The 144,179-nt window shown below is 46.1% G+C and overlaps 1 protein-coding gene and 1 non-coding gene across 2 annotated transcripts; one reads left to right on the forward strand and one right to left on the reverse strand.

Annotated features, from left to right (window-relative positions):
- Nucleotides 1–3,308: 3,308 nt before the first annotated feature.
- On the reverse strand, nucleotides 3,309–3,414 carry LOC132432976 (U6 spliceosomal RNA). Its single transcript, XR_009521030.1, has one exon. It is a non-coding gene; the product is annotated as a U6 spliceosomal RNA (small nuclear RNA).
- A 3,062-nt stretch (nucleotides 3,415–6,476) lies between these two features.
- Nucleotides 6,477–111,467, forward strand: LOC132431954 (chloride intracellular channel protein 5). Its single transcript, XM_060021721.1, has 6 exons — nucleotides 6,477–6,830; nucleotides 62,994–63,103; nucleotides 66,895–67,020; nucleotides 74,851–74,957; nucleotides 103,000–103,184; nucleotides 110,595–111,467. Exons 1-6 carry the CDS (start codon nucleotides 6,768–6,770, stop codon nucleotides 110,760–110,762), a joined length of 759 nt encoding a protein of 252 aa, XP_059877704.1. The 5' UTR covers nucleotides 6,477–6,767; the 3' UTR covers nucleotides 110,763–111,467.
- Nucleotides 111,468–144,179: the final 32,712 nt, after the last annotated feature.

The following is a 144,179-nucleotide window of genomic DNA, read 5'->3' on the forward strand; positions in this document are numbered from 1 at the left end:
AAAGGCTGTCTCTGGTCAATTGGCAAAATGAACCTGTTGGCCAAAATAAAATCAGATGTGTGGGTAAGAGTAATATGGGTCAACAGTTGTTTTGGAATTTTGTTATATGTATTTACCTTGGACCAAGGTTTTTTAAGTGCATTTGTGTAATAGTTGTGTTTTTATGTGATCTTGCTGTGACTGAAGTATGAGCTTTGCCATTAAGTGAGGACAGTCACCAGAGTGGTAAACTCTGTCAGAAATGCATGGTGATGCAACAGAACATGACCTGAGATCACTTTCCTCTTGCCTTTTGTCTCCTGTGGTTTTCCTTTCCCTAGGGGCTGGGTATTTTTTTGGGGGGGGCGGTACGCGGGCCTCTCACTGTTGTGCCCTCCCCAGGTGCGGAGCACAGGCTCCGGACGCGCAGGCTCAGCGGCCATGGCTCACGGGCCCAGCCGCTCCGCGGCATGTGGGATCTTCCCGGACCGGGGCACGGACCCATGTCCCCTGCATTGGCAGTCGGACTCTCAACCACTGCGCCACCAGGGAAGCGCGGGGCTGGGTATTTTTTATTTTTGATGTGCTACTTCTTGGTCCCGATTTCTTTTTTCAGCTTATCTCTGGCTGTCTCTTAGGATTCCAGAGTCCCCAAATCCAGTCACTCCTTATCTAAGACCAGCCATTCACTGACCCTACCAATTCAATAAGCAATTTCTAAGTCTCTATCAGCATCTCAACCTCGTCCAGCCACATCCTACTTCACATACACAGTAAATCCTGGTGGTTATGAAAATAGGCTTTAATGATGGAGAGACTTGGGTCAGAATACCAGCTGTGTTGTTTATAATTATCTATGTGACCTTGGGCAAGTTACTTAACCTCTTTAAGTCTTAGCTTCCTCATTTGCAAAATGAGACTAATAGCACCTGCCTTGGGTTATTATGAAGATGAAGCAAGCTAATAAGAGATTCAGAGTTCCCACACATGGTGGCCTCTTAGTAAATGTTAACTATTATTTCTGTTACAGAACCCTTTCCTGTGTTTCAGTTCAAAGCTAGAATACTTATAAAGACTTCACACTGTAATGTCCATTTCACTAATATCAGCCTTTGAGAGATATGAGTACAGAAGTCCAAGAGGAAAAAGAGGCTGTGAATAAAATAGGTGGCAGTTATCTATTCACTGATTCCATCAACCATTATTTAATGAGCATGTACACTGTACTGGGAATATTATCAGTTTGTTTGCAAGTTTATAGCCGGGGGCCATTACATTCTGTGGGGTGTGCAAAAGAGACATAAAACTGGATTCCTCTCCTCAAGGAGCTTTCACTCTTGTGAGAAAGACATGACTCAATCCTTGAAGGAATTCCATGAAGAAATAATGCAGGACCTAAATCTGCTCATTGTCAGGAAGTGATATGCACACTGCATGTTCTCAGAGGTTCTAGAAAGAGCACGGCACCCCCAAAACTCTAGTGGAGTAATGAGTGAATCAGTGGGATGAGTGACAGTTGTTGACAAGGACCCCTGGCTTCAGTCCAGCCTACTCCCTGGCCTCTCCCTTTGCTGAGCACAAGTAGGCAGGTTGCTGCTAGGACAGAGATCACTGGCGATGTTGAGCACGCCCAAGAGCACATTAGTTTATGAAGGAATAGAATTAGCAACCCACCCCGTCCTCCTCAGGGACACAATATGACTGGTGCTTCTGCAGCTGTCATCAAAATCTGCCAGTCTCCTCAGCTTGAACCTGAAGCCCTTGAGCTTGTCCAAGAGATCCTCTGCAGAGAATGTAAGGGTTGAACAACCTGATTCCTATATAAATCGCTACCTTGGGCAGAATGAGCGGATTCAACTAAATACCATTAGGTACATAAAAGTCAGAGCCTATAACTAAGTGATATACTCTGGTACTGTGTAACGTGAACATTTTTGGAAATTTTCTTTATAAGGATCATCTTTGTTTCATGATGATATATTCTTTTTCTCTTGTAAATATAGCAAGAAGTTTATTAATTTTATTGATGTTTTACAAGAACCAGTTTCTGGTTTCATTGATTTCCTCCATTGTTTTATCTTTTTTCAATTTCATTAATTTCTGTGCTTATATTTATTATTTTACTCCTTCTTCTTGCTTTGTGTTTAGCGGCTCTTCTTTTTCTAATTTTTTTAAGGTGGAAGCTTAGGTTATTGATTTGAGACCGTTATTCTTCTCTCAAAGGAACACTTTACACATACATTTCTCCCTAGGGGCTGCATTAGCTGCATCTCGGTGTGTTCTCTGTTCATTTGTATTTAGTTCAAAATATTTTCCAATTATCCTTGAGGCCTCTTTGTTAACAAGTGAATTTCTTAAACTGTATTGCTTAATTGCCAGACATTTAGGGGTTTTCCATATATCTTTATTATTGGTCTAATTGATTCTGTTATAGTCAGAGAACATATGTTGTATGATTTCATTCTTTTAAAAATAATAAGGTTTATTGTGTAACCCAGAATATGGTCTATTTTTGTCTATTTGGGTGAATGTTCTGTGTGTACTTGCAAATAGTGTGTATTCTGTTGTTTGGGTGGGATATTGTATAAATGTTTATTAGATCAAATTGTTTGATAGTATTACTTATGTCTTCTATACTCTTGCTGATGTTTTTGTCTTCTTGTGCTATCAATTTCTAACAAAGGAGTACTGCAGTCTCCAAATGTAATTGCACATTTGTCTTTTTCTTCTTTCAGTTCTATCGCTTTTGCTTCATGTATCTTGTAGCTCTGTTATTAGGTACATACACATTTGGGGTGGTTATAGCTTCTTGATGAGTTGGCTCTTTTAACATTATGTAATACCCGTCTCTTTATTCATGATGATTTCCTTTTTCTGGAGTCTGTTTTGTTTGGTGTTAATATGGTGCCTAACTTTCTTTTGATTAGCGTTTGCATGGCATTTTTCCTCATCTTTTTACTTTATCTATATCATCATGTTTGAAGTGAGATTCTGTAATGTGCCGTTTATTAGTTTTCTGTTTGCTCTCTTTTTCCCCCTTTTAGATTATTTGAATATTTCTTGTCATTACATTTTAATTTACCTATTGGTTTTTTTTAACTATATCTCTTTGTGTAACTTTTATAGCTGTTGTTTAGGAGTGGTTACCATGTACATACCTAACTTTTCTCAATCTGCTTAGAGTTCATAGGTCACCACTTCAAGTAAAGTATAGAAACATGACAGCTATATAAATTCCTTTGCCTTCACCCTTTATGTCATATCATTAAATCTGAATATATTGAAAATCCAATCACATATGTTATAATTTCTTATTTCAACGATCATACAAAAATATGGGTGTTGCACAGATGCGCATGTCATCCTTTCGTTGGGGCCATTCTAATCTTTGCTGTATTGTTCTAATTTTAGTATATGTGCTGCTAAAGTGAGCACTGTATATGTTTTTGAAGTGCTTTCCTAATAAGCATTTATCCAAAACTTGCAACAAGTTTGTGAAACTATGATTATTAGAAGTACCATCTATATGATCAGGGAAGTGTTTTTCTCTGAAGAAAGCTAGAATTGCTTAACCAATTATGCTTTGACATGAAAGGGTACAAAATAAGGTCTTTTTTATCATGAACTAAAACAGAATGTGGAAATAAAAACTAGAAATATGCATAGAAATATTTTATAACTAAAGAAGAAATTTTTTTTTTGCAAAATGAAAGTTTATAAGATCAAAACTATCAGTTATCTACAGAGATGTCCAAATGGGAGGTATTATCTAGAAATTAAAAGGGAACTGTTCCTTTTTTCAGTAAGTGGTAGATCTTTGGAGAAGATGACGTAAAAGCTAACTCTGCTAGGTTTGGGATTAGGGAAAGTAGAGGCCATACCACACATTGTTTAGCTCATAGCCAAGAAAATAATCACATGTGTAAAGCATCTTTCATTCAAAAAAGAAAAAAAACCCCTCAAAGGCACTTTGGCATATAATTTTATTTACCTCTTTCACATTGCTATTGTGAATATTGTCCACTGTCCAGAGCAGGAAAGTGATGAGTCTGTGCGGCATGCAGTGAACGTAGCAGTCTCCCTCTGTAACCTTGTCCTTCCCGGAGTATGAGGTCATTGGTTTGGAATGTACAGCTATGAAGGTGACTGCTTCTCTAAAGGCTTTGGTGATGTAAGCCAGAAACCAAAGAGGAGGAGAGCAATTAAGCCTCACCTTGATGAAGCTATAGTGTACCATGAGGGTTGCAAGTTAGGCTTGGTGACTGCTTTCTTCAGTGAATAGGAGACATTTGCCCTTGGAGTTTATGGGGAAACAGCCTGCCATAAAGGGCGGTCAGGATACCTTGCCATTTTCTCTGCCTATCAGATGCCTGACTATTCAGGAAGGTTCAGCTGTAGTGCCTTCTGCTCTAGGAGGTCTTTCTTTCTGCACTCCAACTGTGGTGAATAATCTCTCTAGGTGCTGACTTATGCAGCCCCTCCACGTGTCATGTGTGGCAGCCCTAGTCTTCCTCTCACGGGACTATTCTCCTGAAATAGATTTTAATCTACATTAAGACCAGGGCAGTGCCTTTGTTTCCCCAAAGTGCCTTACCCAGTGTGCCTGAAGTTTGAGAGAGGCAGTTAATAGAGTCGTTAAAAGCATGGGTTTAGTCTGTCTGAATTCAAATCCTGATTCCACCATTTCCTAGCTGCATGACTAGGGGCAAGTTACTTAAATAACTCTATGCCTCACTTTCCCCACTTGTAAAATTGGGATACTAACACTATCTGTAAAGATTAAATAAGTTAAGACATGGAGAGTGCTTAGCATTTTTTTGCCTGGTACCTAATAAGTACTGTTACTTATTTTTATTAAGTGATTACTTTTTTTTCTTAGAAAGCTGTGGAACAAATATATATTTGTAAGTAAGGCAAGAAAGAGCACAGACAAGAGCAGCTAAAGAGAAGTCAAAGAACACAAATAGAAGTTGACCAGATTCCAGATGCGAAAGACTTAGCACCTTTTTTAAAAAAAATGGAGTTTGGGAATGTAAACTGGTACAGCCACTTTGGAAAACTGTCTGGCAAATTTTTTTTTTTTTCTTTGCGGTACGCGGGCCTCTCACTGTTGTGGCCTCTCCCGTTGCAGAGCACAGGCTCCGGACGCGCAGGCCCAGCGGCCACGGCGCGCAGGCCCAGCGGCCACGGCTCACAGGCGCAGCCGCTCCGCGGCATGTGGGATCTTCCCGGACTAGGGCACGAACCCGCGTCCCCTGTATCGGCAGGCAGACTCTCAACCACTGCGCCACCAGGGAAGCCCCATAGCAATGTTTATTCAAGAACATTCTAATAGTCTAGAACCAAGCAATTCCATTCCTGAGTATATAGGCAACAGAAAAGTGTCCACGTATCGTGAAAGGATTTTTATAGAATGTTCATAGCAGCCCCATGGTAGTCATTAACTGGAAACTATGCAGATGTCCATCAACAGAAGAATCGATAAATAAATTACGGCAATAAAAATGGGTGTTTTCCAACTACACACAGCAGAATGGATGAATCTCACCAACGTGCTGGTGAGCAAAGGAAGCCAGACACGGAGGAGAATATACTACGTTTATTATAAGATTCCAGGCAAAACTACCCTGTGCTGTTACAAGTCTCACCCCAGGTGGGTGAGAGCCTTGGAGAGGGAGGAGAGCTAGACAGGAGAGATCAGAATGAGCTTCTGGGCGGGTAGCTAACATTTTACCTCTTCCTCTGGTGCTGGTTTCATGGATGGGTTCAGCTTGTGAAAACTTATTTAACTGTCCACTTACAATATATGCATTTTTTGCCCCATGCGTGTATTATCCTTCACTAAAACAAACAAACAAAAAAACAAAAAAGAGAGAAAATAAGTAAAATAAGAATAGAAAAGAAAGAAAAAAGAAGGGAATGCAAAAGACAAAATGAAAGGAAGAGGAAGAAAAACAGCCCAGAAGGTTACACATCACCCCCTGCCCATCCCTGCCTCCCCCTGCCTCCAGCCCTACTCTATTGATCCAGCACGAGGATGGCGAATGCATGGTTTTCAGGGTCCTTCCGTTCTCTTCCGCGCTACCCGCAGCCTCTCCCCACTCTGAGCATCCCTAAGGCAAGAAGGGGCTTTCCTCGTGGGTAACGCTGCTAGGAGAGTAACTTGGAGGAACTGATGCTTCGTTAATGAACGTAAAGCTTAAAGCCATCTTCCCTTTCTCTCTCTTCTCTTCTGTTCTGTTCTCTTCTCTTCTCTCATCCTCTCCATCCCCCCACTCCCATCCCCCTTTACCTTTCTCAGGGCATCCTCCTACCCCAGTGGCGGTGCCGCCCGGCCGGTCTGCACGCGCCCCGCAGGGCCTGGGGTGCGGGGCGGGGGCCGCGCTCGCGGGGAGCCCCTCCCGCCCGCCGGGGCTGACCCCGCCCCGCGGCGCCGGCTATTTTGGGCGCGGGCGGCGACCGCGGGATCGCTGCCGGGCGCGGATCCGGTGACACCTCTCAGCGCGCGGCACTTGTTGCTCTCAGGACCTGCCGGCCATCCCTGAGCCCACCTTTCTCCCTCGCCGCCCCCTGTCCCCTGCTGGCTTCTCTCCTTTCCGTGCGATCGCCCGGGACACCGATCTCTCAGGCACCGCTGTCACCGGCTGGAGAAATAGATTAAAGGAAATAAACTCCCTCCGCAGGGGGCCCAGCCGGGCAGCAGCAGCGGCAGGAGCTGGAGCGCTGGCCCGGGCGCCGCAGAGGTGGCGCCTCCCCGACCCGGGACGCTGGCCCCGGGCGCCGACGGCATGACGGACGCGGCGACGGCTAACGGGGACGACAGGGACCCCGAGATCGAACTTTTCGTGAAGGTAGGTCGGCGTCCCGGCGCCGCAGCACCTGCCGCGCCTCCAGCCAGGCTCGCGGCTCACGTGCCCAGGCGCTGAGCGCTCTGGGACGCGGACCTTCCCCAGGGAGCGCAGCCCAGCCCTGACGGTCCCTTGGGTGGCCTTTCTGTTGCTTCGGGGCTCCCGGGAGGGATGGAGTCAGGTGCAGTCTGGCAGGTGGCTGTCTTCTCGGAGAGTCTGCTAGGCAGTTTGTCAAACCCGCCGCAAGACCAGCCGTCACCCTACCCCGGCGCGATTTTGGCCTGCCCTGAAGGGCATCTCCAGGTGCAGGGAGATGGCAGGAACCTGGCTGGACCCCTGAAGCTTTCTTCTAAAGTTGCGGGGCGAGGGGAAGGAAGAGGGAGAAAAGAAAGCATTGCTAATAATATGACCTTTGGCAAAGCAAAAATAACATTTCTTAAAATCCCCCTTTTCTGTTTTACTCAGTGCTATTAAAAGAAAAGCAAAAGGAAACAAAGACGTTTTCTTGCTCTGTGACCGGCAAAGCAGAAACCAAACACTCCACTCGCCCATATTATTGTAATTGTCATAATTATGCTTCCGCGGGGTTGTAGCAGGAAAGGCTAAGGGTAACCTGGGGCAGACTGGGAGGAAGGGGCACAGGGGAAAAACTTAAATTAAGTTGCCTTGCTCCCTGGGCAGAGACGGGCTAACATCCAAACCTGCTGCACTTCCTTTGCAACCTGGAGGGGGAAGGATGGAGGCCGAGGCAGCGTCTCCCGGTCCTCGAGCGTAATAAGAAAGAAACATTTGATAGGTCTTCGTGCAGCAGAAGCGGGGAAACCTGAGGCGCAGGGAAGTTGCCTCCGGGGCGGTGCAGAGTCGCCAGAACTTGGGGGAGGGGGCGTCGGCTGGCTGCCTGAGCGCAGAGACCTTTCACAAAAGGGCAAATCCCTCAGAATGCAGTTTCCCTAGACATATACAGGTAACTGAGAAGGGAAGAGAGCTTGGTGCCTGTCAGGGGCCTCCTGGCTGAATTTAAAAGGCATATATATTCCCCAGGGATGGGGAATATACACGTCTTTTAAATTTGTTTTGGCCAAAGGATCCTTATCTAATACAAACTAATTAAACAAATAGAGTTTCACAGAAAGTATAAGATCTATATGACCTTTTGGTTTTTGGTACCTTTTGTCACCTAAATAATAGTAAAGCAGCTGTGACTTACACTTGGAAATTGCTCTGTCTCAGTCGGTCCAGCCTACCACGAAGCTTTGTTAAATTTTTTCGGCTGCATTTTTTCATTTTGGAGAGTTACTTTTCAAAATTATCCATAGATATTACATTTGTTTTTTAGTGAGACTTACTTTCCTCAGCCTGTTTCTCTCCCCCCAAATGAGGCTTCTGTCTCCCTCATTTGGTTTCTGGGACCCCTCTGGGAGGATTTCTAGGCTCTCTGGCAGACCAGGTAATGAAAGAGGTCATGTCCTCCCAGGCTGGGCAGTGTTGGACCCAGGGCCCCGCAGGTCTGCCCTGACCCCCAGCGTCCAAGCCTGCGGTCTAGGGAGTGAATACGGAGAGCTTTTACAGAGCAAGGAGCCTTGCTGTTCTTCTTGAGGAAGGCTATTCTAGGACTTTCTCAGATTCCTTGGGAGCAGGTAGTTTCACGGTGTCAAGTTCCTGAAAGATATTTGAAACACAAATTGACTCTTTTAGAGCCAAAGGAGCCCTTTGCCCCGCTCCTAGGTGAGAGGACCATTCTACCTGCACCTTCTGAATTTCAGGTTGGCAGCTTGGAGGGTTTCTCCATTTGTATAGAAAGCTCACTTCGCAGCCCCCAGTGCCCGCAAGAATTCTAAAGTACCCGTGTTGTCATTTGCTTTTTTTTCCCTAAAGGAAAGGAACCCATGAGAGCCAGGCAGGCCTTCTTGGTCAGCGCAGAAACCAGATTGATGAGGGAACAAAAAAATCAGATAGGAAAGCTCTTTTGATTCCCCCACCCCCCTTTTGAGCTTCTGGTCAGTGGTTATCATTTACAGGGACAAGTAAAGGCTGAAAAAAATTGTGAAAATAAAGACACTGCCCAGGCTTTGAACGGTTTCGTGTTAGAGAAGCAATGTCCTGATTTATAGAATCAGGCATTTCCATAGTTTGCCGTGTCTCTTAGCTGTATGATTCCCATCAGAAGAAGGTCCTTCTTCTTTTTTTTTTTTAAAGAAGATGTTGGGGGTAGGAGTTTATTAATTAATTTATTTTTGGCTGTGTTGGGTCTTCGTTTCTGTGCGAGGGCTTTCTCTAGTTGCGGCAAGCGGGGGCCACCCTTCGTCGCGGTGCGCGGGCCTCTCACTATGGCGGCCTCTCTTGTTGTGGAGCACGGGCTCCAGACGCGTAGGCTCAGTAGTTGTGGCTCACGGGCCTAGTTGCTCCGCGGCATGTGGGATCCTCCCAGACCAGGGCTCGAACCCGTGTCCCCTGCATTAGCAGGCAGATTCTCAACCACTGCGCCACCAAGGAAGCCCGAGAAAGTCCTTCTTGTTGAAGGGCTCAGGTATCCGAGGTAATCTCTGCAGGCCCAGCGGGTTGGCTTCTAGGAAGCCTCCCAGGCAGGCTTGCCTCACCCAGTTAAGAGTTGTGATGTGGTCATCTTCAACAGAAGGGGACACCCTCCCCCCCGAACCTGGCCTGTCCCCTGGGTGTGTCATTCAAAACCTCCGTAATCCAGAGAGTTTCAAGGACATACGATTCTGTGCCACATCAATGGATAATCATCTGTTACTACTGCCGCTGCTAATAATAATACTAAATGGCAGCGTTTTAGGACTTAAGGAGCGCATTCAAATACCTTATCTCATCAGATTCCCAGCATCCTTGTTCGTGAGCCTTGGTTCACTCAGGAAAAGTGATGTCAACAAGTAAATGTGGCTCCCAGGGACCTCTTGAGACGTGATGCTGTCAGAGCCCTTGGCAAGCGGCCGTTTGCTCTCCCTGTAACAACCTCAGGAACTAAGGACGATGATTTGTCCCGTTTTATGGTTGAAGAACTCAGGTGCTCAGGGAGCATATGAGAAATGCCCAGAAGTAGATGGCAGTAAAGAGCGTTCAGACCCAGTCCTCAGCTAGCAGTTTAGACTCTAAATTTCTTACTCTTTTCCAAACACCCATATGTCAGGTCTTGCACCTTCTTTTGCCAAGTCAGGCTTTCAAGTGTTTCCAAGAGGACACTTCCTGGCAACTTACTAGTCCATTCTAATGTGGTCACAAAACGCTGTCAAAGCTCCTGCCCAGCCCTGCTCTGTACTCCCAAGTCTCTCCCGTCCAGGGAACTTTCTAATGGGGATGTTTAAGAGATCACAGAGGTTTGAGGAGGTCAGCTCTGATTCTCATTTCCCAACTAATGTGGATGGGGAAGAGGAGACAGAGACCTGGGTTCAGATCTTGTCTCTGCCTCTCATTTGTCGAGTGACGCTGAACAAGTTCAGAGTGTATGAACAAGTGTATGAGTCCCAATACACCCCTCTTAAAACAAGAGGGTGGTTACAAATAAGGTGCCCGTATCTTGAACTGTCCAAACCAAGACACTTCTGAGAGAGAAAGGAGGTGCTACCAATGGTTAGGAACAGGTGTCACCGATGTTGTGCAGGACGTGTGGCCACCCTGGTTATGAAAATACCTCCCCCACAGACTGGCTGTGAGGATGCCACAGGAACAAGTAGAGGAAAGCATTTTGTAAATTGGAAATTGCCATGAACACATTGACTTCGATAAGGATATGAGCTCCATGGCAGATAGAACCTTTCTTGATCTGCAGGTCCCTGATTTGCCTTAGAGAACAATGGCCTGGCTGATTCCTCACTCGCAGGGCTATTTTGAGAATAAGTGAGATCATACGCAGCTGGGACTTTGATCACAAAGGGAGGACAACAGGTTAGAGTTGATAGTGGCAGTGAGTGTGGTTTATTGAAAGAAAAAAGAGCACGGAAATAAAAGCAAAACAGAAAGTGATTTGGGAAGACAAATACAGGATGTGCTGCGTAGTTAGATCTCCATCTGTGTCGACTCCCTCACCCCCGGTGCCACCCCTAGACCCCGGAGGTAGAAAGCCACCAAAGCGAAGTGATGATGGTGCACCAGTTGGCAGCAAGTGTCTCTTGGGGCCAAGGGTGTGAGTTTCAACAGAAACCAGTGGTTCTCAACTTTGGCTACATATTCAAATCATTTGGGGGAGATTTTAAAACTCCTGATGCCAGGCTGCTCCCCAGGTCAATTACAGCAGAGTTTCTGTGGGTGGGACCCAGAAGTGGTATTTTTTACCACACCCCCAGGTGACTGCGGCATGCAGCTCTGGTGGAGAGCCACTGAGTCCTCATCAGAGGCGGGTCCCGAGGCAGTCAGCTTTGCCACAGCTGAACTAGGCGGCCTTGTTAGTGCAGATGAACGTCTAGAACTTCTAACAGCCTCTGGGCATCGTGATCATCCCGATCAGGAGCATTGTTGATAGAGAGCTTGCAGCCAACCGGTGCTCCGTGAACAGATGCTGACGGACTGTAAAGCCCTATCTGCAGGACTCCAGAACAATCCGTGCATGGGGTCGGTCTAGTAAATGATCATCAATTCAGCCTGGGGGGAACAGAGCGGAGTCCTGCTGTTTGTCTGATGGAAATGACTAGTCTTTTCATTTACTGAGTGATCCGGAAGGCTCTGACAGTGGTGCAGAGCCCCAGTCAAGACGTGGTGACCCGTGGTGTGGTCATCTGACTTCCAGAACAGACAGGATCAAATCTTGTTGTGCTGCCTCTCAGACCCCCGCTGCCCACTGGCTGCCTGGTCGCCTGCCCAAGCATGGGTTTATCAGGGTTTGAAGCTCCTTTGATCACATTATGCCACTGTGTTTCTTTCCCACTATCTCCTGGTTTTGATCTTCGGTCAATAATCCAATATACCAGTTCATCTGCCCTGCTGTGTCAGCGAGTGCATCCTTACCTGGTAACACACCCATGGGAGTGCTAGTGTCCAAGGGTGACTCATGCACGTCCCAGGTTCCCTGGCAGGGGGTGGGAGTGAGGACTGAGGGTCTCAAGATGCTAAAGCCCACAAGCCAGTGGTGTCAGGTCCTGCCTCCCTGCCGACTTGTACTGTTTCTCTGGGTGTTTGGTGGCTCTCTCCACCTAGGGCAAAGAGCCCATCAATTTAGACGGTCAGGTCAAAAGCTTTCCATTCTTGGTTCCTTTTGAGATTCCAGATGCTGGGCCCGTGTGAGTGGTGACAGGAGGTGTAGTAGAAAGTGCAGTTTTCGGTGTCAGACTGAGGGTCATCTGCTGTGTGAGCTAGGACAGGCTGCTTGACCTCTCTGGGCCACAGTTTTCTTACCAGTGCAGTACTGATAATGGCAATACCTATTTCCTGGGGTGGGTGTGAGCACTGAATGAGCTGTGTATGAATCTGGGGTCTAAGTAAAGCCTCCTCTGCAGGCCCAGTATAGCCTCAAAAGTGAGAAGCCAAGCCTTTGCTTGTCCCTTCCTTGATGTGTCCCAGAACTCAGACACTCAGCCCTATGTTCTGCTGCCTCGTTGCTGGAGCCGGGACAAAGGCCGCTGGGAGCCCGAGCACAGGGCAGCTGTCTCTGGATCTGATCGCCTCCCACAGGGCTGCTGCTTCAGGAGCTGGAGTCCCCCACAGGCCACTGTCTGAAGTAATGTAACCACAGGGAGAGTGCAGATCTCTGACCAATGGGTGGGTTCTTCCAACTCAAGGGATGTTGATTCCTCCTGTAGTTGCTCCCACATAGCTCGAGGGGCTGGACCAGGATGCATCAAACCACTGGGGGTGCCCCTCCCCTTTCAGCTCCATGGGGATGATACTTCCGGGGTTTTATCCCCTTCTTGTCACTGGATGCCAGGTGGGGCCTCCCAGGCTCATCTGTAGGTGCTACAACTTTGACCCTTCAATAAGGAGAAGGCTCTGGAGTCCAGGTCCTTTAGTTCCAAGAGGACCCCTGGTAGATTTTCTCACTTGCTTGCAAACTTCAGGCTCTGCCTAGCTATGGTTACTCTCCTAGAAAACACACACACACATTTACATGTATTATCTATCTGGACTATAGGAAAAACATAATAGACTCTCAATATCTGGTACCTTTAAAAACTGTTACCCGGGAGACATTCTCAGTTGTCTTTTTCATCGAAGCTGGAAGACCAGAAATAGTGAAGAGGCGAAGTGTTTAAAGCATGGGCTTCCTGAAGGTGTGTCTCCACCCCGGGGCATCTTAGATCTGACGCTGCTTGTGAGGGGTCAGCTCCAACTACCAAGGAAGTGTCTCTGCCAGCTCCCTGAGTGAGAATCTACTTTGCACACTCATATATTTATTCAAGGAGTATCTTAGTTCTGAGATGTGAAGTGCTTTAAGGATAAATAAGATAGATAATCTGCTGTCAGAACTAAAGTGAATTCTTTCTGGTAAAAAGAAATGGAGTTTTTAACCTCTAAAACAAAGTCCCCTCTAGCTCTGTTAGCACGGGAAGTTTCTTTGAGTTATGTTTATTGCAGCGCTTATGGTGAACAATGGCTAGGCCACTGGCGCACAACCTTTGGGGAATGAAAAAAGTCACCGCAAAGCTTTTTCATGTGGACTTGCCCAGCCCTGTCCCCAGAGATTCACATTGAGGAGGTGGGGTTGAGTCCCAGGCATCTACCCCTGGGTGATCCTGGGATTCATCAAAGATTGAGAACCACTGGCCTAGATCATGGGTAAATAGGGTTGAACCTACCCAGTGGAGGATCCAAAGGGCAAGAGAAAGTCGACTCCCCACTGGAAGTGTGCATTTCCTGGGATGGAGGAGGCTGAGGCAGATATGCTTATTAGCATGAATCACCCCAGATTGACCCTAAATAAACCAGAAAAGGGAAGAAAGGAATGCTTTTTTTTTTTTTTTTGGCAGTACGTGGGCCTCTCACTGTTGTGGCCTCTCCCCTTGCGGAGCACAGGCTCCGGACGCGCAGGCTCAGCGGCCGTGGCTCACGGGCCCAGCCGCTCTGCGGCACGTGGGATCCTCCTGGACCGGGGCACGAACCCGCGTCCCCTGCATCGACAGGCGGACTCTCAACCACTGTGCCACCAGGGAAGCCCAGGAATGCTTTTGACCTTTCTTTTACACTTGCTTTTCTTCCTTTGTAATTTTTTTACGATATAGGTGTGACAAGTAATTTAAAAAGCTGGGCATGAAGGAAATATTAGTAAGATAAGAAATGTAGGGAGTTAAGAGATTAAAAACAATCCATCGATCAATTAACCAATTAACAAGCATGTTTATGGAGCCACCTACTCTGTGCCAGGCTCAGTGAAAGCTGAAATCAGGGAGGGGAGATCAAAGAAGATGGGGTCTCAGCAGCCCATGAACTTGCAGCTGAGGGGTAAAAATGTCAACATCATGCCCCGTGAGTGGTAGGAAATGAAACGAGGGAAGCCGGTGAAAGGACCCATGTGGCTCAAATGAGGTCTCCAGGTCTAGTCTGCGAGGAGGTGGGGCCTGAGTTGTGCTCTGAAGAGTGACGAGAGTCACTGAGTTACTAGGAGTGGGCAAGCATGTCAGGTCCAGAAACAGTATGGAGATGAGGATGTGCTGGGCCCAGTGGGTATACGAGGTTGGCTGAAGGGAGTGGTATATGGAGGGCCACAGTTGGAAATAAGATAGAAACACAGCAGTGGGAAGGGGTTTTGAATGGCAGGTAAGTGGTTTTTGTCCCCTGGTAAGTAATGGGGAGTTACCAGAGGGTTCTACCCAGGGTAGGAGCTTGATTTGGTCCCTGCTTCGTTAGAATGGTTCCTATGCTATTTTGCACGATGTGGTGGGAAGATTAATGAATTAAAAGTAAGAAAACCTGGATTCCAGGTCTGGCTCTGCTACATATTGGTTGTGTGGCTTTCTTTAAGGCCAAGCTTCCTCTTCTGTAAGATGGGCTCCACAGTCATAAAATCATAGAATTTCTGATTGGGAAAAGCCTCTTAGAAGTCATCTGGTCTGACCCCCTCTCTTTTTTCTTTCTTTCTTTCTTTTTTTTTTTTTTTTTTTTTTTTGCGGTACACGGGCCTCTCACTGTTGTGGCCTCTCCTGTTGTGGAGCACAGGCTCCGGACGCACAGGCTCAGCGGCCATGGCTCACGGCCCCAGCTGCTCCACGGCATGTGGGATCTTCTGGACCAGGGCACGAACCCGCGTCCCCTGCATCGGCAGGCGGACTCTCAACCGCTGCGCCACCAGGGAAGCCCTCCATGGCTTCTTTTTTTCTTTCTTTCTTTCTTTTTTTTCTGGTCTGACCCCCTCTTGTCAGATAAATTCACAGTCTCACATTTCCGGTTACCTGCTATATGGGTTTAAGGAAGAGAAGCGAGATGACACGTGAGCTGCTGCTGTTTTTGCCTTTGCTCTTATGACTGTGTTCACGGTGATTATGAAGAAGGAGAGCCTTGCAGCAGAGGCCGGGGAGGAGGCTCCTCCAGTGTTTGCTGCGGGGAGGCCACCGTGAGCCCAAGCTGGGGCTGAAAGGAGGAGCCTGCTGGGGAGGAGTGATGTGGGTACAGAACGAGCACAGGCCTCGGAAGAAGCCTGTGCAAACACAGGAGGGAGGCCCGAGTTCAGGTTCATGGTCAGTTCACCTCTGGAGAGACTGGTTTCCAGGTCTGGAATGGTGATGCTATTGGTGGGCCTGGCCACTGTTGTCCAGGCTGTTGTGAATGGATGGAGTGCAGATGAACGAATTGAGCTTCAGCTTTCTGGTTCCTTTTAAACCTGGAAACCCTGCGGATCTAGGATAGAAATAGAGCCGCGAGGAAGGGAGTTGTTGGTAATGAGACTAATCTTCTGGTTTTAGAACTGTTCTGTTTGAGGTGATGGCCTGCTAGTGGAGGGCAGATGGCCACTGGGGTGCTGGAAAACCAGAGCTAACAAAGAGGTAAAGGTCAGGCTAGGGGCGTGGATTTGAACTTGTGTTTCCTTCCTACCACCGTTGAAGGCATGGGTTCGGACGAGGGAGCTTGGAGAAGGGGTAAAGAGGTAAGGACTGTGCTTTAGGAAATGTCCATTTGAGAGGGAGGAATGAGGCCCAGCAGGATTTAGCAAAGGTGATGAAGAAGCAGAGCGGTAGGAAATAAACATGATGTCCCAGACGGAGGAAACCATCGTATGGACGATGGCTTGTAGAGGCAAGGAGTGTCAGGAAGCGTCTAGAAGAACTAAGCATTCTACTGCAAAGCGTGTGAAGGGATGTGGGGAAGGCAGACAGATATATAAGTTTGGGTCAGATCGTGAGGCAAACTGAGCGATTTGGGCTTTTATTTAAAATGCAGAAGATCACATGTGTTACCTCCTGCTTGTGGGGCAATTATATTTTAAAAGCGAGGCAAGTGCTTAATAATCTGAACGTGGCGTGCCTGGCCCCTTTGTATCCAAGGAGAGGTATTCTGAAGTGGAGTTCATCACACTGTGTCTCGGATGACCCCCAGGCTGTGGTGTGTAGAAGTTTGGTGCTGGTTACCCTATACCCTATACCAGACTCTACGGAGCCCAAGGTGATGCTTTCCACTTCAGTTTATCATTATTCTAGGCTAAGTGGGGAAGACTCAAGTATCAGACTGGAGATAACACAAAAGGTGAAGGAGGGGAGGGTGTGTAGTGAATGGACGCCAACTGCGAACCCATTACCTAGAGCGCAGAGGAAGTGAAAACCACGTCCCAGTTACTGTTGCTTAAAAACTCAGTTTGGGAGGTTGGCATGACAGCAGATAAAGACTTCTTGACTCAGCCCAAGGCTCTTCTCCCCTCACTGCCCACCTGTGTTTCCCAAAGCTGACAGGGAGCAGAGACCCAGGAAACACAGCAGGTGGGTGGTTGCAGGGAGGGGCAATCTCACCTGCCTTTTATTCATTTTCACATTTGGATTCTGTGGCGTTTTGTAGTCATATCATAAAATCTAGCATCCACTCTGTCTTTGTTTTTTCACCTTGGAAACCAAAGGAGCCATATGTCTGTGGTCCTTTATCCCAAATGCCTCAGATTTTTCCTGTGGAGATAAAGGGTTCTGAGCAGGGCTGGACCACAGGGCTTTCGGGAGAGAAGGATGCCACGTGGGGAAGGTTACGTGACCTCTCCTCCTTGGAGTACTTTAGGAGTACGTCAGAGGTGTTAGCTGTCTGGTGGGATTATTATAAGGGTCAAATAAAATCAGAAACATGAACTTTTGTAAACGAGAGTTTTCACTGTTTAAGTGTAGGGCATGGTATTGCTCCGTATGCACCCATCACCTTGTTCCCACAATAGCTCAGTGGAGGGTTTGGTGAACGATCTTCCTTCTTCTGGCTCCATCTGCCCTGTGGTCCTGCCACTCCCTAAGGCTGCCAACTCCTCTGCTGGACTCTGCATTCGACCAGCACAGGGGGAAGGATGGAGCGTCATGGAGAAGAGGCGGAGGACCACATGGAAAGTGTGCATGGTCCGTGCCTGGAAGCAGCCCAGTCACTTCCAGCCTCTTTCCATAGTCCAGAGCTCAAGTGTCATTGAGCTGTGTTTTCAGGAAAAGCGGAAGCAGGTTTGACAAACAACAAACCAGTCTCTACCGTAGAAATGATTTATTTCCTTGTTTCCTACCACTGTGTCATCTCATCACTCCCTAGGACGGCATCCTGCCGACAGCCTCTCTCTTCTCCTGTCTGCCATGTTTGATACCATGAGCTTAATCTTCCTGGAATACTCTCTTTGTCATAGCCACTCCTCTACCTGCTAGATCGAGTTCCCCTGCTTCTACCTGACATTGGGGACACTCTAACCAGGCCTGCATTCCCTTTCCCAGCCTGATTTCCTATACTCCCTTAAAACGGTTCCTTATGTGTCCGTACAGTTTCGGAAGCGTTTTCGAGTCTCATCTGATTTTATCCTCACACAGTCCCTTGGAGGAAGGAAGAGGTTTAATCCTCATGACAGACAAGATGACTTTCTGGGGCCTGTTCTCTCGTTTCTTCTGCACAAGCTGAGGGAGAAACCTGGAGATCCTGACCCCAGACTTGAGTGACCTCAACCAGCATAGGGTGTCCCAGCCTCGCACGATCACATGATCTACCTGGGATGGTTTACAAATTCCGGCACACACTTAGGAATCAGAGTCTTGTGGGGAGGAGGTCCCGGGCATCTGTAATTAACTAGTGCCCCAGGGATTCTGATGCACAGTGCATTATGGGAACACTGCCCATGACTTAACAAGGGCCCACGTGGATACCCTGAACCCAGAGAAGTGAGCCTGACAGTGGGAATGTGAAGGACCGTGACACGCACTGGAGAGAAATCTGAGGGGCAGCGGGTCTTCCAGCTGCTCCTGGGTCACCTCAATGTAAATTATATTCCAATCATCTTAAATATTGACCCTTGTCTTTAGAACCTGCTCCATGGCCTTTGGAGTTAAAAAACAGTCATGGGCTTGTGTTTTCTGCACAGCTGTTCACCCCTATCCCCGGAATATAATGCGCTTGAAGTGGAAAATGTCGGGAATTGATGGGTGGGGGGATGTCAGGGGAAATAAGGTGAGATAAACAGAGGGGAGCTGACCTGACTTATGAAGTAGAAAAATCAACCCTCATTCCCCAGTCCTCTTTGGTCCCATGAGTGTCTCTGCACTTTCCGAAGTCAGAGAATACGTTTGGAAACTGAATAACCATAGCTATGGCCCTGTGCTGGTCTGAATGCCTTGCTTATTTAGCTCCTTGAATTCTATGCGTGGGTCCTATTATTACTCCCAAGTTACAGATGAGGAAAGTGAAGCTCTGAGAGACCGAGTCCACTGTCCAAGGCCACAGAGCTAGGACACGGTAGGACTAGGCTTTGGCCCCCATCCCCAGGCAATGGGATCTGTGCTCTCTGCTTTCTCATTGCACCCAGACCCTCCCAGCCGCGTGAAGAGGAAGTGCTCGTGCTGAGTGAAGAGACATTTTTTTAAATGGCCAGCTAGAGCGGGGTGCCCAAGGCTTCGCCTTTCCTTAGTTCTCCATAGGTGACCACAAATAGTCCAAGGCCAAGTCAGATCTCTACACTTAGGCAAACCAGGCGATGACCAGACATGGAAGGTAGAGCCGCCTAGAGACCCACCTGTTCTCAAGTCTTCTTCCTATTTCTCTACCACTGTCAGTCAATTCCCACACTTGGATGTCAATCAGTTCCCACCCTTTGCTCAGCCTCTTTGCTTTAAGGCCTGTCCCCCAGAGGTCCTTTTTAAAATGTGAGTATTACCCAGATGGGCTATACCTGGACACTGTAGCCCCTGCTGCCACGTTCGTTGCCTGGGATTGCTTTATCAGGTCAGGATGCAGGCGGAAGAGGATCCGAAGGAGGGGCAGAGAGAGACGAGGAGAACAGCTTGTGTACTGAGCTTGCTATCTTTCAGGCCAGGAGTAGAGGTCATGCTTGCTGTGCGATCTGTGGGTAGCTACCCAAAGCGGACCCCATCCCCTTGCCGAGAGATGGCCATTGGCCAAAGTGCCTCAGGATTCTAGGGTAAGCTTTGAAACTCATCTTTGCAAGGATGGAACCCTTGGCTTGAAGGAAACCTGTGTTTATTCCACTTACTCTGCCCCTACTCCATTACTAAGAACTAGACTCATTTAAAGAGGTACGATAGAGTCCTACAATAAAAATAATTACAGACAACTTGCCAGGGCCCTCTAAGGATGAAAAATAATACATCAAAATAAACTGAACAGTGTTACTTCTGGAATTCAGTGGGTTCCCTTGAGTCCTCACGGGATTCCAGCAGCTTCTGAGGAGCCTGGTGGTGCTTTTGTTAAGAGGACGTGGAGGCCCAGAGAGGGTAGCCTATTATATTGCCACACACAGCAGACTGAAGTCAGCAGGGAGAATAGAGCTATTGGCTGTGGTTCACTTTATGGGGGCCCAGCCTCACAGATGCTAGGCCCTTTCTGAATCATTCTGAGACACATGGCATAGTCAAAGGTAGCAAAGCGGTGGGAGGCTTTTATAATAAATTCAATTTTTTGAGCATCTCCTATGCACTAGACATTGTGCTCGCCACTCCATTTAATTCAGTATCCCTGAGGCAGACATGCCATGGGGTGGGTACCTTGTGACTGATTTACAGATGGGAAATCTGGGGCTTGGAAAAGTTAGAGCTTAACTTGGGGTCCCATGGAAAGTGATAGAGTTAGGATTCAAACCTAGGTCTGACTGACTACAAAACCACATCTTGTAACATATGTTAGTAATGAAAAATAACAAAATTCAAGTCAAACGTGCTTGCAACGCACTCTTCCACGTGGCAGCTGTTGCATGAGGTCGAGCAGGTGCCCAGCCCCTGGTCTGGAAGGGAATAAGGTACACAAGGCAGACACAGTCGGGCCTGGGCAGAACTTGCAGTCTGGGGTGGAGGGGTGGGCAGGGCATCCACTGGGTATGCAGGAGGACTGAGAGCCAAGGGCACATACAAGGCTGGAAGCAAGGGCACCTGGTATTAGGAAGGCACTGAGCTGAGCTTTGTGGCATAGGCAGATAAGGGTTTGGGGTTCAGTTCAGGGGCAGGGTGTGAGGGGATACTCCTGGCTAAGCTGAGGCAAAGAAGGGGGATGAGGACATCCACCTCTCCCCGCAACAGACCTGCTGCCAGGGCAGGTTCTGGAGGACCAGGTGGTGAAGGGCCTTCTGTTCTCCATCAGGACCCCGGGCGCTGCTCTTGACCAGGAGAGCAAGGGCACCACTGGAGAAAGCCCAAGGCCTATCCCTCTGGCCCCGCTCCCACTTTAGGTCATCGTAAAGGGCAATTGGAGCCTATCTAGGCCTGATGCTCTTCAGAAAACATTTTTCCACTTGTGTGCCAAGAACTACATTATCAAGGGTGAGGCACCTTTCATTCCTGAGTGGAGATAAAGGGTCCTTGGAGGGAAGGTCTGGCGGGTTAACGCTTTGGGGTGAAGGAGTACCTCCCGATGTGTGATCAGACATCAGCTAAGGAGGGCAAAGGAGCGGCTATCAGATGCCCCTCGATGACGAAGGACTTGTAATGGGGGGGAGGATGGTCTACGAGGATCTGGGAAAAGAGGCCAGGGATGGAAGGCAACTGTCAGCTCGTGCCATGGTTCTGCCCTCTGGGCTCGTGCTGATTTCCTTTTGTTGGGTTCAAGCAAGGAGGACAGTATCCAACTGACACGGTTACTTTGACGTCACAGATCAAATGGAGCCTTTGCTCATGGCTGGCTGTTTCCTACAAGGGAGCACGTGCACCATCATTTTATTATTGCTTTATACACACACACACACACACACACACACATTATCATATTTATATTATACATAATATATAATATACATCTAAACTTTTTACGTATACACTCTTCTCCCAAGGTTTGAGGTCCAAGACGGAAATACCTATATTCATATGGTGTTTGGCATATACCATATGCTCAACTAATGATATTGCTATATAGATCCATATGTATCTTTGCATTTATTCCTTATTTAATGAGTATTTACTGGGGAACATAGCAATACAGTGGAATTCAGGAAAGTTGCTGTTTGCTACTGCTTCCTGCCACTCTAGGATTGTGGACTGGTTGTTTGAGTTTCTTCATCTCTAAAATAAGAGGATTGGATGAAATGATATCTGAGGTCCCTTTCAGCTCGCAAGTTGATTCTTGGATGGATTCTACTGTGTACTGAGCATTGTGGGAGGCCTGGTGGGAGATTCCAAAAGGACCCTCTCAAGCAGTTTACTATCTACTTGGTGAGGGGTCTTCGTGCTCCCATAACCCAGACTGAGGTCAGCAAACTTTTTCTATAAAGGGTCACATAGTAAATATTTTCGGCCTTGAAGTCCACACAGTCTCTGTCACAGCTACCAAACTCTGTTGCTGTAGCAAGAAAGCAGCCATAGATAATGCATAGATGATGGGCATGCTTGTGTTCTAATAAAACTTTATTTACAAAAGCAGGTGTTGGGCTGACCCCTGTCCAAGGGGCCCAGCTGACAAGGAAATGAACTGACCGTGGTGTGTTACCCAGAGCAAAGGTCTTAGCCTTTGCTGTCATGTGCTGAGGTTGGAGGGGCTGCCTTCTGTGGAGGTGCCTATACTCACCTGTCACTGTCCTTGCCACTAAGCACTGAGATCTGGCCACCCCAGAGTGGAGCTGTAAGATGAAGCATTCTGAATTTCTTAGAGAATGTTCCTGGGTGAATCCAAATTAGTAATATTCCTGTTCTGCACGGGATGAAATGTTCATGGAAACTGAGGCTCTAGACTTTGTTACCAGACCCAGGAAAAGGTTTCTGTGGCTGTGGACTCAAGTCCTTGTGTGGGAGAGCAGTGTGTGAACAGAACTCGTTCCCCGCTCCTGGCAGCATGATTTTTCTCTCATGCCCTGCACTTGGGGTGTCGTTCTGTCAAATGATCCCCTTGACGTTTTCTGCTTGGCCCGCCTTCCACCAAGCCCCGTGCTGCTGACACATGCTGCTTCTCTGGGCAGTGCCCTGACATCTGTGTGCTGGGACACAGCCACCTGGCAATGGGGAGTCGCTCGGGGGTCTGTCCAGGAACGTCACTGGGTAAAAATACAATAATGACTGCATTTCCCAACCAGTTTTGTACCCACGTGAGATAGGTAAGCGATTCAAACAGGCAAGCCAATCTGTGAGGCCTCATAATCTGCCGCAAGAGGTAGATTTTCTGAGAAAGGAGAATGTTGTCTTATAAGGCAAACATTCCTAACAGTAAACACTTGGAGTGGTTTATGTCCTTGACTCCCCTGGGCCCTTGACCAAGACACTTGGCCTCTCTGGGGAATTCTTCAACTATGAAAGAGATGGAACTACATTCCTGGGCCTGTTAGATCCTGGCCTCAATTCAAATCATATAAATTCATGGCATCCACTTATGGTCTCTGGCTACGTTGACTTATTTTGATTAACTTTTGCATTGGCCAGTTTCATTATGTGTGTTTGTGTGTGTGTCTGTGTATGTCTCTGTGTGTATCTGTATGTGTCTGAATGTGTGTCTGCATGTGTCTGTGTCTGCACGTGTGTGTCTGTGTGTGTGTGTCCGTGCATCTGTGTGTGTATGTCTGTGTATGCCTTGTTCCCTCAAATTCAAGGTCTTTTCTTTACAGCAGTCTCAGATACAGTGATCTGGCAGGACACTGGTTCTTTTGAATGCCAACAAAGTAATAATAAAGGGAACTTTTGCTCACTATTCACATGTTTATATCTTGGAGAGTATTTTCAACTGATTTCAATATTGACGCACATAGGGGACATTTGTCCTACTTTGTGGCGACCCAGCACCATCTGAACATCCTTCTTCTGGGCCCTGCTTCTTCAAGGCAGAAGCCAGAAATGGACTTTCCAGCCCATTTCCTTTTCTGCTTCAGTTAGCTACAGTGAATCCTGTGGTTTGCTACCTTGTCAGTATTTCCTTAGAAAGAATTGTGCAACAGAATCTTCTTTTAAGTCTTACCGATCCTACGATATTAATTATAATACCTAGTTTGAGTGCTTAGACTGTCCTATTAGGATATTTAACACCAAATATTTCTTTTATAACTTCAGTAAATTCTTTGGGGTGATTTTATTGGAGACTGACGGAAACGTAGATCCAGGTTCCTATGTAGTTCTTGCTATGAATGTGGAGCGTCTGACTCGCTGGGGGAAAGACTGGGGTCAAGCAGATCACATTGGGAGTTTTTTCTCCTCCCTCCTCACCCCCTTTAGTACCACCAAAGTAAAGGCTTTTCACTGGGTGGAAACAGGTTACGATAATTCCCGAGAGCCTCCTTACCCCTCAGATATTATACCTGGTTTAAGTTACAACAAAACTGGGCTATTAGACATTTGAAGACATTGACCTTTACTTCCACAGCCCCTGCAAGTCTTTGCACAGAACTAAACATTTGACAGATACTTAATGAGTTTTTCAGGGATTGACTGGTTGACTGTTCAATAAAATCTTGCCTACCCCGATGACCAGATCTATGAAATGATAAATACGCTGATGGTTCTTTTGGTCCAAAATGTGTTCTGTTCACTTACTTTAAAATAGGCATTTGAACATAGTAGTTTGCAAGGGCAATGCAAAAATTAGAATTTGGGTATTTTCTTTTTATAAACAATTAAATGTCTTCTGCTTGTGTGGCCTATAAAATCTCTCCCAACTCTGAAGATCCGGAAACCAGGTCATGCCCAGTGAGCTTCAGAACTGGCTAGAGTTCCCCGGTTTTCTCATTGCTGGTGTCTGTTTCCTACAAGAACCGCTGGACCAGGGCTGCTCTCTGGTTCGGCTGTGATCAGTGGGGAGCCTCCCCTCTAAGAGCTCAACATGCTTTGCGGCCCTCTCTCCCAGGAGCCCACTAGCTAGCTGGCTAGTGGTGTGCACGTGTGTGTGTGTGTTTGCACGTGTGCACAGATGAACGTATAGGCCACACATTCTCAACGGGGGCAATATCTCCCCAAGGGGGATAAAATTGGTTCTTGAGGGGTGAAAAATCTTACTCTGCTTATATATAAGGCACAAATACGCACACAGCACATCAACAGATAGACAGTATATCTGTGGTATTAACTTTACATGGGGGGTTAATGCGGGAAAAAAATGTCTAAAAAGTCTCCTTAGAAGAGGTGATAATGAAAAAATGAGTTGAGAAACACTGATATACAGCAGATGGGCTGACACATAAATACACATGGATGTGGCCATCCCTATGTACACCATGCATACGTGTCTGCCTATCAGGGGTAACACATGCGCTAACAGATTCACCTAGAAATTTGAATTGGTGGCAGGGGCAGGACTGAACTCCGTGTTCTTTCTGACACTTTCTGCCACCTGAGGATTTGCATTCACTTTCATGATTTTTCACGAACTGTCATTCTCATTTTAAATTGCAAACACCTCAGTTAACCTGGCATACAGTCTCCAAACGCAGATAATCTATGTTATAATCCATATTCCTGTCATCCTCTGGAAAGGCTGCCTGTGAAAAATGAGCTGGGTCAGCAATTCATTTCACCAGTCACCTGCCAAGCACCTCCTCAGTGGGTGGAGTTGCAGTGCCTCCCATGGCACGTGAAAAGATGGAGGGCAAGGGCCCTGGGTCAGGGAACCAAGGCAGGGTGAGGGTGAGGGATGGAACTTACAGGTGTGAGCACCCCAGGTGCTGCCGAGGGATGGTTGATGACTTGAATAGCCCGGGACAGGGGAAGGGGCTTACCTCACATCCTCTGGAACTCTGGATCCAATTTTCTCTTGCATCACTACCCTTTATCCACCTTATTCTGAGGCCTCTTGTTCATTATTTTTTGCTATGATCATACCTTTTGGGAAATAGATGGTATATGCAAAATCCATAAAAGTCAAAAATTTAAAGGTCTTATTAAAAGCAGTTTCAATTAATACCCGTATTTGACCAGGCTGTCAAGTGTCCATGTTGAATCCCTCACACTCTATCTCATTAAGCTCCTTTGCCATTATCCTGACCCTCTGTTTGTACTCATCCCTGCCTGTTACCTTGACGCTGTATTCCCAACCCTCCTTAGAAAGCACCTGGGAGGCCTCAACAAATGCCAATGCCTGGCCCCGCTCTGGACCAATTAAATCAGAATTTCTGTGGCTGGGGCCCAAGCTTCAGCATTTCTTACAAGCTCCCCGGGGGGTTCCAAATGCAACCAGAGTTGGGCATCCCTGGTTTAATCCGTTAAGTCCTCAAATGACTGCACATCGGAACCTTTCAGGGAGCTTCTGAAAAATACAAGCCCCTGTGCTCCACCCAGGAACTCCGGTATGGGAACAAATCTGTATTTACTGTTGCCGTAATGCCAGACCTTCGCATGACAGCCTCGGCCCCTGATGCACCCTGTCCTTTGCTTAGAATGCTCTTCTCCTTCTTCTCTCCCCTTTACCTTCTTAGAAACCGGCTCAGGATTGCGTTGCTTTAAAGAAACCCCCTTCTGATTCACACAGACTCTCCTGCATCCCTCTGGCTCCTTGCACCCTCTTTCTTAGTTAATAGAATATGGATTTGCAGTACTAGCTTTACGTATGATTAAAACAGGTGTGATTTCAGGGACACAAAGAAAAACTCCTGCATTTTCCCAAATGGTGCCGCCTCCCCTTGGAGACTTCAACGGTTATCGTACTTTAGTGTGAGTGAAGCATCCGAAGTCAGATGTGGGGTACGGGTGGGGGAGGTGCATCACGAGACAGGACCCTGAAGCTGGGGGGGGGGGCGCAGGGGGGGAAGGGAGGCACCCAAGATGGTGGAAGGGAACACGCCTGCCTTTGGCCAGTGAGCCGCCGCTGTGTGTCGAGACAGGGCAGGAGATGAAGGGCACGGTCCCTGCCCACAGTGAGCTCGCTTCCTGTGAGGTGTGCAGCAGATGATCCACAATTTCAGGACCTCCTTCACAGGGCTGTTGGGAGGATTACGTGAGTTCAAGTACGCCAAGTGCTTCAGACAGTGTCTGGCTCTTAGTAAGTGCTCAGTAGAGCTGGACTGTCCATGACCCTGTGCTGCTCTCCTGTCTACAGAGCTCCATGGCATTTCTTACTGAAAGCTTTCTGGCCTTTACTCCTTCAACAGGCACTTATCTCGGCATTTCATCTTATGTCAGCAAAGCTTCACTGAGGCTTTCAGCATCCCAGGTGGTCACCACGCCGGGCTTAGCAATGACAAAATGAATCAGGGTGTCTGTTCTTGATCAGACTGGAGGGGGAGACCACTTCCACACCTGCCTGATGCTGGGAGATGGAAGGAGCCGGAGCCAGGTGGAAGGCTGATGGAGACGGTTGTAGAGTTCAGAGCAGGGAGCTGCCGCTTGAGGCTGAGGGGCTGGGGGAAGGCTGCATGGATGCCTGCATTAGAGGAGAAGCCTTGGGAAGAGCAGGGCTGGTGATACGAACAGGCCGCGCCCTACCTCTTTGCACCTAGAAGTGTGCTCAGGCATCACCTGCACTGTAGGTCCTCTTAGAAGTCCCACTTTACGGATGGGGACACTGAGGCTTAGAGAGGTGGCTGCCAGCACTCGGTATCTCAGAGCCATATTCCTATATGGTCTGCAGAGAGCAGTGGCGGGTGGAGAAGACTGATTCCAGGCAGAGAGCAGTGGGGAGTAGAGAAGACATTCCAGGCAGAGGCAGCAGCGGAAATATGACAGAGCATGAGAGTGTAGGGCACGGGGTGGGTGTGGGGGCCTCCAGTGAGAAACCCATTTGGTTATGCCCAGGGGATGAGTAAGAGCTACACTTAGAAAGCTTGGTTGTCTAGATAATAGATGCTCTAATGTTTAGCATCAGTTACAGCGCTGGGGCAAGGTCTGGGTTGCCCCATGCCATGTCTGCCGTTAATCCATTTGTGCTGGACGCTGGGGAATCAGGGGGGTCCTGAATGGGGTGGGGGGTGGGGAGGTGCTCTACAACAGTGGCTGACCAACCAGTGCAGATACTTCAGTCCTTGAACAACTGGCCTGAATATCTGCCCTGTTTGTGATCAAGTCATGATGGTTCCTGACTACAAGGAAGAGGAGTTTGGAACTATTATTTTTGTTAATTATTTTTGTTATGATCATAGCTTGTTTTGATTTTGAGTGCCCTCAAAACTTTTGGGGGGAGTTGGTGGAATATATGAAATCAATAACATGAAATTAAAGACTAATTTTTAAAAATTTCCTGAACAATTTACAGCTGCTGTCTCTACTTAGCTTTGAGTTACTGAGACCTCAGAGCTATTGACCCTGGCTCTCCCCTGTGGGTGAGAGCAGTGGCTGTTTCCAGGTTCCATTAGAAGCCCGCCCTTTAAGGGGCCAGAGATTGCCCCTCCCCGCTCTTCAGAAGAATGATTGCTGCCACTCTTTTTTATTTTAATTTTACAAAATCTATTTCCACAGTGATTACTTTATGTTATCCTTACAACATCCTTCTGAACTGAGCAAGATTCATATAATTATACCCATTTTGCAGATGTGGAAACTAAGACACCCCCCCCACACACACACAGCTGAGAATAAGAGACTAACCCAACTGTATAGGGCAGGTCAGCAAACCAGAGCCAGGTGGCCACTGGGCAGCCTCATGGAGACCTGGGCATGACTGGCGTGGCAAGGGCCAGGTGAGGTTCTTCCCAGTGGCCACACCAGGCACAGTCCTTGAAAAAGGGACCGATGTGTCTGGGGAAGCTTCCTTTCCTTTCCTTTATCCCTATACCCAACAGTTCTGTAGATGGATGGTCCTCCTTCCATCCAAGCCTGTCTCTAGAAGTGGTTTCCAGAAGCAATGGTGTATTCGTTTTCTATTGCCGTGTAACAATTTACCACAAACGTAGTGATTTAAACCAATACATTTCTTTTTTTTTTGAATTTTATTTCATTTTTTTATACAGCAGGTTCTTACTAGTTATCTATTTTATGCATATTATGTATATATGTCAATCCCAATCTCCCAATTCATCCCACTCCCCCCTTTTCCCCCTTGGCGTCCGTACATTTGTTCTCTACATCTGTGTCTCTATTTCTGCCATGCAAATTGGTTCATCTGTACCATTTTTCTAGATTCCACATATATGCGTTAATATACGATATTTGTTTTCCTCTTTCTGACTTACTTCACTCTGTATGACAGTCTCTAGGCCATCCACGTCTCTACAGATTACTATCCTTTTTATGGCTGAATAATATTCCATTGAATATATGTACCATATCTTCTTTAAACCAATACATTTCTTATATCAGAGTTTCTGTGGACCAGGAGTCTGACTGCTTTGCTGGGTCCTCTTCTCTGCATCTCACTTGGAGCTCAGAGTCCTTCCCAAGCCTTTACGGGGGTTGACAGAAATAGGACTGAAGCCCCCAGCCCCTTGAGGCTCCTCACGGTTCCCTACCACATGGCCTCCACATCACAGCAGCCTGCTTCTCCAAGGCCAGCAGGAGAGCCTCTCTTTCATGAGCTTTCTCCTGATTAAGTGAGGTCTGCTTAGGAGTCTCTTTTGATTAACTTATGTTCGACGGATTTGGAGCCTTGATTACACCTGCAAAATCCCTTCACCTTTAGTATATTCTGTTAGCTAGAAACATGTCCTAGATCCCATCCACACTCAAGGGAGGGGATTATACAAGAGCATAGATGCCAGGAGACAGGGGTCATGGGGCTGTTACCTTAGGGTCTGTCACAAGTAGGTTGAGCTTACTTTCCTCTACCAATAATAATACAACCCAGCACTTCATATATACCATCTTCTCATATTGACACAGCTGCATGAGGAAGGAATTGATATGGGCCCATTTCATAGGAAAGGAAACTGAGGTTTAGAGATCCAGTCCCTTTCCTAAAGTCACACAGCTCTAAGGGGCAGAACCTGGTCTTGAATTTAGGTGTGTCATACATCAAGCCAATCACCCAAAAACTTATGGGCCTCTTAAGGGAGCTGACAGTCTTAGGTACTCAGAGGACACTATTGCATTGGAAACTCGGGTTTTACTTTGACCTTGCTAGATGCTCACCAACTTTATTTATATTTCTTCCCAAGCTTAGATGAGCTCACATCTAAGACCTTGGAGTTGGCATGATTCTGTTTTCTGAGAGAGGAAGGAAACCCTTACTATGTGACGGGATTTTTTTTTTTTTTTGCATATATTCTCTTATAAACATTCTGCAGTGTAAATGTTGTTATCCAGATTTCCTCGACCAGGAAGCTCCCCCACAGGCTCAGGGAGGTTCTGTGACATTCCACGTACAGTTGTTGGGAGTGAGATGTTAAACCCACCATCTGTCTGTCACACTTCATTCCATCGGACACTTACGGGCCAGCTCAAATGGAAACAACAGTCAACATGGAGGTTTCTTTTTGTTTGCTTTAGACAGTTATATTTTTAGCCAACTCTGTAACTCACTGACCCATTTGCTGGAATGGAAACTGGTAACTTAAGCATGAATGGAAACCACTTTAAAAAATAATGGTCCAACACTGGTCAGCACTGGTCTGTCATTGCCACCTGCAGTGACAGAGAGGGTGAGGTTTTTAGAGGAGTGCAAAGAATCTACCTGGTTTCGCTTATCTTCATCATACCTTTTGTTTGTAAAACAGACTGCAGCCTATAAAGAATATTTGCATAATTATATCATAGAATTGTCCTAACAGCTCTGTTTCCATGTCCCTAATTTGCAGATGGGGGAAGGTTTCAGGGAGAGGCTCTGTGTCTTGGCCAAGGTCACACAGTGCGTACGAGGAAGAGCTGGGTCTCCTGCCTAGGCATTTACTGCCAAGTTCCCCATCCACTCCCCTCTCATGAGCACAGATGGATATATGGGGGGAGATGTCATTGAAGAAAGCTTACGGATGTGAAATAAATCCCATCCTGGACCCACAGAAACACCCAAGAGTTGACCCCAGAATTCAGCCATCAGCCTGTTGGTGAAACTCCTCAAAACACTAGCCCAGGTCTGGTACTTTGCTACTGGTTCCCATCCTGGAGGCCAGTGTGACTTGCCCTGGGGGATCCTTGGGGGATTTGGGTACTTTTAATGGAATGCCTAGCTTGCTCAAGCTAATTTTTTGTGTATTTTAATATCCCTCCTTTACAAAACAGAGCCAAAGCTGAGAATCCTTGTAGAGAGAAAGATGGGCCTTTCTCATTTTCCCATTCAGGTTATACTATATACCTGATTTACATGTTTATTGACTTTGTGAATGTGATGTTGTGAAGGCAGCGCCCGAGATACTGATCCAGCAGTGATGTTAGGCACAGAAAAATGGTGACTCTAGAAAACTACTTCCATTGATCAACATCTTAATCGGGGTATTTCCCTTAATACTTTTTTCCAAAATTTCAAAGTAGCCCTGACTTTTGTCAGCCAAAATTATTCCTTCTTTACAGAGGTAGTCTTGGGAATTAGGATACTTACAGAACAATACAGCTTTAGCAGGATGGTGGGGGCTACGTGTAGGAGAACCTGGAAGGGGGTCTCTGAGGTCTTATGATGAAAGTCAGGAGTGGGGACACAGTTCATGTAAAATGACACCTGGAAAACATCCGTGGGGGCAGGGAGAGTATTCAGAGTTAAAGCCAATCATACTTATATACCCTCTTCCTCCTGACATTTTGATAGAATGAAACAAATTCAAATGGATGTCAGGTGCAGCCTAGGAAGGCAGACCAAGTCCCCCATGCACATCAGCACCTCCAGACTGCAAAGCAGTTCTACCCAGGTGGGTAGGAGATTCATGCTGCTACCTCTGAACTCACAGCCAGGGCCCTATGGACTGAGACTGGTCTTTAAACTTTCTCCCCAAGTCATCGCAGGTCAGACAGCCTCCAACCAGAGCTGCTGTGGTGAAATCGCCCTGCAGAGCCTTGGGAGGGAGGCTTCCCAGAGCCGTGGGGGCAAGACTGCGTGGTTTGAAAGGCAAGACATCGAGCTAAAGAGGTTTACTCTTGAGACTTGAGATCTAGCTGAATTTGCTTTGCTAGGTTTGGGACTTGCTTGGGACCCATCATCCTTTCTTCTTTTGTATTTCTCCCTTTTTGGAATGGGAATGTCTACCTATGCCTGTCCCACTATTGTGTTTTGAAAGCACATAACTTGTCTGGTTTCACAGATTCACAGCTGAAGAAAAATTTTGCCTTAGGATGAATCATACCTGGAGTCTCGCCCATATCTGATTTAGATAATATTTAGATGAGACTTTGGACTTTAGACTTCAGAGTTGATGCTGCAAAGAGTTAAGACTTTTGGAGCCATTGGGTGGAATGAATGTATTTCACATGTGAGAAGGACATGTATTTCGGGGGGCTAGGAGTGGAATGCTGTGAACTGAATTGTGCCCCCCCTCAATTCGTACGTTGAAGCCCTAACCCCACAACGTGACTGTATTTGGAGATAGGGCTGTTAGGTGGTAATTATGGTGAAGTGAGGTCATAAGGGTGGGTCCCAGGTCCAATAGGACTAGTGGCCTTACAAAATGAGAAAGAGAGAGATCTCTCCACTGTGTAAGGACACAGTCAGAAGACGGCCATCTGCAAGCCAGGAAAAGAGCCCTCACCAGGAACCATATGAGCTGGCATCTTAATCTTGGGCTTCTCAACCTCCAGAACTATGAGAAACAAGTTTCTGTTGTTTAAGCCACTCAGTCTATGGTCTTTTGTATAGCAGCCCAAGCAGAATAAGACACCCCTTTAAAACCTTAGTGTTGTGATTATCAAAAAACAAAAAAAATGCATTCTGTAAGTCCCTCTCTGAACAACTTTTACCATCAGCTAAAATCAATAAACAATAAACACTGCAGAGAATATAGAGATGTATACATCATGTTCCTTTCTCCAGTGGAGACTGCAGTTCAGCAGAAGAGGTAAATGTGGATACGGACACCCACAGGTATCTAACTTCAAAGGGCAGCAGAAGATCGTGCTAAATGTTGACTTGAGAAGGATATGTCTGGCAGAGGCATTATCAGGTCAGGTTTTGTAGAGTGAGAAGCGATGCTAGTAAATGTCTTTAGGAAGCAAACTTTTTGCAGAGCTTCCCACATACCAGCTAGGTTAATGGGGTCAAATGCTTGGGTGAAGTCCACAGTACCACTCATGTTGCTATTCTCAGCATCTTCCACTGGCTGCCAGTGGAAGAGTATCAGGTCTCCAGTTTCATGGCATCACTGGAGCCACACTGACTTTCAAGTGAGACACAACTGCCACTGATACGTAGAGTAGTTCATGGAAAATGACTCACGTTGCTGCTGTTCTGAAATTGTGCACAAACAATATGGCTCCAGGTCGTCTGTCCCTGCACAAGCCTCCTTATGTTGGGCAAGGTCACAGTTACTGTCTCTTTGTAATCTAATCAGTTAAGTGATGCCATCCGTGCTTGAGCTACTGGCCACAATACCTGTGGATTGTAGAGGAGAGTGCATCCTTATGAGGTTCTCTACCCAATGAATGAGCAGAGGGGAAATCTCAGCTCTAAAAATCAGAAAGGACCTCGCAGCTTCACGTATTTTTCAAGTATTTCCTGGTGGCAAGGAATTCTTTTTTGGACTCCACTTTTTTGGAGTTCACTAAATCATATATGGAACCTCATATATAAAAAAGATAAAAGGAGGGGAGCTCTGACTCCCCTTCCCCCCCGACCCCAAGGGGCCCTGAGGCACCTCCACAGAACACTGGAACTCCAGAGACCACATGGTCCAAAACCTTCAATTCATGCCTACCCTTTCCAATTGCAGATACCAGTGCCCTCTAAGGCAACAAAGTCCTTTCACCAAAATTGATGCTGAGCAGGATTTGTACTAGCCTGAGGTCACACAGCTACTCGTGGGCCAAGATGAGACTGGAAGCTGGGTTTCCTGACTCCCAGCCGGTTCTCTTCATCCTTTGGGTGGCTTTGTCCAATGGTACCAAAGACTGACTGTTCTGTGTCTGCCCTTGAGGCAGTCGTGGGGTCAAGGATGGTGATTATTAACCTTATTGCCCTTGTATTAGGACAGTGTCTGACCCAGAGCTGCTCAGTGAGCGTTTGCGGACGGAAAGGATTTCCTGCATCCTGGTCCTCTCACCCTTGAAAACAAAGTCTCATGGGAAACTCAATGAATTCTTCATGAGTGGTTTTGAGCGATGACTGTAAACAAAGGCACTCAGCTCCTCATGATTTTTTTCCTTAAAAGTCCACTCTTAGAACCCCATTTTGTGAGTAACCAGCCCTAGCAAAGGCCTCTGCCTGCAGTGAGTCCCAGGGGAAGGCATCTTGGTGACAGTCAAATTGTGATTGTCTACACGTGATGTCACAGTTTGTGGAGCACAGGCACTACATTATCTAATGTGTCCTTCAAAACAAAACTGTTGGAGGGGGGGCACTTAGTCCAAATGTCGTCATCCCCATTTTATTGATAGAGGCCTTCTGATTTCTGCCAGTGTCCTTTCCGCTCGAGCACAGTGGGTCTAAGGATGGCCCGGGCCACGTGAAAGAGTGTTGGCATCATCTAGATGAAGACAGTAGAATCACAGACCAGGAGGCCTGGAAATTACTGCAGACTCAATTCTGCTCAACCCTTGCATCTCAAACACAAGGAACCAATGCATTGATGATTCCTCTGATGCTTTGTTTTTTGATGCCAAGTACCTTTTTAAATTTGGGGAGGGTGGTGGAATTCAGTTTCTGTGCTGGTTTTCCCTTTCGTTTTCTGCCTCACTACATGCTTTTCCACACTCTCTTGCAATCTCTTCTTGAAGGACCAAGGTCTGTTCATCTCTGTGAGTCATTCCTTCGAAAAGCAGTTTTTTGAGGGCCTGCTATGAGCCTGGCACTGTTCTAGGTGCCAGAGCACAGCAGTGAACAAAGCAGACAGGGTCCTGGCCTTCATGAGACTTATATTCTAGTGGATGAGACAGGACATAAAGAAATAAAAAGTTATACTCCATTTATAGTTATTGTAAAATATTTGCTATATTCCCCCTGTTGTACAAAATATCCTTGTAGCTTGTTTTATACCTGATAGTTTGTACCTCTTAATCCCCCACCCTTATCTTTCCCTCTCCCCTCTTCCTCCTGTAAATAGAGTACAACCTTTACAATTGTCCGTCACTATATTGTACACCTGTAATTTACATGATGTTATATACATCAACTGTACTTCAATAAAAAATTTTTAGGGCTTCCCTGGTGGCGCAGTGGTTGAGAGTCCGCCTGCTGATGCAGGGGACACGGGTTCGTGCCCCGGTCCGGGAAGATCCCACATGCCGTGGAGTGGCTGGGCCCGTGAGCCATGGCTGCTGAGCCTGCGCGTCCGGAGCCTGTGCTCCGCAGCGGGAGAGGCCACAACAGTGAGAAGCCCGCGTACCACCCCCCCCCAAAAAAAAAAAAAAAATTTTTAAAAATATATATATAAGGTGCTATGAAGGAAATAAGTAGGGGCTAATTTAGAAGGGGGAGGAAGGTACAGAGCTATCTGGGAAAGACTATATTTTAGCCCCGAACTCAGGGCTTAGCCCTTATTAGGGGCTGAGGAGATGTCTGGTGAATGAATGCATGTATGCATAAATTAAAATGAATGGTTATTTGTATCCTCTTTTAAATCAGACGTGCCCTCAACCCACCTTGACCTACCTGTTGCCTTTTGGTCCCAGCTGGTCCATACCTAACTCTACCATGTGGCTCTTCACCCTCCCTCTGCCCTGTAATCCCATAACTCCCTGTGGAGAGCTGAGTAGGGGAGCACTGTGACCCCAGCTGGGCTCTGGGGGATGCCACTGTCACCTGCCCAGCAGGCTGTGATGAAAGCAACAGGACCACGTGCTGTGCAGGAACGTTTCCTGTCTTGACTTCATGCGCCAGCCCAACCCCCACTCAGTGACACTTCGGTGGCTCGGTGCATGACTGCACACACCCCTTCCCTAAGGTCTGGCTTTTTACAGCTTCCCAGTAAGAGTGCCGTAAAGCCTTACCCAGTGATTCCCTTTGCTCCTCCCTTTCTGCGCCGCTGCAGGAACTTTCCATCAGGTGCGATCAGGCTGTGAGAGAGTCCCTGGGTAGAGGTCTGAGGATTTAGCAGATTTATTGAGAATTGTGGGCTGTCACCGAATATATGCCATAAGGATGCTCAGCCCCTCTCTTTTATTGCTTTTCCATGATTCTCCCTGTCCTACAATGTGCAGGCTTTTCCCTGGACAGCCCATAAAATTAGGCAAGCAGCCTCAGTTATTCACCTTATCCTCGAATTGTTTCTCATCTTTTACCAAGGCTGTTCCGTTTCTGGATATATCGTTATTCTTTTCAGTGCTTCCCAACTCCAATAGCTTGTCATTTAGACTGAGATAAATGAGAGAGAAAAATGCCAGTCAGCGCTGAACGCTAATCATTACCTTCTTAAATGTCTCTTATTAAAACCACTCATCTACGCAGCCAGGCTATCTGAGACAAACAGAGTGGATCCAAGTCTGCGTCTCCACGTGCGCAGTCTCTCGTGAGCTTATATGGATATAATGTCACAGACTCATCCACCTAAAGAACCGGAAAAGCCTTAGAGATGAACTAGTTCAACTCATAAGGAAACTGAGTCCCAGGCGGGGGCAGGAGGGACTTCTCCCAAGCCACCCAAATGCATAGGGTGGGGCTGGCACAAGAACAGGAGCCCCCGCTGGGTTCGTGGTCCGCTGTTTGTTCATTGTTCCGAACTGCTTGTTGTGCGGCCACCTCCTCTCACATCTGAACTTTGCCCCAAAGCCAGGCTCCCTCATGTTGGCTTTGCCATCCCCCAGGTTCCCAGAGCAAAGTCTCAGGGCCACCCTTGACTGCTCTCTGTGTTCCATCAGACAGCAGGTCTTCCTTCAGCGTGGTCCTCTTGGCTGACGCCGTCAACACTGAACAGCCATAGCGAGGTGCAGCCCCGCAGAGTCCATGGTCAGAGGAGCCCTCACTGTACCCCCTCCGAGTATCACCCGCGTACAGAAGATGGATGTTATACACTTCGTGGCCTCTGACAATCAAAAACATTGACTCAGATTTGCCCACTGCTTCAGATTCTCCCTGGTTGTAAACATAAACCTTTAAGGAAGAGGTGTTTAGAAGCTGCATGATTTAACTTGTTGAATTAAATGTTTCGCTTGATGTGGCGGCTCCCTATTGCATTTTTTTCCACTCCAGAGTGTTTAGAAATGTCAGAAATTATATAGGACAGGAAGGTTCTACTTGTCTAATAAGTAAAAGCTTATAGTAGGAAATTACAAGGAAATGGAAAGTGAAAATAAGGACGCTAAGAACCTACGATCAAAGTGAGCATAGCTATTGAGAGTGTGTTTCAAATATGATTTTGAGCTTCTTGGAAGACAAGGGGAGGAAAGAAAACAAAATCAATTATAGAATTCTCTTCTTGAGAGTGGAAGAAGCCATCTAAATAAAATTTCCTACCACTGCATTACCTCGAAAAATAATTTAATTTTCTTCTATTTATAAAAGTAATTCATGCTCTTTGAAGAAAATTGGGAACAGATAAATATATAGACCATCTCTCACAATCTACCACCCAAAGATAATTTCTGATAGCATTTTGGTTTCTTTCTTTCAGTCTTTTTTTTTTTTTTTTTTAAGTATTGGGATCGTATAGCCTATACATTTAGCAGGATGCCTTATTCACAGCATTAGATCACTTACATTTCCCCTGAACATTAAGTGTCTTTTTATATGTGGCACTGGGTCTTAAGGTCACTTCTCAAATGATGTTTTATGTGTTGTGTGTGGGGAAACACTGAAGAATTTAATAATGTCATCAACTTTTTAAAAACAATAAATGCAGTAGAAAGCTTTGTGTGGTGATTTCTTCTAGTGACAGCTGGCAAAGGCCGAGGCCATGACATTAAAATGTAATTTAGTGAGGGTGATTTTCACAGGTGCTAATCTTATGCGGTAGAAGTGTTTAATTAACTATTGGCAGTGCAAGGTGATTCCAGACGAGGCAGAAGGCCTGAGGGGTAGACGGATTGCTTGTAGCCCTGGGCACCCCTTCCCTAAATGTCCCTTTCCAGAGGGGCTCTTGATTCAAAGCTGCTTTAAGGTTTTGAGTTACTGGGGAATCTATTCAGGGAGTTGGGTCTTTAAGATACTAAATAATACTTCAGTGAACTGGAAAAGAGTGCAACCTGCTTAGAGGGTATCTCTTCCACTCAAGGGGTCATTTTGGACTGGGAAAGGGGGAACATATGGCGCCTCCAAATATTGGCTACATTTCTCATGTTGTACAGTAAGTACATCCTTGTAGCCTATCTTATACCCAGTAGTTTGTACCTCCCACTGCCCCACCCCTACGTTGCCCCTCCCCCCTTTCCCTCTCCGCATTGGTAACCATTAGTTTGTCTTGTATATCTTTGAGTCTGCTTCTTTTCTGTTATATTCACTAGTTTGTTGTATTTTTTAGATTCCACATATAAGGGATGTCATACAGTATTTGTCGTCCTCTGTCTGACCTATTTCACTTTGCATAATGCCCTCCAAGTCCATCCATGTTTTTGCAAATGGCAAAATTTCATTCTTTTTTATGTCTGAGTAGTATTCCATTGTATATATATACCACATCTTCTTTATCCATTCATCTTTTTTTTTTTGCGGTACGCGGGCCTCTCACTGTTGTGGCCTCTCCCGTTGCGGAGCACAGGCTCCAGACGCGCAGGCTCAGCAGCCATGGCTCACGGGCCCAGCCGCTCCGCGGCATGTGGGATCTTCCCGGACCGGGGCACGAACCCGTGTTCCCTGCATCGGCAGGTGGACTCTCGACCACTGTGCCACCAGGGAAGCCCATCCATTCATCTTTTGATGGACACTTAGGTTGCTTCTGTATCTTGGCTATTGTAAGTAATGCTGCTATGAACATTGAGGTGCATGTATCTTTTCGAATTAGTGTTTTTATTTTTTCCCAGGAATGGGGTTGCTGGATCACATGGTAATTCTAGTTTTAGTTTTTTTGAGGAAACTCCATACTGTTTTCCATAATGGCTGCACCAATTTACATTCCCACCAACAGTTCACAAGGCTTCCCTTTTCTCCACATCCTCGCCAACATGTGTTATTTGTTTTACCCATGACTCTTAAGTTGATCTCCAGTCCATACATATAATACTTTACATTTGTCCCGGGTCCTGACAGCACTGTGAGGTATAAAGGGAATATTCTTATCCAAACTTTACGAATAAGGAAACCAAGGCTCAGAGGAGGTAAATGACTCGTCCAAGGTCATATTCCAGTGAAGGATGGAACCAGAGCTAGACTTTGGGTTGTCTGAGTCCAGGGTTCGTCCCACTCTGCTGTGGGTTTTCCTCAGACCTTGTCTGGTGACTTTTTCGGAAGGCTGAATTGTTTTCTCTCTCTGGCACCAGCACAGAGGTTCTCAAAGTGTGGACCTTATACCAGAAGCGTTCCTTGGGCATTTGTTAGAAATGCAAATTCTTGGGCTCCACCCCAAACCTACTGTGTTTTAACAAGCCTTCCAGATAACTCTAAGGTATGCTAAAGTTTGAGGACCACTGTTCTAAAAGTTTTCAATAAATATTGTTGAATAAATACTTTCTAGAATTCCTTTCAACATGTTTAAATAATAGTCTTTCATTAACATGTTTAAAGTATTTAAGAACTCCCATTTATATTTTTATTTGAAAACTTCCAATGACCCCTTATTAACCAATCCCCAGTGGGAGAGAGGAGTATTTTATCATACAGTGAAGACGGGGCCCAGCCCTGTTTCTCTGTGTGAAAGGTACAGAGAGAAAAGAAGGCATCACAGACACAGACGATATGGATGGGCGAATCAGACCAGCTAGAAGAACGTAATGTAAATAACGTTTATTGAGCTCTTAGTTTGTACCACAAACTATCCCTAAATGCTTTACATGAACTATCTCATTGAATCCTCACCACAACTTTATGAGGTGTGTACCACATTGCATTCCCACTTTACAGATGAACAAACCAAGGCCAGGAAACTTGCCCAAGATTACAAAGTTAGTAAGTGGCAAAGCCCAGTAAGATTCCGAAGCTCAGGAGCTTACATACTGTTGTATTTTGCCTTCTTATGTTCTGCATCTTCCAGAGAACATCAGCGCTGTAGCACGTCGTAGGGAGAGATGCTGAGTCGAGACTTACTGGGCATCCCTTGTCCCTAGAACAGTACATAATACATTGTTGATACCTAATATGTGTCTAGTGACTGAATGAAATGAACTGTTCGCAAAAGAATCCTATTAGGAGTGGGCATAAAAAGCCTTCCAGGGAGGGTCGGGTCGGGGTTGGTATTTGAAAATGGAAACGTAGGGAAAATGCAATCCAGAAGAGAGAAAGGGTACAGATAACAGTACAACTATAGCAAATCAAGTTCCAACAGAGGTGGTGGGCAAGCGGTTTGCCTGGAGGAGTGAGGAGGTAAGGGAAGGGGTCCTGAAAGGGGACTATTGCTAAAACTGGGAAGAGAGAGTGGGACACCCTGAGAGGCAGCCCACAGAGCTGGACTTTATCCTGTTATCGGTGAGAGGTCATTGGAGGGTTCTGAATATGGGCTCCAAAGGGCCAAGGAAACAACTTAGAACAGTCTAGTATATATGTCTGTTATTTTTAATTTTACAGATGACAGAGGAAAGTCAGCTGGACTACAGATCTGGGAGAGTTTGCTGGCATGACAGCAAAAAGATAATCTTTCCAAAAGAGTCACATAGCCATTTTGATTCATTATAGTTTTCATGAAGTGCTAACAATTACAATATGCCTGTCTGTAAAGCTTGCAGTGGCATTTGATAAAAATGAGGTTTTTTGAAGCCTGAAGGGCTGTCATAGAAAAGAGGGATGCAAAATCCATTTTTGACAGGGTCAAAAATGAAGAATGGAGACGTTGCTATAATCCCTGTTATTCAAGGGTAGAATAAAAGCAAGTACCCAATCTATTTATTTAAAATAACTGTTTATTACAAATATTTATTATCAGTCATCACATAGCTTAAACACAGCTTCCTTGCAAAGCAGAAAGCTCTGAAAGGAACTAACTTCCTCTTTTGATATGTGGGCAGATCTGTTTGAACTACACTGCCCATTCAGTCAAAAGTCAAGCGAATACGGCCATACGGTACGCACCTCACCTACACATGGCGCACTCAGAAACTCCACCTCTCGAGAGAATCAGCAATACCCATCTGTTATTGTTGTTTTTCTGACTAGCTGTCTTTTATCTCTTCTAGTTATTTTAGGAAAACTCATAGGTCTGAGCCACTGCAATGTCCATCACCCACTTAAACAAAGTCTGGAATGATTTTTTTTTAATCTTTTACTTTTTATTTTATATTGGAGCATAGTTGATTAACAATGTTGTGTTAGTTTCAGGTGTTTAGCAAAGTGATTCACTTATACATATACATGTATCTATTCTTTTTCAAGTTCTTTTTCCATTTAGGTTATTAGAATATTGAGCAGAGTTCCCTGTGCTATACAGTAGGTCCTTGTTGTTTATCTATTTTAGAAATAGCAGTGTGTACGTGTCAATCCCAAACTCCCAATCTTAATACTGAGAATCACTAGATTTGATCCTATGAAGGATAAAATTGCAGGATGATAGACCAAAAGTGCTAAGAAAGGATTATTTGAAATTTCTAAGCTGCTTTGAAGTGAATGAACTCTGTCTACAAGTAGGCTTTGTAGGAATGAGTTTCTTAAATTGAGCATCTATGTTTAAATGTCCCTTTAAATCCTATTTTGAAAGTAGAAATGTGCAGATATAGCGTTAGCAACTCATTTCAGTTTGCCAGGGACTTTCCCAGTTTTAAGCCCTGAAGGCTCTGAAATCCCCTGTGTCTCAGGCAAGCTGGGATGGCTGGTCACCCTACACATTTCACAAGCAAGCAGACAAAAAAATAAATCCGTAGGAGATGGTGAAAATGAAAGGACACTTTCCTAATCTCCCACCCAGAAGTGAACACTGCTCCCCTGGATACGTAGAACACATTGGTGGGACTGTATTTACCATTTATTCCATTCTGCCTTATATGTAACTTTATTATTATTATTATATTCATCTTTTTATAGGTAGCTGGAAGCTGGAACCACTTCCAGTGATCAGAGCCCTTTCCCATTTGCATGGTCTCATTTGACCTTTGTTGTCACTCTGAAAGATGGACAGGGCAGGTGTCAGAGACCCAGGTATGAAAGCAACTCCCACTTTTAGGGGAGCCTCTCGACCAGACCTAGGATCTCTGATTCCTGGTCCAGTGATTTCACCACCACTGATCATTTGTATTCCCTTTGTGACATTCAGGCCCTGATCCTTCACCTCCATAATGTAGAGAAATAGGTCATTTGTAACTTACAACATGTATTAATCCAAAGGCTTTTAAACACCTTTCAATTTTACTGATTACCTTCCAGGTGAGCATGGTGAATGGTACTCACCCCCATTTCACAGTAAGAAAAACAAAGGCTCCAACTGCCCTGGCTTAGGTTATCCAGGACTTACAGCTTGGAGACTGACAGTTAAAATACCGTCTTGTTCTTTGTGATTTGGCATAATTGGACACTTGGCACCTTTGAAGATATTTTGAAGATCAACAGCATAACTATATTTTTAAAAGAAGTGTCTAGATTGATGGAGACCCACAAAAAGCAAAAGCTCACCTGCCCCAATGAGGATCTGAGACCATCACTCAACAAGTTGATGGTGCACTAGGGCTGCCATGGATACGTATGTTGGCCTCTCCCTGTTGATCTCACACAATGTGCATTTTAACTTTGACACAGATGCTTTGGTTTCAGTTGCACATTGAATAACAGGAACCACATCTTAGGAGCTGGTTACTCCCTAGCACCTAAGTTACTTTTTCTGTTTTGTTAAAACAATTTCTTTCATCTTCTTTTGTGTTCTCCTGTATCTGCTACACAGCAGTCCAGCCGGCTTGAATTTGCTCATGTCTCAAATGCACAAACCCACTCTCTGCATGTGTTTCACCAAACCTGCGTCCACGGGATCACTCTCAAGTTCTAAGTCAGAGCCCTTTGGAGGCACAAGTGCGAGTACCCAAGGGTACATCAAAGGGGGCTCCCCTTTATTTTTCCTTTCTCCTTTGTCCCTTTCCTTTTATTTTATTCTGTTGGTTTAAATTACAAATACACGATCAGTGTGGCAAATCAGACCCTAAAGAGATATATGGATCCAGAATCCTGAAATTCAAAAAGCTCTGGCACCTGAAAGTTCTTTTGGAAATTTGTGGCTAATTCATTTGAAGGCAAAACTGACCTAAATTTTTGGAGGCTGTTTGTTGCCTCTATGTGTCCCACTTTGTGCTGCAGAAATGTGAATGGACTTGATTACAGGGTGGTGCCCAGAGCCTGCTGAGGATGGTATGAGGTTACATGCATCTTGTTACCTTTCTACATGCCAAAATATTTAAAATTTTGCAACATATCCGGCCCAAGGGTTTCAGATATTTCCTTATCTGAAACCACATAAAGAAAATATGAAGACTCTCCCTTCCCCACCCCTCAAATGCCTCCTACCGGAGGAGAAAAGCTGATGTTATTGGTGTTAAGTACTGCCTTCCACTCCCCTCCATCTATTGTCTCTCTCTCTCTCTCTCTCACACACACACACACACACACACACACACACCACACATACATACACACACGTTTTTAACTTAAAAACAAAGCCCTGTGTGTGTGTGCATGTGTAGCACAGCATTTTGTTTTTAAATAAAAAGGGATCATACCACTCACAACACTTCGTGACTTGTGTTTTCCCCCCACCATGATGTTCCAGGATAAGACTTAAGACTCCAACTCATTCCTTTTACTGGCCATATGTTATTGCATTAAACACGGCTGGATCGTCCTGTAATCAACCATTCTGCTCTCAACGGACATGTTGTTAACAGTATTTTGTTTTGGGGGATCGAACATTCGTGATTATAAAAGGACAAGTTACCGACAGAGGTTAATTTGTTTTATAAACATTGGCACGTTGGTTAGCCAAGAAACCTTTTCTCTCCATTGTATAAGTAGAAACCCTGAGGCAGAGAATGTTTTTCTGGTTTTGTTTTATTCTTTATTTTATTTTATTTTTTGAGAGTAAGTTGCAACATACTGGCTTTCTTGTTTTTCTGCCCCTCTCTGTGTAAGCTTTCTATGCCCCAGGGCTTGCAGGCAGGCAGGAAGCCTGCACTGCACAGCAATGGGCGCTGATGTGACACCTTCAGAAAGCCCAGGTCACAAACCACGACTTGTCAGTTTTCCGTAACTTAACCTCTCAGGAGAGGGTCCAACCTCTGACTGGTCCCCACAGGCAAAGAGGCAGGGGGCTTCACAGGGATGAGACCTGCGCGGCATGGATAGGCTCAGTGACTCTAGGCTCTGCTGGCTCCTGATGGACAAGCCACATCATGGAATTTCAATCAATAATTTAGCCCTGGCTCCAGTTTCAACTGCAGTGTTCGCTTTCAGCGCCGGGCTGCCATTGCTACTTGCATTCAGGCTCCCCTCCTCTGTGCAAGGTATGGAAAGTTGGCTGAGATTCACTCACATTTCTAGAACCCAGTAGGGCCAGATTCCTAGGTACAAGAGTAGAGATTCCCCCCCCCCCCAAACAGGAGTGATGTCAAATCCAGATGTGCAAAAATGTACCTTTTAAGATCAAACAAAAGCTGGACATCACTGACCTCGTGCACCGATCGTGAACGTCTTTGCATTGTTGCTCTACGAGGCCTTTGTCATCCAAAGGTTCTGAAGACCAGCCTTCACCAATGCTAACAGGCATAGATCACCTAGAGATCTCGTTGAAAATGGAGACTCGTGTTCAGTTGGTCTGCGGTAGGGCCTGAGAATCTACGTACCTACCAAGCTCCTAGAGGAGGCTGTTGCTGCTGGTCCGTGGACCTAACTTTGAGTAGCACAGCTGTAGACAGCCTAGAATTCCCTGCTTTGAAGACAGTTGTTCCCTTCAGGGCCATTGCTGGGGATTCTGTGGGAGAGACCGGACATTCTTACCGGGACTCGGTGGAGGGTTGGGTGCACGTTCATTCCCCTACTGTCGAGCTGTTGGGCATCGTAGTCGAGCTGTAATTGCTGATGAAGGACCAGATGTGGGGTCATAGTGTTACTCTTGTGCCCCTTCCTTGCAGGGCACTTGCATGTACATCATCTCGTTTGAACTTCACAGAGAACTTGAAGCAGGCGGGCAGCAGTTTTTATCCCCAGTGACAGATGAGGGAGAGAGCTCTGAGGCCAGTTCAAGCCATCTTTTATTCCCCTTTGGGAGAAACAATTGAGAGAAGAAATGCCATGCTCAAAGCTGGTTCCAGAACTGCAAATATGACAGAGCAAAAGTCCTGGATAATCATATACTCTACTCACGTTATATTGTTCCTAAGGTCTTGTTTCTCTTCAGCCCTACCGTATGTCTCCAAGACTGTGGTCTTTGCGTGTAAGCCATATGTTGAACAACTAGAGTGTTATATCTGGCCCTTAACTATATCACGGGACTGAAAAGAGAAAAATAAAACAGGGTCTGTTTTATGACTTAGCAGAAAGAAATTCCATTCAAGAAAGATGTGATAAGAGCCAAATGGGAGAACACAGAGGAAAATGCTGCTTCTTCTTTTAGCTTTGCCCTGTTTCTTCTACCTCTTCAAATGTACACGTGGAAGTGTCTGCAGAATTCCATTTAATGTTAGCATGATCAATAAAGCACGTGATCACCAAAGGACACTGACATTCTTGCCCACTGATCCTAGCTGAGACCTCAGAATTTTCTTCATCATGCTTCCGGCAGCCTCTTCTAATAGGTGGGAGATGAAGCGGAGTTGAAAAGTCTTTGTCGTTTCTGAGCCTCCATCAGAAGATCATTGGAAGGGGTTGATCGTAAACATTAGGTACGATCTAGAAGACTATTTGCTGTTAATCCCTGCGGGCCATTGCTTAGCGTCATCTAGACTAAACATAGCCCAATAGCAGGCTTCCTTCCTTAGATAGGTTTTGCGAGTAAAGGGAAGCTGTTGTGACTTTGGTTTGTCCTGGCTTATAAGGGTGGATACTGTTTGATGGGGGTTGGGGTGTGGAGGACATGGCATTAGTACAATTTTTTTTTTTTTTTTTTTGGTACTCGGGCCTCTCACTGTTGGGCCTCTCCCGTTGCGGAGCACGGGCTCCAGACGCGCAGGCTCAGCGGCCATGGCTCACGGACCCAGCCGCTCCGCGGCATGTGGGATCTTCCTGGACCAGGGCACGAACCCGCGTCCCCTGCATCGGCAGGCGGACTCTCAACCACTGCACCACCAGGGAAGCCCGCATTAGTGCAATTTTTAACACACAGGTGCAACAATTCTACTCGGTACCTTTATACTAAATGGAAATACAAATGATATGCTTTGATGACTATCTACAGTGACATACACTTCCATGATGATCTCTGTTAGAACTGGAAACGTGTCTTCACATCTTCTGCACTACCAATGGCTGATCTGAGGGATTCTCTCTGTGGATCCCAGTATTAGGATACAGAAGCCCAAACAAGGGGTTTTGTGGTACCCAGAAGCATCACACCAAATTCTGAGATGTACGGAAAAGATCCAGTAGAGGAGAAGAAAACTTCTGCAGAAAAGGAAAGGTAAAGAAAGGAAAGGAAAGAAGAGAAAACTTCTGCACCTCACTTACTCTGGAGTTATTTGGGGCAGTTTTCTCTCTTTATGATGGCCACTTTCAGTGTCTTCTCCTAGGCATGAAGTGGAGAATTTGCATTATAGCTCTTCACAAGCAAGGGTTGTTTCTAACTTCTTGTGCCCAGTTAATAATGCTGAACAAGTGAGCATGGAGAGAAGCAGAGAATTCAGAGCTAGACATTGTCCAGTCATCCCTTCATCTTACAGGCGAGGAGGCACAAGACCACACTGAGGCAGTGACTTTCTCAAAGACATATTTACCTTGCAGAACATCTAGGACCAGCCCGAAAATTCTTCTGACTCCCACTGGCCAGGCAGAAAGCAGGGTGGGCAATCTGTCTCTTGGAACCGTAGAACTTGTGAAAAATAAATAAATATGGTAGGTCTTGGAATGATTCCCTTTTTGGAGAGAAACGCAGACTCCATCTCAGGTTGTGGCTTCCTGGGTGAAGACCTGGACTATTGTGTGTGTGGCATAATTACTGGGGTCTTTTTTTTTTAATTTTTTTTTTTATGGGAGTACAATAAATAGAACATTTCCTGCCTTAGTCTGCCATTTGGGAAAGCTTTTCATTTTCCCTTTGGGCCTAGGGAGTTACAAAAGACAGACTTCTTTTCAATTATAGCTTGGCTTGAGCTTGAATATATAACTCAGCCAGGAGCGAGCTCAGACTGAAGTTTTTAAAGGCGGAGAAAATGAAATGAGGTCTCCTTGACGCACAAGCTGGCTCCGTTTCTGTGTCTGTAGCTGGGATGCTGTTTGTAAGAAGCCCCCCTCTGAAGCAGGAAATAGAATCATCCGGCATGACACTTTACAGTAAGTTCTGCAGGAGCTTGAAAGAAATGAGTAGGGTGGGCTCATGGGACGGAAGGCACTTGGCTAGTAGAATACTCCTGTCTTGCGCGGTTGGCAGAGAAGACCCTCCAGGCCCATGACCTTTAGTGACCTGGGGGTGTGAGAAGGAGGAAGGAGAGGTGGTCCAGAAAGCAGAGGGACAATGATGACAGCTGACATATTGAGTGCTTGCTCTCTTCCAGCCCCCGCCCTCGCGTTTTACTTGTGTTATCTCCTTACTCTCCCCCATCACCTCTGGGGAGGGACTCTGGAGAGGAGGGATTTAGCAACCCGGCTGTTCTTCTATCTGCCCCCTGGGGGATGAGGAACTTCAGTGTGAGACTGGCTTCAGGTCTTTCCCCTGAGGGAATCCTCCACATTAAAGCAGAATAAACCTTGATTAGAATCTGTGGCCTACAATAATCAGAACTTCTCTTTTCATGTCTTCACCATTTTACTCTTAAGAGAATCAAAGGGCAGGTAAGCGAGGACTTTTGAAAGGATTCAGTTCTCATGGCTTGGGTGGTTATGGCTGAATTACTTACGTTAATGACTTCAACTGAGATTTCAGCCATCTCCATTCTACTGCAAACTCCACCCCCACTGATTGTCGGTGTCTTGGACAGTCATCTAAAGTCTCTGGACCTCCAGCTGGCTGGGTCTGAAACATAAGAGGGTTGGATGAAGCTTGAGGGATCCGGGTGGGTGTGGGGAGCCTTCCCAGAGGAATGCTTCTTTAACTGCTGTTGAAGGTGATGTACTGAGAACACTCTGGAGAGATGTTAGAGGCAAGCTGTGAGAAGGCAGAGCCTTGAAGGAGCCTCTGAAGGTGGTCACAGAGGCTTCTTGCTTTATGTCTTCCTTTGCCCTCCAACTCAGTGCTGGCCGCTACCCCGCAGGTCCGTTGTAGTTGATTTACAATGTTGTGTTAATTTCAGGTGTACACCATCAGAATTCTTAAATGCAAATAAACGATTCAGTGATATTCACCTTCTCCCATTCACACTTTAGAAATATTTTGGAGTATCTTTCAACATCATCTCTTCTAATTCATCCACTTTGTAAATAACAAAACTAAGGCCCAGGGAGGGGGAAATTACTTGCCCAAGATCACACAGTTCTTTGTGCCAAAACTAGGTCTGGAACATAGGACTCTGGATCCTCTGCTTTTCATTACACACTCTTTTGCTTAAAGGGCTACCTAAGGCATTCAATTCACCCGACCATCCTGCTTCTCCAAAAATTCTGACTAAGGCCTTATTGCACAGCGTATAGGAAAACATACCTATCCCAAATTCACAGTACTGATATTAAAGGCAACACTTAATATGCCTATAGTTTCCCACTTCCAAATCAATTAGAAAGGAATGTGTTATTTTTGTTTTTAAGTCTTACTCTTCCAACCAGCCCTGAAGTGATTTTAAATAGAGAATTTTGAATGGAAATGAAAGCAGCTTTGCAATAAGAAGTGCTGCCCTTTGGCCCGGGCACCCATTATAGACTCTTGTCCTTGTAAATTGCAGAGGTAAGAACTGACTGGATCTCACACAGGATACGATAGGTGAGAGCCCATGTGTCTTGTTTCAAGACTCCAGGAAGCTCCTGCAGTCCTTCTTCCTCCTTTCCCGGTTCCTCACTCCCCTGCCAGAGGCATGAAAACCCACCACTGGAGCTTTAATCCCCTCTGCTTACATCTGGTCCACGATCAACATTGAGACGTTATCCAGAATCCACACTTCAGTGGGAATACTTTCAGAGTTGGCTTTGAGAAAGGAAAGTGGGGAAGATGCCATGTTGGCCAAGGGTGGTTGGCGGGATTAGAGACTAGTGAGGGTAGGAATAGCAAACCCAGGGTACAGGTGGTTCCCAGAAGATAGGCCTTTGACTGCTTTGTGGCTTGGTGTGTGGTTGGGCTGGCATCCTCAAGCTGGAGGAAGAAAGGGAACTGGAGAATTCCTGTGTGGGCTTTCCTGATAGAGCACGAAGAACAAGCCCACGTGCTCATGGTTCCTGACACACCTGGCATCATGTCATCAAGCTTCCAGACCCATTCTTACTTGGTCACTTTTGCTCTGATGTCCTTCCCCACCACTTTGCTTGAACAAATCCTCTTACCCTTCAAGTCTCATATCAAGGCAAGCTGTGAGAAGGTAGAGCCTTGAAGGAGCCTCTGCTGCCCCAAAACCTTCCCTGAGGTCTCAGGGGGTCTCCTTCCTGCTCCCACCCCACCCAGGCTCTATCATTCCACTTATGACCAGGTCTCATTCAGCACCACCCTCCTGGGCTCTGCACCGAGGAGGCCGTTAGTGGAGATGTTTGTCCCCCTCACTGCGAGGACCCACCTTGCCCAAATGGCTGGGTGATTACACATCGTTGAGGGTGGAGCTAAAGCCTCCTAGGTGCCCCCCACAGCCAGGAAAGCCGAACATAGGACTTGATGGACTCCTGCGTTGCAGAAGCAGCGAAGTTTCCCCCCACCGTTGGCTAGAGGCTAGTAGAGGATAGTGCCTGGGGAGAGGAAGGTGGTTGAGCACATCTGACCATGAGAGAAGTTTGTCCAAGCGGGTAGGATTTCTGGACCTGGTCACAGTGCTGTCACCTTCAGGGAGGACCCACCTGCAGAGCTCTATGTGAATGGGCAACTAGAAAGACGTCAGTTTGTGAGTGAAGCTCCTGACATCGTGGCTGTGTTGACTTGAGATTCTACCAATGTTCTCATCCAAACTGTGTCCTCCATTCCCTCAATGACTCAAAGTGGTGCCCTTCTTCCAGGGCAAGGACTGATGGTGGGGAGAAACAGCAGCAGAACTGGGGTCTGGGGGAGAAGGGGGCTGTGATCCAAAGGAGTTTCCAGGTTAGATAGGGAAATAGGGAACAAACAGAGCGGAGGTCGCCTCAAGGGTCTCCTGAGACTCTGGCCTCCCTGTGTCTGCAGTGGGCTCTGGGAGCTCTGTCGTCACTTTTCTTTTTTATCATGCTCCTTAGGGGGTTCTACTGTCCATCCCCAATTTTGAGCACCACTGGGTCAGAGATGGCCAGGCGTTGTTGAACATTAGAATCACTCTAAGAGTTTTTTTAAAAAAAAACAACTCACTTGAGTCCTACCCCAGATTAAATAAATCGGAGTATCTGACCATGGGACCTGGCCATGGCATTATTAAATGAATATTAGAATAGACTTTTCAAGCCCTATAAGCCCGACTTCACGGACACATTATAAAATAGTAATTTTGCAAAGAATGTTCCGTAGGGTCCTGGATTTACATCACCCTATTTAGTAAAACTCATGATTCAGATTTGATTTTAGTGCCACAAGGCTTTTAATCTCTCATATTGGAGAGGTTTGGATAGATGAGAGCTTAGTGAACCCAACTGAGAGGCCCGGTGACAGATTTTGTGATTTCTCTAAAGTCTTTTCAGACCAGCTTGTGATATTAAGATGCTCAAAAAAATGCAGACATCCAGAGCAGAGGGCAGGATGAAGAACAGTTGCAGAATCTCCATCAGCACAGGATCCCAAACACCAGTCTCTTTGTCAGAGAATCAGTATCAAGATACCCTCATTTGGTATGAAGATTATAGGAATTGCAGGCTCATTCCATGAATGTAGGGGGAATGGATTCATGATCAAAAGCTGGAACTAATTTCTATAGCATCTTGAATAATAAAAAGTATGTCAAGGGAGGAAAGCAAAACTTTTGACAGTGGCCTAATTAAGTGGAAGGCATGTTTCCTCCATTAGGGACTGGTATTCTTCAGGGGAGGCTTAAGTGAGAAGATGTCTTCTTCAAATTAAACCCATGTGGGAAGGAGTTCTGTTTATATGAGGCTGTAGATTTGTGTTGTTCTTTGGTTTCCTGTGCTTTGGTGCATTTCTGAGGTGGAAGAATTCCAGCTTTCAGTTCTCCTGATCTGAGCTTAGAGAGCCATAATCCGGCCTAAAGAATAGCATGACGGTCCCATAAATATTTGTGGCGAAGGTTCCTGGGTATGCAGAGGACACAAAGGCTTCCACTGGGCTTCAATATAAAACCGCCAGGAATCTGTCACAGACCTGATCCCTTAGCTTTACCCATCCATCTTCCTTGAATTCCAATTTGAGTCTGGTTCCTGAGCTGCTTGAAAACCTTGTTTGGTTGCAGAACATTGCTCTGCATAGAAACTCAATGGCCTTGTGGAGAGCAGATGGGCACATCACTGTACCAACAGCTAACCAAATATGAATCACTTTCCCTTTTCCCCTTCATGGTCAGTGGGATTCTGCCCTAGCTTAGGATCACCCATCTCCGGCCAGTGGACAGTGGCCATAGTTCTTCCTGTGTTTACTCTCTCCATTGAATGTATTGCTCCACACACGAAACCCTGAACATGGAGGTATTGCTGAATTTTTGTGCCGTCAAAGTGAATCAGTTATACATATATGGGATATTATATGTATATGTATAACTGATTCACTTTGTTATAAAGCAGAAACTAACACACCATTGTAAAGCAATTATACTCCAGTAAAGATGTTAAAAGAAAAAAAAGAGAGAGAGATCTACTGACTCTTTACTAAGGCACAGCATTTCACAAACAGGGATGTTTAATTAGCTCTTCCTAAGTGTTTGTCTTCTGTGCTCATGATGACAATAGCTCTAAATTTATAAAGCGAAAACTGTGTGTTTTGTACATATTATCATCTAGTTGTGGAACAACCCTGCAAGATAGACGTTTCTTGCCCCCAGTTTGCAGATAAGGAACCTGAGGCTAAGTGTGTATGTGAGTTATATGCTGGATAATAAACCCCCCAAACTTAGTGGCTTTAAACAATGACAGCATTTATTTTGCTCATGAACCTGCAGTTTGGCCAGGGCTTAGTGGGGATGACTCATTTTACTTCACTAGGTATCATTTGGGACAGCTCAAAGGCTGGGGGCTAGAATCATCTGAAATCTCACTCATTCATGTGTGTGGTGGTTGAGGGCACCTGTCAACTGAGAACTTAGCTGGGGATCAGCCAGCACACTACACAGTGCCTCTTCATGGGCTCTGGGCTTCCTCACAACATGGTGGCTGGGTTCCAAGGGTAAGCATCCCAAATGAGAGAAAGGGCCAGGCAGACTCTGCATCCCCTTTAATGATCTGGTCTCAGATCTCACCCTGTGACCTTCTTCTATTCATCTACGCTGCCACAAAGGTCCACCCGATTTCAAGAAAGAAAATATAGGCTTTTCCCCTGGAGAGTATATGGGACTGAAAATAGTACTGTAGCCACTTCGGGAAATAAAATCTGCCACATCCAGCTGGTTGATATCAGGGCTGGAGTTTGAACCCAGGTCTGCATGGCTCTACACCAGGCCCTTTACGCTGTACTACTGAACTCTGTGAAGTCAAGGACACAAGCCTGCCTCTAGTGCAATGGAATTTAGTTTTTAAATGTTACACGTGGGGCCAGTGCAGCAAAAGAGTCAAACTTAGAGGCAGAGGATTTGGACCTTGGGACCTTCTAAGCCTTGGTGCAGGTTTTTGGTATGAATGAGAGCCATTCTGCCTTGCTAAGCACGATGGAGTCATTTGGAAGACATATCAGGGGAATCAAGTTTACATTTCTTGAGCCCTTACTGGGTTCCTAGGGTTTCATAAAATAAAGAACCAAAATAAAACAAGTCACCAAGTCACATCCATGCTAATGGAAGGCTTACCAACTAGATGGTTGGAAGGACAGATCATTTGGTATCAAAAGAAATAATACGGAATAGTGTCTGACTTACTAATAAGAAAACCTCACGTATCTAGTAACTCTAAAACAATCTAATAGAAATGAAGCAAATTCTAGAACAATACATAACACTAGAGTGAGAACACTAGGAAAGGAGAAGGAACTAACAAGGAAGACTTAAAGCAAGCAAGCCCTGAAGCATTTCAACATTTTTCTTTTTCTTTGTTCCCTTTCTTTCCTTTTCCTTTTTTTTAAGCTCCGGGTAAATAACATGTTTATGGGTCTAAAAGCCAGAGTTCTTGCTGTCTTGGGGAGGATAATCATGTTCTTAGGAGTAGATGAGTTCTCAAAAGCGTACAAAGTATGGCGGGGGAAGAGCAATTAGCTGAGAGGGCAAAGGTCAGGAAGGGGAGGATGTCAGTAAATGAACAGGAGAGTCACGTGCAGGACTGGCTGCAACTGGTGGGGCGCACTGCAAAATGAAAACGAGGGATCCTTTGTTCAAAAATGATTAAGAATTTCGAGACAGCAACAACAGAGCATTAAGCCAACTGTGAGGCCCTTCTGAGCTCAGGGTCTCGTGCATCCGCACAGATGGCATGTGTGTGAAGCCAGCCCCGGACACAGGAGAGGCACCAGGTGACAAGGCAGGTAGCAGAGGGCTGAGTTTTAAGAGGAAGAGATAATCGAAAGTTCTAGCTACCAGAGTTAAGTAAGGGTAAGTCAGAGAGGAAAGGAGGGAGGGAGAGAGGGAAGGAGGGAGGGAGGAAGGAAGGAAGGAAGCAAGGAAGGAAGGAAGGGAAATTGCTTAGTCCCAGAAAGTGACTGAAGGAGAATCGCTTTAGAAGAGGGTGTTAAGGTAGAAGACTGGCAAGAATTTTAAGAGAGACACAGTAACCTATTCAAATAGTTTGGACATGAAAGGATAGGAAGGAAAACATGTAGGAGTGGAAAGAAGGGGCATGGTGTTAGGGTGTGGTGTTGGGCTGGAGAGGGCAGTTCTTTCCCGGAGGGTGTGTGAACAAACAGGAGGGTGAGTACAGACTCAGTGCAGAACGCCATAAAGCTCAGCGTAGGTTGAAGGTCACTCCCAAGAGGCCTCAAGCACAATAATATTACGCAACACATTGAGTTGTAGGCAGCCTTGGCCCCAAAGCCACTATCAGACCAGCCTGCTAACTCAGGGTCCAAGGTACCACTGGACCCTGCTCTCTTAGTCAGACACTTGAGCTGAGTAGCCTTCTGGGCATGGAGCCTATGAGGTCCTTTGGGAGGGGATATTTACATAACTATGTTCAGTTGAGGTGTTGATGACGCATACTAAATTGATGGGTTACCTGTCTCAGGTAGTATTTTTAAATTCATCTGGTGTGATGTTTAATTTTTATGTGTCAACCTGGCTAGGCTGTGGTGCCCAGATATTTGGTCAAATATTATGCTGTTTCTAGGCAGGTGTTTATTTGACTGAGGTTCACATTTAAATCAGTAGCCTTTGAGGAAAGCAAGTGACCTTCTGTCCTGTGTGTGAGCCCCATCCAGTCAGTTGAAGGCCTTAATAGAGAAACGACTGACAACGTCTGAGGAAGAGGGAATTCTGCCAGCAGGTTGCCTTTGGACTTCAACTGCGACTCTTCCCTGAGTCTCCAACTTGATGATATAGCCCATGAGATTTTAGATTCACCAAACCTCCACAATTGGGTGGAGACAATTCTCTCTCTCTCTCTCTCTCTCTCTTTATCTCTATCTCTGTCTCTATCCACACACAAATCCTATTGGTTCATTTCTCTGGAGAACCCTGACGAATACACCTGAAATTCCTCATATGACATTATATAGGCAGCCTTCTGCATAGAGCTGATTCAGCCTTTATAATCAGCTTCAGATAAATGCTAAGAATCTCTGAAGCCTCAAATGTATACTTATTACCTGACTGCTTATTGAATGAAAAATGCCTGAGTGACCCCAGTGAGTTAAGCCTTATGTGACTACTGAGAAAAAGAATGTTGTTTCTTCAAGGGTAGAACCCGCCATCTTCAAGCGGACCACAACCCGCCCCAAATCCCATCTCTGTTCATGGGAGGCTGACCAGCCAAATTATTGGAACAGCAGATAATTGGGTATTAAAAAAAACAGTCATAGTAAGGAATATTATCTGACTTACACGAATAAGAGAAAGTGGGCAGATCCAGATATCGCTACTATGAAGAAAAATGTTCTCTTCCACGTGATATGCATCAGTTTAGTGCTATAAAGATGAGTCATTTTATATCCAAAGAAAGTCCTCTTCCTGTGGTCTTTGTCACTTTAACACTCTTTCCATAAGAGAAAAACCAGCCTGGCATAGAGAAAAGGTAGGAATTGGGAATCAAGAATTGTATCCCTGGGAGTTCCCTGGTGGCCTAGTGGTTAGCATTCCGGGCTTTCACTGCCATGGCCCAGGTTCAATCCCTGGTCGGGGAACTGAGATCCTATAAGCCAGGGCGTGGCATTAAAAACAAAAATTATATCCCAGATTCTGCCATGGGACCAGGCTGTACCACCATGGGCAAAACGTCTAAACTTTCTGGGCCTATTTCCTTACCAGTAAAAAGAAAGAGCTGGACCATATCAACCTTGAGGTCAGTTCTAGTCCAGCTGTTGTAGAATTTTTATCTGTAACTTGAAAAAAATTTTTAATCACTTGAGTCTTCAAGGATAGTTTTCATGGACTAAAGTAACACAAAGTTGAAATGTGACATAAATGGTGACTTAATTAACTTTCTGGAGAAAATTCAGGTTTTTTTCTTCTAGTACCTCATTTAGGACTTAACCGTGTGAGATTTTTAAAGGAATCAGACAAATAGCCTAAAAATCTTCCATTTTGAAATATCTGACATCTATAGCTGACGTCTAAGCATCTGTCGTAGTCTGGGTCCAATCAGGAGAGAGAAACCACACAGTGGTTTTAGCAGGAGTTTCACATAGAGCAATAGTTAACTATGATAAAAGAGTAACCATTACATATAAGGACACTACATGGTACCCTAGAGTTGAAGGAGAATAGCCAAGGGATGACAAACTGAGAAGGGTTTCAACTCTCACAGGGGAAGTGTGGTCAGCCCAGCAGAAAGCGTAGACGTCCACCGGTCTGGCAAGACTAGAGCTGGTTTGGAGTCGCTGGGCAAGCAATAGCCACCCTCCAGCGCTCAGGACGGGAGCAGACGGTCAGCAGTGGGGGCATAGGTGTGCACTGGGGTCCAGGTGCCGGCGGGAATGGGGGGCTTCAGCCCACACGGGGCTTGCGGAGTCAGTGGCAGATCTGTGTGGACACCCTGGCCACGGGCAGACTTACGCAGGCTACATGGAGGCGTTGCCTTCTGTGTCCAGAGGGCTAGCAGCAGGATGAGGCTGCAGGGAACCGGAGGGATCACATTCTGGGCTGGGGTGGGGGCAGGCTCACTGCTGACCCCCCAGTCCATGCCAGAGGCAGCAGAAGAGCCCCTTCTTCCTGCAGGGTCCCTCCAGTCCTGTCTTCTGGGAAATCCTACCTTCGTGCTCACTTTAGAAATGCCGAGAGGAATTGCCACTGTTTCTCACCCAGCATTTATTGAAGGGTGCCTTCAGAGCTGGGAGACAGTAAATTGGTAAGGGACACGACATCTGTCAAGCTTAAATGCCATCTCTCCCCATTCTGCTATTCCGTTTGGATCCTTTCTGAATAATTCTTCCCTCTTCTGGACCTTGCTGCCCTCAGACGATTTGGGGGCAATTATCAACTTCACTCTGTTGTCTGGAGAGGAAGCTCTATGTACCTGGTCTGTTCATGGGGTATCTTATCCCAACAGGTCTCAAATGTTGTTCACGGACTCCTGGGTCCAGGAGATCCTCTGGGGGGGGGGGTTGCTGAGAGGTCACAACTATTTTCAAAGTCATCATTTTCCCCTGGAGTTGCTATTTTGTGGGTAAAATTTGCTGGCGTTTTAGGGCAAATAGAGGCAGTGGTGTAACGGAGGAGTCATGCATGGACAGAAAAAAAAAAAAGCCAGTCTCGTTTGTGAACGATCTTGATGAAGCCGTAAAAATTATCGAATGTAATTAAATCTCAACTCACAAGTACATGTCTTTTAAACATTCTGGCAGATGAAATGGGACATGCACATCCACCTCTTTGGCCTCATTGCCAAGCACAATGGTTGTCTCAGGAGAAGCACTTGTGCGACTGAGCTGTGACCAGAAGTTTCTTTCGCAGAACAGTTTTTACCTGAAAGACAACCAGCAGAAAAACTATGGTTTTTACTACTTGGTATTTATTTGCCAGACATTTCCTGGGAAGTCAAGGAAACGAGCTTGTCATTTCAAGACTAACAGCTGACAGTATTCATTGTCCATGATAAAAGACAAGCTTTCAAGAGAAAATGAGAATGTCGGAAAACAGGGATTTGCCACCAGGATCTTAGCAGCCTCTTTTTGCTTGAACTTTTCTGTTGAGCTTGGTGGTCATATTACTGAAGGAGATCCTTTGCTACTGTATAAAGAGATGTATCACCATTTGGAAGATCTGTTTAACTCTGTGAAATGCTATTTTCCAAAAGATGAATTTGTGACGTGCCAAAATCATTCATGGGTAAAAGACCCATTCAAAGTGTGAGAGAGATGAATGGGTTTTAGTGGAACAGAAGACTTTCATTGATTGGGTTTCAAATTCCACTTATCGACTAACCTTTAAGAAACTAGCACTTGTTGAGTTTAGGTGTGGTATAAAAGAAAAATACCCACAATTATCTAAAAAGGCTATTAAATTACTCCTCCCTTTTCCAACTACATATCTGGGTAAGGCCAGATTTTCTTCATATACTTCAACCAAGTAGCAAAAGACTGAATGCAGAAGCCAACTTCGGTTAAGTCATACTTTAAAGATTTTGTAAAAATATCACAATTCCACTCTACTTACTAAATTTCTTTTTTTAAATATATGGTTTCTTTAATTAAAATGTTATTTATGTTAACATGTAATGTGTTTATTATTAGTATTATATTTTAATGAATGAGTAAACAAATATTTGAAATATTTTTTAGCTTTAATTATAATACAGTATATATCGACAGCTATAACTCACATGAACAAAAGCTCTTTGGGATTCTCACCAATCATGAAAGGCATAAAAGGATTCTGAGACCAAAGAGTTTGAAACTGCTGTCTTAAACTGCTTAATTTCATTAGGCACTTGAATTCACAACACTGAGGGAAGTTGTAAGTGCAAAGACTGAAACTCAGGGTCACACGGTGAATTACAGGCAGAGGTGGGTCTAGAACCGTGATCTCCTGCTATAATGTCTTCTACAACCCAAGCTTTTTTCTCAGGATGCTCTTCAGAGGGCCACCATCAAAATTTGGGGATACTCAAGCCATAATATTGGAGCAGTGTCACCCTCCCCTCAACATGTATCCATTCTAACAGGCACTGAATATCGACTCAGTTTCAGGTACCTGTGCTTGTTACTGCTGAAGGTAACGTGAATAAAACATAGTCGTGTTTTGGGGACAGCCAAGCTGTCTCACCATATGGGGGAGAGACTATGTGGAAGGCAATATTTCAGAATATATAATATGACTTAGCTGGCATACAACATATAAAGTATAATCATACAACCTATATAATTACATCATGCTATTACTATTTTTTTTTACATCTTTATTGGGGTATAATTGCTTTACAATGGTGTGTTAGTTTCTGCTTTATAACAAAGTGAATCAGTTATACATATACATATGTTCCCATATCTCTTCCCTCTTGCATCTCCCTCCCTCCCACCTTCCCTGTCCCACCCCTCTAGGTGGCCACAAAGCACCGAGCTGATATCCCTGTGCTGTGCGGCTGCTTCCCACTAGCTATCTACCTTACGTTTGTTAGTGTATATATGTCCATGCCTCTCTCTCGCTTTGTCACAGATGCTATTACTATTATAGTATGTAATATTATACAGTGTATAATATTTTATGTTTTATTACAACTTAATATAGTATATAATACCATATAGTATAACAAGGTATAGTACAGTATATACGCTTAATAGTAAATAACTGTACTATATCTAGGGAACAGACAGTACTTTGGGGTCATAGCTGGCTGGCAGCTGTGTGCACGCGAGGCCCATGGCAAAGCAGAACTGTGAACTTGGGAAGTTTGCCAGTAGCTGTACACCATTCTCCTTTGACCCTACTGTTCGCTTTCGTTTCCCAGTGCTGCCAAAATAAATCACCATAAACTGGGTGGCTTATAACAAAAATGTATTCTCACAGTTCTGGAGGCTGGAAGTTTGAAATCAAGTTATCATGAGGGCCATGCTGTCTCTGAAATCTCTAGAGAAGACCCTTTCTTTGTCTCCTCTAGCCTCTGGGGTCTGCCGGCCATCCTTAGTGTTCCCGGGTTTGCAGACAGATCACTCCAATCTCTCTTCATATGACTTTCTCCTTTATGTCTGTGTCCAAACTTCCTTCTCCTTATAAGGACACCAGTTGTGTTTAGGGCCCGCCCAAATCCAGCGTGACCTCATCTTTACTTGCTTTCATCTGTGAAGATTCTGTCTCCAAATAAGGTCACGCACACAGGTTCTGTGTGGACATGAATTTGGGGGGAACATTATTCAACCCAGTACACCATGTTTTTGCCTGTCCCCAGTCCACATTGCTCAGAGCCTCTTTGGACCACAGCCCATCTGGATTTTCCCTCATACTTTTCAGGGCCTGGGGTCCCGTTGAGCCCCACCAGGTTCTTGGTTAATGTTTTAAGTGGTTGCCTCAAGCTCACCACATTTAACCCATGAGTTTAGCAAATGGTTTCCATGGGCAACTGGTGAGTTGTGAAGGAAGAAAAGAGGAGACTAAACAACTCCATAGTAAACAAAACAAAACAAAACACCCTAATAACCCAATTGAAAAATGGCTAAGGACTTGCATAGATGTTTCTCCAAAGAAGACATACAAATGGCCAACAGGTATATGAAAAAATTCTCAGTGTCACTAATCATGAGAGAAATGCAAATCAAAGCCATGATGAGATCTCACCTCCCCCCTGTCAAGGTAGCCATTCTGGAAAAAACAAATGAGAACAAGTCTTGGTGAGGATATGGAGAAATTAGAACCCTTGCACACTGCTGGTGAAAATGCAACGTGGTGCATCCACTATGGAAAACAGTATGGAGGTCCTCAAAAAATAAAAAATAGAGCTACCATATGATCCAGCAATCCAACTTCCGGGTGGTTAGCTAAAATAATTGAAATTGGAATCTGGAAGAGATCTTAACACCCTTGTGTTCATTGTAGCACTATTTAAATAGCCAAGATATGAAAACAGCCTGAATGTCCACTGACAGATGAATGGATAAAGAAACTGTGGTATACACACACGGTGGAATATTATGCAGCCTTAAAAAAGAGGGAATTCTAAAATATGCAACAACGTGGGTGAATCTCGAGGACATTATGGTGAATGAATTAAGTCGATCACAGAAAGACAAATACTGCATGATTCCAGTTATATAAAGTAACTAAAATAGCCAAAGTCATAGAATCAAAGAGTGGAAAGGTGGTTGCCAGGGGCAAGGGGAGGGGGGAGCGGGGAGTTACTAGTAACGGGAATACAGTTTCATTTGAGCAAAGTGAGGAAACTCTAGAGAGCTGCTTACAGCACTGGACCTACAGTCAACAATACTGCATTGTGCGCCGAAACATTTTTTAAGAGGGTAGATCTCATGTTAAATGTTCCTAGCACAAGCAAAGGGAAGGGAAGGGGAAGCTTCAAGAGAGATGCAAAGACAGTAAGGGTGTAAATCATAAAATCCTCACATACTATTGCTCTTGGTCTTTCGGCAATTTTTGTCTACTAGGTCTAGAATCATAATATAAGACAATAGTGGAAATGTGGGGAGCTGTGACAACCACCAGCCTGTACACCCCCGCAGAGCTGTGGCACATGGACTGAAGGCTGGGATGCGTCACGCACATCCAGCACCCGCACCTCCTGCTCTGTGACCTTGGGTGAACGTGCTACCCGTCTGGGCTGGGCCCTCAGGGTGGAGTCTGCGCGTGGCAGTTAAGAGCTCAGGATCTGGAGCCAGATCGCCTGGGTTCATTCCAGGGACCCTCAGACCAGTGATTTCCCCTCCCTGTAATTTCCACTCAGCTTCCACATCTGTAAAATGGTGACACTATCTCACTACACAGATTTCGCATGAGCAATAAACACGTTAATAATATACGTAAAGCACTTCGAACAGTGCCTGACTATATAGACATGCATTGGTATTATTAACATTATTATATGAATTTTTGGTCCAGCTAATAAGAATTCCAGTAATTCAGTAGTACCTCCTTCAATCCCCTTATGACCACCACCACCCCCTGAAGTAAAACAGATGAGAGTGTGTGGACCCTGGCTTTTGTTTTTTGTTTTTTAATTCTCCACTTGTCACTTACACCATAACTGGCCCTGGGGAAAAGTTCCTTTGTCAGGATGTCTTAAAGGACCAGGAACCTGTCAGATGAGTGCTTCTTGGGAAAGAAAGTCTTAGGGAACTGATGTCACCAACTCAAGTTTTGCAACGAGCTATTATTAAATTCATAGTCGCCTGTCTGAGTGTGGCTTTATCGGTAACTTTAGCCCTGTGGGCAGGGGTGGCGCCCGCCCTGTTGCCCTCCACCTTTCTGATTTTCTATAACCTAGCCTTGGTGTCTGAAACAATCAGGGTGGGTCTGTCTCCAGCACTAAGGAAAGTGAGAACTGGATCAGGATGGGGCTCTGGGTGGAGTTAAGAGAGAGGTAAAATAACTGTAATTTCATAGCAATTACCTACAAGCAATACCGTCAAAGGCGCCAGTTTTCCATTATAAACCTGAGCCTCTGCTGGGAGCGATGGGCCAGGTAGAAATAAGGACACAAACCTGCCTTCCCACCCGAATCCCACAGCAAACAAACCTCGAGGGGAAAAATAACGTGATGAGCTTGGAGGGTAGTGTTCTTCTCCTTCTCTTTCAGAAAAAGAAAATCTTAGTAAGCCCCCATTCCAGGATGTTGGTTGGATTGCTGGCAGCTTTGCAAACGAGGCTGGGGGGCCTTCCCTCTTTGAACCCTCCCTGTTAGTGGAGCCTGGTCCTGATGCCACCACGATTTCCAGGGGAGCCAACAGCAAACTACAATGAATGGGTACCAAGTACCATTTTGGGGCCAATAAACCACTCACTGGAAAAAAAATTACACAGAGATCAGTTCCCCAAACTTTTTGTTCGTATATTTCTGAAAGTGTGTTCTTTATAAAATTCACATCTCTGCAGCCTACTCAGAGGTAAAGATAGACCTGACTTTCAGACAAAAAAAAAAAATCTGCTGTTTTGAGGAGGGTACTGAGAAGGGGAAACGTGGAGAGCAGAAGTGTGCAGGTCCCCGATAATGCTACCTGTCATGCTTTCCTATGTGTTCCCATCTCATCCCCCAGCCCACCCCACAGGAGGCCATAAGCTTCTGAGTAAATGCAGTTTGGAATCCCCTGTGTAATTTCTTCCAGTGCCTTGTACATGGTCAATACGTATTCGTTGAGCAAAAGGATAATTTAACAAATGAATGGTTTAATGACACCAGGTCAAGTAGTAGTCAGAACCTAGTGGGACATTGAGTAACGTCTCGAGCCTGCTGACAAGATAGAAAGACATAGGGTCAAAATCTGAGGGTCTCTACTCATGACGTCTTCACAGAGTAAGGACCAAAGGGTAGAAGATAAACGACAGAGGAACATACTTTGGCGAGGTATAACCAAAGCAAAGCATTTCTTTGGTTAGAACTGGTTTAGAGCTATCCTCAGAATGGACTGATTTGAGAGATATATATTGCCGGTGAGTGGACATATTCAAGCATAGACAAGATGATTACTCAAGAGTATAGAAGTTGGTCCGACATCATTTGTGTTAGACTATGTGATGTGGAAGGTCTCTCTTTTTTTTTTGCGGTACACGGGCCTCTCACTGTTGTGGCCTCTCTCCCGTTGCGGAGCACAGGCTCCGGACGTGCAGGCTCAGCGGCCATGGCTCACGGGCCCAGCCGCTCCGCGGCATGTGGGATCCTCCCGGACCGGGGCACGAACCCGCGTCCGCTGCATTGGCAGGCGGACTCTCAACCACTGTGCCACCAGGGAAGCCCTGAAGGTCTCTTTTTACCCTGAGATGCAAGGGTTCAATGGTTTCAGAAAGTTACGACTCTCCGTAATCACCATGCTGGAAACTCACATTCAGTTCTGCACGTGTTTATCGAGCCCTTACCCTGTGCCAGGTGTCACCTTGCATAAACATTAGGAAGACAAGGATAAATCTTAGAGGGCAACTTTAAAGTAAGGCTGGGGCATGGACTTTCGGTTCTGCCCAGACTGGTGTCTGGCTGTTGCAGTCCTATATTCCTTCTTGCTGATGTGCACGAGCTAACTCAGGACTCTGGTGCTCTTCTTTCTAGGCTGGAATCGATGGGGAAAGCATTGGCAACTGTCCCTTCTCCCAGCGCCTCTTTATGATCCTCTGGCTGAAAGGAGTTGTGTTCAACGTCACCACTGTGGATCTGAAAAGGTAAAGGATGGTACATTCATGAGCAGGAAGAGAGACTCTTCCATGAGGGAGGGCGAAAACCTCGAGGCTCCCAGCATCCTCCTGCTCACACCTTGCTGGCCAGAGCCCTAGAGCCCTAGTTACAAGGGAGGCTGCAAGAGCGAGCAACACCCTTGGAACAGAGCAAATCCCGATGAGCAAGGAAGAAGGAGGGAATGGACAACAGGTGTCTCGACTGAGAGTGTCTGGCACAGAGATGGGCGCAGCATCTAAAAATCTGGGAGGGAGCCGTTCTGGTCCTACTAGTGCCCCCAACCTAGGGGACCCCAGCCGGACTTCAGGTGTGAAAGGTTGAGTTTCCGAGGAGCTGGGCTCCATACTGTTTCTCCCATTATGTTCGCATCTTTAGAACTCCTTAGTGTGAGAGCTCTGGGTTAGAGACTGGGATGGAGAGTTACTCGTGTTCTGCTTTTAAAGTGCAGTTTTGATGGCTGTTGAAAATACGGGCATTGCTCACCACCAAAAGCCCCACTGTTTCCATCTTTCTTCTCTTTCCTCTCCTCCGCCTGTCCTTTAAATGCGGAGTGGCTCAGGCTCCCTCCCTGGGTCTTTATCACCTGCCACAGCTTTCCCCCAGTGAGCTTAGCATACTCTCCCTGTCACCTTTATGTCAATTACTCCATACCCAGAGCCCTGCTCTCTTCTAGATGTTTCCACTTGGATTTTCTGTTATCACTTTGAAATCAGTGTGTCAAAAATTGTACCTTCATTCTCCCTTTGAATTGGGGCCCCCTCCTGAATTCCTTTGTTCTTCCATTTTCCGAGGCACTGAAACGTTTCCAGCTCCCTTCTCTTGCCACCCCCGTCGTCCATCAGTCACCAAGCCCAGGGCATTCTCTCCCCGTGCTGTCTCTTACTTCCAGGCTCTCTTGTCCATTCCCAAAGCCCACACATGGTGTGGGTCCCACCACTGGCAGCTGGACTGTTTCTCTCTTCTTCAGACTGGTCTTCCTCCTTCTGGTTTCTCTCTGTCTCTCTCTGATCCATCCTTTATATTATCATAAGGATAGTCTTCCTAAAATAATCCTTTCATCACGTGGCTCTCCCTACTCAGAAAACCTCCTGACATTTCCCATTGCCTGCAGCATAAATGCATCTGCAGCCCTCCATTGTCTTTGCCTTGGTTCTTCCCAACATGATCTCCCAGGGCCTATCTGCCTCTGGCAGGCTGGACCACCTTCTGCTGCCCTTGTCCCTCTGGCCTCCAGCCGTTGCCTGGGTTGCTTCCTCTGTCTCACAGAGGCTCTCTGTTTTTCCTGAATGGAGAGATGGTGCCCAGCCCCCAGAAGCAACCCCCTCCCCTGGGAAGCTTCCCCCTCCCACCCTACCACTCTCAGGCAAATCTATCACTCAGCCTCCCTCCAGACTCACCCAGCATCTATGGTCCATTTTGTATCTCACCAGTTTACGATATCTACAATCCCGATGCTTTACAACTAGTGCATGCTTTCCCATAAAAAAGTCACATAAAGTGTAACCCTGTGACGGAGATCTTATTTCTTCATTCTATATGAGGAAACCAAGACAGACACATTTAAATGACTTGTCCAAGGCGCCCACCTGGAATTGGAGGGGCTGCCACTAAAAACCCGATCTTCTTGGTTCACATGGCATGTTCTTCAGGACACGTCAGTTATGAAGTTTGTCTTGTCATTCGCATCAGACCTTCAGTTCCTCAAGGGCAAGTCGAGATCGTGTTTTGAGTTTCTTTGTATCTGCCACAGCAGCCAATGCATTCGTTCGGGGCCCTGACTAATTTCTGTCAAATGAACGTAAACACACACGAAATGCAGACATTGTCTGTGACAACTACAGAGAGCAGACTTTCCTGCCGTTGGAAAGATTGGCTTCCTTCAGTGGAGAACAGGAGGTCTTTGGAGTATCATCTGTGAAAGTGACTCGTATTTGTCTGGGGATCAGAATGGGAGAGGGAACCATCCCAGCATTCCTTAGGTCCTCACACGGCTCTTTCCTAGCTGTCATCACATCCGATCCTGCCAACACCCTTTGAGGTGGGCCAGGCAGGTATCACGACTCCAGTTTTATAGATAAGGAGAATTGCTTACTGAAAAAAAAAATTATATATATATATGTATATGAATTAAGGAATTTAAAAAATGTATGATACAGTGAAGTTTAGCAATTCCTAATAAAACTAATTTCTTATCCCGGCATCACCATGTATTGGTGGAGTGACCTTGAATCTTCTCTTTTCTGAGCCCATTGCCTTACCTGTACGATGGGGATAAAAGTTATGCCTTGTTTCTAGAGTTACTGTGAGGATCTGATTAGCAGGCCATGGACCACTTGCATTGTGTTGTGCTGGCTTGTAGCAAGAACACCGCACGTGCTGCCTCTTCTTAGCATCATCCTGCCCTTCCGGAGCTGGCAATCCAGGCAGGGAAGGAGGACTGATATACATTAAATAATCTGTAAGTTAGACTTGGCAATATGTCATTAAGTTCTAATTACATAATTTCATAACTACTGAAGAGGGTCAACAAGGAGAGGGGGCCACCCCTGACCAGTGTCCACTGGCAAGGTCAGCTGAGCTCCAGCGGTCAGGGCAGTACTTCCCAAGGATGCCAGACTCCAGGGCCCATTGTTCTCTTGAGTTCTAGAAAAAGAAAACCATCCTTCATAATTTCTGGATCTTTAAGCCACAGAGGAGTCATTGCTGAAAAATAAAATCAGTATAGATTTTCCCGCCCTGCTGAGAACCCAAGCATTGCTGCCTTAGGTGAGCTTTCAAAAACAGGAGGAGAAGGTAAAGAATGTCTGAAAGGAAGAACACTCACAAAGCAAACACAGGGACCAAGGAAATTCGATTTTAGAAATGCTTTTCTCAGTGTCAATTGTCTGAGGAGTTCCAAGTGCCGCAGAAGGCAGCTGGAGAGTGTGCCTGTTGGGCAAGGATGTGGGAGGGGCACCTTAATTGAAATTCTTCTCTTCCCCTCCCAAGCTGATTACGCCAGGAATGTGTTTCATTAGACTCCTCTTCCCCGTTGTTTACTCCTTTTGGGTTCCTCCATCTAATGTTTTCCACGCTTGCCTCCCACAGGAGTGTGGCATTCTCAGAGAGAGCGTTTGGGGTGACTGATGGTCCAGCCCTGCCCGGGGAAGTTTCCATCATTATCTCTCCTTTTCCTCCCTCTGTCCTCTGTGCAGCCTTCTCCCTGCCCACTTCCCTCCATCCGTCCACCAGCCCTTCTTCCCCTCGCTTTGCTCCATCTCTGCACCTCCATTCTGACCGGCTGTGGGGAGCCCAGAAGCTCAGCCTTGGACGTGAATAGGGGCCCATGGCAAACACAAGGTCACTCCCTTCCCATTGCGCAAACCTTAAAGAACAGAGAAGATCGTTCTTCGTGTAAAAGAGTGACTGAATTCATGAATGTTTAAAGTTTGGGATTCTGCCTCGTGCATTTTTGTAAAGCTGATGGGTGAAGGACCTTTTGAAAGCAAAGCCCAACTTCCTCCCTGGGTATCAGAAGCTTGGCTTTAGCTTAAATATTCACCTGTGATCACACTGCTTTTTCAAAGTCCATCCGACTTGCTCCTCTCTCACTGAATCCCACCGGTCGGATATCCTGTGTCACACCACATCCTTCCAGAATCTCTCCAACCTCCTCTGCCCTACGCCTCACACCGGGTCTGTTTTTGCCGACGGGCGTCTAATGGACAGTACACCCTGGGCTTCCCTGTCCGTGAAGCACCCTGGTGTAAACCACCCCTGAACCTTGCTCTCTCCACAGAAAGCCAGCCGACCTGCACAACCTCGCCCCTGGCACCCATCCGCCCTTCCTGACCTTCAACGGAGACGTGAAGACAGACGTCAATAAGATCGAGGAGTTCCTGGAGGAGACTTTGACCCCTGAAAAGTAATGAGCTGCTCGTTTCTGGAGCTAATGACAGGGAGGGGGGTCCTTGTGCTTTTCTGGATCCTGGGGGAGATTTCCAAAGGGGCCTCATCAATCCAGAGCCCAGGACCCTCTTTGCAAAGGGAGAGTCCCGCGTGGCCCTCCCCACCCCCAAAGGGATGCCAGTCTCAAACCTCCTCCACAAAGTCCAACCCCAAGAGTTGATGCCCCTTAACGCCAGGTCCCTCGGCCTGAGTGAAGGCCAAGGCTCCCTCATTGCAGAACAAGAGCTGAAAGGCGGACGAAGTGAAAAGTCAGCCAGGAGAGAGGTAATCCCATGACTTAAAACCACACCAAGGTATGAATAAGAGTCATAAATCTGACCCTGTCAGGTCGGAGCCCATAATTAAACATGAAAAACACGGGCTGAAGGCAGTTCCTCTTCTGAAAACAAGCTCAGGGAGAGGAGAGACCAGAGGGTTGTGGGTTCCTGTCCGGTAGATAAGCTGCTCCTGATGGGAAAAAGGAGTGAACAGAAGAGAGGAGAATTCTAAAAGCTGCTGGAAGCTAGACTTGTTCATTGTACTCTACTGAAATCAGGGATTCAAACAATCACCTTTAAAAAAAAACTGGAACAATAATATTACATATAGAGTAAGGTGTGCACGGACTTTATCCTGTGGGATAGTCACTGAAAAGCTTTAAGCAAAAGTGTTGGAGAATCCGTTTTCAGGCTTACTTTGGGGGATGGGGGGAGATGGGGAGGGCAGAGGAGGAAAAGCTCCTAGAAATCAACTAGGAAGGCGCCAACTGGTGACATTCCGCATAAGATAGACTGGAGGGCTGGGCTAAGGCAGTGACAGGGAAATGGGGGGAGAGGGGTAGGAAGGATTTTAGGACATACTCAGTAGGTAAAATAAGTGGGATTGACTATAAAAATGACCATCTTGCATTTATTTTAAAGTTTTATTTTTTAATTGATATTTATATAGCCCTCACTTAGTGGGCCCTTAAAGGTAGGTGCTATCATTATCCTAATTTGATAGCTGGGGAAACTGAGGATCGGAGAGGTTAAGTAACTTGCCCAAGGTCACACATCTAGCAGATCACTGTTAAATCAGAACTCCCAGTCGTGATCTAATTAGGCCTCAACCATTTATACATTCTTCCTAAAAATGTATCCTCAGCCATCCACATTAGGACAGTTTATCTCCATAGTGAGTGTGGAAAATTGCCTCAAGTCCAATAGACTTTAAAATAAATGCATTGATTAAATCAGCTGGGCAGCCCCACCCGTAATACCAGGCCAGCCCCTATGCTGAAAAGACCCCCAGGGGGCTCAGCCTCCTTCTTCCTCCCTTGGGACTCAACCTCACTGCTGGCTCTGGTTTGGAATCCAACAACAGAAAATGAATGCTGTTTTCAATAACTAAATAGGGTTTGGACTTTGTCTGGGAGATCGAGAGGGGAAAGTCCACGATGAAGTTAACATTTTCCCTTCTAGAAGTAATACCCGCACGCAGGAGTCCTTGCTTCCATCAAGGCCAGTAGGGAATGGGAAACTGAAACAATGCGGAGGATGGATAGCCAGCCTGGTGGGTGGAGGCGTGCAGGGTTGGGCTGGGCTGGGCCTGGAGGCCTGGGTCCACTCCTGGATCTGCCAGTGATGCACTGTGACCCCTCGAACCAGTCTCTTTCTTGCTCTCGGCCTCCATTCCCTCCCCTGTGAAAGGATGACCCTTCATGCCCATCTTAGCCAGGCTCCCTCAGTCCCCGTTCAGCGGTGCCTTTGGGGGGCTGTTTCTCTAACCCAGGGCTCTCTAATCTATATCCCCAACAGGACCAAGGGGGCCCATGAGGATCCCCCACCCCCGGAACTGTATGCCCATGTGTACAGGTACATTCTTCCAGCCGAGGGCCGTGATCAGATTCATCACCATATCATCCGATTCTGGAAAATTTCCATGATCCCAATCAGGTTAAGCTATGCAGGACATAGACGCCACCTCTTCACTTCTCTCTCCACCTGTCCTGAGCTCTGCTTCATCTGGTCCAGGTCCCTCTGGACTGCGATGTGTGTAGGAGGTTTTACTAAGTCCATTCCTGACGTGTCAGTGACCCTACGGTCCGCCACGCCACAGTAGCAGAACCTCAAAACTCTGAAAATGCACAACTCCAGGAGGGCACCGAGGTGGGACCCTAGTGATGAGGCCATCAACCATTTCAGAGCCCCCAGGAGTGTCCTTTAGCTGCCTTTGTATGGATCAGACTGGCGTAGGTACCATAATTACCTCCCAGGAAATGTCAGCAAACCTGTGCTTCAGCCCTGCAAAGGGAGACCAGCTGTTCTGCCCACAGCAAAGCCACCCACCTCGGCTGGCTTCCCACCAACTCTAGCTGGGAGGTCGGTCAGGTGGCCCATGTCCAGAGGCCCCAGGAGGAGGGCAGCCTGGCCTTCTGGTTCTCTAGGGGGCAGCAAAACCCCCGTTTCTGTTCCACAAACGCTGGTCGGCATGTGTTTCTCATCACACTGCTGTTTGTAAAAGCTGCCAGAGAGCCAAGAAATTGTGGGAGCCTTTTTCCCCTTAGCTCTATTTTTTAAAGGAAAAAACCCACACACAAACACTCCAGCAATCTTTTTAAAAGATCACACTGGGTTCCACAAAGCATTTGGTGTCAAAGTGAGGAATCTAGGAAGTCTCAAGAAGTTTCCAAATGAGACGAACTTCCATCCTTCTCCTTAGACTGACCCAGTTAATGCTGCACAGCGAAGCGTCAGGATTATTGTTGACATGCTGCCTTTACCTTTCATCCTCATCCTCATGGAAGGGCCCGAGGTAGTGGGATCCAGAAGTGAGAGTCAGGAGACCAAAGTCCGGCCACCTTTCTACACAGCGCTTGTTGTATGAACTTGGCCAAGCCTCGTGCCCTCTCAGACCCTCCCCATTCCCTCATCTCTGAAACTACATAGTCTCTAAGATGCCTTTCAGCAGAAGTTCTATGATTCCACGCATTTTTCAAAGTGCTTTCCCAGAGCCGGTTGCGGTTTGAAATAAACAGTGGTAAAAATTCAGGGGAGTGAACGGGTAAAGTCTAGTTACATGTCTTGTCATTTAGTCAGTCAACTATCACTCAAGTATTAACAGTGTTCAGAGCCATACCAGAATTGGAAGACACTTTGCATTCATTATTTTAAGAAATGTTTATGGATATTTCATGATAGTAAAAATCACGAAGTTTCTTCTGATCCTCTGGGAGGTGGAGAAGCAGCCTCAGTACCAAGCACAGGATGGCATAGTGGCTGAAAGTACAGTAAGTCCCCTACATATGGACGAGTTCTGTTCTGAGAGTGTGTTCCTAAGTCCAATTTGTTCCTAAGTCCAACAAAGTTAGCCTAGGTACCCAACTAACACAATCGGCTATATAGTACTGTTCTGTAATAGCTTTATAACACTTTTCACACAAATAATACATAAAAAACCAACAAACACAAAAAATAAAGAAAACATTTTTAATCTTACAGTACAGTACCTTGGAAAGTGCAGTAGTACAGTCCCACAGCTTGTGCTTCTTAGCGGTACCAGCTACATCTCACTGCTGCTTTTATGCTTGCTTCCGGACATCCGGGGCTTGCAGTAAAGATACTGTACTACTGTACTCTATACAATACTATACAGTAAAGTACAGTAAAGTACACAAAAAGCACAACCACTTGTAGAGGATGCATGCCCGTGACAGTGTATGCCAGACATGTGAACTAACTTACATGACTGGACATGCGAATGCACGTTTGCATCTTTGAAAGTTTGCAACTTGAAGGTTCGTATGTAGGGGGCTTACTGTATGGGCTTTGGAGTCAGAATGCCTTGGGTTCTAATCTGAACCACCAGGTTGTGCTACACCGAAGTAACTAATTGACCACAAAATCTCAGTAGCTTAACAGAATACAGGTTTATTTCTCACTCATGCAGAGTCTGAGTGGGTAGTGTGGCCCTCTTCTCTTTTGTAGCTGTTGAAATACATTTCTTCCAAGACTCCTTCAGCAGGGAAAGAGGGAGGAGAAGGATGATGCAAAATATTTTTAAAGCCCAGGGTTATGAGTGGTTACATCACTTCTCCTCCCATACTATTGGTCAGAATCCAGTCACATGACCCCAACCTATCTGAGAGGGAGGGGCAGGGAAATGCAGAGAGGCACGTGGGTATTTAATGAGCATGTGTGGTCTCTGCTGCAGATAAATTACTCATTCCCTCTCTGATCATCAATTCTCACATCTATAAACTGATGACGTCATGTTGATCTCGAGGGACTATTACTGAAGATGATACTGCTTAACCTAGTGCCTGACGTAGAGTCAGAGCTCATTATATGGCAGCTTGAAGAGAGGTCGGTGCCTCTTTTGTGACCGTCTCCCAGTAATCATAAAAACTACTGGTGAGCTTAGGTCTTAAATCCACAGTTCCCAGGGGTTGTCTTTTTATGAATAAGCCAGACCTCATCCACCTCCAGGGATCATTTGTTTAAGTAGCAGGGATAAGACGAGGCAAGCTCACAGTTCTGGAGCAGAAAAGTCAGAAGCATTAATCTGCTTCTCCAGTGAGGGTTTGGTGAGGTGAGGAAGCAGGAATAACAGAGAAGGGAGAGAGGGGACATCCTTCCACTTTTCAGCTTATTTGAAAATGGAGGGTCAACACTCAGGCTGCCAGAAGAGCCCCTGGAATCAGCAGAGGTCACCCCATGAGGGCGAGATGACTGTTTCTCTTTTTCTCCAGTGTATCCCCAATGCCAGGGACAGGGCTTGGCCCCTGGTAGGTGCTTACTCCATGTTGGTTTAGTTGCATGGAGTCCTTTTGTTCAGGGGCGTGGTGGCCTATGGTTAGTCAGTGAGACGTCTTTTGGGACTCTAAGCCAATCAGAGCATTTCCATCTGCAATCATATCTTATTTTTTTTTGCTACTATTTACCAAAAAAAATTGTTTTGATGAGTGGCCAACTGTTTTACTTCCCAGAATGAAGCTTAAGTGCATATCTAAAATGAATGCATTTGAAATAAGATATCTTAAAAACAGAGTGGGGAGAAATTTTCATTATTGAGAGCAGGGGTTGGCCAACTTTCCTGGAAAGAGCCAGGGAGCATTTTTGACTTTGCGGCCATATAGTCTTAGTAGAGTAAAGGCAGCCATAGACAGTATGTAAGTAAATGGATGTGGCTGTGTTCTATTTGTGAATGCTGAAACCTGAATTTCATATTATTTTCGCATGTCACAAAATAATATACTTCTTTTGATTTTTTTTCAATTAGTTAAAAGTATACAAAGTATTCTTAGCTCATGGGAGGTACATAAACAACTGTTGAGCTGGATTTGGCCCATAGGCCATCATTTGCTCACCCTTGAGTTAGAGAAATTGCCCATCTCTTTGATTTTCACCAGATGACATCACAATCTTATTTCAAAGCTGTTTCTATAAATGAAGTACTATTTGTTAGCCTTTTAGAGAAACAGAATGTACCCTGGAACCCACTTATTTGCATATTTAAAATGCAGTGTAAATATGGAGCTAAAATAAAAGCACTTAACATCCTGTACAGTAGCTGCCCCAAATCTAGTCACCAAACTCTGTAAGGTTAATATTTGAAGACACACTTCCCACAAGGACAGTCTTCCAGTGGGACATTATGCTGTAAAGTCAAATCTCGATGAATCATAGTGCTTAGAAAACAGGATGGCCCTCGCACGGTCTCCCTGAACACATGGCCCTTTTTTTGCCTGTCTTGGATTTGCTGCCCCCCAATCATGTTTGGCCCACACTGGCCATGAAGAAATGGTCAGATTAGTGGAAGTCTGATCAAATGATGGCATAAATAAAAAAAAACCCCAACAAACCCAAAGGAAAAATGCATTATCTAGGCCCTTCTCTCTTTACATTATTACCTTATCAAGCAAAAACAAGGAGTACTTTGTATATATTAAAATAATTTAAGACATTCCATTTTAAGAGCATGCCTAATTCTATGTGAGAAAGCCAAAATAGGGATGGATGATCCTAAATTCCCTCGTCTTGGAAGATTAACCTAGCATCCTGCAGGAACAATTGCTTTGTACCCCAAGTCAGAGCAGATGAATTGATGATTCCCAGGGTATTCAGGAAAATATGTGTGCAGAACCTGTGCAGAGCGCCCCCTCCTGGTGGTTGAGGGGAGTTCCTCCATGGTGCTCAGTCCAGCTCCAGGGGATGTTTTGGAGCTTGTAGGGTAAACAGCAGAGTCGGTGAGAGGCCACAAGACGTGGAACTTAAGATCTGGGCTTCCAGAGTGAAACTGCCTGGGTTGGGCTCCTGGGTCTGCCACCTGGCCACGTGAACTTAGACGAATTGCTTAGCTTCTCTGTGTCTCGTTCGTCTTCTGTGGGAAATGAGGCTAATGACAATACCAATGAAACTGTGAGGAGTAAATGATGAAACTGCGAAGGGGTTCGAACAGTGTCTGGCATGTAGTGGACACAGTACAAGTTAGCTTTTGCTGATATTGGAGAAGTGGTGTGATGCAGTGCGAGGGTCATTGCTTCAGCGCCCAAAAACTGGGTTCTCAGGGTCCCTCCAGTATTTATTCCCCATGAGCCCTCAAATAGCCATTTAACGTCTCTGGTCTCCAGTTGCTTCCCCATAAAATGAGGACGATAATGCCTCTGTATCTGACTCTTGCCAGAGGGCTGGACCCAGTGACTTTCCGTGGACTCGTCCAATGGCAGTATCTGAAATTTGACAGCCACCTAATGTGGCCCAGGAGTGGGCGGTCCTAGCTAATGGTCAGTGGAGAAGCCAAAAAATGAAAGAGCACAAATACTTGTTACAGGCGTTTTGGTTCAAGTTATTTAAAACATTAAACCAAAAAAAAAAAAAAAAGATTTTGCATTTTAAACATAAAGTAGCCAAATAGTTCTCAGTCCACACTGTTCACCCAGAGATCACAAAGGTCCACATACTTGGTGATAACGATGACCTAGCAATTGTCCCCCGTCTCCTCCCACCCTTGCCTGGCCATCCATGTAAAATGTTTGTGAAATAATATGTTTTGAAAATTAGAATGGCTTGTTTTGATGGTGCCAGTGGGGTCAAAGCAAGTTTGCCTCATTTGGTCTCAAGGCCAGTAGGAGAGAGCCCTCACCCCAGTTTGCCTCTTATACTCTTCTGGCTTCAAAATGGAAGAACGCATGAGGGAGGGGCGCTGGGTCATTGCAAATATATCTCCATGCCTGGAAATAAAACAATTGTAAATGCTTGTCCCACTAACGTAGCCTGGTAGTTTCTGCATCTGATTCCTGCACACAAAGAAGAATATTTCAGAAGAGGACCATTCCTTTCAAGAGACGATTTCAAGGCCTCAGTGCCAAGGTGCCTAGCACCTCCTTGCTCCTAGAATTAGCTCCGTGCAGCTAGGATTATAATCGCAGGGCTGGCAGTGGATAACACGGGTTGGGGAAAAGTCTGGGACCCCACCTGATGCAGAGGAGAACTCACTGAGAACTTTGACTAAGGCCTGGGCATTGCCGCATCATTGTTTGTGGTCCCAGGAAGAGAATACACCCTGGACCCTCTGAGTGGTGCTCTGCTTTTTTGCCCACAGGCTGCATTCCTGGGCAGTTCTCCACACCTCACTGGACTCTAGTTTCCTCTATCATTGAACTAGAGATGCAAGTGCCCACCCTCCCTAGAGGATGGGTTGGAGAAACACCAAAAGATTTGTAGATCCTGCTAGAAACAAGAGTGTTTCCTGCTAGAAACTCATCGTGAGGTGATGGGAAGGGGCTCTGAGTTCTCACTGACCCTAGAACACTGGTCTTGCATTCCAGGTACCCCAAATTGGCTGCGAAGCACCGGGAATCCAACACAGCGGGCATCGACATCTTCTCCAAGTTCTCCGCCTACATCAAAAACACAAAGCAGCAGAACAACGCTGGTAAGTGTTTCCCTTCTACCCAGAGCCCCTGGTGGCACTGTCCCCTGCCCAGGGCATCTTCAGACGCTCAGACCAGAGAAGCAGCTGGAATCGATGCTTTAATTCACTGACCCTGAGGCCCCCTTGATGCAGGAGAGTGGGTGGTAGGTCTTGCTTTCTGGCCAGTGCGGGAGAAACGGCCAGTGAGCCTTACTGTGGAGCTGGAGGAGGGATGCAGTTTGTGTCTGAGCCTGCCATAGTGCACCTCATGATACACCGCACACAGGGTCCTGCCTCGGCCGTACTACCGTCTGTTTGTCCCCAGTTCATGACCCTGCTGCGCTCACAGGAAGTCCTGTTTGGAACAACACATTGCGGCTTCCAGGGGGTTGACCAGAGCCCATGGTGGGACAGGGCAGTCACCGTGGTGGTAAATGCTCAAGGCAGAGCCCGGCCCTCTGCATTCCCCACCACGGCAAGTGCAGAAGGTGCTGGGAAGCCTCTTCTCCAAGCCTGGCTCAGCCTCCACCCGGCCCTTAATTTCTAGCGTTGGCCATAGAACTCAGACTTGGTTCTCTTCTGGTGCCTTCTCAGAGGGGTTCGAGCTCCTCATTTAAGCTGGTAGCACTTTTAGTCCCTCACTTGACTTGGTCCGTTAAGCAGGAGCTGAAGCAATTTGAATAGAACTGTCACATCGAGCATGTGTAACTTTAGAACAGTGTTAGCTCCTGTGAGGAGAAGGAAGAAGGATGAGGAAGTTTGCTTGCCCTCCGAATAGGAGGATGGAGCCCAGGGCTGAGCCAGGCAGAGCAAGGGCGTCACGAAAACTTCGTGAATGAGTGAGTGAATGAATGGTGATTGGCTGGACAGCACTTCTTGAGTCTTCATGAATGAACAAGGAACTGAATGTATATCAGACGAACACGCAATGGATCCTGAAACAAGGTGGTCCATTTGTTTGGACCACCTTGGAGCTAACTGCTGCAGGAGCTCAGAAGAGAAAGACATCTCTTTGGACCAAAGTGACCAGGAAAGGCAGCCAGGATGAACTTTTGGCAGGAACAGTGGTGTGGTGGGAAGTAAATGATCCAGTTAACAGCCGCTGTGGAGCTGGATCGTGCCATGCACAGAACTAGATTCTAGAAAAAGAACTAGAAAAAGAGACGCAGTCTTCAAGGCCTCCTGACTGGTACAGAAGAAAAGGCTTAAGTTCACAAAAATACCAAGAAAAGACGTAAATGGTGGCTTCACCAAAGGGAGTCTGATTATCTGCCCTGTGAGAGGAGGAGAGCGTATCTGCCAAAGGGGTTCAGGAGTAGGAAGGAGTCACCTCTGGGTCATCTGAGAAGATTTCCTGAAGGGGTTTCACCTGGGTGGTGAAGATCCAGGGGGAGTCAGCTGGCCGGGAACATAGGATGGAAAACGTGGGGAGGGTGAGAAAACTCCAGTGACAGAGACCAGAGAAGCATCTGGAGTCTGCAGTGCCAGCTGGGGGGACTGGATGTTATCCTGTGGGCAAGGCAGTCATTAGAGGTGCATGAAGAGGCACTGCAGTGAGAGTGGCCTTTTAGGGGCAAGAAACAGGAGAAGCACGAGGGAAACCTTTTACATTTACTCAGCGCTTTTGCTTCGTTGATGTTTGCAGCCTGTGGTGTGTTGAGTATTATCCCGCAGTCCGTATCCACCTGGGACCTCAGAATGTGACCTTATTTGGAAATAGAGTCTGCAGATGTAGTTAGGTAACGGTCTCGAGATGAGATGATACTGATTTAGTGTGGTCCCTAAATCCAATGACTGGTGTCCTTAGAAGAAGAAAAGGGGACACACAGAGATGGGGGTGGGGGCATGTGAGACAGAGCAGGGATTACAGTGCTGCAGCCACAAGCCGGGGACCACTTGGGGCCACCAGAAGCTCAAAGGGTCAAGGAAGCAGCCCCCTAGAGCCTTGGGAGGGTGCGTAGCCCCGTGACACCTTGACTTGGATTTCTGGTCTCCAGAACTGGGAGAGGCGAGATTTCTGTTGTTTGAAGCCACCCGGTGTGTGGTCCTTTGTGGTGGCAGCCCTGGGTGGCTAATGCAGCCCTCACAGCCATCGATCGTGTGAAAGGCAACCCCTGCCCCTGCCCTGCTGCAGACCCAGAAGCAATGGGACGGCAGTGGCTTGTCCTCGCCCCCAGGGCCTAAGCTGGCTCTCAACCCCAGTTTTCAGATTCCACATCCTGCGTCCTTTCAGCCGCAGATATCTTCCTTCATAGTCGTTGAAGCACCAGCAGACAGATTGTCTTAGCCGAGCCTTCCAGACTTTTCAGGTTGTGAGTGGTATTTACATATGAGCCGTATTTATAGTTCTCCTGCCCCCAAAGCCTAAAGCAACCACCGAACATCATGTCTCAGTCTCTCGTAAACTGAACACTCGCCAATTTTCATCGTTTCCGCTTCTTCTGTTTTACCCTGTTTTCCTCTGTGATGGGTTTTGCGTTTGTGACTCCTTCTCCCCTAAAACTCTTTTGCACATTTCAAAGCGCCAGTGTTTCCCTTGTCCCCAGTTGCCTGTCCCCCAGATCACAGTCCTCTGTGCTGTTCGCTCCTGCCTTTTAACAAGACACCAAATTCTTCCTTCAGTGTGACTATAGCTTCCCCTCCTGCCCCCTTCACTTTTCTTCCCCAAGCCCACACCCTCAGTCACGGTCAGCTGGTTAGCTGACTCCATGAGTTCTCAGGCTCAGCCAGCCAGCACCTGGAGCTCCGGTGGGCCCGTCCGAGAGCTGGCCCCACGGCCCCACCCCACCCAGCCGCTGGCCTGTGAGACCATCCACACCCTGTCTCTGCTTTGTCCGAGCTCTGTACTCACAGGTCTCTGCAAGGGCATCAACGTCAGCCCCCAGGCTTCCCCTGACAGCCTTCTGCATCTTCAGCTCTGCGTTTGTTTTTCCAACATCCTTTTTTCAGACTGTCCCTTTTGTGTTTTCAACTTTTTTTTTTCTCTTGAGCAGAGCCCTCCCTCCACATAATACCCCAGCACCCTCCACCCAGCCCCGAAACACACTGTCTTCTTGGTCCTTTTCTACCCTGTCAACAACAAAGCGTGAAAACACCCCACACTGTGACCTGGTTCTACATGATGGATCAATTCTCCACTCCCGCGGTGGATACAGAAACCACCATTCAGGATCTCCCTGTTGTTCACAAATCCTCAAAAAAGACCCCAGCTACTGGAACTCAAGACCCCATCCTGGAGGAGCCATCCACAGCTAGCACCCAAGGGAGTTAGTACATTCAGTCATTCATTGATTCATTCAACAAACACAGATTACACGAAGTGGATCCAAGTCTGAGCTAGTGTTTAAAGGGTGCTCCTTGTGTGCCAGGCACCGGGCTGTGTTCCGGACTTGCCAAGACAAATGAGACAACACCATTGTCCTCGATAAACCAACCATCGACAGGGGCCTGTGAAACATGCAAACATGCAGTTACTGACCTGGGTTTGAGTCCCAGATCTGCCACTTAGAGCTGTACCACTTTGCCCGAGACACTTCTCTCTGAGCCTCCGTTTCTGCATCTGTAAAACATACTTAATAATGCTTTCAATTTCATCAATCTGACAAATAAGGCCATTAATAGCCTATCCAAGGTTTGTCATGCAGTCATTTATTTATAAGTTAATGCATGTAAATCCTTTAGCACACTGCCTGACACGTCATAAACGCTCTTTAAATGTTAACTTTGATTATTACTAGAGCAAAAATGAGACAAACACGAATACTGGCATCAGGAACTGCTGCTTCGGCTCTTACTTTCTGACCCCTAACCAGCACTTCCAAATCTCCCACTCATTTAGTCTCTTTTCTACTTGTTTAATTTTGGTTCCCATTTTCTTGGTACATTTTCCTCCTCTCCAAAGTATACAGTTGCTCCCTTGGTCCATGGATGTGGAATGGGCAGGTTCAGAGGGCTGACTGTCCTGTGCCACTTTATAAAAGGGACTTGGGTACCTGTGGATTTTTGATACCCGAGGGAGTTCGTGAGTGAGAAGAGCTCTAGGGATGACACCCAAGGATCACCCACAGCTGTGGGGTCAGGAGGGTCTGAGGGAGCGGAGCCAGGGAGGAAGATAAAGAAGGAGTAGCAAGTGAGGAAGGGGGCAGGGGGTTGGGGGGTCGTGAAGATGAGGAAGAAAAACTTTACGGAAAAGATTGATCTATGATATAAGACACAGCCCAGGTCATGGGAGGCTTTGCCTTTTGTGTTCAGCTTTCTGGACTTGTCCTCAGGCATCCTTCTCCGACTGCTTCTCTCCTCTGCACCATAACTCAGACCCTACTCAACAGGAGAGTCAGGCTGACCCAGGAGCACAGGCCCTTCTCCCTTGGAACTCGGAGGTGCAGCGAGAGACCAAGAAACCACGTGGCCCGAGGAAGGGCGTCTTGGAGGTGGGAGAGAGCAGCCCTGCATTTAGATGTGGCTGTAGGAGTCCCTGCCCTGGGCCCCACACATTCGTGCTTCAATCTTGCAAGGAAAGGTTTTGTCATTTGTTGAGTCTTGAAGGTTTATAGAGTTCTGCAGCAGAGGACGGTGGGGAGGGCGCCAGCACGATCCGTCCCGCCTTTGGCATGTCTGGTAACGAGCCTGGAGTTAGCCGTGCTCAGCTCTGCCCTGCTTCCTGCATCCTGCATCCCGCCTCTGCCTGGCAGAGGCCACTTTTCAGCCATGCCGGTGGCCCCATCTCTAATGTCCTCCCTCTCTGCGAGTACCCATCCTGGCCCTTCTCCGTTCACCTTCCTCAGAGATGCCACCGTGGCACACAGACCCCAGGCGACCCAAGACTGGGCAGCAGCCCCCAGACTCAGCAGTTCCGGCTCCCCTCGCTTCCCAACCCCACAACTTGCTCAGCGCTCTGCCCGCTGGGATGTCAGTTTGGTGTATCCCTTCCCTCGAGGGGTTTCTTTGACACCCTCCTTTACCTTGTCACTCCCACTCTTCTCTGTCATCTTGTAAGAGGACCTGGGCTTTTCTCTCTGAATATCCATCTTGTATTTTGCATTTTTTACCCTCAAGCTGCTGTTTGAACAGACTCTTAAAAACCTCTGCCAAACCCCTTGGCTTTCAAGAAGCTCATTGTAGCTGTTTATTCTAATCCTGGCATAAATTACTATATTTTACTTTCTTTTCCCCCAACCTCTCTTTTTTCTTCTGCTTCAATCCTGTCCATTCTACTGGCTTATTTCACTTTTTGTACATACTGCAGGGTCCAGGCAGTTAACAAATGGATCTCATGTGTGTTTCTAGTTCTCTATTCTTATTCGCTATTTTTAAAGTCCTTTTTTAATTCCTACAGCCCTATCACGTGTCCCTAGACATAGTTAATATCCCTGCCCACGTGACCATCTCATTTTTGGCTTGTGTCTCATTCTCATGTACTTTCCCCCATTTTCCATCACCGTTCCTTTATCCTCTGCACAAGCCCATGTCCACGGGGCTCTCTTCCCCTGCTAAGAGGTCTAAAAAGTCCCAAACCCCTCTGTTTGTGTCTAATCCATAGATCATATGCAGCCTTGTGGCTTTTCCTTCCTACATTTGCATATTCCTTTTTCACACCTCTGACACAGGCTGCCTGTACCACCTATTTCTGTGCTAAGTGTTTTTCCCACCGTTGGTCTTTCAACGCTCCCTCGAAATTCCCTCATCTCATCCCCCCTCAAGTCTGGCTTTCTCTCTTATTTCCGCCTCTGTATGCATCCGTCTTGGGGGCTTTCTTTATAATTTTGAAATGTATACGAACGGCTTGATAGCCGCTCACAGGGACACGTAAAGCTCTGCAAAGCAACATACCCTAGAAGGAGGTGAGAAAGAAAAACAAGGCGGGTCATAAAACGAGCTCAGGGCGAGCACGACAGGAAAGGCAGCTCCCAGAGCCCCAGTGCTGAATGCAGACGGCAGACCACGAGACCCTGGTCAAGATGAAAGCAAACCAGCCTCCCAGGATAATGACAAGTATTCCCGATTTGGGGCTTGAGTCGTAGTCATAGAGGAGCTGTTATTGTCATCTTCTTTGTCCATTCCCTCCTGTGACTCCCCTTCCTGTTCTCTTGGAGCCCAGGCCCGCTGACTTCATGCCAGTATGACTCCTCCGTCTTCACCCCGCCCTTGGGCTGCACCCCTCCCCGCCCGTCTCCTCTTCAGTCCTCACTACACCTGACATCCATTTTCTTCTTTTTCCTACCTAGGCCTGTTTCTCTCTCTGTCTTTTTTAATCTCCTTCATAGACAGAGTCTTTTTTTTTTTTAAGTTTCTTTTTAAGTTTTGTGTGTTTTTTTGATGTGGACGAATTTTAAAGTCTTTATTGAATTTGTTACAATATTCCTTCTGGTTTGGTTTTTTGGCCACGAGGCATGTGGATCTTAGCTCTCCGAACAGGGATCAAACCCTCACCCCCTGTACTGGAAGGCAAAGCTTTAACCATTGGACCACCAGTGAAGTCCCCCATAGACAGATTCTTAAATCCACACTACACTCTGTATCTCCATTTATTCAGTTTCCACGCAACCCAATCAAGGGTGGCCTAGACCAACCTTCATAAGTGTCATCAGTGGTGCACGTGGGGCTAAATCCAACAGGCATTTAATTAATTAATTAACTAATTAATTATTAATTTATTTTTAGTATAGTTGATTTACAATGTTGTGTTAGTGTCTGGTGTACAGCAAAGTGATTCATGTATATATTTATGTATGTGTATCTATTCTTTTTCAGATTCTTTTCCATTATAGGTTATTACAAGATGTTGAGTATAGTTCCCTCTAGGTCCTTGTTATATTTTATATATAGCAGTGTGTACTTGTTAATCCTGAACTCCCAATTTAGCCCTCCCCCTCCTTTTTTAATTGACACATAACCTTGTATTAGTTTCAGGTAGACAACATAATCATTCAATATTTGTATTCATTGCAAAATGTTCACCACAATAAGTCTAGTTAACATCCATCACCACACACAGTTACAAAGTTTTTTCTTGTGATGAGTTTTTTTTTTTGCGGTACGCGGGCCTCTCACTGTTGTGGCCTCTCCCATTGCGGAGCACAGGCTCCGGACGCGCAGGCTCAGCAGCCATGGCTCACGGGTGCAGTCTCTCCGCGGCATGTGGGATCTTCCCGGACCGGGGCACGAGCCCGTGTCCCCTGCATCGGCAGGCAGACTGTCAACCACTGCGCCACCAGGGAAGCCTGTGATGAGAACTTTTAAGATCTACTCTTTTAGCAACTTTCAAATATGCAATACGGTATATTATTAACTATAGTCGCCATGTTGTACATTACATTCCCAGGTCTTATTTATTTTATAACTGGAAGTTTATAGCTTTTGACCCCCTTCACCCATTTTGCTTGCTCCCCACCCCCTGCCTTAGGCAACCACCAATCTGTTCTCTGTTATCTGTGAGCTCTGTTTTTTGTTTGTTTTTAGATTCCACATATAAGTGAGATCACACAGTATTTGTCTTTTTCTGACTCATTTCACTTGGCATAATGCCCTCTAGGTCCATCCATGTTGTTGCACATGACAAGATTTCCTCCTTTTATGGCTGAATAATATTCCAGTGTGTGTGTGTATACACATATATATCACATTTTCTTTATCCATTCATCCGTTGATGGACACCTAGGTTATGTCCATGTCTTGGCTATTGTAAATCACGCTGCAGTATACGTGGGAGTGCAGATATCTTCTTAAGTTAGTGTTTTTGTTTCTTTGGATAAATACCCAGAAGTGGAATTGCTGGATCATGCCTGTCTCTTTTTATTATGACTGATGGGCCCCTGTGCTGTGTTTGCAAAGATGTCCCCCTTTCTAGCTATGGAAGACACTGGGATATCCTAACATACTCCTGCTAAAATATTTGCCCTAGTAAGATACTTCTAACTTCCTAAATAAAGTCCTAAAGCCCCTTCCTTGGACACCCATGATGTGCTGGCCCCAGTGCTATGTGTTTAGAGTCCCATGCTTGCACTGAGTTGTCTCTCTAGCTGTTGACCTTTATTAGTTGTAAGTGCAGTGGCCATATTTTCCAAACTGAAAAATCGCATGTCTAACAAATTGCCTTCATTGAAAATAATCAAATTATAAGAAATCAGTACTGTCCCAGAAAATCCAGGACATATGTCTCCAAATGAAAAGCACCTGGCTTTTTGGTCCCCAGTCCAAATCCACACCTGGCTGCCACTGTGGGGGGGGGGGGGCGGGAAGGGAAGGCAAGTGCATCACATTTCCTGCCACCTCCTGGCCCCAGATCCTTGACCAGACAAATGAGTCTCCATTAGCCATGAGCTTCTCTGAGCAGTCTTGGTTCTGTTTCCAAATAAGGATCAAGGTTTCCTCCCTTCCTGAGGCTTGTGTCAGCGGCTTCACTTCCTGGGACCTGGAAGCAGGTAGCAGGCGCCCTGGGTTTATTCTGAGAAAACTGATAGTCACAGCCACGTATCCTGAAGAAGAGACCCTCAGGGTATCTAGAAACCTCGGTGAGCTCATCTCATCATTGGGCTGGTCATTCTCTCTGGATGGACATGTGACTGAAGGCCTACATCGTGGTTATCAACACAATATCAATTACTCTCATCCTGCCTCTCTCGCCCCCAGCATCTCCCGAAGCCTTCAGGAAAGGCAGCTTGAGCAAACCAGCCACAGCTGGATTCCTTACTCCTTTCTTGTCTCCCTCCTCCATTCAGGCCCGAATCTTCAAATCACTCCTGTCTTCTCTTCTAAGAGGTGGCCCCCGAAGTGGGCCATGCTCCGGGTGGATGCTAGTAGAAAAAGAATCTGCCTGTAGCACTGGCGATCTTCTTTCCCTGCCACGTTCTCCAAGGCTCGTGTCCTCATGAGCTCACCCCTGTCCGCAGCCTGCCTGGCTCCATCAGACCAACACACAGACTCCTCCTGCGTCCAGCTCTGCTCATGCTTGCCCCTGCATCAAAGTGCCTCTTCCCTAGCACATGCCCCTCACTCCCTTTTTTTTTTTAATTAATTAATTTATTTTACATTTATTTTTGGCTGTGTTGGGTCTTCGTTTCTGTGCGAGGGCTTTCTCCAGTTGCGGAGAGCAGGGGCCACTCTTCATCGCGGTGCGCGGGCCTCTCACTGTCAGGGCCTCTCCCATTGCGGAGCACAGGCTCCAGACGCGCAGGCTCAGTAGTTGTGGCTCACGTGCCTAGCCGCTCCGCGGCATGTGGGATCTTCCCGGACCGGGGCACGAACCCGTGTCTCCTGCATTGGCAGGCGGATTCTTAATCACTGCGCCACCAGGGAAGCCCCCTCACTCCCTTTTAATAAGATCTGTAAGAGCCCTTAAGTACATGTATTAAACAAGACAATCCCCATTGGATGTATAGAAAATTGAGGATCACAAGACTTCAGCTCAATATTAAGAAGTTTACAATTAAATCTGCAGAATGGGCCACCAACTAAAGAAGAGAGGGTCCCGTCAACGGAAGGGTACAAAAAGAGACTGGACCTTCAGAGGTTGGACTTTTTCCTAACCTAAGTGGTCGACTATTATAAGACACTTATTTTAAGTACCACTAAGAAACAAAATGTGCCTTCAAGTAAACAAAAATGCTTTCACTTAAACTCTAAGATTTTCATGGTAAGACGCAGTCTGATTTCGAAGATGTCAAATGTGAAAAAATGTGCCTCTTAGTCTCGATGAAATATGGAAGGCAATTCCCATAGCCCTTTTTTTCGTGGGCCTCTCACTTTTGTGGCCTCTCCCATTGCGGAGCACAGGCTCCGGACGCGCAGGCTCAGCGGCCATGGCTCACGGGCCCAGCCGCTCCGCGGCATGTGGGATCTTCCCAGACCGGGGCACGAACCCGTGTCCCCTGCATCGGCAGGCGGACTCTCAACCACTGCGCCACCAGGGAAGCCCTCCCATAGCCCTTTTTAAATCTAACATTCTGTTACTTCCTAGAGGCTAAGCGTGAAATGTCAAACCCTCCCTTCTGCTTGACCTTGAGCTACCCTGTTGGAAGGAAAGCGAATTGAGGTCAATACTGCTTCCAGATCCCTCTGGGATGGCTGTCCTAACCCCATATCCCTTTGTCTCTCCTGCCTGGAAACAAGTAGTGCTTATCTCTTAGCTCAGGGTTTGGCAAACTTTTAGACTTTTCAGGCTCTGCAGGATGTCGCCACTGCTCAACTCTGCTGCTGGAAGAATAAAGTGGCCACGGACAATACGTAAACCAATGGGCGTGGCTGTGCTCCGATACAACTTCTTTTATGGCACTGAAATTTGAATTTCACAACATGTTCAGGGATCACAAAGTATTATTCTCTTTTGACTTTTTTTCCAACCATCCAAAAATGTAAAAAACATTCGTAGCTTCAGGGCAGTGCAAAACTAGGCAGTAGGCTGGATTTGGCCCTTGGACTGTAATTTGCTGAGCTCTGTCTTAGACAGTCCAGGGCTACAATAGCAAGTTCTCTTAATTTCTAGGCCTCTCATCCTCCTCATGTCTAGTATAGAGACCATAATAGTGTCCTTTTTTGCATTGTCATGTTAGTTAAACGAATGCATGCATTAAAGCACTTCAGACAGTAGGCACCAATAGGTGATGGCTGTTACTGCTTCTGCTATTCATTTCATGAATCCTCCCCCAGATCCCATGGTACCCACCCTTTGGACTGGGCAGTCCAGCTTTCCCGGTAATGTAGAAGTATGTGCTGCCCTCTTCTGGCAGGTGGAGGAATCAGCGCGAGGGAGAGCTCCTCCTGTTTTAGTGTAAGGAAGCCTATGGACTTTTAAGCATCTTCTGCGTTCAGGGGCTCGGTTATCCTGAGCTTTAGTTGGGAATTCCAGAAGATGCCAGGTCTCCTTCGGGGGCTTGAAGCCATCTTGCTTTATCTGTCCCCTGCACCCAGGGTGGGGCATGTGTCCCAGCCTGATGGATCCTCCAGAGGTCGCTGGCTGCCTGGTGATAAGCTGTCCTCCATCAACTACTTCTTCCTCCCTTGCCTCTCCCCACTCCATCACCTCCAGTCTTTGCTTTTATGAACTTCCTTGACCTAAAGTAGGAAAGTATTTGAAAGGAGCCAGAGCGGCCTGGGAGGGCCGTTAGCCCAGAACTAACAAGCCCCTTACTATCAAAGCCCCCTGTGCTTTTTCCTGCAGCCTCGTGAAAGCCAGCTTCTGTGGGGGGCAGGGGTGGAGCGTTTCTCCAGATTCCCCAGGATGTGGCAAGCCGCGTTCAGAAGCCAGTGTGCCTTTATTATTCCAAGCCAACCGTTTCCATCCCGGGCCCTTCCTTCCTTCACCTCTTCCTCCCTTCTGCCCTCAGCCCCAGGTCACGGTGGGCCCAGGCTGGAGGCCAGGCCTTCCCAAGGGGATGGGCACGACCCTCCCTTATTCAACCTCGTGCTCAGAGATGAAAGCTAAGGCAATATGTCAAAAGGAGAAGGAACGTGCGTTGTAATCGCGCTGCTCAGAGACAGAGGTCCTGAGGTGGCGTGGGCTTCCAGATCTATGCTATAAGAAACCCCAACGTTTTCTTTTGGAGGAAGATAGCTGTGTCCAACTCGGGACAACGGGTTCCCTGGAAGGAGGCCCGAGCCCAGGCTGTTATCACGAGGGCATCTCCGGGGTGGTCCCTGGACTACCACAGTGCAGAGGGTAACGCGGGGGACTGTCTTCCCACTTCCTCACAAAACAGCCACTGCTGTCTCATTTCAAAAACGCCTCTGGTCATAAAGGAGCCCTTCAGGCTGCCTTCCTTGGCCACCCTTGCGTGCCCGGGGCCAACGTGGGGTATTTCGTTTGTTTGTTTGTTGGGTTACCGTTTTGCTTTGATTAACAGTCTTACGAGGAAAAACCACCTAGGCTCGGTGGGACCCACCTCCGAGGTGTGGAGCGCCCTGCAGAGATGCTTGGCTGTCTTCACACCCGCGGAGGGTCCTTGAGGCTAAGAGCCGGAGGGGGGGGGAGGGTCGAACAATTCCTTTTGGCACCTACAGCGGCTGCCCAGAGCATCCCTCCAGAGGGTCTTGGATTTGGCGTATGATCAAGGCCGTCGCTGTGGCCATGTGTAATTTCACAGATGTTGCTCCTGAAATGAAGTCTTCAGGAAGGCGGTTGGTGGCATTGGGCTGTTGAAGGCGGCAGGCCTGGGGAGGGAGGAGGGGGAAAGGGGGATGGCAAGCAGGGTCCTGCGTGGGTGGGCGCATTCATTAGTGGAGAGAGCCGCCGTTAGCTGTGTGGGCTCCCGGCAGCAGAGCTGAGACCACCAACACCATTCCATGTGCTGGAATTTCCCGCCGTCTGACCAGAACGAGCTCGCCTGGTCTGGCCTGGCCTCGGATCAAGGCCTGGGGAATAAGGAACATTAAATGACTAATTCGAACACGAGTTCAGTGCTCTTGCACCTCAGGCTACCGTTACTTTATCCTGTGCAACGGATGCAGACTCTTACACAGTCTGCACGTGGGAACTCAATCTCTACCTTTCTCTCTCTCTCCCCCTCCATGCAGACATACACACACACAAACAGCTAGTGTGTGTTCTGATATTTCTATGTGCCAGCTACGGCCATTACATGCCTCCTCAAATAAACAGGGTCATCGATCAATTAATCTGAAAAAAAAAAAGTGCTTGCGTGTAAAGTTGCATTAGTGCCAAGACACGGGTAGCTTTGCCGTTAAGCCCCATGGGGTTCAGACCACAGAAGCATGGGGTGCGTGTGGGTGCAGATGTCTACATGTCATTGTGCGCGTACCGGTCTGGAGGGCTGTAGTTGGTTTATACGGTGACTGCACTCATAGTCTCTCATCTGTGATTAGAACGTAGCTTTGAGGGAAAAGTCCCCCTCTTCTCTGTTGACTCTCGGTGGAGAATGGCTCTGGGGAAATGAGCACGTAGAATGGGTTCCCCATCTGTGGTGGAGCTGGGGCTGAAAATGACAAGATGTGAAATCCAGGTAGTGGGTTGAACCTTCTAACCAAAACTTCACATTCACCCGAATTAGGAATCCTCCTTGTCAAATCTGTCGTGATCTTATCCAGGCAGGATGGGCAACATTCTCTCCATTTCACATGAGAAAAGCTGAAGCGTGGATAAACTGTTCAGAAGACACGATGGAGCCAGCGATGGACGTAGGGCAAACCAGGCATTTCTCAGCTTTTAAACTCTTTTGCTACAAACCAGTAATACTAAAACATAAGAATTGAAACCAGGGGTTAAATCCAGTCTGGTATTTATCAGCAACTTAGGATTATTTATTCATTTATTTAAAATACTTTATTTTCTTCCTTTTTTTATTATTTATTTTCTTCATCTTTTTAGCTGCGTCGGGTCTTAGTTGCGGCACGCAGGATCTTTGTTGAGGCATGAGGGATCTTTCGTTGTGGCCTGCAGGCTTGTCTCTAGTTGTAGTACGCGAGCTCCAGAGTGTCTGGGCTCTGTAGTTGTGTCGCATGGGTTCCAGAGAGCGTGGGCTCTGTAGTTTTGCAGCACGCGTGCTCTCTCATTGAGGCGCCCGAGCTCAGTAGTTGTGGCACGCGAGCTTAGTTGCCCCGCGGCATGTGGGATCTTCGTTCCCTACCAGGGATGGAACCCGCCTCCCCTGCAGTGGAAGGCAGATTCTTTACCACTGGCTGGACCACCAGGGAAGTCCCGAGGATAATTTATTGAAAACCAAAGTTGCTACACAGAATATTGACTTTAAAACCTCTAGCTTTCTTTAAAACCCTGCTTTAGACCTGTCTTTCTGGAAGGCATCCCAACCCGCCTCCACCCTATTGGTGAGTTCAGCCTGAGAAGCCTCGTGCACTAAAGAGACACAGACGTTCAGGACTTAAGGCTCAAGTGGCGCTTCACTTTGCCTTGTGATCCAGACCATTATCCAACTTGGACGTACATTTGAATCCCCCAGGGGTCTTGTGACAATGCAGAGATTGATGCAGTGGGTCTAGGGTGGCGCCTGAGGGCTCCCAGGTTCTCCTGATGCTGCTGGTCCAGGAGAGAGCTTTGGCAAGTAGGGTCTAGGCAGCAGTCTCCATGGAGACAAGCTGCCTGTGTCTCATTCATCATCCTCATCCCCAGAGCCCAGCTCATCATCTAGCCCAGAACAGGTGCTCAATAAACATTTGCTAAATGAATGAACGAACCATATCCCAAACACCTCGAGATGCCCCAACCCTCTCTGCTCATTTACTGAGAGAGGATGGAAGGGCTGACCCTGCTTCACCCGTGTCAGGAGCATTTCCTCCAGGATGCTTCCTGTTCCAGCCCCTCCCGCACTCACCTTTAAGCCTGTTCCACTGTACAGCCCCTTCCATTCTCTTGGTTACCCCTGACACTTCCCAGTCTCCTTTTAAATTTTATGATACTCTAGGGCTAGAACTGTCTCTCAGCTGAGAATATGTCATACTTATATAACCCCTGTTCTATTAAATCCAGTATCATGATAGGAAAAAAAAAAAGAAAAACCTCATTTAAAACCAATCAATAGGGCTTCCCTGGTGGCGCAGTGGTTGAGAGTCCCCCTGCCGATGCAGGGGACACGGGTTTGTGCCCTGGTCCAGGAAGATCCCACATGCCGAGAGCGGCTGGGCCCGTGAGCCATGGCCGCTGAGCCTGCGCGTCCGGAGCCTGTTCTCTGCAACGGGAGAGGCCACAACAGTGAGAGGCCCGTGTACCGCAAAAAACAAGCAAACAGAAAACCAATCAATAAAAGTGTAAAAATCTGAACAGTTCCCTCACGAAAACTGTCAGTGTGGGTGGTGGTGTTGGCTTAAATGGTATTTTTCTTCTCACCCTATTTTTATAACTACATTCAAGGAACGTTATATTCGGTGTTAAAGGTGAAACATCACCAAGAGCGGGAAGAGTAAGCACCCAAGACTAAATTCTAGTGTTCTTCCAGCCGGAAGCCAGGGATCAAATTATTTTTCTAGGAACTCCTAGTTGAAGAAGCATTTAATGATCTGGATCATAGTAAGAAATGTGTTTCTCTGTGCGCATGTCCAGAACGCCTTCCATTCCTGAATATTCCAGGGAAGAGGGTCCCACCCAATGATTTCTCAGCACCCCCCTGCCCAGCTCTAACTCTGACGGTCACATGCCCGCTGGCATTTGCATTGACAGCTACCCATGTTTTGTTTCCACGGTGGAGATCTCAGAGCAAGCTTCCTCAACGCTCTGCCCAGGTCCGGCCCTGGCCTCCGTACTGCTTGCGTCGCTTGTCAGGGGCTGCGGATTGGTGATGGCCTTTGCGTCTCGTTTGGCTCTGGTGACCCTGCAAGAGGGCATGCCAGGCCAAGCAAATGGAATCCCTGCATCCATCCCCCAGAAACCAAGGGCTCTCAGCACACAAAGAAGGGAGCCACCCTAGGTCCTCTAAGGACAGGAAGCCAGTTGCATACACATACGGGGACATGGAGTTACAATTTAGGGCCTCTCATCTTCCCTCAAACCCCACTGAACAGCTCAGTCTTCCAACAAATACGTATTCAGTACCAGACACTGCCCAAGGTGCTAGCATAATAATGTAATAATGAAGTATTGGCAATATCTCTGTGTACTGGCAATGGTTGTGTTTGGCTGCATAGAATACAAACCTGATCACAGAACCTAAAGCAAATATTTATTTCATTTTACTTAGCAAAAACCTATGTAGCATTTTATCAGTACTATGTGCCATGCCCTGCTCTAAGCACTCTTTATAAATGTTTACTTCTTTTTTAAAATTTATTATTATTTTTTATACAGCAGGTTCTTGTTAGTCATCAATTTTATACGCATCAGCGTATACCTGTCAATCCCAATCGCCCAATTCAGCACACCACCATCCCCAGCTCCCTGCGGTTTTCCCCCCTTGGTGTCCATACGTTTGTTCTCTACATCTGTGTCTCAACTTCTGCCCTGCAAACCGGTTCATCTGTACCATTTTTCTAGGCTGCACATACATGCGTTAATATACGATATTTATTTTTCTCTTTCTGACTTACTTCACTCTGTATGACAGTCTTTAGATCCACCCACGTCTCAACAAATGACTCAATTTCGTTCCTTTTTATGGCTGAGTAATATTCCATTGTATATATGTACCACATCTTCTGTATCCATTCGTCTGTCGATGGGCATTTAGGTTGCTTCCATGACCTGGCTATTGTAAATAGTGCTGCAATGAACATTGGGGTGCATGTGTCTTTTTGAATTATGGTTTTCTCTGGGTATATGCCCAGTAGTGGGATTGCTGGATCATATGGTAATTCTATTTTTAGTTTTTCATAGAACTTCCATACTTTTCTCTATAGTGGCTATATCAGTTTACATTCCCACCAACAGAGCAAGAGGGTTCCCTTTTCTCCACACCCTCTCCAGCATTTGTTGTTTGCAGATTTTCTGATGATGCCCATTCTAACTGGTGTAAGGGTGATACCTCATTGTAGTTTTGATTTGCATTTCTCTAATAATTAGTGATGTTGAGCAGCTTTTCATGTGCTTCTTGGCTATCTGTATGTCTTCTTTGGAGAAATGTCTGTTTAGGTCTTCTGCCCATTTTTGGATTGGGTTGTTTGTTTCTTTAATATTGAGCTGCATGAGCTGTTTACATATTTTGGAGATTAATCCTTCGTCTGTTGATTCATTTGCAAATATTTTCTCCCATTCTGAGGGCTGTCTTGTTTATGGTTTCCTTTGCTGTGCAAAAGCTTTGAAGTTTCATTAGGTCCCATTTGTTTATTTTTGTTTTTATTTCCAGTACTCTAGGAGGTGGATCAAAAAGATCTTGCTGTGATTTATGTCAAAGAGTGTTCTTCCTACGTTTTCCTCTAAGAGTTTTATAATGTCCAGTCTTACATTTAGGTCTAGAATCCATTCTGAGCTTATTTTTGTGTATGGTGTTAGGGAGTGTTCTCATTTCATTCTTTTACATGTAGCTGTCCAGTTTTCCCAGCACCACTTACTGAAGAGACTGTCTTTTTTCCATTGTATATCTTTGACTCCTTTGTCATAGATTAGTTGACCATAGGTGCATGGGTTTATCTCTGGGCTTTCTATCTTGTTCCATTGATCTATGTTTCTGTTTTTGTGCCAGTACCATACTGTCTTGATTACTGTAGCTTTGTAGTATACTTTGAAGTCAGGGAGTCTCATTCCTCCAGCTCCGTTTTTTTTTCCCTCAAGACTGCTTTGGCTATTCGGGGTCTTTTGTGTCTCCATACAAATTTTAAGATTATTTGTTCTAGTTCTGTAAAAAATGCCATTGGTAATTTGACAGGGATTGCATTGAATCTGTAGATTGCTTTGGGTAGTATAGTCATTTTCACAATATTGATTCTGCCAATCCAAGAACATGGTATATCTCTCCATCTGTTGGTATCCTTAATTTCTTTCATCTGTGTCTTATAGTTTTCTGCATACAGGTCTTTTGTCTCCCTAGGTAGGTTTATTCCTAGGCATTTTATTCTTTATCTTTATAAACGTTTACTTCTTAATAGGAGTTTGCTTTTCTCACATCACAAGAAGTCCAGAGAAGAGAGAATTCCAGGCAGTTGTAGTTCTTCAAGAAGTCATGCATCCAGCTCCTTAGAGCACCTGATTCTCCATCTTGAGTGTGTGACTCCCATTCTCATGTCACAAGATAGTTGCTCCACTTCCAGACATTACAGCTGAGTTCAGGCACTGCCAGCTATGTCTTGTTTTTTCTTTCCCAGAAGCATATCCATCAATTTCCACTTAACATTTCATTGGCAAGAACTTGATCATTTGGCCTCCTCTAGTCTGGGAGTCTGGGAAAATAAGTATTTGTGACCCAGCATGTTGCTACTCTGAAAAAATCTGGGTTCTCTTGGTAACAAAGAAGGTAAGAGTGAATTCTTGCATATAATTCACTTTCAATTTAGTATGATTTTTTAAAAAAACTGTGGTGAAAATATCTCAGCTAGCCATGCCAAAAAAAGGCATACTATTTCAAATTCTCCCTTGGGGTTGACCAATTCTGAATCATTACCCCACCTAGGTTTTAGGCAACAGAAATATAAAATTGCACACTTAATCTGCAATACTCTTACTTCAAACTTTAGAAAATACAAGACTCACGTAGCAAAAGCTGTTTAGTAAAAGTTATAATACACAGTGGAGAGTTTCCACCCCACCCCCAGACTGTAATCCATGGGGGGGCAAGAGCAGGCACCCAGAGATCTGCTCTGAGCAAGGGAGGGGGCGGGTGTTATTGTGGCCTATCTGGAAAATCCTGCAAAAGTGTCAGTCACCCCCAACCCCCGCTCATCTTAGCCTCTAAGTTTGCCTCATTGCATGACTGTTAGGAAGAAGGCCCACTCTGGTGGGACTGTGGTCACGGCAGCAGAGTCAGAGTGAAAGGACCAGCTGAACACAAGAAAAAAAGACTCTGCCTAATTCATCCGGGGTGACTTTCTCGAGGCAGACGACCAGTCAAGCACGATATTTATCAAACATTCCTTTTCCTTGCAACTCTGAGAATTTATTAGCTGTTTTGTAGCTTTGATCCTTAGACACCAGCATCATCACACACTACACATAACGACCACTTACTGCCTGCCAAGCGCTGTCCCAAGCCCTCTGCAGGCATTATTCACGGCCACCCTATAAGGTGTGCTGTGCTATGATGTCTATTTTGCACATGAGGAAACTGAGACACCAGAGGTTAAGGTAGTACGTGGCAGAGCTGGGATCCCAACCCAAGCAGCTGGTCCCATGGTCTGTGCACTTGATCTGGGCACAGTATATACATTTAATACACTTCATTATTGAAAATGCATGTGGTACGGAGTTTTTGAACAAGAGTAGTAGGTAGGTCATTTCGGAAATTGGGATCAAATCAACTCATAAAACCACACATACTGATTGAACAACTACCATGTGTGTTTCGCTATATATACCCAGCCATCCCAGTTTCACCTCTAGAGTCCTAACTCAGCAATCTGTGGGGGACTAGGAGTCCCAAACCTGGCCCATAGAGGGCGCTCCATAGATACCCGTTTAACAAATGAAAGAATGGACCAACGGGAAAGGAATTTATAATCACAAAACGACTAGAACCAGTAATCGTTTAAATACAGAGCTGTGACAGCAGGGTGGCCGTTTTTAAAGCTGTTAATAGCTCTTACATAAAAGATGTGGCCATTTGAGGATGAAGCAAGACAGAATGTGGTTAAATCATTTCAGCCTGTTTGGAGGGGTTGAGAGTTGAGAATGAAAGTCTCTAGGTCTAAACGCTGGAACAGATGACTGAGAAAGTTAGAACCTCCCTTGACCAGCTCCTTCCAAATGTTTGAACATCAACACTCCAGCTAATCTATGGCCTGGTACTTAAAAATAACCTGTTGGAAAGTCACTGTAAAAAAACTCCCAGTTTTCAGCCTGATTCAGTCCGTTGCATAAACTACAACCAGCATTAATAGCTTTAGTCAGCATTTATGTCGCTCTTCCTATTAGCACAATGGGTTTTACAACCATTTATGAGTTTCTGGAAAGCCTAATAGAAAACACACATACGTGTTCGCTGTGGAAGTTGCAGAAGTTTTTTTTTTTTTGAATCTCCTTTAGCCAGTAGGGGGCGCCACCTCCCCGTCACAAAAGTCGGGGCCAGGCTCCCTAATGCGGACCACATTCCCTCCTGGCGGCTCCAGCTAGTTTTTACCCTCCCTGGTGAGTTTCTGCATTTTCCTCTTCAGCTGGCTGCATTCAGTGTCTCTCTGTCTCTCTTTCTCCTCCTGTTCATAAATAAACATTTGGGGCGTTTACATGGTACAGACTGTGTCCACAAAAGGAAACCTACATGTGAAGAGCTAAGTGATAATCTTTCTCTTCAAATTTACTGTGGCTTTTAGGAGATTTAGCAAATTATCTGAATCTGGAATTGTCTATGTGATCCATACCTCCCCTCATACTTTAAAATCATACCTTACGAAAGGCATGTTGGATTGTCCTAACTTCTTTACCACGCTGGTGTTTTAAACACAGCCAGATAATTGCCAAAGACTTATCTTTCTTAAAGAAAAATATTTGTTATCGTTGTTTGTTGTTGTTGGGAATAATACTTCTGAACAAAGGGCAAATATGAAGTTGATTTGTGGAGCTGTATAAATAAGATGATTATTCACGATGATGCCCTACAGGGTTTGAGGAGGGAACTATGCAGAGGATCTGTCTCTTCCTCAAGGAAGATCCTCTGGAATTCTTTGGAAATCTGTCAGAGAGTGCCCCATTCACTCGGTGATTCGCTCCACGAAAGGGGGGTAAGGAGGCATCCAACGATGTCCTAGATCCCAATCCACTATAGTTATAAGAGTTGAATCCTGCCTTGGGAGTAGAGAATTATCTACTGGCCTCTTATTGGAAGAACCACAAGAATTTGCCATTTAAAGTCCATCTCATTCAAGGCCAAAATCCCTCCTAGAATGGAGGAATAATACTCATGGCAGCATGAGCTGTAAACTCTTCTCAAGACCAGGGGACGCCACACAAGGGAACACTAGGGGATCTGCTGAAATTGTCGTTGCTCTTTGCTTTCTCATACACCACTGTTTTTCTGCCTTTCCTGTTTTCACCAGTGCCTAGAAATGGGGGCCTGGGAACTGCTTCCCACATACGAGCCCGTCACAGACAGAGCCCATTTGATAGCATCCTCCCCTCTGTGAGGCCAAGTCCACCATTCCTGGTCTGATGCCAAAGTGGACGTGAATTCTCCAAACCATCAAACCAAGAATATTTGACGCACCCAAAGAGCCCAGAGAGAAAAACGCTCAACCCAAAGAAATGATTCCAGGAGGCTTGGGGTCCTGAGCATGTTGGGGAATGCGGGAGTGGGCTTCACCCTCTGAGCTCCCTCGATTCTCCTTGGGCCTATGAAGTTCTGGGGTGATGGGAGAAGCCTCACTTCAGACAGCCAGCTTCTGCCTTGAGTTTATCTCTTGCTCTCATCTTTTCCCCACTCTGTCCTTGCTCCATCCTCAAACTTACATTCTACAGCCATAATAATGATCATAGTTAGTATAATAACAATGATGTTTCATTAAGTCCCACCAGACTCTGTAGAACAAGTGGCAGGATTCAAACCCAGGTCTCCTGAACACCGGAGCTCTGGACCACCTTGCCTGGTATCATGCCTGTCATCACAGGCCCTCTCGGGCAGCCTGGTCCAGGGCTGTCTGACACCCCCGACCCAGGCTCTCTCCATCCCTTCCCTGATGATACCAGTGATATGCCAACATAGCCAGAGGACCCAGGCACAGCAGAGAAGGGCCCACCAAACCGGAAGGAAAGCCGTTCCCATCTCCTACAACCCTGCTGCCATTTCTGCCTCACTGTGGTCTAAGGACCCGGCAGAGACACGGCTTTAAGAGTTAAGGGGCCGAGGGGATCAGTCACCCCTTACCTGCTTTGTGTTCTAGAAGGGTCACTGTGAATCAGAGTGGATGTGGCCCCCAGTTTCTATGTGCTTTATAATTTTCCCTCTATGTGGTCATTCATACTCATGTAACCCAGATATAACTGGGCCACCTTCCTCTCTTTAAGGACTCTTGCAAACAGAGAAAAGCGACATGACTCTAATTCCAAAACCTGGAAGAGGAATTCCGATCTTTACAGAAGATGTTTAGTGAGAGGAAATTACAGTGCCCGTCACAAAGCTGAAAGTCCTACATATGCCCTTAGAACATCTTTTTCTCTCCTCAAAATTGTATTCTTTATGACAGCATCTACGTTTCTGCTCACCTGGCCCACCGCTTCTCTTCCCCCACCTCCCATAACTCTCCTGGGCCTTTCTGCTGCCCCCGCCCCCTCCTGTCTCCTGGATCTTTGGCCCTGGGCATCTCACAGAAGAACAATTTGACCTCCCTTGGTTTCTAAAGAAAGCCTTCTTTCTCCAAAAGGTGAGGAAGAAGTGATAGTAAATTCTATTTGATTTTTTGTTGTTGTTTTTCCCATCACATTTTCATTCATGCTTAAAGCTATTGAATATCAACAAGGTGAGGCCATCTTTGTATTTTCCCTCCAAGAATATGTGATGGCCAGAAACATCTCTGTTGTGGTCTCCCTCAAACCACAGCAGCATTTTTTTTTTTTTGCATCCTTTATATTGATATGGTCTCAAATGAGAAGATGAAAATAAAAACTTCAGTCAGCCAGGTATTTCTCAATATCTAGATATTTCTTCCTTCATAGGCAAAACCCAAATGTATTTCTTTCTTCACCCAGGTGTTTTGCTGTCACTGAGGCAATGGGACAGCACTGGTCCCGAGTACAGGCAGAGTTGCTATTTGTTACTGAGGAATGATGTAAAGGGCCCTGGTAGGCTCTCTCTTCAGAGATTACTCCTTCTAGAGCCAATCATGGTTACCGAGAGCACCAAGGATTATAGCTAAAATCAACCCGTTAATAGCAGAGTACAAATACGTTATCAAATAGCTGGAAGCTAGGACTTCCCTGGTGGCGCAGTGGTTGAGAGTCCGCCTGCCGATGCAGGGGACGTAGGTTCGTGCCCTGGTCCGGGAAGATCCCACATGCCGCGGAGCGGCTGGGCCCGTGAGCCATGGCCGCTGAGCCTGCGCGTCCGGAGCCTGTGCTCCGCAACGGGAGAGGCCACGACAGTGAGAGGCCCGCGTACCTCAAAAAAAAAAAAAAATGCTGGAAGCTAGGACATGAGGAATGGTATCCTGACAGCCACACTCTTGTCAGAGGATAAGGGTACGTGAGAAAGGTCTGCAGTATGGAAGGAAGACGGCAGGCTGGGTGGACCCCCAAGGAGCAGTGGGCCAGCGCATAGCATCCAGACATGGCCTTGCAGAGTAGAAGAAGTTTAAGTTTTAGAATCCAGCAGCCCTGGTTTTAAATCCTCGTTTTGCTTTTAATTCATATGATAGGATTACTATTTTGAAAATATTTTCCTGAGTACATAACTCTAATCTGTCCTAGGCCTCCATCAACTCCATGAGAGATGAGGGTTTCTATAGAAGGAATTCTAAGAAAGAAAAAAGAATTTAATAGTTAGCTTCTGATATTCAAAATAGCATTTTCAACAAGACAGTAGCCTTGCACGCCAAGCTATTGTCTTAAAATGTCCTAGATGCCTTTTTCTCTCTCCATTTTATCACGTTGGGAGCCAGGCCTGGAGGACTCAGCTCACAGGGAGGATAGCTGCTCTGTGGTTGATGGAATCTTGGACGTAGGAAACGGAAACAGGGGTTTTGGGGATGAAGGAGGACAGCGAGGCTGGGAGAAAGGGAACCAGAGACGTGTCTGGGGAGCCCCATGGGGTGCTTTGCTCGGGTATTCTTCCCAATCAAAGTTTCGGGCAGGGGCAAGGAGTATCCCGCCTCTGACCACCACCCAAGGGTCAACATCCCCACTGTTACTCTGGAAGGATGTGGAGGGTCAGCGTCACTGAGAAGAGACAGAGCCCTTGTGGTAGCCTCCCCAAGCCGCCCACCCGACAGACCTCAGGCTTCCCATCTCCCCAGTGCCAGGAGGTCCCAGGGTCCTCCTCACATACCTACTCCCCATTTACTCACAGGGAAGCGCACGGGAGAGCAGGCTCTCTGAGTAACTGAGCACTTTTATGCAAAAGAGGCTGAGAATTCCCTAGAGGGAGTATTGAGATTATTACATCAACTAGATTCTAATCCAGAATGGACTAAGTTAAAGTTGTCGTTTTCCCACGACCCACGCGTTGGGAGCTTGTCAGGAAGAGCAAAGTGGTTAAAAACAAAACAAGGGGGCTTCCCTGGTGGCACAGTGGTTGAGAGTTCACCTGCCGATGCAGGGGACACGGGTTCGTGCCCCGGTCCGGGAAGATCCCACATGCCGCGGAGCGGCTGGGCCCGTGAGCCATGGCTGCTGAGCCTGTGCGTCCAGAGCCTGTGCTCCGCAACGGGAGAGGCCACAACAGTGAAAGTCCCTCGTACCGCAAAAACAAAAAACAAAAACAAGGTACGTTTTTCATGGTACATCCCAGGAGTCGTTTGGACAGCCTGCTGGCACAGGCCTGTGTGCCTTGGATGGGACTAAGACACAATGTCTTTATCTGTTCAATGGGGATGAATAATAACTCTCATCTCAATAACTTCGTTGTGTATTTAAATGATCAGTGGCGTAAGCACCCCTGGTCCACTTCAGAACATCAGTGAGTGTATTTCGTGCCGGTGCTGGGGAATAGGTTTCGAGCAGGGAAAGGAACACAGCAGGGTCCAGGGTGCCCGCTCTGGGGTAGGCTCCCAGTGACCACCATCTCCTTCTCCACGGGAGAGGTGAACAGACCCCCATCCAGGCTGCAGACCATGATCAGAGGCGGACCCCTGGTTCTTACCTGTCTGCAAGTTCACGTGCCAGAGAAAAATAACACACGAGAAAGTGAAAACATAGCAACCTGGGCCCACAGGGCTGCTCCTGTCCTTTCAAAGGCCACCTGTGACATCGCTCAGCTCCAAGCGAATGTTGAGCCCCCGGGGTCTGCGTGGCTCTTTGCTGCTTGATATCCCCGCTGCACAAAGCGTGCCAGCAAACCCGGGCTGGGCCCTGCTTGCAAGAGCTCGTTGGAGGCTGAGTCTTGGCTCCCCGGTCCCCATTCAGCCTCCATGCCCGGGTAAGAGTATATTATTTTCTTAGCTCAAATTGCCGTTTCCAAGTCATTATTTCTCTACGAAGAGAAAACAATATTGGGTCTTATGTAATATCAACCTCAGTGAATCTGGAAGTGATCATGGAATGGGTGGATTTTTTTTTTCCTCCTTAAAAAAGAGAAAAATAAATTTGAGATTGTTTGCATATGGCTGAGAATATTTACGAACTCTTCCCCTTGTTTCCTCATCACATATTTCACCCAGTGTGTTTGTGTGTGGTACGGAATAAATCTTTACGGGAAGGGTGGGGTGGCGAGGGGAAGAAAGCAGTTCAAGGACTGGGGCTCCATCCAGTGCCTGGGACGTTAGTGGTCCCGGGTCTCGGGGTCCCCTGGCCTCAGGCTTGCTTGCTGCTCTCTGAGGTTCCCCCCCCTCCCCGCCCGACGCCGTCCTGCTACTCAGAGGAAGTCTTTTGGAGGGAGGGTTTCAAATGCCAACACAGAAGGAATTAACATCTTCTTGTCGCTCTGGTTTCTTTCACATCCCCTTCACTCTCACCAGAGCAGAAAGTTTAACAGCAACGGTTTCATGACCTGGGTACCATTAGCCAAAAGAGATCATTAAATTCTGTGGATGCCAGATTGAGCGGGGGTCAGAAGAAGGAATGAGTTGGCAGGTAGGGGGGAAAGAAGCAGCAGAGAATGTGTTGGCGCTGGTCTTTGTCATTCAACAACACAGCAGTGTGTTAGCACACAGGAACTTCTATCTCCCTCTGGCCCTGCCTCTCAGCACGGCTTGTCACCGAGAAGGATCCCGAGGGAGGGTAAGGGACAGGGCTGTGGCTGGACATTCAGTCAGTAAGAGAAGCCAAGCTGCAGGCCATTGAATTTCCTCCTCTAGGGACTGGGCTTCAGAATCGGAGCTTAGAATCTCTCGTGCTGTCCGTACCTCGGATTTTTTGAGGAGTATACTGACCAAGAGTGTGGGGTGAGGGACAGAGCAGGGGTGACTGCCACGTTTGGTAACACAATGGCAGTAAGTGTCATTAACTGATGTCCTAATAGGAGCCAGGCACTGCGTGACGCACTTTCCCCGCATTGGCTGAGTTACTCCTCCCGATGGCCTTATGAGAGTTAGGGAGTTTTAATCCTGCAGTTGAGATGAGAAAAGCCATGCTCAGAGAGGTTGAGGAACTTGCCCACCGTCACACTTCGTAAATGCCAGGATCAGGGTCATTTCCAGGATTTGTGGAGTCGGAAGCCAATACAATAAATAGGGAATTTGAAAAGTCAAGTTCAAGGCCTTGGAGGGTAAGCCTCAGCAGCATCACAGTAAATTCACCCTGGGAGGGGTCAAAACTTAAACACAGGGTTAGCTCTGTCACATGGGCCCTTCCCTGCTGCCTCGTCTCCTCTTTTCTCTACCGTGATTGTCGCCAACTCCGGCCTTCACGTTCCTGATCAAAAATGCACAAACACGAGTGATGCAACTGACACTCGGAAGATGTCCTCAGAACATCCTGACTTGGTATGTTACGTGGCGTGTCGTCGTTGTAACATAAGGCAATGACCCTGCCCATTGCCAAACTTTACCCTTCCACCTTAAGAGACGGCTGGAGAGAGAGTTGAAATTTCTCCAGAACTATCCTCCCAAAGAGCTTCGGTTGCTGTTCTAGGCCTCTCTTACCAAGTTTCACGTTTCCAAGACTGGGCACTCGGGCAGGGACCTGCTCAGGTGTCTGGGGGCATTTGGAGTTAGAACCTGCAATGTCTCGTATCCCATCAATGTCTCTTTCCCTCGGGTGATATCAGCTCATCACATTTCAGCAGGCATTCTATCCGATTTTTCCTTTCTCCATTAGAATCAAGATTTTGTCATCATCTCCATAACTGAAAGGGGTAGCGGGATTTGTGGAAGCAAAGAGACCCAGTATAAATCACAGCTGCTTCAGTGGGGGTGAGCTGGGGTGCTAAGAGGTATTGTTGGCGCCCTCTGCTGGTGCGCTTGCATAGGCTTGCCGTCCCATCCCAGTCTAGACAATTACTAAGGGGAATACAAGCATTTTTCCCAGCCCCGCTCACTCTGTTCTCCCAAACTGGAAACACAAAGCAGATGATGAAGTCCAAGTTCAAATGCCAGGGAGAAGGAAGTGTTGAGAAACCACATCCAACCTCCAGCCTGTTTTCACATGTTCCAGTAAGCGTTCAGTTGATGTATCTTGGGCTGGTGTCGTTTCATTGTCTCAGACAAAGTCTTTCTATGAAAAGACAAACACGGGTTATGCGAGGAGGAGCTAACAGAAGGCACATTTGGGGAAAATCTGAGCGAGAGCACAGTCCTCTGGGCTCTTCCTCCAGAGGCAGCTCCCTCCTTTTAGCTGCTGAAATTAACATCCAGCCTGATTCCCACTGTCTCGGTGTCAATCTCTAAACTAGAGTCTGGAAAAAACAGTCATTGGAGGGTGGGCTGATGACAGGTGCATTGGCCAATGACCTGGCTAGCCATCTCCTCCAGCGCTCCGGTGGACAGGTTCTAGGTTAGGGTTCTCTGACTGGAGTGGTCGGTGAGATTTCGGGTGGAATGACTCTGAGTGATAGTGATTTTCTATAGCTGCTCTTTTGAGTATTTTGTTCTGTTCTTATACGTAAGTGAATTATTTGCTAGATAATCACTGGGGCAAGACAGGAAAAATCTTCTGCCACATTGTCTTCCCTCGGATTTTCACCCTTTGAGCTGTATCCGTGACAGGTTTCCATGCAGGTGGGGTTGCACATTTCTGGTGGAACCTGCTGCCCGGTGCATTGGCCATTTTGATTTTTAGAACAACCCCTCTAGATTAAACTCTGATTTTTAGAACAACCCCTCTAGATTAAACTCAAGGATGCTTCCTTGATACCCGCTGGTTCCCTGGGGGCAGCCCCGGACATGGGTGCTCACTGTCGTATGTCATGTCTTCCTGGAAGCCTTCACACCTCTCCTCCTGAGGTTGGGTTAGCCATAGCTAAGGCTGCCCCCAAATCTGGTGCCTATCTCTGTCCTAGGACCTCTCTGCAGTTGTTGTTTACTTATTTAATAGTTCTTTCTTTCTACAAAATTATTATGCGGGTTGACTGCGGAATATCAGCAAGATTTAGATGAGCAAAAGAAGAAAGTGAAAACTGACAATTATTATTGCATCTGTTGGAGAGGAACTGTACAAGCTTTGACAGATATCTGATGTTTGTATTTCTGTATTTATATGATCTTTTCCCAAAAAAAAGGATTAGCAAATGTTTATTGCTTGGTTAAGGTTTGCTTTTTCAGGCTGTTTAATACTATTCTATGGCATCGTGTACCTGGCGGCCAGGTACTCTGTAGTATGGGGGGAGCCAGTATCATGAGGCGGACAGGATTCTGGATAAGCTCCTTTGCTCTGAAGACCCTGTGGCCGTCTCCAGCGGCAGGAAGGTTGACTAAAGACACTTCTTTTGCTGTTCCACGCCAGCCCTTGAGCGAGGCCTGACCAAGGCACTGAAGAAACTGGATGACTACCTGAGCACCCCTCTGCCGGAGGAGATCGACTCCAGCACTTGCGGGGACGATGACAAGGGCTCCCGGCGCAAGTTCCTGGATGGAGACGAGCTGACCCTGGCCGACTGCAACCTGCTGCCCAAGCTCCATGTGGTCAAGGTAAAAACGCTTAATCTATCTGCAGATGCTCCCCAGGTCCAGCTCCATCAAAGGCCTCCTCACCTGTGGAGGTGAGGCCAGGGCAGTGCCGCCCGCTGATGGAGAGTCAGAGCTCGGAAGTCACGCGAACCGGAACCCCAAGTCAGCCTCCGCAGCATGCTGGCTGTATAGCCTCTCTGAGCTCCAGGTTACACCTGTAACATAGGCATGTATTGTTTAACTAGGGCTGTTGGGAGACTAACTGTGGCCTGAACGTTCCTGCCATATTGTAAGGGCTCGGTAGATAATAGTTGCTATTATTGTCCTGTTATATATAGTCCTGTCACTCCACAGGCCTCTTCCTTACCTCTTCCTCATAGGTTTTCACTGGCCACACCTCCACCCCGACATCTCTATTAAGCGTGCCCTCATATGCATGTTTTCTTTGTGGGCAGATGCACCTTCTGATTCCCTGTAGCCACTCTCTGGGGCAGGCAGCCACCTTCCTCATCTACCAGTTGAAGAGCTGGATTTTCTTGCTACTGCTGCACTTACTGATCACGGTTAACCTGCAGTGTAATCCTTTCCTATACCAGCCTTAGGATCTGAGAATTGGAAAGAAGGGGGAAATTCTGAGGTCACCCTAATCTCCCACCCCAAAGTGGACCCCTTCCTGTGTGTCTGTGACAGGCTTCTGTGCAGCTGTGACTGCACGTTTCTGATGATGAAGAGCCCTCTGCCTACCGAGCCAGCCCTACTATTTTGGACGGTTCCAGTTATTAAACCAGCCTTCTTTATATGGAGCCCAAACGTGCCTCCCTGCTCCCTTGGTTCTCTGGAGCAACACGAAACAGGGCTGCTCTCTTCATCTCATTTGAAGACAGCAGTTGTGTCTCCCACATTTCTCTACACTAATACTTCTTCTCACATCCTTTTTTTTCATTTTTATTTTTTTAACCATTTTATTTGTTTGTTTTAAAATCACCTTTCTTGGAGTATAGTTGATTTACAATGTTGTGTTAGTTCTGGGTGTTCAGCAAAGTGATCCAGTTATATATATATATTCTTTTTCAGGTTCTTTTCCATTATAGGTTATTACGAGATATTGAGTATAGTTCCCTGTGCTATACTGTTGTTGTCTATCTATGTTGTATATAGTAGTGTGTATATGTTATTCCCAAACTCCTAATTTATCTTCACGCCTCGCCCCCCAACTATCCCCATTGGTAACCATAGTTTGTTTTCTATCACATCCTTTTCTGACTCTCACCAGACCAGAGAAAATTACAGTGTGATCGTAGAGCTAGACTGCTGTCTACGTTTACATGTGTTAATATCTTATTGTCTCAGACAAAAAGCTCTGTGAGGACAGGTCTTCTCCAAGCATGATGGTGGGTACATGGTGGCCCTTTAATAAATACTCATTGATTGACCATTTGATCACCGAGCTTGTGATCCCCAGTTTCTTTCCACCTGTCACTAAGGAGAACCAGATTCAATCATTTATCAGCTGGATATCTGCCTACTGGTTTTCAGCTGATGTCCTGAGCTGGAAATCAGAGACCTCCAATCAGAACACACGCCAGCTTGAGTTGAAATGTTAGCTGTGCACACACCGGTGCTCCTGCGGGACACGTCAGGGCTGGAGGCTGGGACAGAATCATGCTTGCCAGGGCTGATGGGCAGAGCAAATTCAGTCTATTAATAAGAAGACACTTTGGGTTTGGGCCAAGCCAATGGTCACTGGTAGGTCCAGCCAAGCTATGTCTTTGAAGTTATTAATTACTGCACGCCCTCCCCACCTCCAAAACATCTTTTATTCTCATTTCCTGAGGAACAAGTGGCACCATTAGGCGTGATATGATTCTATCAGTCACACTGTCAGAGTGAGGTAATGGAAAGAACCCTGTTCTAGAAGTCCGGAGACCCAAGTTCTGGTCCCGTGGGTGCAGCAGGAGTTGGGCCAGGCCTTTTACTCTTTGGGGGAATCATTTCTCTCATGCCCAAAAGAAGAGATGTGTATTATATTCCTCCTCGCCTCTTCCCCTCACTTCCGTCCCTCCTCCTGTCACTCACACGTGGGTTGACCACCCACTCCAGAATCACGTGTCTGATCAGGTGAACAAATGGATCTTCCAGGCCTCAAGCTTCATCCTCTGGTTTCTCCAGTTCCTTCCAGCCCTGGATGACTAAGTTACACTCCTATCCTGGGATGAAGTTCAGTGTGTCATTTACTTGGAGGAGCTGGGGATCAGAGGGAGGATGGCCCGCGAGGGGACAAAGACTGGGCCTCACCTCCCGTCTTCTTGGATTTCTGCTGACCCAGCTTATCAGATCCCAGAGCCCTGGCAAACCTCTGAAGTGTGGAAAGCGTGAAGGGGCAGCCAAGTCAGACCTCCATCTTGGCTTCAGACGCCAAGACTTAATCTCGGCTGGGGGAGCTAACTGTTTTCATATGAAAGCAAATTCAGAACATGAGCATGGACGTTCCTGCGGACGTCAGAGCTTCTGCCGTGCGCGTCCTCTCCCTCTCTCTCTCATTGGCTCTCCTTCGGTATGTCTGCATCCTTGGAGGGTGAGTTGCTCTGGCCCCGCTGCTCACGGACAGCCTGGTTTGAACTTTCGTTGCCTGGCTGCCTTCTATTCTCATCTCCCCACACAAGCCAACGTGTGAGGAAAGAACCAGCTCTGGCCAAGGTCATGGTCCCTCCGGGCAGGGAGGGACACACGGGACTCCTGTGGTTGCCCCTGGGACCCTCGGCCCCTGGACCCTCACGTGGCACAGGGACCTGTTCAGCTGCTGAAGCAAACAGGAAGGGAGCTATATATATAAATACAAATATATACTCATAAGGTGCATCTCTGCCGTTTTCAAGCTCATATTATATATATGCTTTAAAAACTTGAAAACGCATTCCAGCACGTAGAGACTCGAGGCTGCCCCACGGATCAGTTTATAATTTTGAAAAATATTTTTTTTTGAAAAATATTTTTTTTTGAAAAATATTTTTTGATCGATGCCTTGACCTTATTGTGGGCCTTCTTCTTTCTGTTTTTTTCCATTTTTTAAATTGAAGTATAGTTCATGTACAATGTAAGTTACAGGTGTACAACATAGTGATTCATGGTTTTTAAAGGTTATACTCCACTTATAGTTAACTATAAAATACTGGCTGTATTCCCCGTATTGTACATCTTTGTAGCTTATTTTATACGTAGTATTTTGTGCCTCTTGATCTCCTAGCCTCTATTTTGCTCCTTCCCTCTGGTAACCACTAGTCTGTTCTCTGTATCTATGAATCTGTTTCTGTTAGATTCACTAGTTTGTTCTCTTTTTTAGATTCCACATATAAATGACAACACGCATGGTTTCTGTCTCTCTGTATGACTTCTTCCATTTAGCATAATGCCCTCCAAGGCCATCCAGGTTGCTGCAAATAACATTATTTCATTCTTTTTTAAGGCTGAGTAATATTCCATTGTATATAGACCACATCTTCTTTATCTATTCATCTGTTGATGGGCACTTGGGTTGCTTCCATGTCTTGGCTATTCTAAATAGTGCTGCTATGAACACTGGGGTGCATGTATCTTTTTGAAATACTGTTCTCGTTATTTTAGGGTATAAACAGGAGTGGAATTACCAGATCATACGGTGGTTCTAGTTCTAGATTTTTTGCGAAAACGTCATACTGTTTTCCACAGGGGCTGCATCGCTTTGCATCGTGTGGGCCCTTTTCATTCACTCTGGCAATTTCCAGCTGCGTCCCTTGGTGGAACCTCCACCCCTGCATGGATTTTCTCATTACCCAAGACAGCCTTTCCTGTAGGTTCGCGAGCAAGCCCAAGGAGCCACCGCCTTGCAGTGAGCAGAGGGTTCTGTCGAAGGACCCTGATTCCATCCCCTGTGTTATCGGCCACACCTATGCTAGACACACATTGCCAGGTGGCTTCTGTAGTGACCACCCCAAACCAGTTCTTTTAACCGAGATAATTTCATATGAAGAAGTACTAAGAACTAGGAAGCCAAAATGTGCCTTGAGGTTCCTCCTTCAGGGCAGCAGGGCAGAGGGAAGAGGTTGGGATGATCCAAACTTGAACTATACAATAGCCAAGACATGGAAACAACCTAAAATGTCCATTGACAGATGAATGGATAAAGAAGATGTAATATATATATATGTGTGTGTACATATATGTACATATGTATATGCAATGGAATACTACTCAGCCATAAAAAAGAATGAAACAATGCCATTTGCAGCAATATAGATGGACCTAGAGATTATCATACTAAGTGAAGCAAGTCAGAAAGAGAAAGACGAATACCATATGATATCCCTTATATGTGGAATCTAAAATATGACCCAAATGAACTTATCTACGAAACAGAGTCACAGACAGAGAGAACAGACGTGTGGTTGCCAAGGGCAGGGGTGGGGGAGGGACGGACTGGGAGTTTGGGATGAGCAAATGCAAACTAGTGTACATAGACTGGATAAGCAACAAGGTCCTACTGTACAGCACAGGGAACTCTATTCAATATCCTGGGATAAACCATAATGGAAAATAATATGAAAAAGAATGTGTAATATATATGTATAACTGAGTCACTTTGCTGTACAGCAGAAATGAACACGACATTGTAAATCAACTACACTTCAACAAAATAAATGAAAGAACAAAAAACCCCTAGAACTCCATGAGGGATCCCACAGAGCTACACCTTGGACCTCCGAGGTGGGGTGCTGCTTAGCTGGGGCTGAGGACTGGGTTCAGAGAGGGCTGTGGGGCTGGGACCCAAGCTCGGTGGTGGGCTCACTGTTGTGTGCCGGCCTCTCTGAGCTGGTGTGAGGACACGGGTCCTGTGAGCGTTTGCAGAATGGCAAACTGGATTCAGCTGCTGCTACTGGAGAAAAGGAGACTCTCATAGGAACAGGAAACCCACAGGAAGGGGCCAGTCCCTGCTCCCTCCTCCAGTCGCGCAGCCTCTCTCTAGCACCCCCTGTCGTCATAGCCTTAGGGGAGTTGCCGGCAAAGCAGAGGTAAGGTTTGCAGTCCCAGTCCCAGCATCACCAAGAAGCCGGTACAGCTACACCGGTAGGTCTGGAGATAAAGCAACAGTAGCTGAATAATTGGCACAGGAGGGATTCTGAGTAGAGCTATTCCTTTATCATTTACATAAGGCTGAGTGGCAAAGTGGAAAGAATTGGATTAGACAGCAGAGACTGTAATAAATATTAGTGATTAATAGAAAATTATAGATAACAGATACTGGTTGAATTATTTTCCTGTGTAATATTGTATAAACCACTAAATCTCTTGTGACTCCAGTTTGCTCATTGCAAAGGATCTGCAGGCTTTAAAGTTAAGTGTTCATATACGTTTGACACTAGATGCACTCTGTCTGATGTTCGGATAACAAGATGGTAAAGATTAAATACAACTTTTTATTGAATCCCTCCCTGCTTGTTTAACCTCTCTCTGCCTTATTTTTCTCATCTGTAAAATGGGAATATAACACACTCTTCCCTGTAGTGTTATTTAGGGATTTCAGTAGCTTGCCAAGTGCTTAAGGCAGTGCCTGGTACAGAGCACAGAGGGAATAGATGTTTGCTATTGTTGTTACTCTTATCAACAGCATTATTGAGGTTATCAAGGGAGACAGAAATGAAGAAGCTGTGGTTCCTGTCCTCATACTGCTCACAAGCTAGGGAAGAGAGGGGGGGATATGAACTGACTGTGATTCGGAGTAGAATAGAGCTTAGGGCCGTAATGGAAGTTCAAAACCGATGCGGGAGATCGGAGCGGGGAAATGCATCCTCCCTGGAACGTGGTCGTGTCTATGCGACTGAGCTGTTCACACAATAGGTCATCGGTGTCCCTCACTCAGAACTGCTTTCTGGGGAACCCGGCACAGCACTGGCGCCCAGATGAAGATGAAAGCCCGGAGTGGCTGGTCTGGGGGGTTCTCTGTGTGGGAGGATCCCTGGGCCAGTGATCTGGTGACCTCTTTAAAAAGAAAGCAAGGAAAGGAGTCAGAAGTCAGTGGTGTAGGAGAGAGGCTACTCTTTGCTCTCTCCTCCCCAGTTCCCGAGGGGTAGAGGCAAGACTAGTCAATGTGAGGCCCCAGTGCCCAGCGAAACTAAAAGGGTGCCCGTTAAAAAAGTCGTCAGTTTCCAGATGTTGACAGCAGAGTGTTAAACCAAGAGCAGGGCCCTTCCGAGTGTGAGACCCCCTGTGACTCACAGGTCTCACGTCTTTGAAGCCCTCCCTGGCTAGAGAGACCTTATTAAAGAGACCACGCAGCCCCTACCTAGGAAGGAATGCATGCAGTGGGCAAAAGGTGGGTCTCAGTGAATTCTGACAACAGGTCATCTTTATTGAGCACTTAGTATGAGCCAGCCCCCCCCCACCCCCAATCATTTTATGTGTATTAACTGATTTATTACTCCAAGGTAGCTCGTCTTATTACCTCCATTTTAGAGGAAAAGAATTTGGGGCTCAGAGAAGTTAAGTAACTAGTCCAAGGTCACACAGCTGTCAAGTAGTGTGGTCAGGATTGCAGATCCAGTCAGCTGGGATCCAGAGCCCACGCTTTTAACCACTATGCTACTGTGTCTCTCAACACAAACACCACTTCCCCAGAACGCCCAAGTCCACAGCCCCGAGTGTGGTAAGCTAAGGAGAGAACAGAAATCACTGTCTGTTCACTCCTACATACCCTGAACCTCCATATACATTGCTATACCTAACTTAACGTTTTATGCTTTGTATTCTCTTCTGTAAATAAGGATGCTTAGTAAAGCAAAGTGGATGGGGAAAAAAGAAAAAAAAAGGTTGTCTATAATTCAATCAAGCAGACATAACCACTGGTAATAGATTGGTGTATATACTTCTAGTCATCCTACATATTTCTCCAAATGCCTCATACTACACTTCAAACTTAATGGCCTCTCTTGAAGCGTTTTCCAAGTCACTGGGATTTCCCCCGCAGCATCCTTTTTCATGGCTCTCCAGATATGTATGATAACGTATTTATCCATTCACGTGTTGCTGGACATTTGTGTTGGATTCCATTTTTTGCTATTCCAAATAGTCCTACGGTCCTATGTGTGTAGCTAACTCTTCTTGTACACCCATGGTATTTCCTAAGGAAAAAAATCCCTGGAAGCAGAATTACTAAGTCAAAGGGCGAATTATATTTGCTTGAGAAAATACAATACAATAAAAATAAATAAAATATAAAATAAAATAAATTGCATTAAAAAGGCAGCACTGCCACCTTGTATGACAAGCATCTTGCTGCCGGCCCCTTGGGACGCCTGGAGGGTCTTCCCTCTGTGCACACACTCGGTCCCACCACTAACACCTTCCCGGTGGTTTGTTTCACGCTTTCACACCATCTCCATCCTGCCATCTCTGTTGTAGACTGTGGCCAAGAAATACCGCAACTACGATTTCCCGGCTGAGATGACGGGCTTGTGGCGGTACCTTAAGAACGCCTATGCCCGGGACGAGTTCACCAACACCTGCGCGGCCGACAGTGAGATTGAGTTGGCCTATGCGGATGTGGCCAAGCGCCTCAGCCGATCCTGAACTTGGCCGTCTTGCCCCATCACTGCTGCAGAAAGACTCACCGTCTCCCCAAGGACTCCAGCTTCACGGACTCCTTTTCCACGGCACCTCCAGAAACTTCTGTTTTTATCAGGCCGCATCTTGCTGGCATCACTGGAACCCCAGCCTGCTGTCTTTGATGAAGGTCGGCACCACCCCCATCTGATCAGGCAGGAACCTGCAAGCAGAAATGAGAGAAACCGTCAAGCTCTCAGCCTTTCGGGCCTGGGCTGGGTTCAGTGTATCTGGGGTCAGTGCGGGAGAACGAACCCGTCTGTGGGATTGTCACTGGCCCCTTTTGCCAATATCAAAATATCTCCTAGGCTGTGTTAGACACGTGCAACACCCTGTCCTCGTCCACTCACCTCTTTGTCAGTAACTCCAAGGCCAAGGCCAAACGCCATCTTAGTTCTCATTAGAAAGAGATGCAGTGCTTTTTAGGGGGAGACAGAGAGTGAATGGAAAGAATGGAGCAGGTGTCCATTTGGGCATCCGGCAGACACACCTCCAGTCACTCACCACTTTCTGGCACTCCTGTCCCTTCGGGCACTGAAGGCCAGATTGGAAAACTATTTCAGACGCAGTCTCAGTTTGCTGCAGTGCCAGGCGCAGTCTGATGCTATCAGGTACCTGGCTTGATGCTGATCTCCATTTTTATCTGTCCAGGCCTTGCCAGGAAGGGCAATTGCCATGTAATTCCAAGCTGGGGGGACTGGGAAGGGGAGGGGAGGGGAACAGTGTCAATGCCAAAAGGCCCAAGGGGTCTACCAGCCATGGGGTTTGCTTGCTTACAGGAGTGGTTTCCTTGGAGATTACATGCCTGGGTTTGACTGTGTTTATCCACGAGGGAATTTTGGTCTCTGAGAAAGCGGATGGGAGTGGGAGGGTGGAGGGATGGGTGAGGATTAAAAACAAGTCCTTTAGGACTCAATGTTTCCCAGGAATCTTTTAGATAGGTCTTCTCTCTTATGATCTAAGTAAGTCTTGAACTGGTGATGTCATGTGACTACCCACCAAAATCCAAGAATTGGCCAAAAATGACTGTCCGGTCTCTTCAAGTTGTTCCTGGATGTGAGTCTGCTAAGCCGGGTGCTCTCTGAATCAACTGTAGCCTCTGATGGGTGACAGATACATTTAGGAGGTGGCTTGATCACGGAGCCTTAGGAATAAGGTCCATGGGCCTTTCTGATTGGGAAACCATGTGGTTTAAACTCGAACAGAAAATACATACACATCTGGGTCAATTTTCCTACCATCTGACTCAACTGCAAGGTGAAAAAGAAGAAACTGTTTTTTAGCTAATATTTCGCTCTGTAGTCATTCTCCTTGAATGTCACCTCCTTAAAAGCTCACCCTGCTTGAGCACGGGGACCTGTGCAGAGGAAACGAAGAAAAATGAGCTAGTCATCAGCTCCCTCTTCCCGAGAACACCCTGGGAGAAAGTCCACCCGCCACAGACCCTCACCTCCAACAATCCTTCCTTCTGTGTTGCCTGTTGGTGGAGAGAGAGGCTCCCAAGTGCCCGAAAGCCCCAGGACTTGGCTCACTGGTCAGTGAGGGCAGGACGGCACAGGGCCTTCCTGTAGAAACATCACCAGATTCTAACCCAAGCAATCCCCGGACCTACCTGCCTCCAGGGATCTCTGGAGATAAAAGGGGCCCCTGATCAGAGCCAAGGAGAAGAAGCAGGAGGGTCTCCTTTAGCCCAGGGAGGAAGACGACGTTTCTCAGCAAGACATCCTATAAGCCTGAGACCTTTCAAAACGCAGAATGAATTGATGCATTTTCACCTCTAAGCGAACCTTTCCACAGACTCCCTGGTAATTTTGTCCCTGGAGATGTTTGAAAAGAACTGGTAAGGAGACAGTCCTTTTGACTGTAGGGAAGAGCCCCAAACTGGCCTCCTGGGAGGTGAAAGCTTGAATGATCCCAAAGACCTTTTACGTAGTGTGAAATCCTATTGTCCCAGAAATCCTTCCCTCAACGTCACAGCACAAGCGTGATGATCTAAGAGGCAGTTTACTTTCCTGAGACCCAGAGAGGCGCTTTTCTTAAAGCACATCTGAGAAGCATAGCCAGCCAGCGACAGAGAAAACAGGAGGAGCTCAAGTGGAGTAGCTCCCCCAGAGGAGTTTTTGCACCCCAAGGCTCTGCTTTGATATTCAGAATTCAGCAACTGGTGAGTCTTTAAACCCAGCCTTTAAAAACAAACAAGCCAAACCAAATCCACATTGTTGGTTCTAGATGTTCTTTCTGTGGTTGACTTCGTTTTACATAAATAACAATATTAAGGCAAGGGGGTGAGGTTGGGACAGTAACCACGTAGAATAGGGAGAGGAGTGATAGATGGACAGCACTTCCTGGTACTCAATCCAGGACTATCTTTTTCTTGCAACAGGAGATTATCATGGGATGCAACTGACTATTGATTTAAAGCTTTAATGTCTATGACCAGATTTATCAGAATATTTTTACATAATAATAATATTGCCTTATGATTATTTTTTTCCAAAGAGATTTTTCTCCAGATCTTTCAGCCTCCCCGGGTTTTGGCCATGACCTTGTCATGTACACAGCTTATCATCTCCCAGCAACAGTGTGGAGACGTCCTTAGGTGTCCCCAGAACCAACTCAGGGAGTATTGATGGTCTGCAGTTTGACCCTGAACTCCAGAGTGTTAAGATGGGAGGTGACCTTTGTCATTGGTCTGGAATGCATTTCGATGCCTCAGAAAGCATTTCAATGATGCTGAAAGGGGATTTATTTGGGTTAAGATCCTGTTTTACTCTGGATTTAATTCTCTCCTTGGACTTTCACATCACTGTGGCTTTTTTGGTGGAGTAGCATAGTGGGGGAGAAACAAGAATCATACTCAGAACGACTGTATTGAATTTACCCATCTTCTCAGTCCTGCCTGCCTCTCAGGTGGCCCCAAGAGGGTATGGGATAAGATTTTAATAGCTATAAAAGATGAGCTGGGTCAGTAAAATCTGGATTGGTCCAGGGCATAGTTCCTTCTATCGCACACCTTCATCACCTGACAATTCAGAATCACAGGCATGAGTGTGGCTGTCTTGTTTTGAACAAGGATACAGCTGCCTGGCACCAAGCTCGTGAGTTGAAAAGTGAAACCCACACTCCACTGGGTTATTGGACCGCAGGATCTCAAACTGGTTTCAGCTTCCTAGGAAATGGCACCGTCTTCAGCGTTCATTTCTCGTGCTGGTGGGGCCATTGAGGAGTTTGATCTTTTCATTAGAAAGGGGCCATGGCAAGAGTGAGGTTTCCTGGGCTGAATTTTCGAGCACTGAATGAAATAACAGAAGCTCACAACACCTGTGCCCACTGGCCACTCTGCAGAAAGACAAGACCAAGCATCTTAGAATTGTTGCAAAATGCATGATGCCCAGAATGGACCCTGAAGATCTAAGAGTCTTAGAAATCAGCAAGGTCTGGACAAAGAGAATTAAAAGGGAGGCAGAGTCAGGAAAGTGCAGGTCTACCCAGCAAGTTTTCCATCAGGAGGAAGCAGGGAGAGTCTGTCTGAAATTAAGTTGGTCTAAGACATCCAGTAGGTACGTCTGTGGTTCCTATTTCCACTGACCAGGAGCCAGGTCAACAGCAGAGGGAATCAAGATGGCGGTGTCTTCCTCCTTGGAAAGATGAAGCAGTAACTCATGGTTACAGCTAAGCTCGATGATTCACAAGGGATCACTTTCTTATCTTTTATGTAACATTAAAAAGAACCTAAAGCATTAGAGCAAGGAGTGTGCCTGTGAAGCATCCTGGTTCTGATGTTGGGACAGAAGTGATCACATCACTGGCTTTGGGGCCCTTCTAGCACACAAGGCCCATTAGCTTCTATCCACTGCTCTTGGCATTTAATCCAAACAACACGTGCCCTCCTATGAATGCATCTTCCTCTCCCTTTGTCAGTATTCTCCTCCCAGTTTACTTTCAGTATCCTTTCATTTCGTAATTAGGTATGATCCAAAGTGTGCGTAATCTTACTTAATGTTACTCAAGGAAATGAATCCAATGCTACCCTCTGCAACCAGAAATAAAATTTAAAGTTGCCTCATTGTAGGGTTTGGGCTAATCTGTGTTTCTCTAGAAGCAATCTGTTGTTTTGGCAAAATACAATTTTAAGGATACAGTTGTCTAAGGTATTTATGTATAATTAGAGATTTTGCAATACTGACTATGCATATATTTAAAATATAAAATACCCAGCTGATGTTTGAATTTGTCTATCTTTCCTGACCACCTGCCTATCCCATTTTATAAGCTGGAGAGCTAACTAATTTAGCAAAAGAAGCCTAGCTTTTATAAAAGATCAAACATATCATTTTATAAAGACACTCCCAATGATGGTAACTTGATTTTCTCAGGACCTTTAACTGTGGTGATAAAATCGCAGGTCTTGCTTTCAAGCCTTAATAATGTAAAATGCCTTTTAATGAAGATGTTGCTGAGTGTCTTCCTCATGAACCTGAACCAGTCATAAATTTGTTTTCCAGTCTTGATTGATATTGACTGATTCAAATAAAGTTGGTTTATTTTCAAATATTACAAAGGCGATCATCAGACTTCTTACCGGAGGTGGGGATTTCCTGTGCTGTTTGAAATGTGTACGAAATACCTCTTTTTTTCCCAAACGTTATTTTATTTTCCCATTGTAAAAGAAAATATATTCATTCTTCTTAAAAATCAAAAGCAAATAAAAATTACACAGCAATAAAAAAGAATGAAATAGGGAATTCCCTGGTGGTACAGTGGTTAGGATTTGGCGCTCTCAATGCCGAGGCCCTGGGTTCAGTCCCCGGTTGGGGAACTAAGATCCCGCAAGCCCCACGGTGCAGCTAAAAAAAAAGTAATAAAAGGAATGAAATGATGCCATTTGTAGCAACATGGATGGACCGAGAGATTATCATACTGAGTGAAGTAAGCTAGACAAAGACAAAGGTCATATGATATCGCTTCTATGTGGAATCTGAAAAATAAAAGATACAAATGAACTTATTTACAAAACAGAAATAGACCCAGAGACATAGAAAACCAATTTATGATTACCAAAGGTGTAGGGGGGGAAGGGATAAATTAGGAGGATGGGATTAACGGATATACACTACTGTATATAAAATAGACAACCAACAAGGACCTACTGTATAGCACAGGGGACTATACTCAATATTTTGTAATAACCTATAAGGGCAAAGAATCTGGAAAAGAATGAATATATATATATATAAAACTGAAGCACTGTGCTGTACACCTGAAACTAACACGACATTGTAAATCAACCAGACTTCAATTAAAAAAAGAAAAGAAAAAAAAAAGGAGGAAGAAGGACAGAAGGAAAAGCAAAAAGCTTGTGACTCAGACATCCAAAAACAAATTTTTATTTTAGCAAGGCTAAAAATTCTATCATGGTACATGGCCCAGGTGAAAAAAGTATACTGATGTTCCTTCGTGGGTCTTATTTCAATTTCCTATGTGTATTGTACCCGGGGGTGGGCCAGCAGTGACAGTGTAGGTGCGATTTAAGGAACACCTTAAAAGACTGGTCTATCTGCACCCAAAGCTCTCTCTTGGCCCTCGGTGGCCTCGCCCTATCAGCTTTCCTGGCCTGAAATCCCCACCCTTAGCATCATGTCACTGACTCTGGATTAAGGTCCCCAGAATCCTCAGTAAGAATTTACCTGTAGGGTCTTCCCTGGTGGCTCAGTGATTAAGAATCCGCCTGTCAATGCAGGGGACGTGGGTTCAAGCCCTGGTCTGGGAAGATCCCACATGCCGCAGAGCAACTAAGCCCGTGCACCACAACTCCTGAGCCTGCGCTGTAGAGCCCAATAGCCACAACTACTGAAGCCTGCATGCCTAGAGCCTGTGCTCCGCAACAAGAGAAACCACCGCAGTGAGAAGCCCTTGCACCACAATGAAGAGTAGCCCCCGCTTGCCGCAACTAGAGAAAGCCCACACACAGCAACAAAGACCCAACGCAGCCAAAAAATAAATTAATTAATTTATTAAAATAAAATTTAAAAAAAGAATTTACCTGTAGTCAACGTAGCACCTGAGGAGGACCTCTGTGAGCATTCACACTGCTGAAAGGTGCAAAGGTCCTGGCAGTCCTCTGTGCTCTCCGTGCTCTATCAGAACAGCTTCTCATCCCTTGGAAGAGATCAGATCCTTGACTCAGGGAGTAAGTCCTGGTGGGAGCGGCAGCTGGCAGCTCAGAGCAGATACTGTTGGTGGTCATCTCTCCATCCCGACCACCCCTATCTTCCTCTGGCGATCTCTGATGGGGTCGGAGTCCACTTCCCCATTCCTCCCTTCTCCCCACCTGCCCACTCTCTCCCCACCCTCCTGTGACTCAGGTGAGGGTGGTTCCAACCCCAGGTTCAGGAGTGAATTATGAATGGTCTGAGCCTGCCCTCCTGGCTGTGGTTGGTTTCAGAGTGGACTCTTGACCAAGTTTCACCCAGTGTTGTGAGGGGAGGTTTGTTCAGGAACTGCTGAGAAAGATTTCCTTGTTTTTCAGAAAGTGACTCCCTAAGTCACTGCCTCTGGTGCTCCCTCGGAATGTGGGTGTGAGGTCTGGAAGCGCTGCCGCCCTCTGGAGACCATGAGGGCCAAGCCTCAGGTGAAGGCACTAATACACTGCAAAATGCAACAAGAGTGGAGAGAGCCTGGGTCCTCGATGGGACCCCGAGCTGCTGAAATGTCAAATCTTGAGACTGGTTCTACCTCTGCACTTTCTGTCCTGTGATACATCCTAGACTGTTTGAGGATGTTTATTGCTTCTTTGTTTATTATTGTGAGTGGCCAAAACATCCTAAGTGGTATATTAGCCAAGTTTGTTGTTGCTGTTAATAGCCAGTTAGATCATCAGCTTGCTCACCCAGGAGGTGTTCTGTGTTTCTACTGTTTGCGTGCAGAGGGTCTGTTCTACAGGCTGACCAAGGGCTGGGAACATGGGTCTTCATCTCTCTGCATCTTGTTTCCTTCCCTATGCTGTGACAAAACCAAGGGGCATGTGAGTGGCAATCACTGTGCTTGGCATTGAGGAGAACTGCGCCTTGTTCCAGAGGAGTTTCCAAAAGGTGGACTTGGAGATGGGAGCATCTCATATACTCAAAGGTGTTGTAGGCCGTTGTCTTTTTTACTCTTATGTCTAGTAGCGTAAGATCACCAGAGTCCCCAGTAAGTTTTGCCTTGTGGGGAAAGGCATGGGGTGTCAGTCTAGAGAGGTAGGAGGCTGAGGATTAAAAACAAGGAGATCAGGATTTTAATCGTAGGTCCATCACTTAGTTACTATGTGACTTGGCATAAAGTCCCTTTCTGAGTCTCAGTTTCCCCCAGGGGTTATTAAGGCCTCTTGCCTATGAGATGATGAAATCCCTGATGAAGAGTATTTATGAATAATAAAGGGTTATTTCAAGTGAAATGACATTTTGGCCAATTGGAATCTTCAATCTGTTGGAAGGTCTCACTGTAGTCTTTAATGGAAAGAGATGATCACCAGAAAACACATGGATACTAGGAATGTGTGTGTGTGTGTGTGTATGTGTGTGTGTGTGTGTGTGTTGGGGGGGGTGTCTTGTAAATTTCAGGCTATTTTGGAGTCAATTCACGTCCACATCAGCCTCCTATATTTCTCATCTACACTGAATGAAATCTACATCTAGATGCAATGAGAATGACTGTGGGCCCCGCAGTTAGGTTCACTGAGCTACAGTTACTTATGCAGAAAGTAAAGCAGACTCAAGTTTTGGAAAGATTTTCAATACAAAGAAAGGACATTTAAAAAAATTTGAGTTTAACCCGTCTTTAACTAGAATATCTCAATGTCCCAAACCTTCAAACCAGTGAATTTGTATAGAACTTGGAGTCTAGACCACACAAGATGCATAGTACAAGTGTCATGATAGAGACCAGCATAGAATCAACACCTGATCCACCTGTGGCTTGGTTATATGCCATCTTGTAGCTACTTGGAATTGTTCCCTGTGTGTCACTCACTCCTCATAGCCCCTTCCCCAATGAAAAACTAAGCTCCTTTAAGGACTGGAACGTAGGTTATCCAATTTTTGTGCCATGCCTCAGCTGTCCAGCACTCAGCTAATATCAGAAGCTCAAAAATATTTATCGGTGGTTGATTGGAGAGTCATGAGACAGTATTCGAGACTTCTGGTTCACCACTTCCCTGGAGTCCCTGATCCCCACTGTATCGTAATTCTGAACGTGGAATGATAACAGAGTCCAGGACAGAAATGCATGTCTGTGTTTGTTAAGTATGCTTTCATTATACATCTGAAGAATGGATGCTTCTAATACAGTCTGTACAGCGCTTATCTGTCTGAACAGATGAAAAGCCATCTAATGCACATTGAATTGCATGGTTGTGATTAGGTGATGATCTAGCCGGTTTCCCAAGTAGGCCACAGAATTCTGCCTCGATTTGGTGTACTCAGAAATGGGTTAGAAGTTCTGAAGTGAGAGTGACTATGGATGCTATAGTCCTGCAATTATCTGACTCAATATGAGCTAAACGAATGCATCTTCTTTTCTGAATATATGTTCATTAGAGAAAACTTAGAAAATACAAACTAGCAAGAAAGAAGAAACTAAAAGAATACCTGTAACCCCTCCACCAGGAGATAACCACATTTAATTTACACATAATTATCTAGTGAGATTGAAATATAAATATAGACAATTTTTTTTAACAAAAGAGCTATTATTGACAACTGAAATCCAAGTACTTTCTTGTCTCTATGGTAAACAGTTGTGAGCAAAACATATATTCCTGTTTCTGTGCCAAACTATACCAGGACTAGGCACAAATAACCTGCTGCTTGCTCCAGAAAATACTTGCTTACTTATCAAGATCAACAGTTTGCTCGACAACGTTTGTTTCAAGACCGTACCTTACTGTGTCCATCAATCCAAAGCTGTTATGTCATAAATCGTTCAATCCCCACCAGTTCCCCACCTGGTGAGACGCATCTTATAATCAATCACTCAGCTCTGGCGTAAAGCCCGTGAACCTCCTCCTCCTGCAGCTTCCCCTTTCTGCTCTACTGCTAAGACTCTGTATTCTTCTTTATTGAAACAAATCTAATAAACTTAGCTTTTCTTAATCACGTTTTTCTAGTGTGTTTTTTTTGGTTTGTTTTGGTTTAGTTTGGTTTGGGTTTTTTTTTTGGGGGGGGGTGTAATTGTCAGCTAACACTCTTTATACTGTTTTTCTAATGTTTTTTTCTTGCTTATGTATCAAGAACATCTTTCCAAGTCCCTTTTCATCTATGACATCATTCTTATGTATCATAATCCATTTAACCAATTCCCTATTACTTGGTCCTTAGGGTATTCCTAATTTTTTACTCTGATAATCAATGCTATAATGAAGTTCCGATTGGTGAGATTCTCTGTTACCTCTATTTTTTCCTTGGAATAAATTTCTGGAGGTGATTTGCCAAATCAAAAGACATGCAGATTTTAAGGCTCCTGATATATAGTATTGCTAACTTTGCCTCCAGATTGTTCCAACTTATTCTCTCACCAGAAGAATATGAGTGCTTATGTTTTCACATCATTGCCAGTATCGGGTTGTATTATTTTTCAATTCTTCTCAGTTTGAGAAGTGAAATAGATCTGACTGCTATCTATTTGTCTACTTGTTGAAGATCTCTCCCAAGTGCACAATTCCATTTTCTTTACTGACTTTAGGTTTTCTCTCTCTTGGAGAGCACAAGAAACTGTGCTCATGTCTTCCTCTGTAATTCAGTTGCTACATACCCATGAGGCTGCCACATCATGGAATGAGTTGAGTATAAACTGTTTCTTGAGGAAGTTGCTGATCCCCTTGTAACTTCTTGGTATAGTTTTAAAGTAGAAGGGGAAAAAATGTAGAATTCCTCCTTTAAATAAAAGAAAATTAAAAAATAAAAAACACATCCTTACTTGAGGCCACATAAAAGTAAGCCAAGTGTACACCCTGCCAGTATCGTCTTCAGGGTATTGGGAACATAATAGGGGAAGGTGTATTTGTGTGTTGGTGGTAGGGAAAGACAGGGGTCCTCGCTGGCTTGCAGCTTTGGAAACATTAGTATTGGGCTTGTGAAGTGTTATTTTCTACTAGAAATTTCCACAAGAAATTCTCACCATTCATTGAGCTTTTGACCTTCAGAATAAAGTTGGGCCCACCCTTAGGGAAGATGAGTGTGGATAAAGGAAAGAGAAAGGAAAATGGCAAGTTAGCAGGTCCCCCGCTGGGATTTGTAAAAGTGTGGTAGGAAAGTGACGAGAGAGAACCTGAAATCCAGGTCTGTATTTCTAGGGTAATGGTCTCCAAAGTACTGTGACATCTAAAATAAAACCCAAGAGACAGACAGATCTTCGATCTTAAATCCTAGATTAATTAATGGGGAAAAGACACTTGACATTCACCCGGAACCAAAGGACTTTTGGAAAACGGTGGTCTTCAGTCTTTCCTTTCACACCCACCACATTCTCACGATCACATGACTCCTTGAGCACAATCGCTTATCACAGCGTCAGTGATTCTCAGAGGATTCTCAGAAAAACAAGCCCAGATAGTACTATCTGGCCCTTAATTTATCAAGATGCCATATAACCTGAAGACACACACTAGGAGAAAGATGAGGAATGGGGACAAGCATGAGACCCTAACTGAACCACTATATAAACAAAGACCATAACAGGGCCAAGTTCAACATCTAAAAGAGACATGGAGCCCAAAAGCTATGATGTGGTTATTTAATTCTAGAAAAGGGAACTACGTGAGGGTGTTGCGAGGGGTAGTGAAAGGAGCAGTTAAAATGTAAATTGCCCACTAGACACTATTTTAAAATGCTTTTTTGGAGTACCTTACAAGGAGCTCCAAAGTCAGTAATAAAAGACCCTGGTCAATGGATCAAGGCAGAAAGCCTACTGGATCATCAGTGAGACCAGCTGACCCAGAGCTGCCCTGGGAGATGAAATGGAGAGACAGTGGAGAGGCAGTTCTTTTTCTTTTTAACTCTGTAAAAGTGAAGAAAGACAACATGGGCATCCTCACTTCCTCTTCTGAAAGACATTGTTATAAACAGAGACTCAAACACAAATAGGACTAATGGACCCAGGGCAACAGAAGGCAGCAAGAGGCATCTTGTGGGAGTGGGGAGGAGCCACTAGATACAATTCATGCTTAAAAGATGAGAATAAGCTTCCCTAAGAGGGGCTTTAAATGCATCGTATAAGCAAAACACAGCCCCAGTTGCACCCAGAGAATATTGAATTCTGAACTATTATTAGTTGCTGCTTCTCTGAGATACAGGCTCAAGGCTACTGTGGCCAAATAGACCAGCCAAATGCTAGGCTTCCTCTGGAACAGCCTTGGCCATGACACACAAAGCCTTGCCTCCCCTCGTGCAAAACCAGGGTGTGGTCCCTCCTGTCTACACTTCCGATGGCCACATCCCAAGGAATATTAATGATAGTAACAGCCACCATCTTGAAAAATGCTTACCCTTGGGTCCTTATGTGCTAAATAGTTATTGCAAATTCGTACAGCATTCCTGTAATGTATTCTTTTTTTTTTTTTGACGGATGGGGAATCTGAGGCCCACAGCAGTTAAGTCGCTTGTGTCCACAAGCCAGTAGGAGCTAGGATTTCAACCCAAAAGACTGGTATCAAGTCTTAGAGGTGAGGAAGACATACCAGAACAAAAAGAGTCATCCTTGATCTGAAAGGCAGGGATGTGACATGTTCATACCTCAAGTAATGAAAAATGGTGTGGGTTGAACACCAGGTAGAAGTGTCAACCAAGTAATACATAGTATGGGAAACCCTGAAGCAGCTAAAATTTAAAAATATATTGTTTAACAACGTATCTTGGAAACTGTTCTGTGTAAGTACATTGAAATCTCCCTCAGTTGTTGGTTTTACAGCTGCAGTTTTCATTGTATGGATATACTTTTATTTGTTGATTTATTTGTAAATATTTTTAATCGAAAAAAAATGCACACAGAAAAAGGCATGTAGTTCAAAAGTCATTACAATGAAAAATAGGTGACTTTCCTACCCTACACACTCTCACCCCCTTCCCAGAGGCCACCACCATTAGCAACTTTTTGTATTTGCTTCCGGAAATTTTCCATGTGTGTACACACACACACACACACACACACACACACACACACACACAGCGTTGCACGTCAAGTTTTTTTATTTGTTTGTTTTGTTTTGTTTTGCGGTACGCGGCCGTCTCACCGCTGCGGCCTCTCCCGCTGCGGAGCACAGGCTCCGGATGCGCAGGCTCAGCGGCCATGGCTCACGGGCCCAGCCGCTCCGCGGCAAGTGGGATCTTCCCGGACCGGGGCACGAACCCGCGTCCCCTGCATCGGCAGGCGGACTCTCAACCACGGCGCCACCAGGGAAGCCCCTCAAGTTTTTTTTTTTTAATAGAAATACAGGATACATGGGAGTATGTGCATGCATCAAATTTATTTTATCAAAAATGGGGGCACAATGTTTTTATGTTGCATTTTTTTTACTTATATCTTGGAGACCTTTCCATATCAATACATATTTCACATTCTTTGGAATATCTGCATGGTGTTTCACTGTTTGAATGTAACTTAATTCACTTAACCAGTCTACATTTAATAGGTATTTAGGTCATTTCCAGTCTTTTGCTGTTGAAATAACGCTACAGTGAACTTCCTTGAAGGTATTTTTGAACATGTGTGAGAAATTTTTGTAGGGTAAGTTCCTTGTGGTATGCTTATCAGATGCTGGGGATGTGCATTTAATTAATTTATTTTAATTGTATGTCTTATTTTAAAGAGAAAACACACTTTGCGTGGTTCAAAAATTAAAATACTATAACAAAATAAATATTGGAAAATTTCACCCCCTTCCCTGTCTCTGATCATTTTACTACCTTCACCATCTGTAAGTAAAGACTTTAGTAGGTTCTAGTGAATCCTTCTAGATTGTTCTTTATTCAGATGCAAGAAAGTGAAAATATATCTATTCTTATCTCCTTCTCTTACCCCAAATACATACTAAATACACTATTTATACATTAAATTTTTTACTTAATGCATCCTACAGATCTTTTCATATAAGTACATAGGGCTTATCCTCATTATTATTATTTTTTTTACAACTGTGTATTACTCCATAGTGGAGATGTTCCATAACTTAATTAGTCCCCTTTTGATGGACACTGGAGTTATTTCCAAATTTTTGATGTTGCAAACAACACTGTAATGAATAAACATGTACATACCCCATTTTACACTCATAGGAATAGTTGTAGGAAAAAGCATATAGCATGCTACCTTGGTGTAAAATATTAAGGTGAAACAGAATTATATATCTGTGTTGGCTGACAAATTTTTAATAATTCCTTGGAAGCATAAATAAAAAACTACTATTAATGTTCCTTGCTGGGAAGGATAGGAACTGAACGGAAGCAGAAAAGGTAGGAAGGAAAATTTTCTCTGTACACATTTTTATATGTTTTAATTGAATCATGTGACCATGCTACAGTGCTACCCACCAATTTTGAAAATTATGTAATATGTGTCAGAATCTGTTTATGACAGGTTCGGATGAACTCATAGGGTTTATTTTATTTTCTTTTATTTTTTTGCGTACATGGGCCTCTCCCGTTGTGGAGCACAGGCTCAGCGGCTATGGCTCACGGGCCCAGCCGCTCCGCGGCATGTGGGATCTTCCCGGACCAAGGCCCGAACCCGTGTCCCCTGCATCGGCAGGCGGACTCTCAACCACTGCGCCACCAGGGAAGCCCCATAGGGTTTATTTTTTAAAGCCAGACCATTCACGGCATCTTTAGGCTCCGGAAGCAAAGTTATAAATGGCCATAATGCTTCTCCTTCAGATTCAGCCCTTAGTGCTCAACCTGGCCTGTAGCATGACCATCCGCATCGATTGTCACGTGTTTTCTTCCCCAGGTGGTTAATTGAATATTGCTAGCATTAGCCCCTCTTCCTGGAACCCTAGGAACATTAGAAACACCAGCTAAGAGGGCCTTCTACAGAATTCAGTTAAGAATTGTAATCGATAGATAATACCCTTTATCACATGTAGATCGGAGCCAAGGTCAGGTGAAGAGATGATGCCTGGCTGTGGGGAATCCCAGGGCAGCCTTGGTTTGCAAGGCCCCGCCCACTTGGCCCATGTGATATGGAACCACGCACTGCTTTGTGTTTCATGCCCCACGGGTACCCCTTGAGGGAACCCCATGGACCTGCTCTCGCCTCAGTCCTCTTCTTGGCACCACTACTTCTGTGAGCACACAACAGTCTCCCACCACTAGGATCTTCTGGAATGTTAGGACCACACACTGTAAGCTGGTGCTGCCTTGTTTGTTTTTCTCTAACCGTGCTCCCTCGTCAATGTCATGCTACAATCTGCCCAAGGTACTGGGGGAATTCAATCCATGAAGCTTCTCTGATCATTTTTCTCCCTCTTCTCAGTCCTCCTCCCCCTCTTCTAAGAACACTTCATGTGACAATTAGGTCCCTAGTAGCTTCCCTGCCCCTTAGGTTTACAGCCCCCTTCTATATCTGTATTATAATTTCATTATACCTGAGTTTATTATACATTACATTACATCATACAAGATTATCTCTTTTTTGAAATTAAAGCCAAAAATAAAAAGCCATTGCCTCTATTAGAGGATGAACCCAAAGTTGAAGTGACAATAGATCCAATAAATCATATGAATAGCATCTTTGCTTTTTCACATATCCATGTGTTACGGGTTGAATTATGTCCCCCCCAAAAGATATGTTGGAGTCCTAACCCCAGGACCTGTAAATGTGACTTTATTTGGAAATAGGTCTTTGCAGATGTAATCAGGTTAAGATGAGGTCGTACTGGATTAGGGTGGGCCCTAATTCAAGATGACTGACAACCTTATAAGAAGATGAAAATTTGAACATAGACAGACACACAGGGAACACAGCCATGTGAAGACAGAGGCAGAGATTGGAGTGATGCTGCCACAAGCCAGGGAGCCACGAGAAGCCACCAGAAGCTGGAAGAGGCAAGGAGAGACTCTCCTCTATAGGCTTAGGGAAAGCAGGGTCCTGCCAAGGCTTGGATTTTGGACTTCCGGCCCTCAGAACTGCGAGGGAATACACTTCTGTTGTTTGAAGCCACCCAGACTGTGGTACTGTATTACGGAAGCCCTGGGAAATGAATAGACCATGCATCTGTTTCATTTCTAAAAAGGTCCTGTGTGTGCCCCTTCCCAAATCTGTTTCCACATATTCCAGCCAAAACGGGATGTCAGTCAAGCATCTTCAGAGAGGCTGTCTGGCTGCATCAAAAGTGGGATCTCCGTGTCCTGTGCCCTCAAGTCTGAGACCAAGTGGCCTGTTCATGTCACCTCCCTGGCATCCCCCCCCCCCGCCCCCCCCCCCCCCCCGTAAGCACTGGAGGGCATCTGCACTGAACGGGTGCAGGTGATGTCCTGGGAAGTCCCAGGAGATCAGAGGTCTGGCTCCATGAAGTTATTTTATGCATCATCCCACATCCAAAGGGTTCTTCCTGTCATGCCCTGGCTCCAGGCAATTTGGAAAACACGTCTTCCTTTGCTTCCTTCCACCTCCTCCTGCGAGGACGCACCCACGCAGCTTTGTCCACCCCAAACGCCTTTGAGCTCTGCAGTGACGAAGGGCAGAGAAGACCCATATAGCATGCTACCTTGGTGTAAAATATTAAGGTGAAACAGAATTATATATCTGTGTTGGCTGGCTAATTTTTAATAATTTTCAAAGCCATTTGCTTGAAGAGCACCTGGAATATTTATTTAGCAGGTTCTTCCTTCAGATTTCCTTTCAGGTGATCACGGATTTGGCAGAGATGCCCTTGGCGAATCCTCAAAGAACACAAATCAAAACGCCCCATCCTCCCGCCCCATAATTACATTATCCAGTAACTCCCCGTGAGCCGGTGATAAGAGGAAATCTACCCAGTGGGTGCTCGACAGGTGGCCTTAAAAGGTTTAAATTGCCACTTGGAGCTGGGCTGATGCAAAGCGTCTGTGCAGGTGTGACTTGGGTGGATGGGGACAGGACACACTCGATCAGGACGCACGCCGAGCGCTGGAGGGGCTGGGCAAGTTTCTTCCCCGGGTTCACCTTTCTTTACTGACCCGGATGCTGAGGCAAAAGCCTGGGCAGCCTTAGGACGGTGGGTGGCACCCGGGAGAGGTGCTGGGGATTCTGCTTTCTTTGGCCACGTGGTACCATCTCGAACCACAGACCAATCCATGTCAGGACCTATTCCGACAAGACCCCCAAAGAGCCCCTTAGGGTGGTTTTAGAATTTCAAAAGGCTCAGCTCCCTTGGGACTTAACCTTTCAGATACTGTTCCAGCCAATTGGTCCCAGCCCTAAGCATCCATCTTCAGTTATGTTCCCCTCCTTTCATCCTGTGGAAATTTGCAGAAGTTCTTGTGCTATATTGGTTTCTTTAGGTCGGGACCTCTGCTCCCTCCCCAAACTCATGTTTTTATTATGTCTTCCGAATTTGGAGGGCCTCCCACCCGTCTTGGGCCATCTCCACACTCGAAGCTTCTTGACATGGCCTCATATTTCTTTTTCTCTATGCCGTGCATAGTCTCCTTAGGACACCTTTCTTCTGCCTCGGTGACCGCTGCCAGCTACCAGCTGTTTTACTGGGGCCACTTGTTAACACCCAGCCTTCTCCACGATTAGGAGCCACTCGAGGTCAGGGGAAGTGTTTTCCATTTCTCTGTGTTCCTGGCAACAGAATACTACATTTATCAAACTATATACTATTATTATTAAATGATACCTATTTAACTCTATTTATTAAGTACACTATAGGTACTTAATAAATGTTTCTTTTTGTCCAAGTAATCTTTGGTTTCTGTTTTGTTTTGTTTTATTGAGGGATAGTTGATTTACAACATTTTATTAGTTTCAGGCGTACAGCATTATGATTCAGTATTTTTGCAGATTATACTCCATTCTAGGTTATTACAAGCCTATAATTCTCTGTGCTGTACAGAATATTTGCTTATCTATTTTTATACATAGTAGTTTGTACGTGTTAATCCCATACCTCTAATTTGTCTTCCCCTCTTCCCCTCTCCCCACTGGTAACCACTAGTTTGTTTTCGATACCTGTGAGTCTGTTTCTGTTTTGCATATCCATTCATTTGTGCTGTTTTTTATTTTTATTTATTTTTTTGTGGTACGCGGGCCTCTCACTGTTGTGGCCTCTCCCGTTGCGGAGCACAGGCTCCGGACGTGCAGGCTCAGCGGCCATGGCTCACGGGCCCAGCCGCTCCATGGCATGTGGGATCTTCCCCGACCGGGGCACGAACCCGTGTCCCCTGCATCGGCAGGCGGACTCTCAACCGCTGCGCCACCAGGGAAGCCCCTTGTGTTGCTTTTTAGATTCCACATAGCTACTACATGTTTCTTGATTGATCAGTTGGTAAAAGGGTTCCTCTCAGTGATGACACTCTACGCCTGAGCCAGGAGCCCAGCACTCAGCTCGCATCATTTCTCTGAGGCTTTCCTCTCCCATGTGCTGCAGCTCCACATCGGCTCATGAATTCCTGGAATGCTGAAAGAGACCTTAGAGTTTTCCTAAGGTTTATTACAGCAGGAGCAGCTATTGACTGAAATAAAGGATTTGAGGAACAAATATATTTGGAAAACACTGAGTGAAAGAAAATCTGAATGAGTCCTTCACTGTAGAACTTCTCTGAAGTGAACTTCTAATATTATATTAGCCCATGATATGCTAGGATGTGTTGGGAATCTCTGAGAAAGGAATAGAGTGCCATTTCTCAATGCCCTCTCACTGCACCCTCACAGTGGAACCCTTTTCTCTCAAAGCTTCCCCTTGGACTCGGTTCTGTGGAACTCACCGTGGGACCCTGACCCACCACAGGCCCCTCTGCAGGTGGGAATTCACATCCTTGGATCACAGCGCCAACCCAGCAGTGAGGCTGCCTGCCTCCGGCTCAGTCTCTCCATCTCACTCAGGCTCCATCTTGATCTGCTCCACCACTTCTGGCCACACCACTAATTTAGCGCTTTGCATGGTTGGTCGTGTATGCACTTCTGTCTAGAACGAAATTATAACTTTCCTAAAGGGAGGGGCCATTTCAACACTCTCCTCATCTCCTCCTGAGTGCAGAGAGTCAGGCACGGGGCCAATATACTCTGACCGAAGACAGAACGGCGAAGAAATGAGTGAGGGAGGTAAAAGTTTATCACAGTGTTTTGAAAAGGGATCTTATATACCTCTTTGGGGACTAGAATAGATGCACCATCATTATTCTGTGTTCCACTAAACAGGAAAATGCTTTCCATGACCTCACCATGATACTTCCCCATCATCAACTGTAAGGAGTGCCCTAATTTCAGGGCTGTTAAAAACAAATCTGTATCGTAAAACATTGATGAAATACAGCAAAGACATTTACTCAAAGCAAAACTCAGTTCTACAGATAACCTCGTTCCACTGGAAACTCATTTCGAAATTTCCCAAAGCCTCCGAGTAGGAGAGGAGTGGGCAGGGAGTGGGGAGAAAGAAAGGTCTGTAGTCACAGGGCTAAAGAAGGACAGTGAAGGGAATTCTGCCAAAGGCCAAAGTTGTAAGTGCCTTGAGGTTTTCAAGGGTGGTGACCATTGCTGTTGGGCGGACTCCAGCTGAAACCCAAGAGGCAGGGCACACAAATGGCATCACTTAATCTGAGATCGGTAATGACACGTTTGTATTGGATGGAAGGGATGCCATTGTGGCTTCAGTGCAGTGGTTGGGTTGTTGTGGACGGAGGGTGGGGAAATGTGTGTCCTGGGTACAGTTGTGCCGTGGCCCTTGGAAGCTAGCCAAGAGGGTTCGTGGGTGTTTCTTGGTAGTTGGGAGTCTCTGGGTTAAAAACATTTTCTCAAACAACCTCAAACAAAAGCAGCAATTGCTCATTCTGAACCTGCGAACCAGAGGCTGAGACTGACCTGCCAATGGCCACGGGGTAATGCTCTAGAGTTGATCTGAACATCTTCACTATTTTTTTTTTTTTTTAACGGAAGGCTTCTTTCTCTGATTGTGTAAACACTGGGACCAGAAGTCATTTCCCCATTGCCAGAACACTGTCCAAATTCACGAGTTCGACGTTTCAAACCAGACCCATGGCCTCAGCGGTCAGGTTGGTTTTCCTTTGGCCAAACACAACCTTCTGCACTTGGACAGGGCAGCCTGGGGTAGAAGGGCACTTACAGGGCTTCTTCAAAGGGACTCCAAAATCTTCTGGGAGAGAAAAGAACTCTTTCCAGAGGGATATTCGTGATTAACTGCAAATGAATCTGAAACACATGGATCAAATTTCCCTGAAATTACACACAGTTTTAAAAATTAAGGGGGGAAAGGGAATGGGTTTTCTGGTAACCCCAAAACATCTGAAGAAGAAACACACACTCGGGCACACAAAAATAAACCAAACGATGGTGTCTGAGGGCTCCTATAAATGCAGGCTTCAGCTGAACTTGTCCTTGAGTTAGGCTAAGGCCTCTCCTTGGAGCGGCTAACATCAGCGAACACGAGAATCTGGGGCTGGGAGCCCATCTGCCACTGAAATGCCCCAAAATTTTGAAGAGGGAGTCAGGGCAGCCGGGGAATAAAGCCCATTTTCTGTCCGTTAAGCCTCTCCATTAGCTACCTTTACCTTTATGAACGTTGTCAAGATTTGGGCTTTAACATACATAACTTTAAATCAGTAATATCCTTCGTGGTTCCATGATTTGCTGGCTCCATATGTAACCCCTTGGCCCGTTAAATTGGCTCCAACTCAGATCCCATGGTTCCTGTCCTTTCAGCTCTCTTTTTGCTGGGAAGGGGCATGGAGCAGAGGAGTGGGCAGGCAAGAGACATGAGAAGAAGCTAGAGAAAGAAGAAAAAACGGAATTCCTTCTACTGAAATTTCTCAATGTGGAACTCATTGTCTGTACTGGCTTTGAGGCAGAAAAAAAAAAAAAAACCTAAGAGTTTAAATATTTGTTGAAGTCTGGATTTCTCCCTGCACCCGTCCCCACCAACCCCCACCCCCACCCTGCCCCGCCCATTCCCTCTTGTAAAATTAGAGCTGAAGCTAGCAGTTCACATCTCGCTCTTGAAATGTCACCAGCAACACTGCTATTATTCTGATTTTCTGGGCAACGCCCATCGGTTCCCGGCTGCAGCTCAATTAAGCGAACTCCGCTTCTCTCCGCTCCGGCTTGACAGCTGCATTGAATTTGGGTTCGTGGGGTGATTTATCGGGCCCGCTGATGTCCAGCCACGTGATTCTGGAGTGCAAAAAACCCTGGAATGCACCAAGAAGCAATATATGCATTATTAATAATAATAATAATAAAGATAAATGTCAGCCCCAAGTGACTCCGGTGACCCCTGCCACTCCATTTAACATTTTAACGGTGGCGTGTGGCCCCTGCGTGGCACTCGGTTCTGTCTGGTGCCTTCAAGGAGGCTAAGAAAAGGTTATTTGTCAAATGCTGGGTCAGAGTTGGAGGGGGAGGGTGGGTATTTTTAAAGCTCTAGGTCAGCCCAGCCCAGCTGCATTCCTGTCCCTGTCATTGAAGGAGCTGAACTTTGTCACATTATTAAGCTGTCAGCAACACCAGGGCGTTGTTTAGATTTCTGGTGGGAACTCCTCACACATGCTCCAGGGCTCCATGGGGATTTTATCAACACTATTGTAAAACATGCACAAATGAGCTGTGCTGGAATTGCCCTGGGAAGACCCGGCTGCCAGGCCTCATCGGGCGGCAGTACCAGAGCCGGGCTCTTGTGCTACCCACAGCACCCTCCCCAGAGCCCTCTGCAAACACCCATGCATGGCAGGTCCCTCCTTTCTGCTGGGTGCCTTCTTCCTGAGTGCTGATGGTCGAGAGTCCTGCTGTGGCCTCAGCCAGACTGGACACGGAGAAGCTCTGAGTTCCGGTTCATGTGGCGCTGATGTGGCCCAATGGGGCTGTGGTCCAAGTCCAAGTTCAGCTTCCCCGTTTATCTCTTTCCCCCCACAGGCCAGTTCCTCCCTCACCCCTGAGAGCCGAACGTTCCCTCATTGTTCATCTTCCAGTCTGGGAGCCGGGAAACCTCCGGATACAAATTAGGGAGGTTGAATGGTCAAGAATTATGGGGTAGGGTAAGACAGGAATAAAGACACAGACCTACTAGAGAATGGACTTGAGGATATGGGGAGGGGGAAGGGTAAGCTGGGACGAAGTGAGAGAGTGGCATGGACATATATACACTACCAAACATAAAATAGATAGCTGGTGGGAAGCAGCTGCATAACACAGGGAGATCAGCTCGGTGCTTTGTGACCACCTAGAGGGGTGGGATAGGGAGGGTGGGAGGGAGGGAGACGCAAGAGGGAAGAGATATGGGAACATATGTATATGTATAACTGATAAGCAGAAACTAACACACCATTGTAAAGCAATTATACTCCAATAAAGATGTAAAAAGAAAAAAGATAACATTAAAAAAAAAGAATTATGGGGTGCTGTATTCACAGGGGAAGGGCTGTATTCACAGGGGGCTGGAATCCAGAGTTGGGCTTCAAATTTTAGCTCTCAGCAACAAGACTCCAGGCAAGGGGCTCAGGGCTGGGGGTTTCCAGCAGCCCTCAAATCACATCACGGCGCGCAGCCCACACTTTGCGTCCATATGGAGCTGCCGCCAAATAGGGCATAAAGGGGCGGGGAGAGGACCAAGGGCAAAAATGAGCAGTATGATACTAACACACCATTGTAAAGCAATTATACTCCAAAAAAGATGTTAAGGGCTTCCCTGGTGGCGCAGTGGCTGAGTCCACCTGCTGATGCAGGGGACACGGGTTCGTGCCCCGGTCCAGGAAGATCCCACATGCCGCGGAGCGGCTGGGCCCGTGAGCCATGGCCGCTGAGCCTGCGCGTTCGAAGCCTGTGCTCCACAACGGGAGAGGCCACAACAGTGAGAGGCCCGCGTACTGGAAAAAAAAAAAAAAAAAAAGATGTTAAAAAAAAAATGAGCAGTAATGAGAACACCGGCAAGGACAGTCCAGAATCCCTGAGGTCTTTATAAAGCTAGGAAAGCATTGTTCCCAGAACACACCACAGCCAACCCCACTACTGGAAGAGAAGAAGGGAGGACAGCCCGGGACTCTTGGGATCCATTTAAATAGCTGGCTAGACTTGAGCAGGGTGAAAAAACCCTGTCCCCTATTGGCTCTGTGACCTCAGACCACGGCCATCTGTACAGTAGATATAGAAGAAGCACGTGCCTCGTGGGCTGTTGTGAGGACCAGACCAGATAACGGAAATATCAATGTTGATTATACTCTGCCACACTGGTATTTTAAAGAAAGCAGATCTGGGCCCTGGTGCTCCTTGGTGTGTCTGGCTTATCCTGCTCTGACTTGGGGCTGTGTTGCTAACTGGCTCTGTGAACTTGGGAAATGACCCTCTGACCAGCAAGGAAGTTGCCCTCATGACTCAGTCCTCCTGTAACGTCTGTGATTCTTTTTCAACTTGCGTGATCAAAAACAGCACGAAGGAGTCAGAGCCACTGTTCAGAACCCCGGGTCCACATGGGACCGAAACCACGTGGGCAGTGACACTCGCACAACTGAGCACCCCTTAGCACGCCTAAGTGACAACACACGGCCACTTCACCGCCCCTTTCCAGGGCACACAACACGGGGGTGGTCCCCTCAGAGAAGTGGAAAAGATCGTGTACCCGCTCAGAGGATTCTTTTCCACATAAGAAGAGCCCCAGATCTTTCTCCAGACTTTCCACTGCCGACAACTTTGTCCATCACCTGGCAAAGAACTCCTCAGGGATGGGACGCTTCTCCTAACAAGGTCCCTCGTGACCACTGTGGGGCGCCTGTTAACAACCTCATTAGATTGGGTTTGTCAGACGGATGCTCTGGGCACATCAGGTAGAAGCCACAGGCCTCTCCCAAGACACGGAAGGCATTACGATTTCCCCTCCTTTCAAGTTTGTGGAGGTGGATATTGTTAATGACAAGCGAAGATGCTACCACGTTTATTGACAAGCAAGGCAAATCATCACTCGTGGGCACGAGACACCGAGAGACTGGGACAGGTCACTGATGCATCGTGGTTCAGACTTAGGATTTAGGTGGAGGGACACAGAGCTACGTCCGGGTCTGCCATCATGTGACCCTCAGCAAGCCACTTCCGCTCACCAGACCGCCTCCTCAATTCAGAACGGAAAGTATGAGGATGCACCTGCCCTCCTTAAAAGGCTCTGGGGACTAGGAATAATAAGTGGAAGTGGGCTTTTAACAACACCCGTCTCCAAGAGGATTTCATAAAACAATACACCTAAAGTTCTTGATACAGAGGTAGGCATGCAGTAAGAGCTCAATAATTATTGGCTATTGTTATCATTGTCAATCTGTCTCCTTTCTAGGTGTAGTTAGTGCTGGATGCTGAGCTGGATGCCATGAAAATATTATTTCACTGAATCCTCACAACTTGACGGGGACTGTATTATTTTGCACATTTTACAGGTGAGGAAACTGAGGCTCAAGAAGATAGTTTCTTTCTCAGGTCCTCTAGATGGGGCAGAGATTCATACCCATGCCCTCTAACTCCCAAGCTGGTGCTCCTTCATTTCTAACTAAATAGAGTAATGTGCACAGACATACAATATTGTTGATAACTCTTACCAGTATTATTTCACCAAAGACCCTGGCTTCCTAGTATAATGTCTATCAGTTAGGATTCCATTCATTTGGCCACATGCAACAGGACACTCAGTTATCAGTGGCCCAGGTGATAAAGGCATTATATTATTTTACACAAACACAAGGATGGAGGAAGGTGGTGCTAGGTTCAGCAGCTCTGTGAAGTCGGAACACCAAGGAGCTTGGTTGGCATTTCTCTGCTTCTCTGGTCTTCCCCCTCATTTCTGCAAGATGGCTGCCAAAGGGCCAAACGTCACATCTTCACACCACAGCATCCCAACAAGGAAGGAGGGGAGGGGTCAGAAGAGCTTTTTCTCATGCAACTTCCTTTTTTGTTATTATGAGAAAAATCTTTTCCAGAGGCTCCCAACAGAGTTCTAGTTATGTCTTATTGGCTGAATTGAGTCAGTGGCAAGGGGAAGAGAGTGGCTGTAATTGAACTAGAACAATCCAGTCCATATCCTGGGACTTCAGGAAGAAAATTGGAGTTCTGGTTAGCAAGGGGAAGGGGGAAAAGTCAGCCGTATTGGGTGGTCAGTGATTCCTTTACATAGTATTCAAGCCCCGACTCCCCTCCCTACCTCATAGCCCACTCCCCTTCTCATCCCCACCTTTCATTGCTCTCCCATCGGACCCTGCTCTGGCCAGCCAGTCTCCTCATTACTTGACCCATATGCCATGCTCAGGCCCACTGGCACATTTCTTCTTTTGGAGTTCCCTCTGTTTACAATATCTTTCTCCTATACCTTTGCCAATGAAAATTCTATTCTACAATCAAGGACCGTCATCATTCATATTCATCCCCCATAAACGCAGTCCACACCAGTGTTGCTTTTTTATAAACTTGGGAACATTTAGAATTTGAAAGAAAGGGTGTCTAGCATGGTGGTTAAAAACAGGGACTTTACACCGCTACCCTGAAGGTATTTGATTCCTGCCTATAGTATCTACCAGCTGTGTGACCTTGGGCGAGTCACGTGGTCTTTCTGGGCCTCAGTTTCCTCATCTGTCAAATGAGGTTAATAATGGCTTCTACCTCACGGGGTTGTTGTAAGGCCTAAAGGGATTAATGTAAATGACTTTAGAGCAGCGTCTGACGCGTGGCGAATGCCATTTGTATACGCTCACTTTACTATTAAACTATCCCTTTCATTACTTAAATCCTAGGTTACAAGACTGAAGGAGGATATCCAGATCTATCAATTCACATGGTAGTTATGTGGATTGAGGTCTAGAGTGTTTAAAACGGATATTTTCAAGGTCACAGGAGCAATTACGTACCGCTGGCAGGTCCTTGAACTACAGACATTTTGGTGCCAAGGGTGCTCTTCCGGAAACTTTGTAAAATGTTTCTGGAACTCTGGATCTGGGTTTCTCGAAGCCTGGGACTTCACCCCCATCAGAATCCTCATCAGAATCCTCTGGGTGCTTATTAAAAGTTATGATTCCTGGACCCCATTTCAGATTCTCTGAATAAGAGTCTCTATGAGTGAGGCTCACATCTGCTATTTGAACAAACTGTCCAGATGTTTTATGAACCAAAGCTTGGTACCTGCTGCCAGAGGGGTTGGCATTTCCTCCAGGGAAGACTCACATGGACGAGACCTAGGATAGGGAGAAGGATATCGCTAAGGACCCAGGCAGACCTCCATGAAGATGGGAAATTACAACTTAGCCAGGAAGGCGCAAGGTAAGGATCTCTTGGGTCTATTTCATCGCTCTCTGTCAGAGCCCTGTGGGATTTTAGAGACTGAGAAATTTGTCCAATGCCGTGAATTTTCTCAAAGGAATCATCTTGGGGAAGGAGACAAGATGGGAAGGGGCAACTCTCCTGAGACCTGTTTTATGACCCAGCTCTCAATCTTGGGCATTTTTTTCCAGGGCTAATTCATGGAAAATGTCACTGGAGAAGTCTGACACTTGGAGGACAAATGGGCTGAAAGACCCTTGTATTTGTTTTCTTTGGTACATAAGAGATTACCACAAACTTCACAGCTTAGGAAAACATACATTTATTATGTCACGGCTCCTGTGGGTCAGGAGTCTGGGCACAGCTCAGCTGGCTCCTCTGCTTCAGAATCTCTCACAAGGCTGCAAATGAGATGTCATCTGGGGCTGAGGTCTAACCTGAAGGTTTGACCGGGAGGAATCTGCTTCCAAGCTTACATAGTTGTTGGCAGCATTTAGCTCCTTACAAGTTGTTGGATTAGGACCTTGGTTCCTTGTCAGCTATTAGTGGAAGACTTCTGAGAGTTTCTGATCATAGGGGCAACTTCATCAAAGCCCACAAAGTTGTCTGCTACCAAGAAGGAAGTGACAACCTTTGTAACCTAATTATAGAAGTATAACCTGATCATATAACCTAATTAACATGGCTGTATTCTATTGGCTAGAAGCAGTTTACTCAAGGGAAGGGGAATATACAAGGCTCTGAAAACCAGTACATGGGGATCATTGGGAACCTCCATGTTGAAAATTTTCTCTCTCAGCCAAAGTGGGTGAAACCATTGGAGAGAAGTGTGGATAATGTAAATACATGATGTGGGCAGGATTATATTAATCCATATATACCACCTCTCAAATTACTTTACTGCGTTAGCTAATCTCATATTTATTCATGAAATATTATTGATGAGGGTATAGCAGTAAGTATTTCCAGGCAAACTAGATGTATAAAACAGGGGACTTCCGCCAAGAGGATTTTAATCCAGAAGGAGAGATAAATTATTTTAATACTTGCTTTTAAATTCTCCCTGCCAAAATCCTCACTCTGAAGCCACTTCTGGGAGTAAGAGCACAGGATCTCCTAAAGGTTCCTATTAAATGCAAATATATTATCCTTGGACAGAGAACAGAAGTGATGCATTATATTTCAGCAAGATTTGGCTAACAGTCACAGAACAGGTGTAAGCAGAAACACCAACTCAGACATGGTGACAGACTGATGGGGACAATGTGGTCCAGGCCTTGGGGGGAGCTATAGAAGGGCCTCTTTCTGACTGGGGAAGGGGCTGTGACAGCAAGTGCTGGAAGGGAATAGGCAAGCACACTACCAAATAGACATTCTTCACCAACAATTCCGTCCGGGGCGGACTCAAGTTTCAGCCAACAAAAAGTTAGCCAAGAAAGGTGCTTGGTAAAGTGTAAAATCCTTTAACCAATACCCTCCATTTCCAAGCATTATTAATGCAAAAGGAAGTATAAAAGGAGGGTCAGTCATTACTTTCACGCACCCAACAAGCTTTTATTGAATGCTCTCTCTGTGCAAAGCATGGGGGCCCTGTCTCTGCTCCTGTGCAACTTTTTGTGGGACCACAAGCAAGGTAGCTCTACGCTTCCTTGTAATACTCAGGGAGAGTTATTCTATAGCTCCCATGGGAATCTGCAAAATATGGCCCCAGTCCTCCTTTCATGGAGCTCTCCTGGAGAGAGCAATGAGAGAAGCCAGCCTGACATTTCTAAAGTGGGAGCCTCAAGTGAAAACCTCTTCTTGGAAAGACAGCAGGAAGGGAGGAGCCTGGAGGTTTGGAAACAGCATTTGATAACAATAGCAAGGGGACTGCTTTTTTGAGGGATTTAAACATGTGCACTGAACTCTAATTGGTGTGGGAGAAACTGGGACGTAGAGATGAATGAACCATCTGTTGGAAGAAGGCATGATGCATGCCTCCCAGTACCAGGCCAGGGCCAGTGTGCCAGGCTCACTCCAGGCCAGGGAGGTGGGAGGGACAGATCTCTAGCTGAGGTTCCTCAGCAGAGTCAACTGCTTTGTGATCTCCAAAAATCACGTTGGTAGAAGAGAGGAGAGAATGTTTGCCCTGTGCTCCCCGATTCTTGTTCTAAGCAGCTGAAGTTCTTTATTAACACGACAAGATCTCTAGCCCACATCCAACCATGTTTTAACCTTGCCTATATTGGTCCTTCAAGTTCATGACAACTCATGGAAATCCCTTATGCCAATGAAGAGTGCCCAAACCAATGGCTCTGACCTAGACTAGCCTTAGGAGCGTCGGGCCATTGTCTTGGTGTTCAAGGACTCTTGACATTCAGCTCATTCTGTGCAGCAGGCATGGCGGAGATCCTCAAAGATGGACATTCAGAAGCTCTGGCATCTAGAATGGACATCTAACCCCAAGGGCTCTAGAGGGAAGAACTGGAAATTTCAACAGAGATTTGAAAACTTAAGGCCCTGATCACAATGCAAAACTCGGGGCCAAATGAGGTAAAAAGGTGTTTCTCTATTAGCGCCAGAATAACTTCTCTCTCTCAAATCTTACCTTCTTCCGTAGATGCTGAGTGACAAAACTTCGTAGCAGCTGGGGAGGAGAGACACAATCTGAATAGGTGGAGGGTCTCTTCCTGAGACTGTGCTCATGGTCTTCCTTTGTATTTTAGTTTCTCTCCGGATCTTAATATTTGTGATCTTTATACTATCAGAGAACAAAGACATACGTAACAGATGTCAATTTACTATGATGAGTTTATGTAATATTATGATTCGTTTTCTTTCACATTTCTAACGTTTACCCCTTTCCCCGCAATCATTTTTCTTCTGACGCATGAGGACACTACGTTAAGAATCACCAGGGTGGCATATATCCAGACAAAACTATAATTCAGAAAGATACATGCACCCCTATGTTCATAGCAGCACTATTCACAATAGCCAAGGCATGGAAACAAACTAAATGTCCATCAACAGATGAATGGGTAAGGAAGATGTGGCATACGTGTATATATATATATATGTAATGGAATACTACTCAGCCATAAAAAGAATGAAATAATGCCATTTGCAGCAACATGGGTGGATCTAGAGATTATCATACCAAGTGAAGTAAGTCAGAAAGAGAAAGACAAATACGATATGATATCACTTATATGCGGAACCTAAAATATGACACAAATGAACCTATCTATGAAACAGAAACAGAGCCACAGACATAGAGAACAGACTTGTGGTTGCCAAGCGGGAGGGGGATTAGGGGAGGGAAGGATTGGGAGTTTGGGGTTAGCAGATGCAAACTGTTATGTATAGGATGGATAAGCAACAAGGTCCTACTGTATAGTACAGGGAATATCCTGGGATAAACCGTAATGGAATAGAATATGAAAAAGAATGTATATATATGTATAACTGAATCACTTTGCTGTACAGCAGAAATTAACACAACATTGTAAATCAACTATACTTAAAAAAAAAAAAGAACCGCCAGGGTGGGCAATTGATACGCGAGTACTGGGAGGGAGAAGCGTGGGCTAGGATGTAGAGGGGCTACTCACCCACTTCGAATCTCTCCTGCCCCCTTGAAACTATACTTATGAGCAGGAGAAAATCTATCAGATTGGCAGAAAAGTTATTAGAAAATGAGGAATCTCTGAATTTTAGAATAAAGGAGCCACTTAGAGATCCTCTGCTACAATCCGTTCTCAGAAGCCAAGAAAGGATAGGGAATGTACCCAGGTCACAACAAAGAGCGAAACTAGGATACAATGCCAGGTGTGTCTGGCTCCCAAGCTTAGATTCTTTCTCCATGCTGAGCCACCCCTGAGATGCTCAGACACTGACACCACAGAGGGATTCAAGCGTCAGACCCATTTCTCCTCAGGCCACTTGCAAAGGCCACTTTCTACCTGAGAACATAAATGTCTGTCCTGTCCTACAGTGGGTAGCATGTCCTAATTCCTGTTGTGTCTCTTCCCTGGTTTCCCCCCACCCCCTTATGTCCAGCGATTCCCTGGGCCCCAGTGGACAAGAAGAGGCTTGTCCAGTTGAGTTGAACCCCATGGTGGCCAAGTCCCCACCCGCCTCCCTTTTGTAAATTTCCCTGTGCTAATCTTATAACAAGTTACACACACGTATGCAAAGAAATGAGCAATAGTTAACAAGAAGAATCTCAGTTGAGGGAAGCGTGAATGTTTAAAAAGCAAAGAATATATTTTAGCTCATAGAGCGGGGCTGATCTGGAAATAATCTGGTTTCGATATGCCTCTCGTGTAACCCTTCGAAAATATAAGACCCTTGCAGAACTCCCTATCTCTAATTTCTTTTGTTGCAATTTTCCAATAAAATCTGGCCCTGGCCCAAGTTCTCAGAGGACTAATAAGGATAAGAATGCCCCTGATTTTCCTTCAAAATGAGAAATCATTTCAACGTGAGGAGTTCGGCCACAGCTGGCACAATCCCCCTGGGTCTCTGGATTTCAGGAAAAGAGACCCGGGCCTCTTTCTCTGGCCATCCCAACAGCCTTCCAGACTTATAATTATTCAGTCAGCAGCCCAGAATTGTGGCCTACTTAGTTTTCCCTAAAAGCACTTAAGGACAGTTTAATGAAAGGAAAGAGCAGCAAAGAAAGGGGGAAAATGCTTTTTTTAGGAACAGAACAAAATATCATGTTTTCTTCTCTTTCTCTCTTTTTTCCCTTTTTGCAATATTTCTCCTCAGAGAAAATTATAGTCTTGAAGGCCAGCAATGGGCTCTGTATGTTTTGCTTATTACAGTGGTTAAAACGAGCACCACGGATGACGGAGTATCATTATAACATTCTTGATACCCCTGATATATTTGTGCAAACATAGTTGTGGGCGATGCATGCACAGCGATGAGCCTGTGCTGTCTGGAGAAGTCTCTCCCCATCCTTGTTTATTCACACAGCTTCCCGCCTTCCTCTGGAATCCATCCTTTGTATTCCTTTGTACAGCTTCTGTCTCTTCGAGCTCCCCTTTTCCTGAACTTACCTTCTTTCCCACCTCCCTAGAGCAGCATCGCGATGTTTGGGTGCCAAACAATTTGCAAAGGAAATGGTTCGAGTTAGAAATGGAGTAAGATGGAGGCTGTAACCACAATGTAGGATTTCGGGTCGTTACCACTTCATTTCCTCTGGTTTGCATCTGTGCCTTTCTCGATTTTCTGTTCCTGTCTACAGGATCCCAGCAAGAGGCCCCCGTTTCCTAGCCGGTGGAGCGGGAGGGCGTCTAAGAGACAAAAAATCGAAAAATAAAAGCATAATACCCTTCAAAGGCAATATTGCAGAGCACTGAGTCAAATGCTTTTGGTACAATGAGGAATAATACCCTCCTCCATTCCACTCCTTGCTCTAAAAATGTTTACAATGTGCAAGAAAGGAAAACAGGAACCATTAATAAGGCCAGACAGGTCAAGGGCCGTAGGAGTTCAGGAAATAAGGGCCCTCTGAGGGCTGGAAGATTCTAGGAAGGCTCCATGGAAGAGCTGGCCCTGAAGGATGGATGGGGCCCAGGAAGAGCAGTGAGAAGTTAGGAGAACTTTTCAAACAGAAGAAGCCGTAAACTTTAAAAGCATGTCACTCACGGTTGTCCTGTGGGTCAGTTCAACACTGGAGGGCTGGTGCGACATTCCATAAGAACACTTTCTAAATAAGCATTACTTACATTCTAGATGGACTAATTTGCCCACTTTGTTGGCCTCTGGTGCCAATCTTTTGAGTTCGAGCCTTCTTCTTAAAATCTAGTGACTGCTTAGTTATTGGATTCTATCTGTCTGTGGACACAAACACTTTGGGATTCTGACAAAAGTTATGGACTGTTTCCCTAGAAGAAGTCACATGAACACAAAATGATGCTTGTAATTTCAAGGGCTTCCAGAAGCCTCTTTATGAAACCCAGGTGAAAATGCCTGGACTAAACCATCCCCGAGACAGAGATTGACTTTGACTTATCATGGTAGCCTGATGTGCAGAACACACTAGTTGGTCACTGAAGGTTGAACGAATAGGAATGAATTCTGTGTTCCCCCACACTTTTTGGCCCCCGGGACTTCCGTCCATCTGCCCTCCTGGGGCCACAGACTCAAGTTCCCTGCTGATCCGGATGTCAGTGTGGAAGACTCTCACAGAACCTGCCCATTGTGCTTCCAGCTCCTATCCTGGTATCCAAGAACCTGTCCTTTTCTTGAATCCATCTTCTTATTGTTCTGGGCCCATCTTGCATTTTATCTCCTGAGGGCTGGGCTCTCTCTGCCATCTAAGGTAATAGTTAAAGGGATCCATGTCAACATGATAAAGGAAGAGAAATAGACAAGCCTCTCCTTTCTCTTGTTTCTACCGGACCTTAATCTTACTTTCTAGTCCTGAAGTGCCTCTGGTGAGAGGAACTGAAACCTAGTGGAATGGGGTGTATCTCCTGGGAAGGTCAGAGAAGAAGATGCTTTGTGGCAGGAAGAAGCTGGTCGCCCTCTCTCTAGTCATACTCCACGTTAAGAAAGATGATCCAAAATTTGGAAATAACACAAAAGATGACTGAGTTCCCTTTTGGAGTCATACTAGAGCACTGCCTCACAAGCCTTGATTTTGTCCTGGGGATATAGCCTTTTTGACTTCTTATTTAATACCGATTAAGAGCCCGGACTTTGTAAAGTTAGTTGTTAATTTATAGAAGATTGATAGATGACACATAATTTTTATCTGGTAGAGATGTAAGTGAAGTCTGTCTAATAAAAAACATAACCTCAAGGGATAGAGTTGTACGGTCCTGTAGGACATGACCTAATTTTGTATTTAAAGGGTCTATCTTACTTCATCAAACTGTCTTGCATTGACTATATATACTGCAGTCTCTTTCATTCTCTTGTAAAGTAGTTTTAGCATCCTGCAGTTTTCTTGATGAATGAGTTCAATGAATCTATGAATTCACTCTACAGTTGTATGGGAATTACGAGTTTTTTTTTTTTTGAAAACTCTCAGCTACGTCTCAGCTGTGGGCAGAGGCCAATGTCAGAGGTATTTTAAGACCCAGAATGCTGTAGGGCAGCACTTCTCAGACTCTAGTGGACACACGAATCACCTGGGGACCTTTTAAAATGCAGATTCTGATTTGGTGGTTCTGGAGTGGGGCACTTCTCACAAGCCTCCCAGGGATGCCCGCTATGCTGGGCCATGGGCAACCCTTCACTGAGGCTGTGGAATGTACATAGTCTTCACCAAAGACTGGATGGATCTGTAAATCTGCGTCCCCACCTCCACCCACCACCCCCTGCCCTTCGAAAGGCACAGCAGAACCAACCCAAGAGACAGCCCTGACTACCAAAGACCTGGGCTTGGTGGAGAGTTTCTGGAAACTTTCTGGGGAGGTTCAAGTGTGTGTAGAAGGGAGTGGGTAGGAGGGTGGGGCAACCAAAAGGAAATGAAGTGATTCATGCTCAACTGCGATTGCATGAGCATTAAATACAATCAGAGGGAAACCCAATCTCCCTATTGCAAAGGGCAATATCCAACTTGGAGCGCTGCTCTCCAAGCAATACAGCCCCCTCCCTCTCCTGACGGACCCACCCAGGCTCTTCCCCAAGGAGCCCTCAGGGCTGTCAAATGCATGGGCAGTGCTCAGACTTCGTGTTTTCCATGGCAGTTGAGCTCTTTCACCTCCTCTGGGAAGAGGAGAGGTGGGTCCCTTTGGTTTTCAGTGGGCACATTTCAGTACGTTGGTGCCCTGCCTCCGCTCTGCTACATGCTCTGTTACATCATGGTGCACTCTCATATTTTTAATCCTGCACATTTCTTGGAAACACACAGATCTCAGAGACTCCAAGAAACACACAATCGGTTTAGTTCACTCCTACCCCTGGGCCTCTACGAAA

Source organism: Delphinus delphis, chromosome 10 (assembly GCF_949987515.2).
Source record: "Delphinus delphis chromosome 10, mDelDel1.2, whole genome shotgun sequence".
NCBI lineage: Eukaryota > Metazoa > Chordata > Mammalia > Artiodactyla > Delphinidae > Delphinus > Delphinus delphis.

Bases quoted from the DNA above. Each gene is read 5' to 3' on its own strand.
- LOC132431954 (XM_060021721.1), top strand. From the start codon at position 6,768: ATGACGGACGCGGCGACGGCTAACGGGGACGACAGGGACCCCGAGATC. The intron at 63,104-66,894 runs GTAAAGGATGGT...CTCTCTCCACAG, and splicing joins ACCACTGTGGATCTGAAAAG to AAAGCCAGCCGACCTGCACA. The intron at 103,185-110,594 runs GTAAAAACGCTT...TCTCTGTTGTAG, and splicing joins CCAAGCTCCATGTGGTCAAG to ACTGTGGCCAAGAAATACCG.